General features: G+C 38.9%; 2 protein-coding genes across 5 annotated transcripts, besides 1 other annotated feature; both read left to right on the top strand.

Annotated features, from left to right (window-relative positions):
- On the top strand, positions 9,568–69,084 carry MAGEC3 (MAGE family member C3). 3 transcript variants are annotated; one of them, NM_138702.1, is made up of 8 exons: positions 9,568–9,690; positions 36,723–36,857; positions 50,427–50,683; positions 52,655–53,048; positions 66,521–66,659; positions 66,737–66,811; positions 68,134–68,738; positions 68,881–69,084. In NM_138702.1, exons 1-8 carry the CDS (start codon positions 9,568–9,570, stop codon positions 69,082–69,084), a joined length of 1,932 nt encoding a protein of 643 aa, NP_619647.1. The 3 variants fall into 3 exon arrangements, with proteins under 3 accessions (NP_619647.1, NP_803251.1, XP_011529569.1); NM_177456.2 differs by lacking the exons at positions 9,568–9,690; positions 36,723–36,857; positions 50,427–50,683; positions 52,655–53,048; positions 66,737–66,811 and adding exons at positions 65,918–66,066; positions 67,435–67,528; positions 67,683–67,759 and having other exon boundaries at positions 67,837–69,084; XM_011531267.4 differs by lacking the exons at positions 9,568–9,690; positions 36,723–36,857; positions 50,427–50,683; positions 52,655–53,048; positions 66,737–66,811 and adding an exon at positions 67,435–67,528 and having other exon boundaries at positions 66,539–66,659; positions 67,837–69,084.
- On the top strand, positions 75,146–80,626 carry MAGEC1 (MAGE family member C1). 2 transcript variants are annotated; one of them, NM_005462.5, is made up of 4 exons: positions 75,146–75,230; positions 75,969–76,066; positions 76,222–76,328; positions 76,661–80,626. In NM_005462.5, the coding sequence occupies exons 3-4, from the start codon at positions 76,325–76,327 to the stop codon at positions 80,083–80,085; spliced, it is 3,429 nt and encodes a 1,142-aa protein (NP_005453.2). In that variant the 5' UTR covers positions 75,146–75,230; positions 75,969–76,066; positions 76,222–76,324; the 3' UTR covers positions 80,086–80,626. The 2 variants fall into 2 exon arrangements, with proteins under 2 accessions (NP_005453.2, XP_011529720.1); XM_011531418.3 differs by having other exon boundaries at positions 75,146–75,187.
- Positions 75,262–76,461: an enhancer, noted in NCBI's record as "MED14-independent group 3 enhancer chrX:140991796-140992995 (GRCh37/hg19 assembly coordinates)". NCBI's record gives its function as "activates an origin of replication core promoter dependent on BRD2, BRD4, P300/CBP and CDK7 cofactors, and independent of MED14, by STARR-seq in HCT116 cells {active_cell/tissue: HCT116}" and the evidence as "EXISTENCE:reporter gene assay evidence [ECO:0000049][PMID:35650434]".

Raw genomic sequence — 144,179 nt, forward strand, 5'->3', positions numbered from 1 at the left:
GACTTCTTGCTCTCTTGGAATCTTGAAGCTTAAATTCTAATGATATATGGCAGATAATAAACAGTCCTAATAATAACAGGTAAGTGATGTATAGAATATGACAGAGGATGACAAACGCTGTGCAAAAAAAAAAGAAGAAGAAGAAGAAAACTAGAGCAAGGTGGGAGGTTGTGACTGCTGCTGGTGGGCAACATGTTCACGTAATAAAGGGAGTGTTCTGATAGTCCTCATTTAGGAGATGAGGTCTGAGCTAAGGCTTAAAAGGTGAGGAAGATGTGTATGGTGCTAAGAATAAAAGCATAGTGTGGGTGGATGTACCCATTCGCTGCATCTTTGCCAGTATGGAGTCATTATCATTGTGATGTATGAATTTCTTCTGTTGAATTTATGCTAAAGTTTAAAATAAGCCAGAATATTCTAAAAGGTATGTAAAATTATGTATCTCGTGAGTACATCTCTAACTTCATCTGCTTTCAGACACTTCTGCACTTACTCCCTTATCACACTGACTGTTTAATTATTTGAATGTGCTGGTGGTTTCTGGCTAATTTGGGACAGTCACACTTGTTACTTACTAGCTGGTATATTATTTCTCTCTCTCACTCACTCATTTTCTCTCACTCTGTATCTTTCTCATACACACACACACACACACACACACACACACACACACACCACTGCCTTATTACGTCCCAACTGAAGAATGTTCTCAGTTTGTGTGTTTTTTCTTCTGGGAAATTATCACGGAGACTCCTAACTTGGTTAGGTTCTATTATTGTTTACTATTACAGCACACTGTAGGGTTATTTGTGGTCTTGGTAGTGATAGTAAATAAAGATAAAAGATAAAATACTGTAAAAGCCTTATCGATGTGATAGTAACACTTCTTAATATAACAACACAATTTTAAATCTTACTTTTATACCATGAATTGCATTGCCCAAGGATATATTGAAGTTTTAACCCTCAGTACCTGTGAATGTGATCTTACTGGAAAATAGGTTATTTGCACACGTAATCAAGATGTCATTAGGGTGAGACCTAATCTAATATGATTTATGTCTGTATAAGAAGAGGAAAAGAGACACAGACACTGAGGCACGCCGGGAGAATGCCATGTGATGACAGAGGTAGAAATTGAAGTAATGAACCTATAAGGCAATAAAGTTTTCCAGCAACACCAGAAGCTGTGAAAATGACATGGAACATATTCTCCTTTAGAACCTCCAGAAGAAACCAACCCTGCCAACATCTAGATTTTGGATTTCTTGTCTCCAGAAATGTGAGATTAAACGTTTCTGTTGTTGGCTGGGCGCGGTGACTCACGCCTGTAATCCCAGCACTTTGGGAGGCCGAGGCGGCAGATCACGAGATCAGGAGATTGAGACCATCTTGGCCAACATGGTGAAACCCCGTCTCTACTAAAATACAAAAAATTAGCCGGGCAGGGTGCTGTGCGCCTGTAGTCCCAGCTACTCGGGAGGCTGAGGCAGCAGAATCGCTTGAACCCGGGAGGTGGAGATTGCAGTGAGCCGAGATCACGCCACTGCACTCCAGCCTGGTGACAGATTGAGACTCTGCCTTGAAAAAAAAAAAAAGTTTCTGTTGTTTTAAGATAGCCAGTTTATGGTACTTTGTTATGGCAGGCCTAGAAATCTAACACACATATTTTAAATTTTATATATATATATATTCACATATTATGTATTTTGATAAAATGTTTTGTAATTTTATAAAATATTTATAAATCATATTTATTGTAAAGTAAACTATATACATTTTGTTATGTTCTTTGACATAATACAAATTACTTATGCAAACTTATGATAAACAGAGATTTATTTGGATCACATAGAACCAAATAAATAGAATGTGGGAAATCAAAGACTGAGGGGCCCACATCTGGCTAAAGTCATTTTACTTGCATTATAACATGGTAGAAGGCAAGATGTGGGCATATGGGTGAGAGAGCAAGAGATCATAATCAACATAAATCCATTTGTGAAAGTGGAGCCCTCATGATCTAAATGCCTCCCATTAGGTCCCACCTCCCAACACTGTTGCATTGGGGATTATTTTTCAACACATGCTTTTGGGAGGACACTTTTAAACTACAGAAACAATAAACATGGGAATAAATGATTTCAATGGTGATGGTTGCTATGAAAAAGATGAGTGAATAGCAAAGAGTAGTACTTTAAATAAGGTAATCAAATAAAGCCTCTCTGAGGGGGTGACCTTAAGGCAGAGATTTGAATCGTGAAATTATTTATTTCCAGGTTTATTGTTTCTATAGTTTTAATGTGTTGTTTTAAGCCACTGAGTTTGTGGAAATTTTTATAACTGCAATAGGAAACCAATAGTTTCTTCATTTGTAAAATAAGCATTAGTGACCTTGTAGAATTGATGTGAGGTTTTAAAGGAAAATAATAAGTGATTTGAATGGATACAAAGGAGTTAGCAGATAAAGGAATAATATGTGAGATATTCTCTGAAAGCGCAGAGAACACTCATGTGAGCGTGATTCAGCCCTCCCACATGAGGGACGCCTCCATGTGAGGCCCCAGGAGGAGCTAAATCTGATTCTCTTCTCCTTCCCCATCCTCATTTCCAAGGCCTTTTAGTATCTGGCCCTGCATTTCTCTCCATCCTTATCTCTATTTGATCCCCCACTCATTCTCTTCACTCCAACCATACTTTCCATCCAGGTTTTTTGTCTTTGCTGTTTATTCTCCTTGGAACTCCCCTGTATGATTATAGAGCGGTCTTGTCATTTAAGCCTCAACTGAAATGATACCTCTTTTTGAAAGGACTTTAGAGATCACTCAGACCAAAGCAAACTTCACTGCAACTCTCTACCATATTTCCTTAATTTTGCTTTTTGTAGTGCCTAGAAGAAACTGAAATGTATCCAAATGTATTGAACATATTTATTTCTAGGTTTATTTTCTCTCTAACTTCTCCAGGATGTTAGTGAAATGAGGACACTGTTTTTCTCACTGTTACATTTCAGAAACAGAAAGGCACATAATTATATACTTAATAAATTTCTATTGCCTTCCTACATGACTAAAGACAGCACTGCTTTTAAAAATTTTGAGAGTGAGTTAATAATGTCCTTTTTGTTTAAGCCGGTTAGAGAGTTTTCTGTACTTGTATCTTAACTAATTGAACTTTTCCCTCCTGAGTGTGTCTATTAATTCATCTATCTATCTATCTATATATTAAAAATCAGATAACAGAGCAAAGTATGAAAGACAAATTAACAATTATCTGAGTCTGTCACCGGGTTACTATTTTGTTGAATATATTGTGTATAGATACAATACAATGAGATATTTTCTATTTTCTAATGCATTCATATAACTGTATCAATGTCATATACTGTACTGCTAATATAATCTATTTTTATGTATGATAATATGAATGTACACTATTATACAAATATAATTTTATAATTATTTCAATCATTATGTAACAATGACATTCTAATTATCCAATATGAATCTATCTAGTATCTAAATATTTAATACCTAAATCTAATATCTAACACATAAATATCAAATATGACATTCTAATTATCTAATAGTGACATTCAACATTCTCTTGGGAATATTCTAATTATACTCTGTGATGTGGTATAATTTACTGTTTTTCATTTGATATTGTCATATAACAGTGTAATAGACAGTGACGTCATAGCAGAGGGTGTGTTTATTGTTGACAAAGAGTGGTCAGAGATGTTTTTCGAATTATGTGACTTTTAAGCTAGAACACGAATTGATAAGAAAGGAGTCTGACATAGGAAAATCTGGGGGAAGAGCCCTCCAGGAAGAGGAAATAGCTGCTACAAGTGTCTTAAGACAAGAAATAGGTTGGTATCTTCAGAGACTGAAGGGACGCTGATGTGGCTGCATTTCCTGCCTAGAGGAGGCAAGTTGATGCAAAGGAAGAAGTTATCAGACGTGAAGTCAGAGTTGCGTAAGCCATGGAAAGAAACTTGAATTTTTTCTAACTTCAGTGGACAGAGAGTTTTAAGCAACAGAGGTGATTGAATTGCTTTGCAGTTTTGAAGTATCACTTTGGCTTTACTATGGAGACTTCATAACCACTTCACATTGCTTCTGTCCAATTCACATCAGGTTTATTTCTAAGAATTAAATTTAGTGTTACTGTTGTTGCTGTGTTGCTGCTGCTGGTTCTTTTATCAATGTGACTTTTTTCTCATTGCAGTTACTAAGTAGTTATTGTTTAACTATATGAAATTAGTTATTAAAATAATTTTTCATTTTACTCTGTGCTTTTATTGATGCTGCGACATCTTCAGTTGGTATTTTTAGACTTCTGCAGGTATAATTTTATATTATCTGCAAATAATAATTATTTTTCCTTCTACTTTCTGACATCTGTGATTATTATTCTGTCCCTTGATTGAATGTATTGTCTGACACTTCCACAGGAACGTGAAGTACTAGTTCTCACAAACTCCCTTGCTTTGTTCCCTATTTAAAAGCAATACTCTTTGTCACAGACTGCTAGTTATTCCACAAACCCTCCTTCAGTACTAGAATACTTGATGTTTAGCTGGGTGCGTGAATGACCAGACTACATTTCCCAGCTTCTTTTGCAACTCCACTTGGCCATGTGACTGAGTTCTAATGAGTTGTGAGTTGAGATGTGCCATTTCCAAATTTTGCCTTTTAAAGGAATAGGTGTCTGTTCCCATTTTTGTTTATATCATCTGGTAAATTTCAGTCAAAAATTTTTACTTTCAACTTTTCTGAGTCACATTGCTTTGGAAGTTTTGTGTTTGTTTGTATAAATATAATGCTATTGGTTATTATCATTAATTTGTCTATGAGTCTTCTCATTAAGTGGGGAGCTGATTTGACTTACATATTTGTTCTCGTGTGTCATCACATTAAGTTTTTTTCTCTGATTTTATTTAGCCTGTTTTGTTTCATTTCTTATCTGAAGAATACCAAAGATCTCAACTAATTTTTATTCTGCTAAGTTTTTGTTTTATATTTTTAAAATGCACATTCAATTTAAAATTTTCAGATACCACTTTTAGAGCCACAAGAGTTTCTTTAAATTCTTCTCTATGAAATATTAATAGCCACATCTGATGCTTGAAACCTTCTTTGTATTTTCTCAGGGATTTATAAAACTCCCACAACCACTTTGCGAGACAGGAACGTATTTTATCTTCAATTTGCAGGGCACAAAGCTGAAGTCGAGAAGAGTCAAACATTGAGACAGGGTCACATAAATATTTCTTGTTAAAGCTACATTCAAAATAAGTTTTGGCTAGTTCTTAAGGCCAAAATTACAATAAGTTAAAGTGAAGAAATGATTACTTCTTCCCAAAATCAGTCCCACAGTGAGTAAGCCTAATTCCAAAACAGTGATCCTAACGTTGGATCTGTTTTCACATATTTATGAAAATATGTTTTTATGAATACATCTATATATTTATAAAATCTCTTCATTTCCTGTGTAGTTTTAATGTTTCCCAAGCCTATACTTTAAATTACTAAATTTTTTATAGGGTTGATTATGTTCCTTATTGTTTCCTATTGATTTTAGAGTTATTTTTTAGTTTCTCCACTTGTTAAATATCTGTGGTCACTTTTGTTCTTCAGCCACTACTGCAGAACCTGGCAACAAATACTACTTAGCTAGTTGTCTTTGCTTGCTGTATTCCTGTTCTCTTCCCTTCTATGTTATAGAGCATTTTACATATTGGTGCTATGCTGTTATTATTTGTTTTTCTTCTCGTTTATTTTGAATTGGGGCCATGGATTGTCCCCACTGCCAAAAATAGATGAATACGTTTTCCTTGATATCTCTGTTCTAGGAAAATCTTTGACTTAACCCTCTCTCTCCACTTTGAACAGTGGTTCTCAAACATGGATGTGAAAAAGTACAGAGCATCAATCACCCCTCCAGACCTACTAAAGAAATCTTCCAGTTGCAGCTTCAGAATCTGTCTTTTTTAGCCCAACTTCCAGAACTGGTCTGCATATTTTTTTGGACCAATGCCTTGAAACATGCACCGAACAATTTGCACATTTATTGTTTTTATTCTTTGTTCAGTCATTTAGCTCCTTTATGGGAACAGGGGGCTTGGGGGACAGTGAGGAGATATCTGGGGCTGTGAGTAGTTGCAGTCAGGAAGTTTTTTTCTTAGTTGTTGGTTTGTTTCTTAGTTGCTCAGTTTGATTTTTTGGCTCCTATGCACTGGCATCAGCAGCACCGTGTTGGGGGCATGCTCTCATCTGTTGGTGAAGAATGGCCTTTTTGTGTTTCAGTTTACTCCCTCTCAAAGTGAGAAATTCATTTTCATAAAAAGTCCAGGGTTGTTGAGGTTTTTGTTTTGTTTGACCCTATGTATTTTTCTGTGCAGAAGGCTGTGGCTATGATTCTCAAGAGATTGCTTCTACTTCTCTCTGATATTCTGTCTGTTTAGAAGGAAGATAAACTACAGGTTGGCAGGTAGTTAGGGAGGCAATCACATCGGTTGTATGGCTTTGCATCTTGTCCAGCATTTAGTTTCTCAGGAATGCTTATTTGCAGTGGAGAAACAAGCTCCACACAGTGCAGCCTACACTTCCTCCAGATCTGCTCAAGTCTAATTTCCTTGCTTCTTCAAATTGGAATATCTGGACCAAGGTAGTGATAGGGGTTATATATTGATTTTTGAGTCTTCTTTCAATCTGGGCCAAATTATACTGGATCTGAATCATACCTCAAGAATTATATTGATTAAGACTCAGTTTTGTTTCAAGTTTCAGCATTGATGAATCCTTTCTGTTCATTTTGGTTAGTCACAGGGTGAGAGGTTTTATAAGCCAACACTATTTCCGCTTGCTTTCCCATAGCTTATTCAGTATATTGAAAAATTTTCAGGAAACAACAGCAAAATCCTACATAATATTCCTTGTTGAATATCAAATTTCTGTTTTTGACTTTCCATTGGAATAAGTCAGGAATGTCTACGTAAGACAATGCTTGAGGGTAAAAGATGAGTGAATGCGGAGATCTTTGTGAGATTGAGATGGCTGGCATCAGCTCTGAAGCCATGCGATCATTAATAGTAAGTTTCTGCTCTGCCATTTACAGATGCTGTAATCTGAATCGATCTTTCAATTTGTTCAAAATTCAGTTTTCTTTTAACTTTGTAAAATAAAAATAACTCTTGTTACTACATGTTGGGACATTTTTAACAGATTAAATGTGATAATATAAATCTGAAGTATTGAGCACTGTACCTGGCATAGAATGAGCTCATTATAATATCAGTCTCCTTATTCTTTCCCTTGTCTAACCATCAGTGGTGAGAAACAGCTGTTGATTTGCCAAAATATATGCATAATTTTATAAATGAAAACATCCAAAATCTCTTTGGGTGGCCTATTAAGGAATGAGCTACAGGGTTTTTCACCTTTATTACTATTGACATTTTGAGACAGATAGTTCTGTGGGCTTTTTTGAGGGGGTGTCATCTTGCTGAATTTAGAATGATTAGCAGCATTCCTAGTTTCTATTCAATAGATGCCGATAGCACCAAGAGCCATCCCAGTTGTGACAACCAAAAATATTTCCAGACTGCAAAATGTCTTCTTGGGATGGGGTGCAAAATCACCCCCAATCTGAGCACTACTGAGCTAGAGGAATGAAAAGGACATTGTGTTGGAAGAGGGTAGGGACTTAAGCTTTGAAATGTTGTTCATAGCTTGGAAGAGGCCCACCTTAGCCGTTTCTGCCATTGGGTGAACTAGGCTTTTTGTGCCTAGGTGTTAGTGAATGGATGTCAGAGCAGAAGGTAGGAGACAGGAGAAGAGTCTTCTCTATTTAGAGGGAATGGAAAAGATGCAGGGCAGTGTCAGAAGGTTTCAGATCTCTCATGAGCAAATGCAAAACTTCTGTGTTCTCAAGACCGGAAACACATTTCTCAGCCAAGGGAAGAGGCTAATTGAGAGGAGTGATCGTGGCTCTTCTTCATTTTCTTAGTAAGCTCCTGAAGGTGGCAAGACCGCAGAAAAGCAATGCATTTAATACCTCAGGGACTTGTTAGTGCCTGAAATTGAACATGGAGGCATTGGGATGATTTCATTGTGCCTCAGAAGTTATTAAACTGAGTCAGGCAAGTCTGCACTCTGGCTCCCCATGTGCAGGTGCAAGCAGTGGCCCCAGTGGGGATCCGAGGGCAGTTCCCTGGCTGGTGGGGTAATGTTCCAGGCAGGAACACAGCTGCCTCTGCTGCACAAAAAATCTGCCTGAAAAGTGGGAGGCAGCAGGTTGTAATAAGCCCCACTCAGCTCCCACACACTTGGCAAGTCAGTTTTCATACCCACAGTGTTCTGCTAGCAGCAGCAGCTAACTGGGTTTCAAGTGGCCCGTGCTCAGAATTTAAAACCATCCCAGGCCATAAGCTTTCCCTATGGACACAGAAACCATATCTTTCAGGCTGCATCCTTTCCAGTCCACCTGTGAAGCAGGGCCATGCAGCTCATGTGCCTTGTTGCCGTAGCACACTTCTCACTTGCCCCTCGGTTCTGGCCAATCAGCTTTGTCCTTACTAAGGATTATATCACAAATCCCAGTTGGGCTCTTCTCTCAAACTGTGACTGCAGCCTGAGTTAGACTTCTGCAACGTCCCGTGAGGTGGGATCAGGAATGGCTTCCCTCCATTCTTGCTGGAATCTGGGTCTGCACACAAAGCATGTCCCGATGCTGCTCCTTCTTATATATTCCTTACTTTTCACTGAATCACCTCTAGAGCTGAGTAGGTTTGAAGTCCTCCCTCATGACTTGTATTGCCTGGCTCGCCTGTGGGAGTATATGTCATGACAGCAATCTATCCCTCTCTCATGCTCTGGGGACTAATGGTTTTCCATCTGTTTTATGATGTAGTCTGTTGCCTGCCACTTCATTCAAAGGGTCTGTGGTTTCTTTCAGTTTTTCTGTTAAGTTCTTACATTGTTTCTTCGAATAAATTTTACAGCATGAATCTCTACATGCCATTTTGTCTTACCAAGTGGGATAAGTATGCTTATAATGCTTCCAATCTGCCATCTTGGAAAAAAAGAAAAAAAAAACTTTAAATATTTTGTCTGTAATGTGCTATGGAAGAGACCTTTTCACATTGTATCTGTTTAGGAATTGATGGGCCTCCTGTATCTCAATGTCTAAGTGTCTTGCTCGACTTAGGAAGTGTCATCTATTATTTCAATAAATAGGTCTTTGAAAACATGTTTTCTCTCTTTGCCTTCTGGGCTATCAGTGATTTTTATATTTGGTCACTTTATGTTGTTAGATAGATTCCAAAGGTTTATTTTATTATTTTCTTTTTTTCTTTATTTTTGTCTGACAGCGTTATTTCAAAAAAAACTGTCTTCAAGCAAAATGTGATCTTAACATAAGTCAGTTATGATTGAGTATATTGTTGAAGCTTTCATGTGTATTTTTTAGTTTATTCACTGCATTCTTTGGCTCCAGAATTTCTGTTCGTTCCTTTTTTATGGTCTCTATCTCTTTGGTAAAGACAGGGTGGCAGTGGCCATGCTGCTGCCCTGCCACTGGGTGTTGGATGCCACCTTCAGTGATGGCAGTCTAGGCCAGTGGGTGAAAAACACATGTGCCACATATGCCTTATCCCCAGTGGTGCTCCCACCTCAGCCCCAGGTGTGGTAGCCCATGAATGCTCATGTCTAAGCCCCAGGTTAACAGCCAGCTCTTCTTTTGCATCTCAGCCTCAGTGTTGCTTGGCTCCAAGACAGTGTGCAGTCTGTTGGGGGTGAGGCTCTAAGATGCTATCTTGCCCAGCCTTGATGTTCATGTCTTTCCCTTGGTTGCAGTAGCCTGTGGTCGCTCATGTCTGAATCTCCAGGGAAACATCAGACATTTAGTTTGCACCTAGGCCTCAATGCCACTGGGCTCCAGGACAGTATGTAGTTCATCGGGGGTGAGGCTCTGCAGTGGTGCCTCATTTGTGCCTCAGTCCTAAAAGCAGCAGCCCACGCCTTCGTCCCACCTCTGCACCAGATGCTGTAGTCTGTAGTCACTGATGCCTATGTCCCTGGGGCAGCAGTTCGTGCTTCTCTTGCACCTCAGCCCTGGGCTACTGGGCTCCAGGACAGTGCTCAGTCTGTTGAGGGCAGGGCTCTAAAATGGTACTTTGTTGTAGCTGCTTAAGTCTCAAGAAGTGTGAGGGACCCAGCGGGAGCTTTCTCCCTGAAGCAGTGCCATCATACAATCTCCTGGCAGCTTTCTATGTTAGTTTCGGGGCCCATGATGGTTGAAGGGATCTCCTGTGGCTGGGATTATAGGAGTCTATAGTGAGAATGTAAACTACTGAGGCTCTCTCACCTATCCTTTCTCTGTATTTGGAGTCTCTCAGCTCACAGCTGATCCTGGATGAGCAGGCTGCCTTGATTCCCTCTCCATCTCTGCTTTAAGTATTGCCTATCACTTTTCTAATGGATTCCAGTGATTTCCTTTGAATTATATATTCAAAGTGTGATTATCGACTCACCGTTTGGTTATTTTTAATGGAGAAAGTGAGTACAAAATGCCTCTAGTCTGCCATATTCATGGTTTCCAAGAAATAATTTTTAAAGGTTTTTAAATATTTTATGTAATTATAATGATTATGGGCATAAGAAGGATTATGGAGAAGAACGGAGCAAAATAAAAGCTTCATTCACTCTGCTGTCATATTTGATTATATCTTGAGGTCAAATTGATCTTTGCTATTGTCTTGGCTGCCGGCTCTGGCTACAGCTAATCCTGGGCAGGCTTTGCAGCTCCTACCACTTCCAGGCCCACAGCTGCAATCCCAAGCTTGCTCACCAAAACAAGTGTTTATTCATTATATCTTCAGTAGATTTTATTTTATAAATATGAATTGTTTATATGCATTTCTAATATGTCAAATGCTTTACTAGCTTTTTAATATCTTTATATCCATTTTCCCTGGATCATTACTTACTGTTCTTAACTCAGTGGTTCTTAACTGGAAGAGATTTTGCCACTTAGGGGATACTTGCCAATATCTAGAAATATTGTTGGTTGTCATAATTGGTGGCAGCAGGGAATGCTACTGGTATTTAATAAGCAGAGACAGAGATGCTTCTAAGCGTCTTATTGGACAAAGGACGACCTCACACAAGAAAGAATTATACTGCCTAAAATGTGATGGTGCTGACAGTGAGAAACCCTGAGTTTAACATAATTTGCTCAGAACTCTAAAAATGATTCACTTTCCAAAAATTTGCTGCATTTTTTCTTCTGGTCAGAATGTGCACAATGGAAATTCTTCCTGAAGGATTTGTGTGAGGAGACCTATTCTATAGCTGTTAAATGATTGGCAGGGAGGTTGATAGATGGAGGTGAAGTCAGCCAAAACTTAACTGATATTTAACAGCCAGGAAATACCCAACCTGGAAAGTATTCATTCATAGCATCACAAACCACTAAAGAAAAGTGATATTTTACCTCTGAGAAAGTTAACAGCAAAAGTATAGTCTTTCTAATTAGTTTTTAGCTTGCAATCTAAATAAATGACAAGTAGAGAATATCAGGTCATAAAATATCATTTAATTTTAAGAAATATTTTCATAAGAATATTGACATAAAAGTGATTTAAGAAAGTGAAAGTTACATTTAGCACAAGATTTTGCATTTTTCAAAAGTATATGATATTGGAAAAACATATAATTACATATTATTTTGAATTTGTTCTATGTAGCAAACTTTGTTCAGACCTCTTTAAGAACATTTCATAAATTTGGCATCATTACTAACATCTCCATGTTAAGAAGATTTTCACAGAAGCAATATTTTCTTGTGTCTCTAAATGGGAGAGAGTGCCTCTCCTCACTAAATTGCCATATTAAAGTGGACTGTTCAGCATTTATTTTCTTCAACCATTCTGTCTAAAATTCAGCCTGATGTATTAGCATTAGCATGAGTCCTCCTGCAAAATTGGTCAGTGGGTAGTTATGCTTTTGTGTGTTTTTCACATCAAAAAAAAAAACCCCACAAGAACAAAAACAAAACAAACACAAAAATGCTCAGTAAATAGTTAATGAATAAATTGTTCTATTCAAGGGGATTGAGAATGGACCTTGCTCCACTGCTTCTTTTTTTTTCTGTATTTTCAACATCTGCCTTTCTACTGGCTAATTAACTATAGTTTATAAATATGTTTAATATTAAATAAAAATTTAAGTAAGAGGAAGCATCAGGAACCACTTTAAAGGTGAATTGTAAAAAATAATGTGATAATAACTTCACTCTGCTTTTCCTTCTCACTTCTTTTCTTCTTTCTTCTTTTCTTTCCACTTAAGCCTCACAAGAGTGAAGCTTCTTGTCTGTCTCTTCTTACTTACCAGTCACTCTTTCTTCAACCTGGTGCTCTCTGACTCCTGTCTCTACCACTCAAATAAAGCTGTACTTTGCAAGACCATCAAAGCCATTTTAATTATCAAATCCAAAGACTCCTTTTGGATATTTCAGGTCTCCAAACAAATTGCATCTTCTTAAAGAGGAATTTCCTGACCACCTGAGTTAAATCTCATGACATTCGCAAACATATTGCCGTATTTTACATTCTTGATAGTCCCTAGTACTTGATCAAAAAGCTATCTATAGTTATTATACATATTACCTGGGTGATGAAATAATCTGTACACCAAACCCCCATGACACAGAGTTTACCTATATAACAAACCTGCACATATATCCTTGAACCTAAAAGTCAAAAAATAAGAAATCAACTGTAGATATTTGTTTATGTGTTTATTTTCTTTCTGCCCCCACTAGCATAAAATATTATTGAGGGAAGGGACTCAGCCTTGTCCACCAGATCCTAAATGAGACTTAGTAGACACATATTAAGCATTCAAGTAATATCTGTTTACTGACTGGGACTGATCAATTTGCCTCTTACCTGACCTCTCTGGAACATTTGTCAATGATGACCGTTTGCTTCTAGATGCCCCTTCACGGCTTTTGAAATAGTACCCTTCCTTTTCAGTCTATTTTGCTAACTTTCCAATATGATGTGATCTGTTTGAGAAAAGGGACTGCTATTAGCATATTTGCTGGCACATGAAGGACTCGCAGAACACTCATAAAACATCCTTCTATTTGGGCTTCAGTATGAAAGATCTTAACCGAACTGTGTGTTTAAAATGATGTGTATTGAAAGAAGTATTATTTTTGGGCCACGAAAATGCCTAAATATTTCTAGTGTGATAATTAGGTATTGAGAAAGTTGGAAGTGTATGAATATTTAAATTGCTTAATAGTATGAACTGTAGTGTTTTGGTACTTGGTTCATACAATTACTTGACTGAATGCTGTGCAGCCATTAAAATTATATTACAAATTATAATATTAAGATAAACTTAAATTATTTGTTATAAATTAACAAGGCACGACACAACATTATGCATAAAATATAAGTACAACTTTATAAGATGTATGCAACAATGAAAACTAGCAAGGAATGAAACTTGCTCATTTTTTGTTTCAATGATTTTGTTGCATTGTTTCAATGAAACAATGAAAATTATAACAGACTGTAGTAGCAGCTGAGTGATTTTATGGAATTTCAGATGTCTGTTCTTACTTTTCCAGATTCTCTGTAGCCTTTTAACTATCGTATATTTTAAAAACAATTCAAAGCTGAATACACTTTAAGCATCCTGTATAACTTGGAATGAACTTGTGATGAAATGTCAGAAGAGGTTAGTGGTAGGTGTTGTCACGTTTGTTCAAGAAGGAGAGGTTAGTGGTAGTGGTGGCATCTTTGTTCAAGAAAGAAATACATCCCCTTTTATTCATGGCCTTTGTGATTTTCTTTGTGTTTAATGTATTCCACAAGTAGATTCTCCTCTCAAGGTATCGCACCCTGGAAATATAAATAAAGACTTAAATTACTCCCATGAAAGTGACTTCTTCTAGCCCACACAGTGAATCACTGGCAGACCCGGGAATGAAACCTCTCAATTTACACTCTTAGACTTCATAAACATCCCTAAAACACTTCATCTCTCCTACATTGTTAGCTATATAACATTGTTAGCTCCTACATTGTTAGTTCTACATTTATTAGACTATAAGTCTTATGTTTTCCCTTTGATTGCTATTGCTCTAGGTGGCAACAAAAGTCATTCTAACTTCACTTATAAGAGCCAGGTTTGTTTGACACACACATTGTGGAGTTCATTAAATTATTGCTTCTTCTCTGTCATTTATAATTTTGAGAATAAATCTACGTTCTTGAAATTTATTGCACCTGCATTTGCAGAGGCATAGAGAAATGTGGCAATTTATTCATAAAACGCTTTATCATGTAAATGAATGATGGCCAGTCTCTAGTTCACAAGATGATTAGAGTAACAGAAAACACACAAATTCCAGCTTTATACATACAACAGCTTCAAGGCTATGTAGTTAGAAAAATATGATTGGAGGGTTGATCTGAGTTTAATGTATGAATTCACAGCCTCTGCAGGCTGTCCCTTACTCTACAGGAGTAAGGCCATCAACCTGTGTTATAGAAGCTACTAGGCCGGAGTACATCTTTTTGTCTCTGCGCACAAGAATGACTTGCTATCAGCTAATTTAGACAACCCATATACTCCCTTATTAGTGGCTAGCTACATATTTTTGTATTGTTTCTGACTTGAATAAGTTTATTGTGCATACATTGTCCAATTATAGCAACCTTGAGCTGGAGAGAAAGCTCATCTTCTCTAAAGAATACGTGTGAGGGAAAAATAAACTTCCTTCAAACTATATATCACCCCATGAACAGAATGCTCCTCAAGCAGGTATACAACTCCAGAAGAAATATCAGACATTCTCTTAAGAAATTGAATGACTCAAGAGCAAAAACTTTGATACCATTTAGATGATTGCCAGCATAATCCCTACCCAGATAATCAAAGGCAAATCCCTCTGATTAGTAAGCCTTGCCCACATACCAAGCGTGCCCCCATAGGGTTTTTGATGTTAGTTTGTTTTCATTTTAAATATTCAAAAGAGTATATATAAGTGCAATGTAAACAAGCAGACAGACACCTTCAGAAGTCTTAAGAAATATAATATTACCATTAAATTAAAAAGCTTTCCATGTGCTCTCCTCAAGCGCATCCCTTATCCAGGGATTGCCACCACGTTGAACTTTGTAGTACTTATTCCCTTTCTCTTCTCTTTGGAGTGTATGATGTTAATATCCCTCAACAATATATTTTGCAGTTGTCCCTGATTTTGAAGCTTATACGTATCATGTCATACTGTGTAAGTTATTCTGACACTTTTCCGTCCGATATCATGTTTTTGAAATTCAATCCTGTGGATATGTGCAATTATAGTTCACTTAGTTTTACTGATGTACAGCATTCCATTTTATGAATACACTAAAATCTATGTATTAATATTCTTCCAGTGGGCACTTACATTGCTTGGTGGCAAATTTTCAAACTTTCTATTGTCTGAATATGTCATTGTTTCACCCTCACATTTGAAAAATATTTAAATTTGGCGTATGAGTTTAGCTTGGTGGGCCTAATCCCTTCTCATTCCCTTGCTGAAAAGTCAGCTCTCAGTGTAGTTGCAATATGTGAATTATCTTTTCCCTCTGAATTCTTTTAATATCTTCTGTGTGCCTTTGGTATTCTGCTGTTTCACTGTTATGTGTTTAGGTGTGCATTTGTTTTCATTTATTTCACTTAAAATTTGTTGGTCTTTCTGTATTTGAAGTTTAATGTCTTCAAAAATTGTGGAAAAACATCAATTATCTCTTTGACTATTTCCTTGACTCCTATTTTCTAGAGTCTATTGAGATTTTAGTTACATATATGTGAGACCTTCTCACTCAATACACCACATCTTTTAATTTATTTTTTATAATTTAATCTCTGTTTTTATTAGGCAGTATTCCAGATAATTTCTTCAGATTATTTTCCTTTCCAATTTAAAATATCTGTATAGTATTTGCATTAACGAGAAATTTTTATTTAGAAGTAATAAAAACCAATGCCAACATTACCAAACATATGATTCAGCCTTCTAGGAAAGTTTTGGAAATACCCTCTAGTGTAATTGAACATTTTTTTTCTCATTAGCTCACAAGACATTTTATTTCTCAAAAGTAATTGGTAATTTTTTTTTAAGCGCTAACGTTTTCAGCCATTCTAGGATATAGTATATGTTTACTGATACAATATTTTCTTCATTGATATTTCCTTTGCTAGTTCTTCTGCATCAGCATTTTGAGTAATATAAAAAGGTAGTCTGAGGCACTTTTTCGTACTTGGTTTAATTTAGGTATGAATAATGTAAAGTGATGATTTGTAGGAAATCTCAAAAATAATTTCCCAAGTTTTGCAGTTAGTGCCAAGGACATTTTGCAAATGTACTTATAATTTCATTTAGATACAAATAAAGAACTAAATTAAAAGAGAGGTAAAATGCTTATTTTCTTTGGAGTGCAAAACTTGCATACAGATATTGATTGCGTACAACTCTGTTTATAGTGATAAATGAGAATAGTCTTTATGATGGTAGAAAAAAATTTCCACACATAACAGCAAAACTTTTCATAAGGCTTTGGTAAGAAATATATGATAAATTATCTTTAAAGTCTTATATGCCAATATTAAGCTTTAAGTTTTGCCGAATAAAAGTCGTAAATATCATCATTTCAGCTCCAGTCGTATTTTTAACAAAGGGATTTATATGGTGACAAAACAGAAGTTATGCTTGAGGTGTAAATGTATTAAGTGAATATATCTCTACTGACATTCAACTTCTATGAGCTAGCTAACCTTTAAATGCTAACAAATTTGCCAGTAGACACCTGACTCCCATTTATTTAATGTTTTATTATAGTTGTTATGTTGTATGTTGTATTATTTTAGAGAAACTAATAGAATTAGTTACTATTTAAGAGTTACTTATTTTGTTGTGGTTGTATTAATTAAGCTCTTATAGGGGAGAAAAAGCTCTGTAAAGTAGAATAGTTTCGTTGAAAAAGGATTTATGGGCAACTGTTTATGACCAAATCCTGGCACTTGCATTCATTAGCTGTATGACTAGGAATCTTTTCTGCACTTAAGTGCCCTCATTTGTAAAGTGGATATTATAATACATATGAATACATATGTGATAGAGGTATAGTGAAAGTAAGTTAAATAATAAATTTTAAGCATCTAAAACAGGGTCTAACATCATATATTGAAAATGTATTATGTTTTAGTTGTGATACCAGATGCTAAGATACGGAGAGGACAGACAGCTCCTAGCACATAATAGGTAAGTTCATTTCCACCAATTTAGTGGTTCTTGGTCTTTATTCCGTTTCAGATTCAGATCTGCACTGCTTACTCAACAGCCAGTTCCCATGTGTTTTTAAATTCTTGTTGCTTCCTCACCAGTGTTTTTTTTTTTTTTTAAATAAATGTGTTCCAGTTACTTTCCACTCCTTTTCCAACTGATAGGATAATGTACTTATGCATTCAGAAATCTACAGTTGCTTTCTATTACAATTGATTACACCTCTAAACTTGCTGGCCTAAGAGGGGGAGTGGGTGATGAGATTTAACAACAGGCGAGTTGCTACAATATACAAATCTCTATGATTGGCAGTTTACTGTGAGTACTGAGACTCCCACCTTTTCTAATAGTCTTGCCTCCTTAAGGGATCCTAACAGGACAATGAGATGAAAATATTTAATAGTACAGACAAAGACGCTACCTATGTTTTCAGAAGGCTTGTAATTCTCTCTTAACTCACAAACTCATTTTAATTATTTATTGTGCCTTCTCTTTCTCAAGTCCCCCCAAGATGGTAACAAAACTAATTATATCTCATCATTTACTTTTACAGTATGTTAATTCTACTCTGGTTCAACAATATCTCAACAACACAATATCTTCATTACCTAGAAGAGTAAGAATGTAACTATGTGCATCCAAGTTTTTGCACTGACTTTATATATAATTTGACAGTTGTTGTCATTTAATGAGCTCCATTGTTAAATTATGATAAACTACTGTTGTTGCTAACTTTAGTTCTTCTGGAATAGGTCATATTACTCTCATTTTATGGGAAGCTGTAGTTTACTTCCACTGGACAAATTCTTGAGTCTCATTTTTCTCATTCATAAGATAATGATAATGGTACCTGTTTCATTGGGCTTATAGAATTAAGTACAATAAAATAAAAGCAATTACCCCAGTGCATTATTTACTATACACTAAATAGATGGTAATTTCACATGAATGAGAATATCTGAATAAAATCCCATTCACCTATATTATGTATTAGATGAACTTTAGAATCATAGAATTTAGAAATAGGGCAGTATGTTGGGAATTCTGTACTCTAGTGATTTCCAACTGTGTTGTAGGACACATTGGGTTTCTGAGGCTGTTGCATGAGAGGAGAACAAGCACTTGTTACCCTCTTTCACGTTATTCAACCAAAAGAGTTGTAGATTTCATTCACATCATAATTTCATTACCTTATAGAGCACTTATTGGGCAGATTTACCTCATTCAATTCATGATACACCACATAATCTGAAATAACCAACCATCCCAACATAGCACCTTCTGAAGATGTTCATAGGTCATTATGGATGGATTTCTTAATCACTGCCACAGTCCAGTCATAGTTATAGATATCAAATGCTTCAGAGAAGACTGAATATTCCAAAAGAAAGTATGTGTAATATTGATAAGTATGTTCTCCAAAACAATGAAGTTCAATTAGAAATCAACAAAGAAATAAATTTGTGAAATACACAAACAATTGAAAAATTAAACTACACATTTCAAATAACCCATAGGCTAACAAATAAATCGTACAGATAATTAGAAGAATGTCTTTAGCTGAATAAAAATAAAACCAAATATCAGAATTTATGGGGTCTGGCTAAAGCAGTGTTTAGAGGGAAATGTATAGCTATGATGCTTATATTAGAAAAGAAGAAAGATCTTAAGTAAATTAATCTCAACTTCTACCTTCAGAAATAGAAAAAGAAGAGCAAATTAAATCCAAAGCATACAGAAAAAGTAAATATAAAGATTAAAGCAGAAATTAATAAAAGAAAAAACAAAGTAAATACAGAAAATCCATGCAGCTAAATGTTGATTCTTTGAAAATGAAAACAAAATTGACAGCCTTGTACCTAGACTGAACAAGAAATTAGGAGAGTGGATATTGCATAGTCAGGATTATCCAGAGAAACAGGACCATCAACAGGGTATGCATGTGTGTATGTGTATGTATACATATGTGTGTGTAGTATGTATGTATAAATATATATACACGCATCTATATGTATACATATGTATACACATACATGTGTATCTAAAGAGGCAGCTATATAGAGAGATATTTATTTTAATGAATGGTTCACTTATTATTCTCAGAACTGGAATAAGACAAGGATACCCACTCTCACAACTCCTATTCAACATATTACCGAAAGTCTTAGCCAGAACAATCAGAAAGGAGAAAAAAAAATGAAAGATGTAGAAACAGAAAAATAAGAAGTCAACCTATCTATCTTCACTGACAATATGATTCTATAAATAGGAAACCCTGAAGACTCCACCAAAAGGCTTCTAGAACTAATAAACGACTTTAGTAAAGTTTCAGGATACAAAATCAATGTACAAAAATTAGTAGCATTTCTATACACAAATAACATCCAGGCTGAGAGTCAAACGAAGAACACAGTTTCATTTAAAATAGCCAAACGAAAGTGAAATACCTAGAAATATATCTAAGCAAGTAGGTGAAAGATCTCTACAAGGAGAACTACAAAGCATAGAGAAAAGAAATCAGTGACAACACAAATAAATGAAAAAAAATTACTTGTTTATGGATTGAAAGAATTAATATTGTTAAGATGGTCATACTGCCCAAAGCGATTTATAGATTCAATGTTATCCCTATCAAACTGCCAACATCATTCTTTACAGAAGTAGAAGAAACTATTCTAAAATTCATATGGAATCCAAAAAGAGCCTGAATAGCCAAAGCAATACTAAGGAAAGGACAAATACCTGAGGTGATGTATACCCCATTTACTTTGATGTAATTATCATGCATTGCATGTCTGTATCGAAATATCTCATGTACCCCATAAATGGATACACCTAATATGTACTCACAAAAATTAAAATAAATACATTTATAGAAAGAACAAAGTCAGAGGCCTCACATTACCCAGTTACAAACTATACTATAAGGCTACAATAACCAAAAAAACATGGTAGTGGTATAAAAACAGACACACAGACCAATGTGTCTCTTACAGAAAAGAAAACTCAGAAATAAAGTCACACACCTCCAATCATCTGATATTTGACGAGGCCAACGAAAACAAGCAGTGGGGAAAGGACCCCTTGTTCAATAAATAGTGCTGGGATACCTGGCTAGCCATATGCGGAAGAATGAAACTGAACCACTACCATTCATTAAATATATAGAAATTAACTCAAGATGAATTAAAAATTTAAATGGAAGACCTCAGACTATAAATATCCTAAAAGAAAACCTAGGAAACACTTTTTTTGACATTGACTTTGGCAAATAATTTATGGCTAAGTCCCCAAAAGCAACAGCAATAAAATCAAAAATTGACAAGTGGGACCTAATTAAATTAAAGAGCCAAACAGAGTAAACAGCCTACAGAATGGGACAACATATTTGTAAACTATGCATCTAACAAAGGTCTAATATCCAGAATCTATAAGGAACTTAATAAGGAAAAATCAACCCTATTAAAATTAGTAAAGGACATAAGCAGACACTTCTCCAAAGGAGACATGAAAGTAGCCAACAAACACGAAAAATTGCTCAGCATCACAAATCATCAGAGAAATACAAATCAAAACCACAATGAGATACCACCTCACACCAGTCAGAATGGCTACTATTAAAAGGTCAAAAAATAACACACGCTGGCAATGCTGCAGAGAAAAAGGAATGCCTATACACCGTTGTTGGGAATGAAAATTTCTTCAGCCACGGTGGAAAGGAGTTGGAGATTTATCAAAGAACTTAAAACAGAGCAATCCCATTACTTGATATATACTCAAAGGAATAGAAATTATTCTACCAAAAAGACACATGCACTCATATGTTCATCACAGTGCTATTCACAATAGCAAAGACATGCAATCAACCTAGGTGCCCATCAAAGGTTGACTGGATTTTTTAAAATGTGGTACATGTACATCATGGAATACTATGCAGCTATAAAAATGATAATATCATATCCTTTATGGCAACATGAATGGAGCTGGAAGCCATTATGCTAAGCGAGTTAATGTAGAAACATAAAACTAAATACCACATGTTCTCACTTTTAAGTGGGCGATAAACACTGTGCGCACATAGACATAAACATGTGAACAATAGAAACAGCAGGCTACTAGAGCAGGGAGGGAGGAAGGGAGGCATGGGTAGGAAAACCACCTATTGGGTACTATGCTCGCTACTTGGGTGATAGGATCTATACTCCAACCTCAGCACTGTGCAATATACCACGTAATAAGTCTGCACCTGTACCCCTTATATGTAGAATAAAAGCTGAAATTTTTAAAAAAAGGTTCACTTGAATGTGGAGGTGTACGTTCAAAATCTGCCAGATAGGCAAATAAGCTGGAGATGCAGGAAAGTGTTATAGTCCAAGTTCAAAGACAATCAGCTGGCAAAATTCCTTCTTACTCAGAGGAAGTCAATATTTATTCTATTAAGGCCCTTCCATGGTTCAACAATACCCCCACACATTATGGAGGGTAATCTGTTTCACTCAAAGTTCACTAATTTAAGTATTAATCTCTTCCAAAAATCAACTTCACAAAAATATCCAGAATAATGTTTAACCAAACATCTGGGCAGTATGCCCCAGACAAATTGACATATAAAATCAACCATCACAGACAAATCACCGAAGCCAGTGCTGAAAAGAAGACATCACTATAGACTTTAAAGAAGATAAAAAGATTATAAGAGAATACTATGAAAATTTTATGCCCAAAATTAGAACATTTAGATGAAACTGATTAATTCCCTAGAAAGACTCAAAATTGTTGAATCAGACTCAAGAAGAAATAGAAAATCTGAATATAACTATCACAAAAGATTGAATTTCTAATGAAAAAGCCACACACACACAAAGACCAAGCTCAGATTACTTCAGTAATAAATTTTACCAAGCTTTTTTAAGAAAAATTAATATTAATTCACCACAAACTCATCCAACAAATAGAAGTAGGATTAGTGATTACAAATTGAGACTTGACATACTAACTAAAAAACAGTTTGTTTTGGTTCCAATCCATGTGATTCTTCAGTTTTCCTTTTATTTCTCCATCACTTCCAATTTAACCATTGTCCCTGTGACAGTTGGCCTGTTGGATATTGGGGGTAGTCTCAGTCTGTCCAGATCACTGAAGCATCTTTGTCAACATGGTAGGTAAATTGATGATGAAAATGATTGTCTTTAGAGCTTGAATTCTTACTATGTGCTACACTCCTTGTTTGGCACTTTTAATATATTATATTAAATATTATTATTTTAAGTACTATTAATTGCATCAGATTGTGAGGGCTGTGTTTCTGTTAATGCCAAGATTGAAATACAAGTTTGTCTTATGTGGGTTGTGCTTAATATTTTAAAAAATTAGGCTGATGTTCTTATTAAGATTTTATTTGTATATCATAAAATTAATTATTAAAAGTATACAGTTCAGTGGTTTTGGGTATATTCACAAGATTGTTCAACTGTCACCACTATTTCGAGAACATTTTAATAACCTGAAAGGAAATTTTACACCTGTTAGCAACCACTCTGCATTTTTTCCTTGTCCCAGACTCTGACAATCACTAATCTATTTTTTAATCCCTATGAATTTGCCTATTGTGAACTATCTTAGGACCCTTCTTGGCAATGAATTGACCACAAATGTGTGAATTTATTTCTGAACTCTTCTATTCCATTGATCTGTATGTCTATACTTGTGTCAGTATCATACAGTTTTAATTACTGTAACATTGCAGTAAATTTCAAAATCAGAAAGTATGACAATTCCAACTTTGTTCTTTTTTATTAAGATTGTCATGGGTATTCTGGGTCCCCTGCATTTCCATATGAAATTATGATCAGCTTATTCATTTCTGCAAAAATTGACAGTTTGAATTTTGGTAGGGCTTGCATTGTTTCTACAGATCAATGTGAGCAGTATTGCCATCTTAACAATATTAAGTCCTCCAATCCGTGAACATAGAATGCCTTTCCACTTGTTTAGGTCTTTTTTTTTTTTTTCAAATCACTATTATAGTTTTCATTGTGTAAGCATTGTAATTCTTTACTTAAATTTAATCCTAAGTATTTATTTTACTGTTGCTATTGTAAATGGAATTATCTTAATTTCATTTTCAAGTTTTTTACTAGTTCACAGAAATACAACTGAGTTTTTGTATATTGAGCTTGTATTCTGAAACCTTGCTGAGCTCATTTATTATATCTAATAATAGTATTTTTGTGTGTATGTGCGGATCCTTTAGGATTTTCTATATATCAAATCACGCAGTCTGCAATAGAGAGAGTTTTATTTCTTTCTTTCCAATTTGGATGCCTTTTCCTCCTTTTGCTTGCCTAATTGCACTAGGTTATACTTTCAGCTCTATGTTGAATAGAAATGGTCGTTGTCTTGTTTTTGATATTAGGAGAACAGATTACAGTCTTTCATCTTTGAGTATCATGTTAGCTGCAGGGGTTTTTTATGCACTCTTTGTCAAGTTGAGGGTGTTTCTCTCTATTCCTAGTTTGTTGAGTTGTTTTCTTTTTTCAGTCATGAAAGGGTGTGTTAGATTTGGTGAAATTTCTTTCCACGTCTATTAAGATGATTGTTCTTTATTCTATTTGTTTGGTGTATTACATCAATTTCTTTTTGAATGTTAAGCTAATCTTGATTTCCTGGGATATATCCGATTTGGTCTTGTCATATTACTATTTTTGTATTGCTAGATTTTGTTAGCATTTTTGAGGATTTTTGAATATATAGTCACATGAGATATTGGTTTGTAGTTTTCTTTTCTTGTAATTTTTAAAATCTGGTTTGGTATTATAGAATGAGACAGGTAGCACTTCATCTGTTTCTACTTTACAAACTATTTTCTAAAAGATTCATGGTAATTCTGTTTTTAAATCTTTAGTGAAATTCACCAGTGAAGTCACTGGACCTGGGCTTTTCCTTGTGGGATTTCTTTATGACTAAATAAATCTCTTTATTTATTACAGGTCTATTCAGATTTCTATGTGTTATTTGTAATTCGAAAGGCAACCCTTGTGGTATGTGGTATGCTGACTACATCCGCCTTTTAAAAAGAGGGAAACAAAGGTTAAATTTCTTGCCCAAGCCTTTGAAGGTAATAAGTGGCAAAGCTAGGTTCCTGGTCAATCGTGCTCCAAGATGCATGTCAGTTTTTGAATCACACGCACTTCCACAGAGACTGATTAAAATTATGTATTCCCTTTGATATAGCCTGGGTGCTTTGAAGTAAATGTCTACTGGAAAACCAAACTCCGGGGAGTATTTTGGTGCAGATTGTGGACATCTTGTTAAAAGATTTAATTTGAGCCATTTTTGTTTATCTCTCCTCCATCTGGAAGTAATATTTTGGTAATGTTTTTATTTGCATCTTATCTAATGATTTATTTTTACTTTATATGGAATGGACAAACTGAATTCCTCCTGCTAAAGAAAATTATATTTTTCTGCTAAATTTATTTCTCTTTCTGAGACACTTGTTTTTATAAGACAGATTTCTGGACTTTCACTATGAAGAATCGAGAGATTAGGTGGCACATAAGAAAAGTGTTACAGAAAAAAAGAGAAAAGTAATTTTAAAAAATCATGCAGGGTAAGGTTTTGTGGGTGTTTTAAGGTGATGGTTTGAGAGGTAAGAGCTGAGGAAAGGCAAAGCGATGAGGAAAAGTGGTTATGATTAATTGAACCCCCTCTTATGTTTCCTGATAAACAGAAGTTAATGATTCTTTTTTTGCCAATAGACTAAGTGTATTTAGTTACAAGGCTAGTCCATGTTTGAACCATGAGGGTCCCAACTTATATTACCATCACACTCTTATCCCACAATAAGGATGTATGTGACTTTGCTTTTGTACATGTGCCAACCTTATATAAAAGGTGATAGTGGACTTGAATCTAGTTTGCATGGGACTAGATTGATTTAATCACTCATTAAGTTGGCAGATTATTTTGAGCCAATTTTGTTCTAAGCCCTGCGATAGATTATGGGTGAATAAGATAGTCATGATCTCTGTCTTTATGTAATTTATAGCCCAGGAAGGGAGATTGATATTTAATGGTTATTATATACGATAGATATTTAGTGGTTGCACACACACAGATGATTACAATTTATGGTATGTCCTATGAAGAGAAAGAAAAAGGAATTATGGGAGATAAACATTCTAGATGTAAGTTAAGTGGATGGGAGTGGTCAAGAAAACTACCTGTGAGGTAGTGATTTCAAGCTAAGACCTGAAATCTGAGTAGGAGTAACTAAGGTGATTGAAATGGTTTGGCCCTGTTTCCCTGCCTAAATCTCATCTTGAATTGTATTCTCATAATTCCTACATGTTGTGGGAGGGACCCAGTAGGAGATAATTGAATTGTGGGGGTGGTACCCCCATACTGTTCTCATGGTAATGAATAAGTCTCAGGAGATCTGATGGTTTGATCAGGGGTTTCTGCTTTTTCGTCTTCCTCGTTCTCCCTTTGCCTGCTGCCATCCATGTAGGATGGGACTTGCTCCTCCTTGCCTTCTTCCATGATTGTGAGGCTTCCCCAGCCACGTGGAACTGTAAGTCCAATTAAACCTTATCTTTTGTAAATTGTCCAGTCTTGAGTATGTCTTTATCAGCAGCCAGAAAACGGATTAATATGGTGATGAATGTTCCAGTCAAAAGATTCTGCATGTGGACAAGTCCAAAATTGGGAAAGAGTTGGTCTCTTTTGAGTAATTAAAGTCACCATGTAAAAATATACAACTGAAGAGGTAGGCAAGGGTGAGATCACACAGATAGTGTTAATAACTTTAAAAATATGTTATCTTGTGCTCACATGGGAGTTAGTCATAGGTACATTTGGGAACTAATTTCTTCATCTTTCCCTAACTGGAATTTTCAGACATTCAAGAGCAAAATATAAGTATTTCAGAAGACCAAGTTTAAGAACATCTAGATTTTGAGAGTGCTCACTCTCAGGAGCATATGTACACATTTGCTAAGTGGTAAGACAGGTAACACGGAAAAATTCACATTGTGTAGTTGGCTGTCCACTAATCCAACAGTGTGCAACTGACACTAGCCGGACAAGGTTATAGGTCTTTGGCTAGAAGATAGTTGTTTTTTTTTTCTGGATCAGCATGTTATCTACTGCTGTGCTCTATGCATTTTCCTCATTCAATTAGAAATTATATCTAGAATTATATCTAGAAAATCCTATTCAATCAATATTTTAAAACTACTAATCATTTATTCACTAAAACTAATAATGTATTAATAACTAATAGTCATTACCTTGTTAATTTTTCCCAAAACATTATTCAATAAGTTAGAAATACTTGTGAACTGAGACTACACTCAAGAACATCTAGACATTTTCATGTATCTTTCACAGCTATAATCTATATATATGATATAACATGTGTAGAAAGAATAAATGAAAAGCATATTTTATTTTGGTGAAAGTTTGAAAAATCAATACCTAACTGAAAGCTAGAAAAATGCACAGTTCCCAATATATCCTGCGACTCAGAATCTTAAGAAGGTTCCATTTTTAACCACGTGCAGGTTCAAAATGTAAGTAGCAACATTAAACTTATGCTTTTCATTTCACGAACCATGTATAAAACAGGTAGCTAAATTGAAAATAGTTAATTTTAGGTTTTATTGTATCATCTAACATCCATGCATGGGGAAAATAAGGCTTTGGAGTATTATCTTTCTTTCTATTCTCTTGTTTATTGGATTACATATTTTTCAGTAAGCATATTTGAAATAGAACTACAGGAGAAATTGAAAGAAACAAAAACAGTGCATCCAAGTTGGCGACTAGAACATCAATGGATGGCTTTTAAACTTCTAAGAAACCATCTGGAGCAATAACAGTATTGATCAGTATTCATCATAGTACCCAAGAAAGGCTAAAGGTGTCCAGGTTGTGATATAGATGGACATCAGACCTAACCCTTGATCTAATATTTCTGAGACATGTACCCATCATCTTGTGAACATGTGGCTGGATGAATCCATCTTTGTTAGTTGGCTTTGGTTTTTCATAACTTAGAAAGCGAAAGACAAGCCTAAGTAATATGCACACCGTGATGCTAGACAATGGAGCACATCCTTGTGAGGGAGTTGCATTGCCTGAAGTAAGGTGGCCATGACCACATGTGAGGCGAATTTAGTGCTACATAATTTAGGAGTCCTTCTTAAAACATCTCAAAGTTTTTCTACCAGAGCTTTAAAAAGTTTCCTAACAGGGGAAAATTTGCCATATTTGCAAAAAAGGATGGCCCTTTTCTATACTTTAATTCTGGATCCACTGAATGCTACCAACTGAGAGAGTCGGCTTTTTAAAATATTTAATGATTACTTTTAACTGACACACAATTATACATATTTATTGGGTACAGTGTGATATTTCAATACATGTGTACAATGTGCCATAATCAAATAAAGGTATATATCCAAAAAAAACTATATCAATATGTTGAAAAAGATTCTCATGTTCATTGCAGCATTATTCACGATAGCCAACATGTGGAATCAACCTAAGTGTTCATCAATAGGTGAATAGATAAAGAAAATGAGGTACTGACACATAATGTTATACTATTCAGCCATAAAAAGAAGGAAGTCCTGTTATTCACAGCAACATGGATGAGCCTGGAGGACGTTATGTTAAGTGAAATAAATCAGACACAGAAAGATAAATACTGCATGTTCTCACACATATGTGGAAGGGAGCAGTTTTAAAGCAAAAATTGTACCACAATTTGGCTTTCATTACAGGGAGAGAGAAAACAAGTAATTGCAAATGCAAACACCCTGACAAAGAAGAGAACTTCAGTGGATCTGTCCAGCATCCCTGAACGTTTCGGATGAGAAGTTCTTTGGAGAATTTCATGAGAGCCATGGACTCACTTGCCAGAAAAATTCATGCTGTAGAGGCAGCCATTAGTATATTCAGTAAAATCTGCATGTAATTTCAGGGGATCATCGACCCTTTTATGTGCTTAAATAAGCCCTTGTCTCCCAAGTTAAGAACTCTTGGACTAAATAATTATCACATTAGAATGTAATTGTGAAAAAAAAAAACAGGCTTTCAGAACTTGGCATTGATAAGGAAACTGGGCTCCAGAAATAGATCTGCTTATCTGTAAGTAGTGGCCCAAATCCACTGATTTTTGCCTACAGGTGCAAATTGATTAGCTAATCAAAGCTGCTTTTTTACTGTAGATTACCTTTAGAATTCTTTCCCAGCTTCCAGGATAACTGGGTCCCTTCAGTTCTCCACAAACCTCTATATTTTCCACATTTTCGCATCAGGTTTCTGTAGCACCCTGTCATGTTTGGAATATAAACCAAACTCCTTTCATGTCCTAGTAGTGTCTGCTTCTTCTAGTTCTTGTCCGTTTCCTGTATCCCCTGCTGTAACTCCCTCCTTCCTGCATGAAGCTTTAGTTATGGAAACGTTGCACAGCTTCTTGAACATGTCAGGCTTGTTCCTGCCTAAGAACTTGGATCCTTGCTGATCTTAATGCCTGGAATGTTCTTTCCTATACTCCAGATGACTCCACCCCACTTTACTCAAGTCTCTCCTCCAATGTTAACTACTCACAGAGCCTTTCCTTGACACCTGAAACACGCACCACCCTCACTCCATGAATATTTTCCTCACCTTGGTTTTTCTTTATAATACTTAAAACTCTCTGGTAACTATCTGGCTCATTTGCTAATTGTATTGCACTCCAGTATAATATGCAGTTCAAAAGAGTGAGAAATATTAACTGCTGTATTTTGAGCACCTCGAACAGAGTCTATCACATCATAGGTTCTTAATGCCTATATCTTGAAAAAATAAGTGTATGATGAATGAATACATGCATAGTAACTACTGTGATGGCCAGCATTAATTTACATAAATTAATTTGAGGGAGGATACTAATTTCCCATTTAAGGTGATAGTTACACTTTATATAAGTTATAACTTTATATACTTATAACTTATGCATATAAGTTAGTCTGGATATTTCATTGAATTATTACTCAATAGAGAATAAAGAACAATATCATTAAAGTTTGTTGTTACCAGAAAATGTCAGGATGCATGCAGCTTTTTTTGGTAAGATTAAATAATCCACATTTACAACTCAGATGGATTATCTGATGCTTCTTCAGCAAAGGAAGGGTCAAGTTTGTCTTGGGCTGAAAAATATTCGTTTAAGTAATTCCAGGTATCGGTTGTTTGCTCAAATCCACATGGAATTTAATGATTTAAGGTCATGGGGAAGCGCATTTTGTTACACTTCTAATTTAAGTGAGGGAATTATCTTATATGGGTGCCTTTCTCATATAATCAACAATCTCTAAAACCTCGTTTCTTACAAGTAATCGATTTTGTTTTATTTTTATGACTTTATTTTATTTACATACATAATTTTACATAAATGCATTATCTGTGCTCATATTCACATATTCATTTTTTAAAATTCTTCTTTATGTTGTTTGATTTCCAATTCTCCCAACTTAGCATCTGCCTGGTAACCCAAATATGTGTGTATGTATTTGTGAGATACATACACACACACCATGGAAGCCCTTGTTAAAAACCGAATACATATTACTGCATATTTATTTCTGCTCCCCACACATATATAAAACTATATATATAGTGTGTGTATGTTTGTGTGTGTGTATGTATATATATAACAACACACAACATACATACATTCATTCATAAATAATGAGTGTGGCTGGGTTTTTTGGGGGGTTTATTTTTAAAAAATGAAATATTATCCTACACATTTTCCTGCATTTGTAGTTTCTCAGATTAGCCTAGCTTGTGGAAATTCTTCCAGTCACCTTGTGTAACTCTAATTCATTATTTTAATAGCTATATAATATTCCATAGTATGGTATATTACAAGTCATATGACTAACCCCAAATGAATGACCATTCGCTTTGTTTCTGTCTTTTTTTTTTTTCAAATTAACTTCCAAGACATCCTCGGGAACCCTAGAGCATTTTGTACCTATGAGACAGATTCCTCTGAATTAGTTTGCTAATAAGTGAGGGTTGTATCTTTCTATATTAATAAGTGTTATCAGATAGCTTTCCAAAAAGATTTTAGTGAATTGTGTATCTATTCTATTTGAAAGTTTCCTTTTGATTTGTATTTCCACCAAGCGCTGTCATTACTGATTATTTAATTGTTTGATGAGTGTAAAGTGATATCCATATTGCTTTAACTTGCATATCCCTGACTACTAATGAGTCTGAACATGCTTGCAGACTGTTTAGATTTACTTTTTTGTGAATACCCTATACATATCTGCTCACTACATTTTTATCTATTGAATTGGTTTTTATTAGCATCAGTAGGAGACCTTGGACATTACAGATATTAATCTTTTGTCCGTTATCTGTATTTTAAAAATATATATTCCAAAACACTTCTGATGCTACCAAAATGGCATAGCACCATTTATCTCATATCCTCCACCTTACAACTTAAAAACCCTGCACGTAACATTTCAAACAAACATCAAGTGACTCTAAAAGGTGGAATAAAGAAGGTAAACTACAGAGGGATTTAGGACTTAAGGAACAACATGACAGTGAGTTTTGGGGGTTTTCTTATTGTCTCCCCTATATCCCAGATAGGGCACTGCAGACATTTCCAACCCAGAGCTGTCAACAAAAAAGACAAAATTATCTTCCAAGGAAAACCTATTTCCCAAAGCCAAAAGAGAAGGAACGGCTTGGCCTAATGACAGAAAAGCTTTTTGCAATACGTGTCCTATTCTAGCCAAACATGAAAAGACAAAGCTCAATAACCTCTTCTGCCCTTCCCTCCTACCACTTAGTTTTATCAGGGAGGACTGGGAATATGATCTCACATCCCCTCTATTGCTGAAACTGCTGGTATTCAGATTCCCTTGTCAGGGTAATGCTGTCAAGGCTTAGCAGGGAGTTAGCCTTCCATCTCTACCTGGCAAAAGCAGGCAACAGTTTTCCTAAAGGATGGTGTAGATGAGCCTAGCAGAGAGCTGATCTTCCATCCCCCAGTTGGCAGAGGTAGGATGTGCTCTGATTCCCCTACCAGGGTAGTGTGAGCAGGATCCAAAGGCAAGCCAATCCAGTTCCATCACACTGATGACACTAATCTAGACAGTTCAAAACAAGTATAGTTGGCACTTTGCTCCCTCTTGATTCGAATAAATGGAAAGACAGCTTATGTTTATAAACATAAAATGATACAGTTTATGTGGAATAAAGTTTAATGGTTTCACAAAAAATTAAACATAAAATTGCCATGTGATCCAGTAATTCTACTTCTGAGTATATATCTAAAAGAAGTGAAAATGGCAACTCTAACAGATATGTGTACACCCACATATATAGCAACATTATTTCCCAAAGCAAAAATGTGGAAACAACCCAAATGTCTGCTGAAAGATGAGTGAATAAACAAGATGTGGTACAGACAACCCGTAGAATATTGTTCCTCCTTAAATATGAAGGAAATTCTGACACACTACAACATGAATGAACCTGGAAGACATTATGCTAAATTAAATAAACCAATCATAAAAGGACAAATACTTTATAATCCTACTTATGTGAGGTATCTAGCATAGACAAATTAAGGCAGACAGAAAGTAGAATGGCAAATGACAAGTTGTAGGAGTGGTGGTGGGGAATGTGGAGTTGTTTAATGGATAAAGAGTGTCAGTTTGGAATGCAAAGTGGTTCTGGAAGTGGATGGTGGTGATGGTTGCATAACAATGTGAATGTACTTAGTGCCATGGAACTGTATACTTAGAAATCATAGCATTCGCAGCAACCTGGATTGAGTTGGAGACCATTTGTAATAGTAAAATTGTTATTATATATATTTCACCATAATTAAAATGTCTTTATTTGTAAAAGTACAAAGATAATTTTGAAACTTTATATTTAAAGAAGGAATGTATGGATGTGATCTGGCCAGATGGATTTAATGCCTTGGATAGATATGATGAGCAAAGATGTCTATTGATTTTGGTATGTCTAAGGCCATCCGAGGACGCTAGATACACTGAATTGAAAGGGTATTAAAATTATGTCATTAAAATGGAGGTAAAAGATCTTTACAAGAAAAAAGATCTCTACAAAACATGTCAAAAATAATTGCAAAGGACACAAAGAAATGGAAAGACATCCCATGCTCATGCACCAGAAGAATTAATATAATTAAAATAACCATACCTGCCAAAGAAATCTACAGATTCAGTGCAATTTCCATCAAAATATCAATGCCGTTTTTCACAGAATTAGAAAAAAAATATGAAAATTTGTATGGAGCCAAAAAAGAGCCACAATAACCAAAGTAATCCTCAGCAAAAAGAGAAAAGCTGGAGGCGTAACACTACCTGACTTCAAAATATTGTATAAGCTATAGTAACCAAAACAGCATGGCATTGATATAAAAAGTAGACACAATGGAATGAAATGAAAAACCCAAAAACAAATCCATATATTTACAACCATCTGATCTTCAACAAAGCCATCAAGAACATACACTGGGGAAAGGGCAGCCTCTTCAGTAATGGTGCTGGAATATGTGGATAACCAGATGCAGAAGAATGAAACTGGACTCCTACTTTTTACCATATACAAAAATCAACTTGAGATAAGACAACTGAAGATTTTACTTAAAGGTAAAACCTGAAAGTATAAAACTACTGGAAGAGAATAAGGAAAGCTCTTCAGAACATTGGTCCAGGCAAAGATTGTATGGCTAAGATTTCAAAAGCAAATGCAACAAACACAAAAATAGGCAAATGGGACTATATTACACTAAAAAGTTTCTGCTCAGCAAAGGAACCAATAAACAAAGTGAAGAGACAATTCCCTTCCTTGAAAGGAAGAAAATATTTGCAAATGATTTATCCAACCAGGGACTACTACTGAGCATATATCAGGAAGTCAGACAACTCAACAATTTTTTAAAATCCCATTAAAAAGTAGACAAATGACACGAATACACATTTATCCAAAAAAGACATACTAATGGCCAACAAGTATGGGAAAAATGCTTAATATCTCTAAGCATCAGGTAAATACAGATCAAAACCCCAATGAGATATTATCTTACCATAGGTAGAATGCCTATTATGAAAAGACAAAAAAAAATCAGATGCTGGTGAGGATGTGGGAAAAAGGAAACTCTTATACACTGTTGTGAGAATGTAAATCAGTACAAATGCAATGGAAAACAGTATTGCTATTTCTCAGAAAACTGAAAAAAAGAACTATCATATGATCCAGCAAATCCACTACTGGCTATTTATCCAAAGGGAAAGGAATCAATATATCAAAGGAATACCTGCATATTCATGTTTACTGAAGCACCATTCACAACAGCAAAGATACAGATTCTACCCAGATGTCCACCAAGGGAGAATGGATAAGGAAAATGTGGTATATATCCACAATGGAATATTATTCTGCCATGAAAAGAAAGAAGTTTTATTTGCAGCAACATGGATGGAACTCCAGGTCTTTATGTTAAATGATGTAAACCAGGCACAGAAAGACAAATATCACATGTTCTTACTCATATGTGTGAGATAAAGTGTTGATCACATGGAGATAAAAAGTGGAATGACGGACACCAGAGACTGGGGAGTGTGAGTGAATGGTTTCAGCAGGGGTTGGGGTGGTGAAGAGAGGTTGGTTAGTGGGTACAAACATACAGTTAGGTAGAATTAATAGTTTCTAATGTTGACTGCAGAGCAGGGTGATTGTAGTAACAGCAATGTATTGTAATTTTCAAAATAGCTAGAAGAGAGAGCATGAAATGCACCAGCACATAGAAATGATAAAAACTTGGGTCACAGATATCCCAAATACCCAGACTTGTTTATTACACATTCTATACATGTAACCAGATTTCACATGTACCCCATAAATAAGTACATATATTTTTATAGCAAAAAAACTTAAAAATGATTCTTAAAAATCTTGAAATTGCAGAATCTGAGAAATGGATATACGGAGTTTCACTACTACCTTATCTATTTTGTTTATTTTAAAAAATTATTTATAAAGGTTTTTAAAGTGTGAAAAAATCCTACAGAGTATATCATACCAAATCTATGATATTCTAGAACAAGCAAAACTATAGAGACAATGCAAGGATAAGTTGTTGTTGGAGGTTCGTTGGAAGGAGGAAGAGGGATGACTAGATGGGACACAGGGGCATTTTAGGACGGTGAAACGATTCTATGTGATACTGTAAGAGTGGATACATGACATTATATATTTGTCAATATCTACAGAATGTAAAACAAAGAATGAACCCTAGCTAAATTGTAAATTTTAGTTAATAATAATATATTAACATACATTCATCAATTGCAGTACGTGTACCACATTACAAGATGTAAACAATATGGAAAACTGTGGGGAGGTTAGTGGATATGTGAGAACTCTGTATTTTCTTATCAATTTGTTTTGGTAAAACATAATAATATTCTAGAACATAAAGCCTATTCATTTTAAAATATGCAAGGTATTTGAAAATACACTTCAATAAAAAAGATATACAGATCACAAAATTATATGAAAAGATGCTCAGCATAATTTATCCTTGGGGAAGTGCAAATTAAACCACAATAAGATTCTACTACATACTAATTAGAGTGGCTAAAAATCCTAAAATATCAGATATAAGAGATAATGTGAAACAAAAGGAACTACTCTCATTTATTGCTGGTTGGAAAAAATATATAGCACTCGTTCGATGAAAGCATTGTATTATCTGATTTATAGACATTCCAAAAAAGGTAAAAAGATACGAAAAACAGATCACCATTACTAGGGACTTGGAGGAGGCTGTTAGTTGACTACAAAGGTGAGGCATAGGGGATTCAACCCAAATTGCTGTGCATGTCAATAGTTGATTCCTCCTTGTTGGTCTATAGAATTCCATTGTGTGGATGCACCTCAATTTGTTAATCCATTCACTTACAGAAAGACATTTCATATTTTTCAGCTTTTGGAAGTATGAATAGAGCTACTATAAACATTCATGTATAGGTTTCTGGCCTGGGCATGGTGGCTCACGCTTATAATCCCAGTGCTCTGGGTAGCTGAAGCAGGAGGATCTCTTGAGCCCAGGAGTTCAAGACCAGCCTAGGCAACATAGTGAGACCTCATCTCTACAAAAAAAAAAAAAAAAAAATTAAAATGAAAAAAGATAATAAAAATGAATGTACAGGTTTTTGTGAGAACATAAGGTTTGCAAATTTATTTCACACAGTAATGGTATTTCTGAGTCATATGGTAAGTGTATGTTTATAATGAGATCATGTTCTTTGCAGGAACATCGATGGGGCTGTAGGCGATTATCCTTAGGAAACTAACGCAGGAACAGAAAACAAAATACTGCATGTTCTCACTTATAAGTAGGAGCTAAATTATGAGAACACATAGATGCACAGAGAAGAACAACACACAGAGAAGCCTGTTGGAGGTTGGAGGATGGCAGGAGGGAGAGGATCAGGAAAAATAACTAATGGGTACTAGGTTTAATACCTGGATGATGAAATAATCTGTACAACAAACCCCCACAACACAAGTTTACCCATGTAACAAACCTGCACATGTGCTCCTGAACTTAAAATAAATTTAAAAAAAAGAAGTCTGGGGGAAATAAAAGAAATTTCCAGATAGTGACTGCACAATTTTACATTCACACAGGAAACACAATAGTGTTCAAGATGCTCTTCATCCTTGCTAGCAGTTAGTAATGTCAGTGGATTTTTCAGCAGTCCTCAAAAATATGATGCATCTACCTTGATTTTAATTTGTTTTTCTGTAAAATCTAATGATGTAGGATAATTTTTCAGGTGCTTATTTAACATTTGTATGTCAATTTTAGAAAAGTGTCTATTGGTGTATTTTGCCCATTTTGAAAATGTTTTCTAATTTTTGGATTTTGAAAGCCCTTTCTGTATTCTGGATACAGGTGCTTTTTGGATATGTAATTTATAAATTTTTTTTCAACCTGTTGTTTGACTTTTTCTGCTCTCAACAGTGTCTTTCTCAAAACTAATTTTTAAAATTATTGAGGATGTCTGATATATTGTTTCTTTTTGAATTTTGGTTTTATTTTTGAGGCATCTTTTCCTAATTCCAAGTCATAAGATTTACCTTATATTTTCTTATAAAATTTTATACTTTTTAATTTGACATTTTTTTTCTCTAATTGCTTTCACTCATCAAGGGAAAGACACTAAAGAAGAATAGAGTAGATCTTCCATCACAGGTAGAGGTTGCCCCAGCCTAGTCCTGCCCCTGATATTTGACCTGAGTAGCCCCGGAAAAAGGCCACAGATAAGGACTATTCTGCCTTTCATCTTGGGCATCTGAGGGAGGTGAGGCTTTTTCTGAGGGGTGGAACTTCAGATCAGCGAATGGATAGTCTTGTCCTCTGCCCCACATACTTCAAGGTAAGGACTCTAAGGAAAGACTGAGGGGACCTCCTGCCACAGATATAGGGAGTTTTAGCCCTGCCCTCCCTGTGCTGTTAGCCCTGGGTGGCCCAAGGCAGGTTTCCCCAGTTTTGATGTCCGTAGACTTCATTTTTGGGGCCTGAGGGAGGTGAGGCTTCCTCACCTTAGACTCAAGTCAGCAGAGAGAGAAGTTCCAGCTCCAGCATGCATTAAGGTGAGAATGCAGAGAAAGGACAAAGATAGCCTTCCTCTATAGATGGACTGAGCTTCAAAGAACCTTCCTCTTCGTGTGAATCCTGAGAGGTCCCATGCATGGGTATCAGGTAGCAACAACTCTCCCTATCCCCTGACATCCTTTTAGAGGATTTCATGGAGGTGATATCCTTGGTGTGAGGAAGCCAGCCTCAAGTCAGCAGAAGGGCCGGGGTGAAGACCCTGATCAAGAGTAAATATGATTACCTTGAGAAATTGAGAAGTACACAGGGACCTCACAGAATCCAGTCCGTTTCCACTCTTAGCCCTGGGAAGAAAAGATTTTTAAAATTGAGGAAGTCTAATATATCATTTTCTTAAATGAATCATGATTTAGTTTCAGGTATTACATCTCTTCGCCTAAGTCCAGTTCAAAAGATTTCCTCCTATGTTTTCTCATAAGTTTTATAGCTTCTAATTTAATTATAATCCATGGAGCTGTAATCCATGTTAAAAAAATTTTTATATTAAGTATGCAATTCAGGTAAATTTTATTTTATATTTTTGCATGTGGATGTCCAGTTGAACTCATAGCACTGATTAAAATACCACTTTACACACATTTAATTGTCAAAAAGTAGAAAAACAAACAATATCAAGTGCTGATGACAATGTGAAAAAACAAAAACACTCTTGTAGTGCTAATAGAAATGCAAGCTAGTGCAACCTTTTTGGAAAGCAATCAAGCCTACAGCGCTTGTACTCTACAACTTTGTAATTTCCTTCCTGGATATAGGCCCACAGAAACTCATATAAATGCACAACGAAACATGTAAATGAATATTAATTGAGCATAATTTCAAAGAGTAAAAAGTAACCACTAGGGGATTTCATAAGTAAAATGAAGTAACACATAAAAAAGGAATTTATCCAGGTATCTGATAAATAAACCAAATCTATATGCTGCAATGAAAATGAAGCTCAAATAAGGCTTACCTTCAAAATAAGAAATGAAGCAAGATTTCTGACCAAATACTACTTCTGTACATTTAACACACACACACAATAATATTACATACTTTCACGTATGCGTAAATTAATATATGAATAGTGAAATAGACATTCACAAAACAAGCAAGAATGGGTGCCTTTGAGTGAAGGACAATAGCCAAGGGAGGTTAGATGAAGAAGAGAGAAAGTGATGAAATAAAATATAAACAAAAGAAAGGTTTTCAGAAAAAAAAAAACCACCACTAATTTTCTCAATTCAGTTGTCTTGAGACATTTGTAAACACTGAATGGACCTCACTGGGGCCTTCCTTTGGATTATCTCTTCTGTTCCATTAAAAAAAAATCTATCCTTTAACCAATGCCATACTTTCTTTGTTATTACTGTAGCCTTACAGTTGTAAGAATCAAAGAAAGAAGAAAGAAACAGGAAAGGTGGCTTGACAGCTAAAGACAGATTTATTAACTTCACCTTCATACAGTGGGCCCCAGTAAAACAATGGGCCTTAATAAGCACATTCCTTTCCCTTCAGGTGCACTAAGAGAAGTTAAAAGCAGACTCAGGGAGTATGCCTGCAGCTGCAGGAAGATGTATGGGAACAGACCCAAAATTCTCCCTCCCAGATAAGCACAACAAAGAAACACAGAGGCAGTCCAAGTCTCTGATAAACTCTCCCGCCCTAAATCCTTAAAAACTCTTAGTCTGTAAAAACAAAACAAAACAAACAAACGAAAAGAGTGCCTCTAACCTAACTTGCCCAAAAACCCCTCTCGGGTGTATTTTTCTAAAATAAAACTGGAAAGGCCTATGCATTATTTTTTGTTAGTAACTGTTACTGCTGCTATGAGGATAATAATTGAGCAAAATGTTATAGTAACTGAGATTTTCTGTCTGATATTTTACCTTGAGGGTGTTACAGTATATAGTCCTCCTGCAAATAGTAGAGTGAGTAAAGCAATTCCTGCAAGGGTTGCATAGTAAATAATTTTTATTAAAAATGTTTTAATATTTGGCTTAAAAGGAGAGGTAGAGGCTGGGCATGGTGGCTCACGCCTGTAATTCCAGCACTTTGGGAGGCCAAGGCGGGCGGATCATGAGGTCAGGAGATCCAGACCATCCTGGCTAACACGGTGAAACCAAATCTCTACTAAAAATACAAAAAAATTAGCCAGGAGTGGTGGTGGGCGCCTGTAGTCCCAGCTACTTGGGAGGCTGAGGCAGCAGAATGGTGTGAACCCGGGAGGCGGAGCTTGCAGTGAGCCGAGATGGCGCCAGTGCACTCCAGCCTGGGCGACAGAGCGAGACTCCGCCTTCAAAAAAAAAAGGAGAGGTAGAAATGAAAAAAAGTATTTGGTGAGGTAGGGGTGAGATTGAGTAAAATGGGTAATTTTTACTCCATTACTTATTTTTTATGATTTTCAGCTTAAGATTTTTTATTTATTTACATTAATATTTAGGACTTTTTCTGGGCTGTTAGGGGTTGCTTTCTTAGCTTTTTAGGCTTTGATTTGAGTGTGATGTATCCAGGAGTTAATTTCTGTAACAGATATAGTTTAAACTGTAGCAAATAATAAAAATTGAAAAACATTAGGCCAGACTAGAATTTAACAACAGGTGAGCTACAGTTTTTGAAACATAATTTTCCTTTTTCAGTTTCCCATTTTTATTAAAAGACAAATTATGGTAGGATTGATTTGCTTTATTATACTTGGCTTAATTATTTATATACAGTGCAGCAAGAATTTGCTACTAGACCTTTTAAATTGGCTTTGATGGAACTTTGTTTCATGGAAGGAATTTGAGATAAGACTTTTAAAAGCCAAGCCTAGCCATGGATTTGTACCATTAAATACCTATGAGTTGGGCAAATTTTTTTTCTTGAGGTTCTAAGATCACTTGGGATTCCTGGCCTGTTAGAAAGTGACATTCTTTACTTACCATAGATTAGAAACTCTGTACAGGGACTGTGTACACAAAATACGAGGTCGATTTTTCAAGGGTTTTATTGGCTATATAAGTTCTTTGATTTTTTTTAAAATTTTTATTTTATTTATTTATTTATTTATTTATTTATTTTTATTTTTATTTTTGACATGGAGTCTCGCTCTTTCACCCAGGCGGGAGTGCAGTGGTGCTATCTCGGCTCACTGCAAGCTCCGCCTCTCGGGTTCACGCCATTCTCCTGCCTCAGCCTCCCGAGTAGCTGCGACTACAGGTGCCCGCCACCCCACCTGGCTAATTTTTTTTTGCATTTTTAGTAGAGATCGGGTTTCACCGTGTTAGCCAGGATGGTCTCGATCTCCTGATCTCGTAATCCACCTGCCTCGGTCTCCCAAAGTGCTGGGATTACAGGCGTGAGCCACCGCGCCCGGCCAGTTCTTTGATTTTTTAAAGGAGAGCATACCATTCCAGTTAAAGCCTTGGTAAAATAACCAGTTTTTTTTTTAATTGTGTTCTGTTACAAAAGAAAACAGGTTCTTATTGTGCTTATGCAAACAACTATATTGTTGTAATGTAAGAATACTTACAACTAGTTTTTAAATTTTAGAGGAACTAGGCAGAAAGAAACAAACAACCTTTAAATTCACTTTACAGGAGTATACTTTGCTTAGTTGTTAAAGGCTGTAGCTAGCTTAAGACAAGTTTTCTTGACTTTGAAAAGTAAAATAAGGATTAGCAGTGTTTTAAGCAAAAGGTAAAACTTGTTTCTGTTTTTTATTAGTTTAGTCCATTTTATTAACTTTTGTTTTGCTTGATATTTATAAACATTTTAGCTGTTCATGAGTTCTGTACATTTTTTGTTGTTGTTGTTGTGAGAAACCTCCATTTGAGAGCACTTGCTAAGGCGACACAGCTTGATTATAAATCATGTTTTGAAGAGAATTAAAAGAAAATAACGATTGTCTGTAAATAACAAAATGTCTAGTTTGGATACAATTAGAAACACAACTGACAAAGAAATTTGGTTATTTCTGTGGTTTACAATAACCTAACATAACAACTTTAATTATGATTAATAGCACATATTTGGACACGAGAACTTTAGACATACCATACAGTTTTGGAACATATATTATTATTCCCTAAAATATAACCTATTAGACATCATTTTTGCAATTGTATCTACCTAAGCATGTTAAATAATTCTGTTTACCTCTTTTCCAGATGCTTCAGGGGCCCTGTGCAGTACCCAAAAGCCAGGGGTTAGGAAAGACAACCTTGACACTAAAGTTTGATTTTGGGAAGCGTATTAAATATGTTTAAAATTTAAAACACTTGACATTATGAAATAGAATTTTAGATCACCCTAAGTTGGTTTTTGTTAGTTTGTTTTGTTTTGCCAAAATGATGAGTTAAAAATTTGGAAAAGCAAAACCCATTTATTAGCCTTTTTATTACATGAAAATCCTGTTTAAGAGAGAAAGTTAAATTTTACCCTTGCATTAGTTTGCTAGTAACGTTAACCTGAATTTTAATGAAACCTTATAGACAATCCTGTTTAATTTTAACCAGTTTGACCATGAAGTGCGATTTTTATATACCTGTTAAGACCCTTGACAAGTTTTGCTAAAGAGTAGATTAGCATTTTAAGAAAACTTTGTGGTGCTTTAATTTTAGTGTTTAATTTACAGAAAAAAAACCCATATAATACCCTTTTGAGTTTAGTTAATATGTTTACACAGGTTTTTTTTGCAAGATTAATTTTTACAATGTTTTTATAATTTGCTGAAACCATTCACTTTATTTTATTTAATTTTAAGACTTTTTTATTCTTAAGAAAAATGTGTATTTTTATGCCTTCTTATAATTTTTAACTAAAAACACTTTTTACTGTTTTTATACACCTTGCACCCAAATCCATGTTTAGTAGCTTTAATTACATGTTATAATGGTAACTTTTAGCAATTTTTAACTTTCATGTATAACCTGTTAAGTTTTTTAAATTATGTGCTAGATGCAGATGAAGTTGGACTTTTTCCAGCATAGTTAGGGGCATGGTTACTTCCATACCTGTCTGGCCTTACCAATTGTGACACAGGCAAGTTGACAGTTTTTAAAGGCCAAAGAAGCAGGTTACAACCTTGAAACATTTAGCAAACCTAATATCTGACCTGCATAATGTAGACCACATTTTTACACCTTGAAGACATTAGTATTTTACCAATAATTCCTAAGACTGTTTTTATTTTTAAATATTAAAGTTAGGTGAACTAAAAGGTACCACAACTTTTATTTTTGCCTTAAAGATGTTTGATTTAAGCACTTATTTTTCTTAGGCCAATTAATTAAAGCTTTTTTTAAATAGACATTGCACACATAACACATATATAACCACACGGGCAACAGAAGAAGATCTAGTAGTTATAAGATTTTTTATTTGGTAATTTCCCAATTGGATTATTGGCCTTCAGGTGAGGCCCTTTAAGAACAGAGCTAGGAATACAGTTTCCAGGGCCTAATAAACAAGCATAGATTGAAGACAAAGACAGATTTCGAGAGGTACTTATTTACGTCTAATTCCAGGGATTCCATAAGGAAAACAGAGATTTTTTTTCCAAAATGGGATTTGTGATGCCTTTTCTGTTTTCCCAAGGAGTCCCAGGCCACCAGAAGTCATTTTAGGGTTTCTTATGCATGCACCAAGAGTGTGGCAAGACAGAGTGGAGAGAAGTAATTCAGATGGCTGAGGGAAAACGTTTTCCAGGAAAACAAGATTTATGAAGAGATAAAGGTCTTTTGAATATAATTATAGCTTGGATATCCATTTTAATTAAGCTGAGCACTCTTTTTTAACAGGCGGAGGTTAGAATTATATAAATGTTATGCCAAGTTAAATTAAAGGATTAGGTTATGTGCAGGAATTCCCTGTGAAAAGGAGAGGGATTTTCAGAGAAAGAATCCAGATGCTGTTTGATTTGTGACAGATTAGACATGGAGAAAGGGACATGATTGTGAGCAATGCCTTTAAATCTAGCCACTTCCCAGAGAGGGAGAATGGCAGGGGTTGTCTGACTGGCTGGAGTAGTTTTTGAATGGGTAACAGGTGGAGAAGTAGGAGGGGCAAGGTTAGGGGCTAAAGGCTTGGGGACAGGAGGGGCTGCTGGGGCAGAGGGTTCACACGGGCAATGAGCGGGTGCAGGGGGTTGAGAATACAGAAGGGGTTCATCTGCAGGGTTGAAAGGAATTTTGGAGAAAGGGGTTTTAGGGGAAGGAGAGACCTGGGGAGGATTTTTATTAAGAAGAAGGATTTTATGAGGGGTGAAAGCTTGACATAGGGAGGGTCAGGATTTAAGGTAAAAATAAAAAAGGCTGAAAATAGAGAACCTCTTGCCATTTGCCATTCCTCGTTATGAAGTTGGTAAGGTCCCTGATAGTATGAACATTAAAGGTTTCATTTTTGGGCCATTGGCTGTCGTTATCTAATCTGTATTGGGGCCAAGCCATTTTACAGTAGAAAATTAAACGCTTTGGCTTTAGGGTCTCCGTAAACCAAGTTTGGTGAGGTTGCAAAGAAGACAGCCCAGAGGGAAGGACGTAGGAATGTGGGATTGTTTGTGACCCATGTGAGCTGGTGAGAGGAGGCCGAGGGTGTCTGTTTTGTTCTAGGCATCCCCAGACAGAAGACAGAGACCCAGAATCCTCTTTCTGAAAGAGGACAGTTAATCTGAGAAGAAACTGCACATCCCCAAGATTTCCTCTAGCTTAGTCCCACTGGTTCTCTGAGGACCAGGATGGCAGGCCAGACTTTCTCAGGTACCAGGAGAAAGCCAGGAGAAGGCAAATTTTACCAGCCGGCTGAATTAGTGTCCGATGTTGGATGTTCCAGTTGGAATTGGTAAAGGGCCTCCTAGACTGGAGCCACATGAGGAGGAGAGAGAGAGAGAGAAAGACGGAGGAAGAAGGAAGAGGGAGCAAGGGTTAGGGAGTGAAATATCCACTGCAGGTCATTGGTGGTGGAATCTTGAGACCTGAGGGTTTTGAGAGTCCACTGGGGAGTAGCCCCGGCCTGAGCCTCACAGTCCCCTTCAGGTTAGTTGTCCTCCTCACGCAAATCACTTGAAAAGTGAAGTGAGAGAAAAGATGGGGTGGGTGGCTAGAGACCCTCAGGATCCAGGAGTTAACTCAGGATGAACTGCCATTGCCCACTGCTTCTTGGGTTGCAAGAGAGCCTTTGCCCCCAACACCCATCCTGGGTTTTGGCACCAAATGTAAGAATTAAAGGAAAAGGAAAGAAACACAAAAGGTGGCTTGACAGTCAAGGCACATTTATTTTAGGGAAAACAAACCTGAGAGGAGCTTCTGGCCGAGTTAGGTGAGAGGCACTCTTTCTTACAGACTAAGAGCTTTTAAGGATTTAGGGTGGGAGAGGTTATCAGAGGCTTGGACTGCTTTTGTGTTTCTTTGTTGTGCTTATCTGGGAGGGACAGTTTTGTATCTGTTCCCATACCTCTTCCTGCAGCTGCAGGCATACTCCCTGAGTCTGCTTTTAGCTTCCCAATCTTAGTGCACCTGAAGGGAAAGGAATGTGCTTATTAAGGCGCACTGTTTTACTGGGGCCCATTGTATGAGGGTGAAGTTTGGCAGTTACCTAAGATACTCCCACCTCCTCCACCACCACCCCAACACCCATACCCAAGCTGTTTTATCTGTGTTTTACTGTCTGCTCTTTCTGGCTGCTTGTTGTCAAAAGAGAAGTGATTTCCTTGAAATGCATGAGGCTAGAAAGGGAGCTGGAACTTAAAGTGGCGATGTTTGTCCAAGATGACAGTGCTCCTGCTCTGTCAATAGTAAATAATATAATTGGGTTGTGTGATTCCTCCAACTTCACTGTCTTTTTAAAAATTGTTTTAGAAACCTAACACAGTAGGCACAAGGTCTGTATAAAGAAAACTATAAGACTCTAATGAATGGAATGAAGGGATATTCAATTTTCAAGGATAGAAAGACTCATTATTGTCAAGATGTCAATTCTAACTTGATCTATAGATTGCCTAAAATCCCAGTCAAAATCCTAGCATGTTGTTTTGTGGATACCAACAAACTTATTTTAAGGACTAAAATATGTTTTATGTGGAAAGGCAAAAGACTAAGATTAGCCAACACAATATTAAAGAAGAAGACAGTGGGAAGACTAACACTTCCCAACTTCAGGTCTTACTATAAAGTTACGATAATTAAGACAGTGTGATATTAAAGAAATAATAGACAAAAAAGTCAAAGAAATGCAATAGACATCCCAGAAATAGACCTACAGAAATATAGTCAACCAACTTTTGACAAGGAATCAGAGGCATTTAAATTAAGAATAATCTTTTCAGCTAATTATACCAGAACAAGTGGACATCCACATGGAGAAAATGAAGTTAGGCACAGACCTTAAACTCTTCACAAAAGCTCACATAAATTCAATCACAGACCTAAATGTGAAAATAAAATTTTAAAAAACCTATGAAACACATAGAAGATACCACAGGGGAAAACCTAAGTAACTATGGTTCGAGAAAACTTCTTAGATACAACCCAAAAAGGAACATCTGTGAAAGAAAAAATTGATAAGTTTGGCTTCATAAAAATGAAAAAATTCTGTTAAGAGAACAAAAAGGAAAAACGAGAAACGAGGATAAAAGTTTTGCAAAAAAAATCTGACTGAAGATGTGTATCAAAAATATATTCAGAACCCTCAACTCAATAACAAGAAAGCAATCCAATAAAAATGGACAAAAGATCTGAGTAGATACACACTACACCAAAGAATATATACACATTGCAAATAATCATGTAAAAAGATGATTAGCATCTTATGTCACTAGGGAATTACAAAGTAAAACAGGATACCACTACACATCTTTTAGAGTGGCTAAAATCAAAATGCCTGAAAATTTCAAACACTCAACAGGAGGCTGAAGAACAGGTACCCTCAGTCATTGCTGATTTTAATTTGAAAAAAAAATACACTCACTCTAGAAACAGAATTGTATTATTCTATGCATTTTAAATCTGGAAATGGTAAAAAAAAAAAAAGTAGATAAAGAAAACACACTAAACACACTGTTTTTGCTGTGATTTGGGTAGGGGGTGGTGGTTGACTATCAAGGTGAAGCAAGAGAAATTTTAGGCTAAAAGAAGGGATCTCTATGACATTTTAGTGGTAGATGTAAGACTCTATATTTGCTATGATAAATAAAAATGTTCATTATAGTGAACGCTGATCTATACAAAGTTTTAAAAATCAGCCATGCATTGGGTTTTCAAAAGGATGCTGAGAAAAGAATGGATTTTACAGGACTGAATGTGAAAGGAGAGGCACCAGCAAAAGAGGGTTTGTCTTAGTCTAGGTGAGAGATGAACCACAGAGGTAGTAATGGAGATCAATTGAAGTGGAGGGACTTCACATGGGTTTTAGAGGTTGGGGTAACAAATGCTGCTGTTGGATTTGATAAAAATTGAGAGAAAGGGAGGCATCAAGTATATCAAAACATGTGCCACCTATAGCAAAAAAGTCACATTGAGCTATTATTTTTTAATAAGTTGTCAGCCCTCATGTTTATTTTATAACTTCTCTGAACCACACACAAATGCTCCTTCTTCCTTGAACTCAGGGAATGCCCTCCCCTCCCCCAAACCTGTGCGCAAAACATCTATATTCATGGCAACTATGGTAAATCTTCGGTGACAGAGGCAGCATGTTCTTTGAAGGCTGAATCTACGTGAGAATAAGGAACTGAAGGTGAGTCATTTGGGGCATGTTTGGAAAATGGTTGTGTTCACTCCTTTAAAAGGTCCCTGACACTCCCCATTGATTGAATCCCAAGAACGTTAGTCCCTCTCTCTTCTGGACAGGAGACTTATTTCCAATACCAGGAGGTAAAAGAATAGGTTTCCATTTTCTTTTTATCATCCATAAGAAATGCTCCCTTCTTGGGACCTCAGAAGAACAACTCCATGAAGATAATTCCCGAGGGCATGGGACCAGAGCTGGAATTTACCCACCAGCTGCCTCCCAGTCTAGGAGAAGAGCTTCCTTGTCTGTGGGTTTCCACCTTGAGCGCTGAGGTTTGGTCCACCAATCCTGGCTATGAGCAGAGTCCCACTGCCCCGGGACACTGAGCCAAAGCTGAAGAAGGAAGTCAGCTCATGAACGGCTGAGTTGATCCTGGCCATAGTCAATGAAGAGGGCCCCAACCCTCAGGGAAGTCTCTGGCAAAGCCACAAGTCAGCCTTTTTTGGAATCTCAGGGTTCCTGAATCCTGCTGAGGGTCCTGTCAGGAGTAAGAACAGCTGAAAGGAAGTATGTGAATCTCCTATCTATGTGGAGAGGAAAATAAACCTCTATTCCCATCACATTTGGGCAAACTGGCACTGCCTCTTAAGTCAGTAAAGTATTTGTGGACCTGGTCAGGTTTCTGTCATCAACACAACATCCCCCATTCATGACTTTCTGGAGTAGAACTGCTCACATTATATTTCTTGGACCCCCAGAGTTCCAGAGGTCAGCAGGAGGACTGGCCAAGTAAGAGGGAATTAATGCAAAGTTGTCCCAGGTAGCCTTCCCCCAGCCACTATTGAGATTTCAAGTCCTGCTCTCAGGAAGCAAAGGTTCATGAAAGCAGTCAGGCCTTTTATGGCTGAGACAAGGGGGCAGAAGTAGCTGCTATTTCCTGTGCTCCTCTTTGACTCTTATCTTACTTCTCCCTGGTACTGAAGTGACCAAAGACCCCAGCCTCTTTCAGTGCTTTCAAATCCAGCCTTACAGATGCTCTAATTTACTCATACTGCGAACTTGCTTAAAGATAATTTATACAAAGACTTATTATTCTAAGAATGTCTGTGTATTTCTGAGGTTTTTTATAATAAACATATTTTAAGGTAGGTTTTGAATTTCCCTGTAATTGTTTTTTCTGTTTAATATGAAAAAGGGTTCCACTTACATTAGGGTTTTTGTATGGATATTCTGTTGTTCCACTGACACTTATTTCAAGAAGACTGTCTCCTGTTCTAAAGCTGCAAGTTTTAAAAATCAGTTAAGCACATGTTTATACATGTTTTGTTGGTTTTGTTTTTCAGAACTCTCCATTCAGTTCCTTTGGTCTATCTGTCAATCTCTGCACCCAAATCTCAAACTCTTCATTATAGTAGCTTTGTAATTCTTACTGTCTGGTAGACTAATGACTCTTTTTCAAGTGTATATTGACTATGCTTGTCCATTTGCATGTCTTTATATTTTAGAATCAGGTGATTCACACATGCCTTCATGTCCAAAGCCCTTTGGCAGTTTTGATTTAGGATTGCAGTCGATCTGTAGATTCCTTTTTGGGAAGAATCAACATATTTAAAATATTGAATCTTCATGCCCATGAATTTATTTTATTTTATGTTCAGGTAGGTCTTTGTTAATATGCCTCAACAGCATTTTAATATTTTTGTCTGTAAAAATTTTTTGGTTAAGCTTTTTTAACCAAAAAATATTTTAACCAGCCATCAGCTGCCTCCCAGTCTTATTTGGTTAAAATGTTTTTGGTTAAATTATTTTCCTAAGATACTTGATATTTTGGTACTATAGGTTAAAATTATATAGTCTTTACTTTCATTTTCATACTCTTTCCCTGACAAAAAACGAAGTTGATATTCTTTTGAATATTGACCTTATACTAGCAAACTGATATACTATTATATATTGAATAAATTATCTTTAGTTGTTTTGGATTCTTTTCATGCACAGTCTAATCATGCATGAATCACAAACGCTTTGTTTCCAACTGGCCAATCCTCATTCCTTCATTTACTGCTCTTTGGATTACTACACTGGCTACTACCTCTAGTATAAAAAGTAATAGAAGTACTTGTAGCAGAAACTCTAGGTTAGGTCTCAAGTTCAAACTAGAGGCTTCCAACATTTCCTTAAAAGATGTATCTGTTGTAGGTTTTTCATGCATATCCTTTTATCTAGTTTGGTAACATTTTTCATATTTGATAAACTTTATGTTTAAATAATTTTAGATTTACAAGAAAATTATAACAATAGTAAGAAAGTTCTCATATGTTCCACACTCAATGCCTCCTGTTATTAACACCTTACCTTGGTAAGGTTTCCTAAAACTAATGAGCCAGTATTTGTACATTGTTTTTAACAAACATTCTTTATTTATTATTGAACATACTTCAGTCACATTTTCTTACTTTTCACGAAATTCTATTTTCTATGCCAGGATCCCCTAAGGATACTCCATTACATTTAGTTATCATGTTCCTTCGATGCCCTTTGGCTGTACCGGTTGATTGAGACATTTCTCGATTTTGAAAACATTGACAGTTTTGACAGTTTCGTATGGTTAGGTATTTTGTAAAATTGACTTTGACTGGGATTTATGTGATTTTTTTCTGTCATGATTTGATGTAGGTAATGTTTCCTGGAAGGATGAACAGAGAGGTGAAGTGCCGTTCTTATCATACCGACAGCACATAGTACCAACAAAATTTGTCACTGATGATGTTAACTTGATTACCATGGCATCATCGTGCTTTTTAGCTTTATTCAGGGTAAAATTACATTATTTTTTGCCGTATGTTATACTGTCATCATGAGAAGAACAGGGAGACCCAGGACCAGCCAGTAGTCACATGAAGCCTCTGAGAGATAACTGCAAGACTCCCTGCCCACAAAGAGAAGGATCCACAGAATCCAGCTCCACTGCTGCTGTCAGCCCTGGGAGGCCCTGGGGCATGGTGGCCCACTGTGGTGTCCCCCTGACATTTTAGAGGGTAGAAAGAGGAGAAGGCTCTGCCTAGGTGAGTCTCACTTCAGATCATGAGAGGTGAAGGGACTCAGGCCCTTCCAGGCATCCCCAGGATGACACAGAGGAAGGACTGGTGAGACACCCCTCCCAAGAAACAGAAGGACACACAAATCCAGGCCCTGTTTTCACCCCTGGGAGGCCTTGGGCAGGGCCCTCAGTCAGAGATGCTAGCGCTTTTCACTTCGTCTTGGGGGGCGTCTCATGGAAATGGGGACCTTGATCTGAAGAACATAGTCTCTGGACAGCAGGGGAAGGGCTCCCAGGCCATGTCAGGAATAATAACTGCAGGAAAACAGAGAGTCCTGCCCACCCCATTTTAGAAAAAGGACACCAGAGTCCTGCCTTGGGCCTGGGAGGCCCCACCCCACTGTGGGTGGATGTGATTCTCCCTCTCTTGCACCTTGCAGGTCTCAGGGATGGGAGGGGCTTATTCGGAGGTGAAAGACTCAGTTGCACAGAGGCAGGAAGGCCAGGCGGTTTCCAGGAGTCCAGGCACAGCCTCTCGGGAAGGCAGGAAGGGAACACCCATGACTGGTAGTGCCCCTCCCCTGTCCCTGTGCCTGCTGCCAGCTCTGGAGGACCCTATCAGGGTCCCCAGGTTTACAACTTTCTGACTTGCATTTTGGGAGTCAGCCGGAGGGGAAGTTTTCTCTGAGGAGGGCAGTTTCAGTTAAGCAGAGGGAGGAACCCCAGGACTGGCCACTCAACGAGAAGAGAACTCTGTGGAAGGACAGTGACCTTCCAACATGGAGGAGAGGCACAGGCTACACCCTTTCCCTTCCTGCCGTCAGCCCTGGAAAAAGGTTGTGGGGGGAGAAAGCGGGGAGGTGGGCAGGGAAATATGGACGAGGGCTTTGAAGTGAGGAGGAAAAGGTGGAGGGATACCGAGAGGTGGGCAGGAAGGGGTGGAAAGGGTCGGGGAGGTAGGCAGGAAGGGGTGGAGGGGGCCCAGGAGATGGGCAGGAAGGGGTGGAGAAGGGCCGGGAGGTGGTCAGGAAAGTGTGGGAAAGAGGTAGAGAGGTGAGGGGTGGTTCCTCCATAGAGAGGAGACCTAGCCCCACTGGGAGTCTGAAGTATTTGAGGCATTTTGTGAGAAGGCTTAATTGAGATCAGCAGACAGAAGACTCTTAGAACTGGCCGATCCTCAAGGTAAGGGCCCTAAGGGAGAACTGAGGGACCTCCCACCACAGAAAGAAGAAGCTCTTGCCTGCCCTCTACCTGCTGTGAGATTGTAGGTCGCAGACAGGAAGAGGGTAACCGAGGGCTGAGGGACACGTCTTCATGACAGAAGAAGGGAGGAGGTGCCAGCTCTCTAGGGAATAAATAGGAAGACTTTGAGAAGGACAAGGGGAAACGCCACCTCAGAGGACAGACTCCCAGAGATTCCCAGCATGCTCCTCCATATCAGCCCTCGTAGAGCTCCCCAGTCAGCTCAGGCTGAGCGGCAGCCCTCTCATTGCTGGGTGAGAGGTGCAGGGAAAGGGAAGGCCTTGGTCTGAGGGTCCCGTGGCAAATCAGCACAGGGAGCTGCCTCCAGTTGGCAGAGGGAAGATTCCCAGGCCCTGCTGGGGATAAGAGTGAGGACTGAGGAGTCACATGTGCATCAGAACAGATGTGAGGCCAGCCCAACTGCCCCCGTGGTAGAGTGCTGGGAGGTGGCTGCCACCTCACTACCTCCCACTGCTCTCAGGGATGTGGAGTTTGCCCTGAGTTTTGGCTAGAAGAGTGGTAGGGACATGGCCCTGTCTGAGAAAAGGTGAGGATGCTAATTAAATTCTGATGGGACCATGCAGTCCAGAACTGTGGGGCTCTGGGAGTCTGGTCAGCCCCAGCTGTCAGCCTTGGGAGGCCCAAGACTCTGCTTGCAGTCTTTAGCCTGAGGGGCTCCCTCACTTCCTCTTGCAGGTGCTCCAGGAACCAGGAGTTGAAGACCTGGGTCTGAGGCACACTTCCTAAAGTCAGCACAGCAGAGGAGGCCCAGGCAATATCAGGAGTCAAGGTGAGTGCACGCCCTGACTGTGTACCAAGGGCCCTACCCCCACAAACAGAGCAGACCTGGCAGCACCTGGCCATAGCCACCTACTGCCATTCCTGGTGCCTCAGGCTCTGCCTGCCAGCTGTGCCCCGAGGTGCTTTCTCACATCCTCCTACAGGTTCCCAGGGGACAAACCCCCTAGGATGGCAGGTGACCCGTGAGGCCCTAGAGCACCACCTTAAGAGAAGAAGAGCTGTAAGCCGGCCTTTGTCAGAACCACCATGGGTGAGTTTCTCAGCTGAGGCCACTTGCAGTGTCCCTCTCTCCCTCAGGCCTGTTGGATGCCATCATCCACATCCCTGCTCACACATTTACCTCCTGCTCCTAAGGAAGACGTTATGCCTGTGTTTTGAAATGTTCCTAGCGGCAACTTTGAGAAAGACTTCCAGAACCAAACTGTGATAGAGAACTTGGCAGATGCACAGGATTCCACAGAGGAGGAAGAGGAGAAAACCTCCTCCATTTCCTCTTCCTCTTTCTACTTATTATTCCCCTCCTCTTCCTTCTCTTCTTCCTCCTTCTCCTCCTCTTTCTCCTCTTCCTCCTCCTCCTCCTCCTCATCCTCTACTCTGATTCTTGGTGCTCATGAGGAGGAGGAGGAGTAGCTGTCTGCTGGGATGCTGCCTCTTCCCCAGAATCCTCCTGAGAGTCCTCCCCAGGGTCCTCTCCAGGGTTCCCTGTCCTGCTCCTCCTCCACTTTATGAAGCCCATTCAATGAAGAGCCTAGCAGCCAATAAGATGAAGATACAAGTACCTGGCACAGCTTGCCAGAGAGCGAGCCCTTGTTCACTTATACACTGGATGAAAAGGTGGACAAGTTGGTGCAGTTTCTTCTCCTCAAATATCAAGCAAAAGAGCCTCTCACAAGAGCAGAGATGCAGATGAATGTCATCAACACATACACGGGCTACTTTCCTATGATCTTCAGGAAAGCCCGTGAGTTCATAGAGATTCTTTTTGGCATTTCCCTGACAGAAGTGGACCCCGACCATTTCTATGTCTTTGTAAACACATTAGACCTCACCTGTGAGGGGAGTCTGAGTGATGAGCAGGGCATGCCCCAGAACCGCCTCCTGATTCTTATTCTGAGTGTGATCTTCATAAAGGGCAACTGTGCATCTGAGGAGGTCATCTGGGAAGTGCTGAATGCAATAGGGGTGTGTGCTCAGAGGGAGCATTTCGTCTATCGGGAGCCCAGGGAGCTTGTCACTAAAGTTTGAGTGCAGGGACATTACCTGGAGTAGCGACATGTGCCCAGTAGTGCTCCTCCACGTTATGAATTCCTGTGGGGTCCTAGAGCCCATTCAGAAACTAGCAAGAGGAAAGTAGTGAGATTTTGGTCATGTGAAACAATACCGTCTCTAGTTCCTTTCCAATCTCTTCCAAGGATGCTTTGAAAGATGTGGAAGACAGAGCCCAGGCCATAATTGACACCAAAAATGATGCTACTGCCATGGCCAGTGCAAGGTTCCGTGTCATCTCCAGAAACTTCTCCTGTCCTGAGTGAAGTATAGGGCCGTTTCTTACGTCTGTGTTTGAAGAGGGCAGTCAGGGTCCTAGGTAGTGGAGGGCCCGGGTGGGGCTTGAGGGAACAATACAGTGTTCTTTGCATTTCTGTTCCATATGGGAGAGATAGATTTACCTCGTTTCCTTTTGTGTACTTTTTGAATGATTTTCCTTTTAATAGTAGGTTGAATTAGCTTCAGAATATTATTTTATAAATATTAGTCACACATATATTGCTGTTTATCTAGTTTAAGAGTAACAGTTTGATATTTTGTAAAAAAAAATGGAAAAAGCTTGTCTCTTATTTTGTGATCTATAACAGGATAACATGGTATTGTACTAGGAATTTTCTTTAAATTATGTAAGAACTCAGCAGTTAAATAGTGGAACGAAATAAAGGATGGTGAATAGTTACATTTCCTTATCCCGTTTATACTGTTGTTCTTGAAAATTAAAGAAATAGACCTGGCTTTGCTTAGCTCATTCAAGAAAGTAGCAGAAATTAAATGTTAATAAATAAAAGCATCTCTGACGGCTTTATTTGCCTAACATTCTGTGAGCATTTGCTTGCGGAGGGGACTCTTAATAGTGGGGATACAGTGAAAAGCAAGAGTTATGCCTTACCTATAAAACAATAGAGTCTAGGAGCAGAAGCCATGTCAAGAAGGTGGTAAGATGCTCTCTACAATCATAAGTTTCAAAAAAGTGGGGAGGTGAGACTCCAGATGGAGTCTTCAAGTATAAAGTCCCTGAGCTAAGGTAGTGTGGGGCTTCGGGAAACTGCAGGTGCTTCTGTGGGAGCTGATTGTTATGAAGCTGGGTGGTGGCAGGGGCCAGACTCTCAGAAGGTGAGAGAAAAGCCTGCAATGGAAAACTGCTCTGAGCAGTTCCTTCTGGGTGGATGATGAGGGAGAGAGGAGTCTCCATGTGGGGAAGTAATGGAAGCTGTCTTGCAGCTCTCTAACTGGTGAGCTTGAACACAGTGCAAGGACTAGGTGATTGATACCCATCATTTGCAAGTGTTTCCTGAGAAATAAGGCGATAATTCCTTGAAATGCTGCCCAGAAGCTTCTAGGCTGGCACTCATTTTCCTAGCCTGGGAGAGCCAGAGTCCATTCCATTGAAAGGTCATTTAATTAGGTTATTTTAAATGTAATGTGGGCAACTGTAAGCAAGGGCTAGATTTTTAGTGGAGGATAAATAGAAATAGTTGTTTGGATGGATGAGCAAAGGGGAAGGTGAAAAGGAGTTGGTCCTTGATTCAAATTCAGCACTTTGATGTAAATTTTCAGTTTGGATAGTGACAATTCCATATCTATCCTGGGCATCTTCAAACACTCTCAAAATACTCCCACATAGGGTGGTGAGTAGAATCTGATTTGCCACATAATATACTGGTTCTAGGGATGTAATCTTAGGGTAAGAGATAGAGTTTTTGAGATCATCCTAATATTTGATATTTGTATTGGGATTTTAATATATGATATTTGTAGTAACATTGTTTGAAGCAGGCCACTGAAGAGATACACAGATGAATGAGCTATACCAGGTGGTCAAAAAGCAAAGCTTCCTTCATAAACTTGGTATATGAGATAAAATTTTGGAAATCACTTTGTAAATAAATTACAAGGAGCTGAATTTCTAAAAACAGAACAATAACAAAATCCTTAATACTGCTTAGAAGGTGACAAGTGTTCCTTGACAGACAGGCTAGCTCTGATGAGAAAAGAAAATTATGGTTAACCATCCTTCCATTGTCTCTTTTCTGTGTACCTGCCCCACAGGAAAATCTTGGTTTGCAGTGTGCCACAGGCACATGTACAGCTGTTCAGGAATGTTCAGTCATGTAGAGGGTATTAGAATCTCTCATGGTAGGATATTTACCGTATACCAAAAGCAGTGAGAGAATTCTCAGTCTAAAGAGATTGTATTGTGTGATGGTTAATACTGAGTGTCAACTTGATTGGATTGAAGGATGCAAGTATTGTTCCTGGGTTTGTCTGTGAGGGTGTTGCCAAAGGAGGTTAACATTTGAGTCAGTGGGCTGGGAAAGGCAGGTCCACCCTTAATCTGCATGGGCACAATCTAATCAGCTGCCAGTAGGACCAGAATAAAAAGCAGGCAGAAGAATGTAAAAAGGCTAGACTGGCTTAGCCTCCCAGCCTACACTTTTTTTTCCTGTGCTGGATGCTTCCTGCCCTCTAACATCAGACTCCAAGTTCTTCAGCATTGGGACTCGGACTGGCTTCCTTGCTCCTCAGCTTGCAGATGGCCTATTGTGGGACCTCACGATCATGGGAGTTAATAAACTCCATAATACACTCCCCTTTATATATACCTCTATCCTATTAGTTCTGTCCCTCTAGAGAACCCTGAGTAATACAGATTTTTGTACCAGGAGTGGTTCTAGAGAAACAGAATATTAAGGATGGAGGTCTTTCATTGGTTTTGGGGTTTCTGGAGTTGGATGCTTAATGTGATTAGACCCAAAAATGCTAAGGACTCTAATTCTAATGGCGTGGAGAACACCGATAGCCTTTGGCGTGAACTGTTTAGAGAATTATGCAAAATAAATGCATTTGACACTCCTGATTAACTGCTTGTGAGAAAAAAGTTTAGTGACCCTATATTTAATACCTTTGACCATATGTGGAGAATCAAGGAACATAATGAAGTTGGTTGGTTGCTCCTAAATGCACTGGACAAAGGGATGAAAGAAAATGATGAACTCAGGGATTCTGACTCCTGGCTCCAGAAGCAGATACTGAGCCTCAAATCTGCTAGGATTGCCCTGAGTGAGAGTCTTATCTCCTGTAGAGAAAGACCTGAAATTTCCACCTTTGTCTGAGGAGATAAACCCTGTGCTGCCTGAGTCAACAGTGATGGCCTCCTCTGAGGCAGTTGCCAGGCAAGATAGTGTTGCTTCTTCTCAGGACCCACCCCCAAAATCCCTGTTGTTTTCTAGACCTATAACTAGACTAAAGTCCTGGCGGGCGCCTAGAGGTGAAGTTCAGAGTATGACCCCGTGAGGAGGTGCATTACACTCGAAAAGAACTGCTTGAGTTTTTTAATTTATATAAGCAGAAATCTGGAGAACAGGCATGGGAATGGATATTAAGGGTGTGGGATAATGGTGGAAGGAACACAGAGTTTAATCAGACTGAATTTATTGATTTGGGTCCACTAAGTAGGGATTCTGCATTTAATGTTGCAGCTTGGGGAGTTAAAAAAGGTTCTAAGGCCGGGCGCAGTGGCTCATGCATGTAATCCCAGCACTTTGGGAGGCTGAGGCGGGTGGATCATGAGGTCAGGAGTTCAAGACTAGCCTGGCCAAGATAGTGAAACCCCGTCTCTACTAAAAATACAAAAATTAGCTGGGCATCGTGGTGCGCGCCTGTAATCCCAGCTACTCAAGAGGCTGAGGCAGAGAATTGCTTGAACCCGGGAGGCAGAGGTTGCAGTGAGCCAAGATCGTGCCACTGCACTCCAGCCTGGGTGACAGAGTGAGACTTCGTCTCAAAAAAAAAAAAAAAAAAAAAAAAAGTTCTAATAGTGTACTTGCTTGGCTAGCTGAAATATGGATTAAAAGATGGCCCACTGTGAGTAATCTGGAAATGCCTGATTTCTTGCCTTGGTTTAATGTAGAGGAAGGGATCCAAATGCTTAGGGAAATTGGGAGGCTGGAGTGGATTAGTCATTTTAGACCTACTCATCCCAGCTGAGAGGGTCCAGAAGATACACCCTTGACCAATCCTTTGTGAAACAGATTTGTGAGGGCAGCACCTGCATCTTTGAAGAGATCTGCAGGGATTGGTCTTCTCTGTATGCCAGATCTAACAGTGGGAATTGTAGTCACTCAACTAAAAAATTTAAATGCAATGGGAATAATTGTATCCCGAGGTGCAGGGGTCAAGTGGCAGCACTCGACCATCAAAGGCAAGGCGGGTATAGCTACCATAATGGACAGCAGAGGCAAAGCAGCAATCAGAATAGTTTGACTCCTGTAGAGCTCTGGCATTGGCTGATTAATCACAGTATTTCTAGAAGTGAAATTGATAGGAAGCCTACTGCATTCCTACTTAATTTATACAAGCAGAAAACTTCCATGTTAAGTGGACAAAAAACTGATTCAAATTATAAAAACAGAGAATAACGGCCCCTCAATTTCCAGACTTGAGCCAGTTTGCAGACCCAGAACCCCCTGAATGAAGGGGAGGCTGGGTCCCCTTGAGGAAGGACTCCACTACACTATCAACAATTTATGCTGTTAATCTTTCTCCCATCCTTCCCCAAGGACACCTCTGGCCTTCTACTAGGGTAACTGTGCACTGGGGAAAGGGAAATAATTGGACATTTCGGGACTACTGGACACTGGCTCTGAGCTGACATTGATTCCAGGGGACCCAAAATGACATTTTGGTCCTCCAGTTAAAGTAGGGGCTTTTGGAGGTGAGATAGTTAATAAATATTTAGCTCAGCTTGGACTTACAGATGATCCAGTGGGTCCCCGGACTCATCCTGTGGCCATTTTCCCAGTGCCAGAATGTATAATTGGCATAGACATACTTAGCAGCTTGCAGAACCCCCACATTGGCTCCCTGACTGGGAGGGTGAGGGCTATTATGAAGGGAAAGGCTATTATGAAGGGCTATTATGAAGGGAAGGGAAAGGCCAAGTGGAAGATATTAGAGCTGCCTCTACCTAGAAAAATAATAAATCAAAAACAATATCGCATCCCTGGAGGGATTGTGGAGATGAGTGCCACCATCGAGGAACTGAAATACGCAGGGGTGGTGATTCCCACCACATCCCCCTTCAACTCTCCCATTTGGCCTGTGCAGAAGACAGTTGGATCTTGGAGAATGACAGTGGATTATCGTAAGCTTACCCAAGTGGTGACTCCAATTGCAGCTGCTGTACCAGATGTGGTTTCATTGTTTGAGCAAATTAACACATCTCCTGATACCTGGGATGCAGCCATTGATTTGGCAAATGCCTTTTTCTCCATTCCTGTCCATAAGTCCCACCAGAAGCAAATTGCCTTCAGCTGGCAAGGCCAGCAATATACCTTTACCGTCATACCTCAGGGGTACATCCACTCTCCTGCTTTGTGTCATAATCTTATTAGGAGAGACCTTGATCGATTTTCCCTTACACAAGATCACTGGTCGACTACATTGATGACATTATGCCGATTGGATCCAGTGAGCGAGAAGTGGCAAACACACTGGACTTATTGGTGAGACATTTGCATTCCAGAGGATGGGAAATAATCTGACTAAAATTCAGGGACCTTCTACCTCAGTCAAATTTCTAGGGGTGTAGTGGTGTGGGGGCAGTTGAGATATTCCTTATAAGGTGAAGGATAAGTTGCTGCATGAGGCCCCTCCAAGAAAGAGGCACAATGCCTAGAGGGCCTATTTGGATTATGAAAGCAACACATTCCTCATTTGGGTGTGTTACTCTGGTTCACTTATCGAGTGACCCAAAAGGCTGCCAGTTTTGAGTGAGGTTCAGAAGAGGAGAAGGCTCTGCAACAGGTCCAGGCTGCTGTGCAAGCTGCCCTGCCACTTGGGCCATATGATCCAGCAGATCCAATGCTGCTTGAGGTATCAGTGGCGGATAGGGATGCTGTTTAAACCTTTTGGCAGGCCCCCATTGGTGAATCACAGCAGGGGGCTCTAGGATTTTGGAGCAAGGCCCTTCAATCTTCTGCAGATAACAACTCTCCTTTTGAGAGACAGCTCTTGGCCTGTTACTGGGCTTTCATGGAAACTGAATATTTGACTGTAGGTCATCAAATCACCATGCAACCTGAACTGCCTATCATGAACTGGGTGCTTTCTGTCCCATCTAGCCATAAAATGGGTCATGCACAGCAGCATTCCATCATCAAATGGAAATAGTGTATATGTGATTGGGCTTGAGCAGGTCCTGAAGACACAAGTAAGTTACATGAGGAAGTGGCACAAATGCCCAGGGTCTCCACCCCTGCCACCCTGCCTTCTCTCCCCCAGCCTGCACTGATGGCCCCGTGGACAGTTCCCTATGATCAGTTGATGGAGGAAGAGAAAGCTAGGGCACGATATGCAGGCACCATCCAAAAGTGGACAGCTGCAGCACTACAGCCCCTTTCTAGGACATCCCTGAAGGACAGTGGTGAAGGGACTTCTAAGTGGGCAGAACTTCGAGCAGTGCACCTGGTTTTGCACTTTGCATGGAAGGAGAAGTGGCCAGATGTGCGATGATATACTTATGCATGGGCTGTAGCCAATGGTTTGGCTGGAAGGTCAGGGACTTGGAAGAAGCATGATTGGAAAATTGGTGACAAAGAAATTTGGTGAAAAGGTATGCAGATGGACCTTTCTGAGTGGTCAAAAACTGTGAAGATATTTGTATGCCATGTGAGTGCTCACCAATGGGTGACCTCAGCAGAGGAGCATGTTAATAATCAAGTGGATAGTATGAGCCGTTCTGTGGACACCACTCAGCCTCTTTCCCCAGCCATCCCTGTCATCTTCCAATAGGCCCATGAACAAAGTGGCCATAGTGGCATGGATGGAGGTTATGCATGGGCTCTGCAACATGGACTTGCACTCACCAACACTGACCTAGCCATGACCACTACTGAGTGCCCAACTTGCCAGCAGCAGAGACCAACACTGAGCCCTCGATATGGTACCTTTCCTCAGGATGATCAGCCAGCTACCTTGTAGCAAGTTGATTATATTGGACCTCTTCCATCATGGAAAGGGCAGCAGTTTGTCTTCACTGGAACAGACACTTATTCCAGATATGGGTTCGCCTGTCCTGCACACAGTGCTTCTGCCAAGATTACCATCTGTGGACTCACAGAATGCCTTATTCACCGTCATGGTATTCCACACAGTATTGCCTCTGGCCAAGGCACTCACTTTATGGCTAAAGAAGTGTGACAGTGGGCTCATGCTCATGGAATTCGCTGATCTTACCATGTTCCCCATCGTCCTGAAGCAGTTGCATTGATAGAACAGTGGAATGGCCTTTTGAAGTCACAGTTACAATGCCAACTAGGTGACAATACTTTGCAGGGCTGGGACAAAGTTCTCCAGAAGGCCCTGTATGCTCTGAATCAGTGTTCAATATATGGTATTGTTTCTCCCATAGTCAGGATTCGTGAGTCCAGGAATCAAGGGGTGGAAACACCACTCACCATCACCCCTAGGGACCCACTAGCAACACTTTTGCTTCCTATTCCCATGACATTACATTCTGGTGGCCTAGAGGTCTTATTTCCAGAGGGAGAAACGCTGCCGCCAGGAGACACAACAATGATTCCATTAAACTGGAAAATAAGGTTGTCACCTGGACACTCTGGGCTCGTCCTACTTTTAAGCAAACAGGCTAAGAAAGGAGTTACAGTGTTTGCTGGGGTGATTGACCCGGGCTATCAAGATGAAATCAATCCACTACTCTGCAAGGGAGGTGAGAAAGAGTATGCAAGGAATACAGGAGATCCATTAGGGCATCTCTTAGTATTACCATGCCCTGTGATTAAGGTCAATGGGAAACTACAACAGCCCAATCCAGGTAGGACTACCAATGGCCCAGAACCTTCAGGAATGAAGGTTTGGTTCACTCCACCAGGAAAAAAATCCACAGCCTGCCAAGGGGTTTGCTGAAAGCAAATGGAATACAGAATGGGTAGTAGAAGAAGGTAGTCATCAATACCAGCTACGACCACATGACCAGTTGCAGAAACGAGGACTGTAATTGTCATGAGTATTTTCTCCTTCTTTTCTTTAGTTAAAAACATGTTTGTGCGTGTACACACTTGTACTAAGAAAATATCTTTATTTTATTTCTTATTTTCCTTTATCATGTGACATAAGATGTGTTGACTTCATATCAGCATTTAAGTGTGTTAACTTTATGTAATAGCATTTGGATTGGGGATCGGTGCATTTCTGGTTGTATGAAGGAGAGTTGTATTAACTCCCTTAATAAACTCCCCTTAATATGTACATCTGTCCTATTAGTTCTGTCCCTCTAGAGAACCCTGACTAATACATATTGGTTATTTTTATTTTTATTTTTTGAGACAGAGTCTCGCTCTGTCACCCAGGCTGGAGTGTAGTGGTGTGAACTCGGCTCACTGCGAACTCTGCCTCCCGAGTTCAAGTGATTTTCCTGCATCAGCCTCCCAAGTAGCTGGGACTACAGGTGCGTGCCACCAAGCCCAGCTAATTTTTGTATTTTTTAGAAGAAACAGGGGTTTCACCATGTTGTCCAGGCTGGTCTCAAACTCCTGACCTCAAGTGATCTGCCCGCCGCAGTCTCCCAAACTGCTGGAATTACAGGCATGAGCCCCACCACACCTGGCCTATATTGATTGTTAAAAGGACAGTGCAGAAAAGTGCTGTTGAGAAATAAGGTTGCCCGTCCCTGCCAAGACATCTAAAATTGTTTTAAACCTAGATGCAATTCTGTATTTGAAACCTCCAGTCACCTAGTAGGTGCAAGAAAAAGTTGAAATATTTCAAGGTAATGTTGGCATTCCCAGAAACAATTCCAAAAATGAGGAGACTTACTATCATAAATTATAACAGTTGCTTTTAATTGAGCAACAGCTTATGGGAGAGAACACAAGCGCCCATCTCCATCTTGTATACCCTGTCTTTATGGTTGGTTCATTTGTAGTTAGATAGAAGCCAGTATATCATTCCAATGTTTTCATTTCTGTTCAGCAGTTAACATCTGTTGTGATGTGGAACTGCAAGGTGAAAGCAGCTTGGATTCCTGGGTGACGTGAGAGCCATGATCCGCTATGGATTAGTTTATTATTCCATAACTAAATACTACAGACTGTGTGATTAAACAATAGAAATGTATTTATTCACATTTCTGGAGGCTAAAAAATCCAAGATCAAGATGTTGACTGGTTTGAATTCTTCTGTGGGCTCTCTTTGGCTTGCAGATGGCCACCTTCTCGCTGAATTTTTACATGATTGTCCCTCTTTCCGTGTGTCTGTATCCTAATCTCCTCTTCTTGTGAAGACGCCAGTCATATTGAATAAGATCCTAACCATAAAACCTCATTTCCCCTTAATTACCTCTTCAAAGGCTCTATGTCCAAATGCAGTGACTTTGTATGTGTGCATTTTGAGGAAGGGGTATAATTCGGCCCATAACACCCTGCCAACTAAAATCAGAATTTCTATGCACAAAAATAAACTTGTTGTGTTAAATCATTTAAATTTCAGGAAATGTTTTCATTCCATTAGCTCACTGTTACTTTATCTGACTATTACACTGCTCCTCTTCCTTTTATTAGGCTTACTTTAATGCTTTTCTTACAAATAAATACTGCATATATTATTGTTGCAAAAAAAATGATAAAAATACATGGAAATCACAATTCTCTCCTCTGCAAAGTTCCTCCAAAATTCAGCCCCCTACTCAGAACTTTCCACAATGTGGTGTGTAAATTTTAAAAGCTAATTTCAAGTTTTTAAAAGATAGATGTGGTAATGTGTGTGTGTATATATATATGCATATATAAATATATATATTTATATATGCATATATAAATATATATATTTATATATGCATATATTTATATATGTGTGTATAAATATAACAAAACATGAGTAATGACATACATGTAAATATGCCACTTGCCTTTGCCACTCTGATAGGTTCAATTGCATTCCCCTAAAGTTCTATCTTGAAATTAAAAACGTGACATTATTTGGAGATAGGATTATTTCAGAGGCAATCAAGTTAAAATGAGGTTATTAATGCTGGCCCTAATCAAATATGATGGGAGTCATTTTAAAAAGGGGAAATTTGGACATAGAGATATGAGTAGAAGGATGATAATGTCAGCATACTTGGACTGAAGACAGCCATCTACAAGGCAAGGAGAGAGGCCTGGAATATAACTTTTCATCACAGCCCTCAGAAGGAGTCAACCTTGTATACACCTTGCTTTTTGACTACCAGACTCCAAAACTGTGAGACAATATATTTCCGTTGTTTATGTCATCCAGGCTGTGGTACATTGCTATGGCACCCCTAACATGCCAATATAATCATTTATTGAAATGGATCCAAGATCGTTCCATGACAGCACAAATGTTAATAAATCTATCTTACTTTTGCAACTACTTCCTAGAATTCCAGTTTATTTCTGTGCAATAATGAATTGAACAAATCTTCTGACAGACAAATATATGTTTATCTTTTGTGGCTATAATTCATGTAAATAAAATCAACATCTCTGAGCATAAATTCTGGGACAAGTACATATAATTACTTATAAGGAATGCATTTTAATGAGGAAACTGAGTCAGTATGAATATTTTCTATTTTTTAAATGTTACTGACTTTTTTCCTAAAATATTTCACCAATTAATTCTCTCACATTAACAGAGGAAATTATTATTATTTAATAATAATGATTATTATTATTCCCCATAATTGTCTATGGGGAAATGATTCATTTATTCACAAACACATTTTATCAGAGTTTTAAATGTTTGTCAAACTTATGGGGGCAAACCCTAGGTGACTTTGGGTTTGGTGATGACTTTTTTAGATGTAACACCAAAATTTGGTTAAACTTATGGGTGCAAACCCTAGGTAACCTTGGTTTTGATGACGGCTTTTTCAGATGCAACACTAAAAGTACCAGCTACCTAAGAAAAAAGAGATAAATTGGACTTAATTAAAACTAAAAACTTTTGCTCTGAAAAGTCACTGTTAAGATCTTGAAAAGACAAGCCAGCGACTGGCATAAAAGTTTTGTGAAACACATATCTGATAAAAGATGTATATTTAAATATGCACAAAACGCTGAAAACCCAATCATAAGAAAACAGAAAACCCAATTTAAAGTGGACAAAAACTATAAATAAGTACACAAACAATGAATATATAGGAATTTAAAATGAGCATATTAAAGAGTTCAATGTCATATGGCATTTTAGAGAAGTGCAAATTAAAGCACCTAGGAGATAGCGCTCTACACCCAGGAGAATGGCTGACGTCCAAAACACTGAAACATCAAATGTTGACCTGTATGTTGAGCAACAGGAGCTTTCAGTCATTGTTAGTAGGACAGACCTGGAGGAATCATAAAAGCATAAGGCTAAGTGAAAGAAGAAAATCTTAAAAGGCTACATAATGTATGATTCCAATCATACAATATTTAGAAACAGTTCATTATGAATACACTAAAAATATCAGTGGTTTCCGGAGGCTGAGGAGTTAGGGTTGGGGCAAGGGGGATTGATAGGTGGAGCACACAAGAGATTTAAAATGGTGTAACAAGTCTGTGTGATACTGTAATGATGAATACTCACCATTACACACTTATCAAAACCTACAGCATCCCCAACGTTGAGTGATTCCTGATGTAAACTGTGGACTTGACCTAATAATGAGGTATCAATACAGGTCCATCAGTTGTTGCAAACATGCCATAATAATACAAAATATAAATAATAGGAGACACTGTGTGTGTGTGTGTGTGTGTGTGTGTGTGTGTCTGTGTGCGTGCATAGGGCAGGGCAGGAGGGCAGGAATTGGGGGGGGGGGCGTAGATATGTGAGAACTCTGTAACTTTGATGAAGTTTTCTCTCTGTATTTTTGGATTAGCAATGCTCTAAAAATGATGTCTATTAGTTTTTAAAAAGACACAAATGATTTGAAGAGAATATACCAATCAGGAAAAGGCATATAAAAAGATGACCAACGTCATTTGTCATTAGGAAGATGCAAACAAAAAACAAAGGAGATTCAAATACAGGCTTATTAGAATGGCTGAAATCTGAAAATCTAAAATACTAAATGGAAGAGGGGATATGCAACAAGAGGAATTCTCATTCCTTGCTAGTTGAGATGAAAAATGATGCAGCCAGACTTTTAAATCCATGTTTTGTGGACCTACTCATATGACAAATTGTGAAAGTTAAAACTATATGAACTGCAAACAGAGCATAGTTGCTAGAGTCTTTGGAGAAGTGCCTTGACTGACCTCAAAAGAGATGCACAGGGGACTTTTCGGGTGATGGAACTGGTCAGTGTGACACTTGGTTCGTAGATATGGAACTCCACGCATTTGCTAAAATACATATAATTTCACATAATAGTTAAATCTGATGAGTGTATTTTAAAAATTAATAAAAATTATAATAAAAATTAATGACATTAAATTAATAAAATGTTAAAAATAATTTTTTTAAAAGATCACGCACAGGCTGCTGAAAAGACAATGGATTTTTCTGGGACAAGGATAGGGAAAGAAGAAAACTAAGGGAGCCTTTGACATAGGTCAGGAGAGAGATTCTATTAACTTCACACACGGTAGTACTTAAAGTAGAAGGTTTTGGAATGGATTTTAGAGGATGACAGAACAACTGTTGCTGTCGGGACAGGAGAAGGGGGGAGTGCCGGCCCTGGAAGGAGTAAAACCTTGAGGAAGACTGAGGGGCCTTCCCACCTCATTTCAGACACGGGGCAGCTTCAGTTAAGCAGAGAAAGGAGCCCCGGGGCTGGCCAACAAGCAAGAAGGGAACTCTGTGGAAGGATAGCTATCTCCCAACACGGAGGGAAGGCCCAGGCGTCGCCCAGCCACTCCTTGCTGTCACCCCTGGACAAAACAGATGGAGAGGTGAAAACGGAGAGGTGGGCAGGGAGAGGTGGGCGAAGGGCAGGGAAGTGGACAGGAACAGGTGGGAGTGGGGAGGTAGGCAAGAAGGGGTGGGAGGGGGCAGGTTGGTAGGCCCGAAGGGGTGGGAGGAAGTTGGGAGGTGGGTAGGAAAAGGTGGGAGGGAGTGGGAAAGTGGGCAGGAAGGAGTGGGAGTGGTGGGAATATGGGCAATAAAAGGTGAAAGGGGGCAGTAGGTGAACAGGAAAGGGTGGGAAGGGGCGGGGAGGTGGGCATTAAGGAGAGGAAGGGGTCAGGGAGGAGGGTGGGAGGGGGTAGGGAGGTGGGCACAAAGGGGTCGGGGGGCGCTGAGGAGGGCAGGAAGAAGTGGAGTGCGGGGAAGTGGTCAGGAAAAGGTGGAAGGAGGCGGAGAGGTGGGGGGTGGTTTTTCCATGGAGAGGAGGCCCCACCCCACGCTGCCTCTGCTGTCAGCCCTGGTCAGCCTTGGCAGGGTTCGCGGATGTGCTTTCCCGACTTGCACTGTGGGAGTCTGAAGGACCTGAAGCATTTTGCGAGGAGTCTGGACTCAGGTCAGCAGAGGGAAGCGTCTTAGACCTGGCCAATCCTCAAGGTAAGGGCCCTAAGGGAGAACTGAGGGACTTCGCACCAAGGACAGAAGAAGCCCCGGTCTGCCCTGCGCTGCCATAGGACTTGCAGGCCACAGACAGGAAGATGGCCGCCGAGGGCTGACCGAGGCGTCCCCACAACAGAAGAAGGGAGGAGGTGCCAGCCCTCTAGGGAATAAATAGGAAGACATTGAGGAGGACTGGGGGAACCCCCACCTCAGAGGACAGCTTCCCAGAGATTCCCACCCTGCTCCTCATATCAGCCCTCGTAGAGCTCCTCAGTCAGCTCAGGCTGAGCGGCAGTCCTCTCATTGCTGGGGGAGGGGTGGAGGGGAGGGGGAGGGGTGGAGGGGAAGGGGAGGCCTTGGTCTGGGGGGTTCCATGACAAGTCAGCAGGGAGAGTTGCCTCCAGTTGGCAGAGGGAAGATTCCCAGGCCCTGCTGGTGATAAGAGTGAGGACGGAGAGGTCCCACGTGCATCAGAACAGACGTGAGGCCACCCCGACTGCCCCCGTGGTAGAGTGCTGGGAGGTGGCTGCCACCTCGCTACCTCCCGCTGCTCTCAGGGATGTGGAGTTTGCCCTGAGTTTTGGCCAGAAGAGTGGTAGGGACATGGCCCTGTCTGAGAAAAGGTGAGGATGCTAATTAAATTCTGATGGGACCATGCAGTCCAGAACTGTGGGGCTCTGGGAGTCTGGTCAGCCCCAGCTGTCAGCCTTGGGAGGCCCAAGACTCTGCTTGCAGTCTTTAGCCTGAGGGGCTCCCTCACTTCCTCTTGCAGGTGCTCCAGGAACCAGGAGTTGAAGACCTGGGTCTGAGGCACACTTCCTAAAGTCAGCACAGCAGAGGAGGCCCAGGCAATATCAGGAGTCAAGGTGAGTGCACGCCCTGACTGTGTACCAAGGGCCCTACCCCCACAAACAGAGCAGACCTGGCAGCACCTGGCCATAGCCACCTACTGCCATTCCTGGTGCCTCAGGCTCTGCCTGCCAGCTGTGCCCCGAGGTGCTTTCTCACATCCTCCTACAGGTTCTGAGGGAGCAAACCTCTTAGGAAGACAGGCGACCTGTGAGGCCCTAGAGCACCACCTTAAGAGAAGAAGAGCTGTAAGCCAGCCTTTGTCAGAACCATCATAGGTGAGTTTCTCAGCTGAAGCTACTCACACTGTCACTGTCTTCCTCAGGCCTGTGGGATCCCATCATCCCCATCCCTGCTCACACGTTTACCTGCTGCTCCTGAACAACAGGCCTCATGCCTCTCTTTCCAAACCTTCCACGCCTCAGCTTTGAGGAAGACTTCCAGAACCCGAGTGTGACAGAGGACTTGGTAGATGCACAGGATTCCATAGATGAGGAGGAGGAGGATGCCTCCTCCACTTCCTCTTCCTCTTTCCACTTTTTATTCCCCTCCTCCTCTTCCTTGTCCTCATCCTCACCCTTGTCCTCACCCTTACCCTCTACTCTCATTCTGGGTGTTCCAGAAGATGAGGATATGCCTGCTGCTGGGATGCCACCTCTTCCCCAGAGTCCTCCTGAGATTCCTCCCCAGGGTCCTCCCAAGATCTCTCCCCAGGGTCCTCCGCAGAGTCCTCCCCAGAGTCCTCTAGACTCCTGCTCATCCCCTCTTTTGTGGACCCGATTGGATGAGGAGTCCAGCAGTGAAGAGGAGGATACAGCTACTTGGCATGCCTTGCCAGAAAGTGAATCCTTGCCCAGGTATGCCCTGGATGAAAAGGTGGCTGAGTTGGTGCAGTTTCTTCTCCTCAAATATCAAACAAAAGAGCCTGTCACAAAGGCAGAGATGCTGACGACTGTCATCAAGAAGTATAAGGACTATTTTCCCATGATCTTCGGGAAAGCCCATGAGTTCATAGAGCTAATTTTTGGCATTGCCCTGACTGATATGGACCCCGACAACCACTCCTATTTCTTTGAAGACACATTAGACCTCACCTATGAGGGAAGCCTGATTGATGACCAGGGCATGCCCAAGAACTGTCTCCTGATTCTTATTCTCAGTATGATCTTCATAAAGGGCAGCTGTGTCCCCGAGGAGGTCATCTGGGAAGTGTTGAGTGCAATAGGGGTGTGTGCTGGGAGGGAGCACTTTATATATGGGGATCCCAGAAAGCTGCTCACTATACATTGGGTGCAGAGAAAGTACCTGGAGTACCGGGAGGTGCCCAACAGTGCTCCTCCACGTTATGAATTTTTGTGGGGTCCAAGAGCCCATTCAGAGGCCAGCAAGAGAAGTCTTAGAGTTTTTATCCAAGCTATCCAGTATCATCCCTAGTGCCTTTCCATCCTGGTACATGGATGCTTTGAAAGATATGGAAGACAGAGCCCAGGCCATAATTGACACCACAGATGATGCTACTGCCATGGCCAGTGCAAGCCCCAGTGTCATGTCCACCAACTTCTGTCCTGAGTGATGTCTGAAGCAGATTCCCCCTCTGTGTTTGAAGAGGGCAGACAAGGTTCTAGGCAGTGGAGGTCCAGAGTGGAGCCGGAGGGACCACAGTGGTTTTTGTTTCTGTTTCATATGAGTGACTTAAGAGTTTAACATTTTTTTGTGGGGGGTATATTTTACAAATGCTTCTCCTTCCAATTGCTTTAATTCACTTCAGAATCTTAGTTTATGAATATTATTCACACTTGTATTGCCGTTTGTCTGATTTAAGAGAAAGAGTTTGATATTTCATAAAAAAAGGGAAAATCTGTCTTATTTTATGAACTGAAACAGTATAATATGGTGTTCAGATAAGAATTTTCTTTAAAATTTGAAATAACTCTGCAATTAAATGGTGGAACAGAATAAAGTATGTGATATTTGCATATCCTTATCATGTTACTCTGTTGTTCTTCCAAATTAAGGATATATACCTGGCTTTGCGTGGCTTATTCGAGAAAGTAGCAGAAATTAAATCTTAATAAATAAAAGCTTCAGTGACTATTTGCTAAACATTATTTGAGCAGTTGCTTGTGGAGCGTGCTCTTAGTAGTGGGGATACTATGAAAACCAAGACTTATCTCTACCCATAAAATGTTAGAGTCTAAGTTCAGAAGCTGTATCAGGAACATGGTAAGATACTCTCTACAATCATAAAAACAAGTTTAAAAAGGAGTGGGCAGGTGAAACTCCAGATGGAGCTTTCAAGTAAAAAGGCCCAGAGCTAAGGCAGTTTTGCCCTTCGGGAAACTTCAGGTGCTTCTGTGGGAGCTCATGGTTATGAAGCTGGTTGGTGGCAGGGCCCAGACCCTCAGAAGGTGATAGAAAAACCTGGAATGGAAAACTGCTCTGAGCAGTTCCTTCTGGTGTAGGATGAGGAAGAGAGGAGTCTCCACATGGGGAATTAATAGAAGGTGTCTTGCAGCTGTCTAACTGGTGAGCTTGAATACAGTGCAAGAACTAGGTGATTGATACCCAACATCTGCAAGGCTTTCCTGAGACATAGGGCGATAATCCCTTGAAGTGTTGCTCAGAAGCCTCTAGGCTGGCACTTATTTGACTGGCCTGGGAGAACCAGAGCCTACTCCATTGAAAGACATTTAATTAGGTTATTTCAATTGTAATGTGGGCAACTGTAAGCAAGGGCTAGATTTTTACTGGAGGACAAATGAAAATAGTGGTTTGGAAGGATGAGCAAAAGGCAAGGTGTAAAGGAGTTGGTGTTTGACTCAAATTCTAGCATCTTTGAGTTGCATTCTAGCTGAAGATGCCTTGCCTTTTCCAAATTATACAATATACCGTTTCAGAAAAAAATGTACTGGGTTTTATTTATGAAGCCAAAGTTTTGGTTAAGCTGGTATTCCATGACGCATTCACCTACATATTCTCTGAGATGTTATGGATAACAAAACTAAGAGCTGAATATTTCACAAAAGACGGTAACCTTTGGTGTGGTAATCATTGATAACAACTGCCATTTATTAAAATTCCAACATATGCCAGGCACTCTGGCAGGTGTTTTACTCACATTACATACACTCCAGCAATTCTATAAGACAGGGCTTATCAAACTCATTTTGCAGGTGAAGAACCCAAGGCTCATAATGCTTGATAAATTCCCAAGACCACATAGCTAGAATGTGACAAGGTTTTGACTTGAGCCCTGGTCTGAATTCATTTAGGCCCACACTGTCCCCACTCCTCCCAGCCTGAGGAAGGCCTTTGCCTGTTAAGTCACTTCTTTTCACACTTGTTAATGTCTCTGAGGTGAAATAAAGATGAACTGTGTGGCTAAGGTATTAAGTTAGGCCACAAGATGGAAGGTCAAATGGGAATAAAATACACTTCGGGGAACATTATTGGCTTTCTTTACCTAAAGTCCTCTTGTTCTGAGCCCTAGGTTTCTTGAGAGCTGAATGTCCAGGTGCTGACAGATTTGTCCATGCCCAACAATTTTTCCCATTGCAGCTCCCCCCAGCTCCTTTTGATCTCCCCTGTGTGGTCTCTTGTGCAACTCTGGAACCTGGCCTGCTGACTAACTTCTCATTACGGTCTCACCCTCTGAAGTGTGAGGACTGAGGAGTCACATGTGCACCAGAATAGATGTGAGACTAGCCCCTATTTCTCCTGGTGTAGAGTGCCTGGAGGTGGCTGCTGAACTCTCAGCGCAAGAACCTAGAAGCAACTGGCCTTCCCCTGAGATAGACCATTCCTACTGCCTGCAGAAGTTCCCTGACTCATCCATCTCTCCCCCAGGTTCCTCTATGATAATGGCCTTTCGATGTGACTATTCGCTTTGGATAGTGACATTTCCATACCTAGGCTGGGCATCTTCAACACACTCTCAACGTATTACCAAACAGGCTGCAGAGTAAAATCTGATTTGCCAGATAATATATGGGTTTTAGGGATGTAATCCTAAGGTCAGAAATAGCCTATTTGAAATCTTTCTAATATTTGATACTTGTAGTATGATTTTAATGAGATGCATTATTTGAAACAGGGCACTGAAAACAGAGATGAACAGGCTTTTGTAGATGATCAAATGCCAATCTTTCCTTCATAAACTTTGTAGATGAGGAAAGGCTATAGACGTCACTTTGTAAATGATCCACAAGAAGGTGAATTTCTAAAAAACACAAAACAATATCTTGAAGACTGCTTAGGAGGTGACAAGGATACTTTGGGGGACATGCTGGTTTTGATGAGAAATAAACAGTAGTTAAATATCCTTCCACTCTCTCTTGTCTGTGTACCTGCCCCACAAGAAAATCCTGGCTTGCAGTGAGCCACAGGCCCATGTATAGCTGTTCAGGTATGTTCCGTCATATGGAGGGTAGCAGAGGCTCACAGGGTAGATTATTTACCGTACACGAAAAATATGACAGAATTCTCAGCCTAAAGAAATTATACAGGTTATTAAAAAGGACAGTGCCAAGTGCTGTTGAGGGAATAACGTAGACCCTCCCTGCCAAGACTTACAGAATTGTTTTAAAACTGGATGTAATCCTGAATTTGAAACCACCAGTCACCTCGTAGGTGCAAGAAAAAGTTGGAAGATTTCAAGGCTACGAGGACATTCCCAGAAACAATTCCAAGCAATGAAGGCACTTACTGTCATCAATTATAATAGTTGCTTTTCATTGAGCACCGTAATAACATATGGGAGAGATTGCAAGTGCCCATCTCCATCTTGTCTAGCTCGCCTTCCTGGCGGGTTCATTTGTAGTTAGACAGAAGCCAGTGTATCATTCCCATGCTTTCATTTCCGTTCAGCACTTAACATCTGTTGTGACGTGGAGCTATAAGGTGACAGCAGCTTGGATTCCTGGCTGAGGTGAAAGCCAGGACCCGCCGTGGATTAGTTTCTTATACCATAACAGAATACCACAGACGGGGTGACTTAAACAATACAAATGAATTTTCTCCCATTTCTGGAGGCTAAATATCTAAGATCAAGATGTGGGCCAGTTTGATTTCTTCCCTGGCCTCTCCGTGGCTTGCTGATGGCCACTTTCTCACTAAATTCTTACATGGTTTTTCCTTGGTCTGTGTGTCTGTATCTTAATCTGCTCTTTTATGAGGACACCTGTCATACTGAATATGAGCCTAACCTTAAGACCTCATTTTACCTTAATTACCTCTTTAAAGTTTCTATCTTCAAATACAGTCACATTCTGGGATACTGGGTTTTAAGACGGATATATGAATTTTGGGGGAGATTCAAAATTCAGCCCATAATACCCTGCCAACTAAATTCAGAATTTATGTACAAAAAAGTAAACGTGTTGAGTCATGTAAAAATGAAGGATTTTTTTGTTGTTGTTCCAAGAGCTTACTGTTATTTTATCTGCCTCCTGGACTGCTCCTCATCCTTTTCTTAGGCTTATTTCAATACTTTCCTTACAAATAAATACTGCATATATTGTTGTTGCAAAAACTTAAAAAAAGAGGTAGAAATCACAATTCTCCCTTTTGGAAAGTTCCTCCAAAATTCAGCCCCCTATTCAGAAGTTTCCACAATTAACCGTGTGGTGTTTAAATTTAAAAGCTGATTTAGAATTTTGAGAAGATTGATGTGGTTTTTAAAGTAAAATTTATACATATATGAGCTTATGTATGTGTTTATAACTACACATGGGTAATAATATACATATAGGTCTGCCACTTCCCTTTCCACTATTATAGATTCAATTGCACCCCCACTGAAGTCTTATGTTGAAATTAACATGTGGCATTATTTGGAGACGGGATTATCTCAGAGGCAAGGAAGTTAAAATGTGGTTATTAAAGAAGAGCTGGTACTATTCCTATGCAAACATCCTTTGTTTATTAATAAACATACTTTATTCACATTTATTTCCTTGTCACGAAAGTCTATTTTCTGTCCCAAGATACCCTGAGGATACGCCATTACACTTGTTCATCATGTCTCTTTAAATGCCCTTTGGCTGTGCCAGTTCACTGAGACTTCTCTTGATTTTGAAAACATTGACAGTTTGGAGGTGTATGGTCAGGTATTTTGTAAAATAGCCTTTGATTGGGAATTAAGTGATTATTTTTTATGATTTGATGTAGGTTACGTTTTCTCGGAAGATGAACAGAGAAGTGAAGTGCCATTCTTATCATATCATACCGACGGCACATAATACCAACACAATTTGTCACTGATGATGTTACTTTGATCACCATGGTGACCTAGTGTTTGTCAGTTTTCTTCAGGGTAAAGTCACATTACTTTTTTCCCTGTGTCATACTGTCATCTTGGGAAGGATAGGAAGACCCAGGACCAGCCAGTAGTCAGATGAGGCCTCTGAGGGAAAACTGCAGAAACCTCCTGCCCACAAAGAAGAGGATCCACAGAAACCAGCTCCCCACCTGTTGTCATCCCTGGGAGGCCCAGGGGCATGTTGACCCACAGTGCTGTCCCCTGACGTCTTAGCGTGTAGAAAGAGGAGAAGGCTGTGCTTAGGTGAGTCTCACTTCAGATCATGAGAGCGGAAGATCAGGAGGGGGGCCTTCTAGGCATCCCCAGGCTGATACAGAGGATGGACTGGTGAGCTACCCCACCACGGACACAGGAGGATCCCCAAAAACCTGCCCGTTTTCACTGCTAGGAGGCCTTGGGCAGGGCCATTAGGGAGAGACGCTAGCGTGCTCCAGTCCCTCTTGGGGGGTTCATGGAAATGGGAACCTTGATCTGAAAAACAGTCCCTGGAGAGAAGAGGGAGGGAGTGGAGGCCGTATCAGGAATAATAGGTTGAGGAAGACTGAGGGTCCCTCCCATGCCATTTCAGACGGAGGGCAGTGGAGCCCTACCTGGAGTCTGGGAGGCCATACCCCACTGTGGATGGATGTGATTCTACCTCTCTTGCACCTTGCAGGTCTCAAGGATGGGAGGGGCTTATTCGGAGGTGAAAGACTCAGATGCATAGAGGCAGGGAGCCCAGACAATGTCAGGAGTCCAGGAACAGCCTCTCAGGAAGGCAGGAAGGGAACACCCATGACTGGTAGTGCTGCCTGTCCTGTCCCTGTGCCTGCTGCCAGCCATGGAGGAGCCCATCAGGGTCCCCAGATTTACAAATTTCTGACTTCCATTTTGGGAGTCAGCCAGAGGGGAGATTTTCTCTGAGGAGGGCAGCTTCAGTTAAACAGAGGGAGTAGCCCCAGGGCTGGCCACTCAACAAGAAGAGAACTCTGTCGAAGGACAGTGACCTCCGAACACGGGGGAGGCACAGGCTGCACCCTGCCACTCCCTGCTGTCAGCCCTGGAAAAAGGTGGGGTGTGAGTGTCAAGGACTGGGGAGGTGGGAGGGAAGAGGTCAGCAGGGCTTAGGGAGTGAGCAGAAAGGTTTGGAGCACATCCTGGAGGTGGGAAGGAAGGGATGGAAAGGAGGCTGACAAGCGGGCGGCGGGGGGGGGGCGCCTTCCTCCTCTGAGAGGAGGCCCCGCCCCACGCTATCCGGGCTGTCAGCCCTGATCAACCCTGACAGAGTTCCCGGATGTGCTTTGCCGGATGTGCTTTCCCGGCGGCCATCTTGGGAGTCTGAAGGACCTGAGGCATTTTGTGACGAGGATCGTCTCAGGTCAGCGGAGGGAGGAGACTTATAGACCTATCCAGTCTTCAAGGTGAGGGCCCCGAGGGAGAAGTGAGGGACAACCCCACCACAGAGAGAAGCAGCCCTGGCCTGCCCTATCCCTGCGGTGGCACTTGTAGGTGGCGGAAACGAAGATGGTAGCCGAGGGCTGAGGGACGTGTCCTCACGGCAGAAGAAGGGAGGAAATGCCGGCCCTCTAGAGAATAAATAGGAAGGCATTGAGGAGGACCGGGGGAACCCCCACCTCAGAGGACAGATTCCCAGAGATTCCCACCCTGCTCCTCAAATCAGCCCCCATAGAGCTCCCCAGGTGGCTGAGGCTGAGCGGCCACCCTCTCACTGCTGGGTGAGGGGTGTAGGGGAGGGGGAGGAGGAGGCCTTGTTCTGGGGGTCCCATGGCAAGTCAGCATGGGGAGCTGCCTCCAGTTGGCAGAGGGAAGATTCCCAGGCCCTGCTGGGAACAAGAGTGAGGACTGAGGGGTCACATGTGCGTCAGAACAGACGTGAGGCCACAGGGACCGCCCCCGTGGTAGAGTGCTGGGAGGTGGCTGCCACCTCACTACCTCCCACTGCTCTCAGTGATGTGGAGTTTTCCTGAGGTTTTTCCTCAGGCCAGCAGAGTGGTGGGGGCCTGGCCCTGTCTGAGAAAATGTGACAATGCTAATTGAATTCTGAGGGGGTCACGAACCTCAGAATTGTGGGACTCTGGGAGTCTGGCCAGCCCCAGCTGCCGTCTTAGCTGGAGGGGCTCCCTCCCTTCCTCTTGCAGGTGCTCCAGAAAGCAGGAGTTGAAGACCTGGGTGTGAGGGACACATACATCCTAAAAGCACCACAGCAGAGGAGGCCCAGGCAGTGCCAGGAGTCAAGGTGAGTGCACGACCTGACTGTGTACCAAGGGCCCTACCCCCAGAAACAGGGCAGACCTGGCAGCACCCGGCCTGTAGCCACCCACTGTCATTCCTGGTGCCTCAGGCTCTGCCTGCCAGCTGTGCCCCGAGGTGCTTTCTCGCGTCCTTCTACAGGTTCCCAGAAGACAAACCCCCTAGGAAGACAGGCGACCTGTGAGGCCCTAGAGCACCACCTTAAGAGAAGAAGAGCTGTAAGCCGGCCTTTGTCAGAGCCATCATGGGTGAGTTTCTCAGCTGAGGCCACTGGCACTGTCCCTCTCTCCCTCAGTCCTGTGGGATCCCATCATACCTATTCGTGTTCACACGTTTACCTGCTGCTCCTGAACAATATTCATCATGCCTCTCTTTCTAAACCTTCCACGCCCCAGCTTTGAGCAAGGCTTCCAGAAGGCAATTTTCATACTGGAGTTGGTAGATGCAGAGGATCCCCCAGATGAGGAAGAGGAGGAAGCTTCCTCCATTTTCTCTTCCTCTTTCCACTTTTTATTCCCCTCGTCCTCCTCCTGTTTTTCTTTCTCATCCTCATCCTCCTCTCTGCTTCTGCGTTCTCCAGGGGACAAGGATATGCCTACTGCTGGGATGCCGAGTCTTCTCCAGAGTTCCTCTGAGAGTCCTCAGAGTTGTCCTGAGGGGGAGGACTCCCAGTCTCCTCTCCAGATTCCCCAGAGTTCTCCTGAGAGCGACGACACCCTGTATCCTCTCCAGAGTCCTCAGAGTCGTTCTGAGGGGGAGGACTCCTCGGATCCTCTCCAGAGACCTCCTGAGGGGAAGGACTCCCAGTCTCCTCTCCAGATTCCCCAGAGTTCTCCTGAGGGCGACGACACCCAGTCTCCTCTCCAGAATTCTCAGAGTTCTCCTGAGGGGAAGGACTCCCTGTCTCCTCTAGAGATTTCTCAGAGCCCTCCTGAGGGTGAGGATGTCCAGTCTCCTCTGCAGAATCCTGCGAGTTCCTTCTTCTCCTCTGCTTTATTGAGTATTTTCCAGAGTTCCCCTGAGAGTACTCAAAGTCCTTTTGAGGGTTTTCCCCAGTCTGTTCTCCAGATTCCTGTGAGCGCCGCCTCCTCCTCCACTTTAGTGAGTATTTTCCAGAGTTCCCCTGAGAGTACTCAAAGTCCTTTTGAGGGTTTTCCCCAGTCTCCACTCCAGATTCCTGTGAGCCGCTCCTTCTCCTCCACTTTATTGAGTATTTTCCAGAGTTCCCCTGAGAGAACTCAGAGTACTTTTGAGGGTTTTGCCCAGTCTCCTCTCCAGATTCCTGTGAGCCCCTCCTCCTCCTCCACTTTACTGAGTCTTTTCCAGAGTTTCTCTGAGAGAACTCAGAGTACTTTTGAGGGTTTTGCCCAGTCTTCTCTCCAGATTCCTGTGAGCCCCTCCTTCTCCTCCACTTTAGTGAGTCTTTTCCAGAGTTCCCCTGAGAGAACTCAGAGTACTTTTGAGGGTTTTCCCCAGTCTCCTCTCCAGATTCCTGTGAGCTCCTCCTCCTCCTCCACTTTATTGAGTCTTTTCCAGAGTTCCCCTGAGAGAACTCACAGTACTTTTGAGGGTTTTCCCCAGTCTCTTCTCCAGATTCCTATGACCTCCTCCTTCTCCTCTACTTTATTGAGTATTTTCCAGAGTTCTCCTGAGAGTGCTCAAAGTACTTTTGAGGGTTTTCCCCAGTCTCCTCTCCAGATTCCTGGGAGCCCCTCCTTCTCCTCCACTTTACTGAGTCTTTTCCAGAGTTCCCCTGAGAGAACTCACAGTACTTTTGAGGGTTTTCCCCAGTCTCCTCTCCAGATTCCTATGACCTCCTCCTTCTCCTCTACTTTATTGAGTATTTTACAGAGTTCTCCTGAGAGTGCTCAAAGTGCTTTTGAGGGTTTTCCCCAGTCTCCTCTCCAGATTCCTGTGAGCTCCTCTTTCTCCTACACTTTATTGAGTCTTTTCCAGAGTTCCCCTGAGAGAACTCACAGTACTTTTGAGGGTTTTCCCCAGTCTCCTCTCCAGATTCCTGTGAGCTCCTCCTCCTCCTCCTCCACTTTATTGAGTCTTTTCCAGAGTTCCCCTGAGTGTACTCAAAGTACTTTTGAGGGTTTTCCCCAGTCTCCTCTCCAGATTCCTCAGAGTCCTCCTGAAGGGGAGAATACCCATTCTCCTCTCCAGATTGTTCCAAGTCTTCCTGAGTGGGAGGACTCCCTGTCTCCTCACTACTTTCCTCAGAGCCCTCCTCAGGGGGAGGACTCCCTATCTCCTCACTACTTTCCTCAGAGCCCTCCTCAGGGGGAGGACTCCCTGTCTCCTCACTACTTTCCTCAGAGCCCTCAGGGGGAGGACTCCCTGTCTCCTCACTACTTTCCTCAGAGCCCTCCTCAGGGGGAGGACTCCATGTCTCCTCTCTACTTTCCTCAGAGTCCTCTTCAGGGGGAGGAATTCCAGTCTTCTCTCCAGAGCCCTGTGAGCATCTGCTCCTCCTCCACTCCATCCAGTCTTCCCCAGAGTTTCCCTGAGAGTTCTCAGAGTCCTCCTGAGGGGCCTGTCCAGTCTCCTCTCCATAGTCCTCAGAGCCCTCCTGAGGGGATGCACTCCCAATCTCCTCTCCAGAGTCCTGAGAGTGCTCCTGAGGGGGAGGATTCCCTGTCTCCTCTCCAAATTCCTCAGAGTCCTCTTGAGGGAGAGGACTCCCTGTCTTCTCTCCATTTTCCTCAGAGTCCTCCTGAGTGGGAGGACTCCCTCTCTCCTCTCCACTTTCCTCAGTTTCCTCCTCAGGGGGAGGACTTCCAGTCTTCTCTCCAGAGTCCTGTGAGTATCTGCTCCTCCTCCACTTCTTTGAGTCTTCCCCAGAGTTTCCCTGAGAGTCCTCAGAGTCCTCCTGAGGGGCCTGCTCAGTCTCCTCTCCAGAGACCTGTCAGCTCCTTCTTCTCCTACACTTTAGCGAGTCTTCTCCAAAGTTCCCATGAGAGTCCTCAGAGTCCTCCTGAGGGGCCTGCCCAGTCTCCTCTCCAGAGTCCTGTGAGCTCCTTCCCCTCCTCCACTTCATCGAGTCTTTCCCAGAGTTCTCCTGTGAGCTCCTTCCCCTCCTCCACTTCATCGAGTCTTTCCAAGAGTTCCCCTGAGAGTCCTCTCCAGAGTCCTGTGATCTCCTTCTCCTCCTCCACTTCATTGAGCCCATTCAGTGAAGAGTCCAGCAGCCCAGTAGATGAATATACAAGTTCCTCAGACACCTTGCTAGAGAGTGATTCCTTGACAGACAGCGAGTCCTTGATAGAGAGCGAGCCCTTGTTCACTTATACACTGGATGAAAAGGTGGACGAGTTGGCGCGGTTTCTTCTCCTCAAATATCAAGTGAAGCAGCCTATCACAAAGGCAGAGATGCTGACGAATGTCATCAGCAGGTACACGGGCTACTTTCCTGTGATCTTCAGGAAAGCCCGTGAGTTCATAGAGATACTTTTTGGCATTTCCCTGAGAGAAGTGGACCCTGATGACTCCTATGTCTTTGTAAACACATTAGACCTCACCTCTGAGGGGTGTCTGAGTGATGAGCAGGGCATGTCCCAGAACCGCCTCCTGATTCTTATTCTGAGTATCATCTTCATAAAGGGCACCTATGCCTCTGAGGAGGTCATCTGGGATGTGCTGAGTGGAATAGGGGTGCGTGCTGGGAGGGAGCACTTTGCCTTTGGGGAGCCCAGGGAGCTCCTCACTAAAGTTTGGGTGCAGGAACATTACCTAGAGTACCGGGAGGTGCCCAACTCTTCTCCTCCTCGTTACGAATTCCTGTGGGGTCCAAGAGCTCATTCAGAAGTCATTAAGAGGAAAGTAGTAGAGTTTTTGGCCATGCTAAAGAATACCGTCCCTATTACCTTTCCATCCTCTTACAAGGATGCTTTGAAAGATGTGGAAGAGAGAGCCCAGGCCATAATTGACACCACAGATGATTCGACTGCCACAGAAAGTGCAAGCTCCAGTGTCATGTCCCCCAGCTTCTCTTCTGAGTGAAGTCTAGGGCAGATTCTTCCCTCTGAGTTTGAAGGGGGCAGTCGAGTTTCTACGTGGTGGAGGGCCTGGTTGAGGCTGGAGAGAACACAGTGCTATTTGCATTTCTGTTCCATATGGGTAGTTATGGGGTTTACCTGTTTTACTTTTGGGTATTTTTCAAATGCTTTTCCTATTAATAACAGGTTTAAATAGCTTCAGAATCCTAGTTTATGCACATGAGTCGCACATGTATTGCTGTTTTTCTGGTTTAAGAGTAACAGTTTGATATTTTGTAAAAACAAAAACACACCCAAACACACCACATTGGGAAAACCTTCTGCCTCATTTTGTGATGTGTCACAGGTTAATGTGGTGTTACTGTAGGAATTTTCTTGAAACTGTGAAGGAACTCTGCAGTTAAATAGTGGAATAAAGTAAAGGATTGTTAATGTTTGCATTTCCTCAGGTCCTTTAGTCTGTTGTTCTTGAAAACTAAAGATACATACCTGGTTTGCTTGGCTTACGTAAGAAAGTAGAAGAAAGTAAACTGTAATAAATAAAAGTGTCAGTGACTCATTTATTTGATGAACATTGTATCAGCATTTGCTCATAGAAATTACTGTTAGTAGTGAAGTTACCATTAAAAGCAAGACTCATCCCTAACCCTAAAACGGTAGAGTGTAGGTCCAGAAGCCATATCAGGAATGTGGTAAGATTTTCTCTACAATCTAAAGAATAAGTTTAAAAAGGAGTGGGGAGGTGAGACTCCAGATGGAGCCTTTGATTAAAAAGGCCCTGAGCTAAGGCAGTTTTGGGCTTTGGGCAACTGTAGGTGCTTCTGTGGGAGCTGATCGTTATGAAGCTGGGTGGTGGCAGGGCCCAGACTCTCAGAAGGTGAGAGAAAAGCCTGGAAAGGAAAACCACTTGAGCAGTTCCCTCTGGGTGGAGGATGAATCAGAGAGGAGTCTCCACACGGAGAATTAATGGAAGGTGTTCTGTGGCTCTGTAACTGGTGAGCTTGAACACAGTGCAAGGACTAGGTGATTGATACCCATCATCTGCAAGTTTTCCTGAGAATTTTGGTTATAATTCCTTGATGTGGTGCTCAGAAGCCTCTAGGCTGGCACTCATTTGCCAGGCCTGGGAGAGCCCAAGCCCATTCCATTGACAGGACTTTTAGTTGGGTTCTTTTGAATGTAATGTGGACAAGTCTAAGCAAGGTCTAGATTTCTCGTGGAGCTTAAATAAAACTAGTGGTTTGGATGGATGATCAGTGGGGAAGGTGAAAAGGAATTGGTCCTTAACTTAAAATCTACAATCTTTGAGTTGCATTCAGTTGTGGAAGCCTCTTCTTTCTTGAATGATACAATATATCCTTTTAGAAAGAAAATGCCCTGAGGTATATTTATGAAGCCAAACTTTTGGTTCAGTTCATATTCCTTGACATATTCAGCTAGATGTTCTATGAGACGTTTTGGATAATGAAAACAAGAGCTGAATTTTTCTCAAAAGACAGTAGTAGACTTTGGGGTTATAATCATATTGATGACAACTGCCATTTATTAAAATTCCAAGGTATGCCAAGCTGTGTGCCAGGTGTTTTGCTCACACTACATACATTCCAGCCATTCTACAGAACAGGGATTATCAAACCCATTTTACAGACGAAGAAGCTGAGGTTTATAGTTCATGACAAATTCCCGAAGATCACGTGATGATCACATGATTAGAAAGTGACTGGGCTGGGACTTGAGTTCTGAATTCATCTAGACCCACACTGTCCCCACTCCTCTCAGCCTGAGCATAGCCTTCTTCCTGTTAAGTCACTTCTCTTCACACTTCCTAATGTCTTTCAGGTAACATAAAGGAGAAACCTGTGACAAAGTATTTAGATAGGCCTAGAGAAGAAAGGTGACAATGAGAATCAATACCTTTCAAGGATCGTTTTGGGCTTTCTTTACATAAATTCTTCCTGTTATGAGCCCTAGGTTTCTTGAGAGCTGACTCTGTCTGGGTGGCAGTACTTTTGTCCAGCCCCAGGGCTTTCCCACCTTACAACACCCTCCATTTGATCTCCCCTGGGCGCTCTCCTGTGTAACTCTGGACCCTGGCCTGTTGAGTAACTTCTCACTGTGGTCTCGCACTCTGAAGCCTGTGCCCAGCCCTCAGTGCAAGAGCCCAGAGACATCTGCCCTTCCCCTGACATAGACCACTGTTTGTCACTGGAGAAGTTCCCTGACCGATCCATCCCTCCCGCTGGCTCCTCTGTGATAACGGCCCTCGATGTGAATATCCACTTTGGATAGTGACATTTCCATACCTACGCTGGGCATCTTCAACACACTCTCCACATATTTCCAAATAGGCCGCAGAGTAAAATCTGATTGTCACATAACATATGGGGTTTAGGGATGTAATCCTAAGGACAGATATAGCCTATTTGAAATCTTCCTAATACTTGATACTTGTAGTATGATTTTAATGAGATGCATTATCTGAAACAGGGCACTGAACACAAACAGAGATGAATAAGTTTGTGTAGATGATCAAATGCCAATCTTTCCTTCATAAACTTTGTAGGTGAGGAAAGGCTATAGACATCGCTTTCTAAATGATCTACAGGAAGGTGAATTTCTAAAAAAACAAAACGGTATCAAAATCTTGAAGACTGCCTAGGAGGTGACAAGGGTACTTTGGGGGACATGCCATCTCTGATGAGAAATAAACAATAATTAAACATCCTTCCACTGTCTCTCATCTGTGTACCTGCCCCACAGGAAAATCGTGGCTTACAGTGAGCCACAGGCACGTGTATAGCTGTTCAGGAATGTTCCGTCATATGGAGGGTAGCAGAGGCTCACAGGGTAGGTTATTTTTCACACACCAAAAATATGAGAGAATTCTCAGTCTAAAGAAATTATATAGGTTATTAAAAGGACAGTGCCAAGTGATATTGAGGGATTAAGGTTGACCCTCCCTGCAAAGACTTACAGAATTGTCTTAAAACTGGATGTAATCCTGAATTTGAAACCACCAGTCACCTCGTAGGTGCAAGAAAAAGTTGGAAGATTTCAAGGCTATGCGGACATTCCCAGAAACAATTCCAAGACATGAAGAGAATTACTGTCCTCAAGCATAATAGTTGCTTTTCTTTGAGCACCATAATGACATATGGGAGAGACTACAAGTGCCCATCTCCATCTTGTCTAGCTCGCCTTCCTGGCGGGTTCATTTGTAGTTAGACAGAAGCCAGTGCATCATTCCCATGCTTTCGTTTCTGTTCAGCGCTAAACATCTGTTGTGACATGGAGGGGCAAGGTGAAAGCAGCTTGGATTGTTGGCTGAGGGGAAAGTGAGGGCCTGCTGTGGATTAGTTTATTATGCCATAACAATACCACAGACTGGGTGACTTAAACAATAGAATTGTATTTTCTCCCATTTCTGGAGGCTAAATATCTAAGATCAAGATGTGGGCCAGTTTGATTTCTTCCCTGGCCTCCCCGTGGCTTGCTGATGACCACTTTCTCACTGAATTCTGACATGGATGTTCTTTGGTCTGTGTGTCGGTATCTTAATCTGCTCTTTTATGAGAACACCAGTCATCTTGAATATGATCCTAATCATAAGATCTCATTTTACCTTAGCTGCCTCTTCAAAGGTTCTGTCTCCAAATACAGTGATATTCTGCAGTACTGGGGGTTGAGGCTTGGATATATGAACTCGGAAAGGGGCGCAATTCAGCCCATAACACCCTGCCAACTTAAATCAGAATTTATGTGCACAAAAATCAACTCGTGTGAAGCCATTTAACTTTCAGGGAGTTTTTTCTTTTCCATCAGGTTACTGTTAATGTGACTACTGGAGTGCTCCTCTTCCTTTTCTTAGGGTCATTTCAGTATTTGACTTAAAAGTAAATAGTGCATGTATTTTTGTTGCAAAAAAATTCTAAAAAGACATAGAAATTGCATTGCTTTCTTTACAAAGTTCCTCCAAAACTCAGCCTCCTACTCAGAAATTTCCACAAGTAACAATGTGGCCGTGTAAATTTTAAAATATGATTTTCGATTTCAGGCTTTCATAAAGATAGATGTGCTATTTTATATATACACATATATGTACATATATACACACATGTGTAATGATATAATGATATACATATAGATCTGCCACTTACCTCTGCCACTATAATAGATTCAATTGCCTCTTCCACAAACGTCTACACTGAAATAAAAATGTGGCATTGATTTCGAGATAGGATTATTTCAAAGGCAATCAAGTTAAAATGAGGTTATTAATGCTGGCCTTATTGGAAGCCAGTATAAACAGGGGATATTTGGACATAGAGATATGAGTATGGAGATGACAGTGTGAGTAGACATGGAGGGAAGACAGCTAGGTACAAGGCAATGAGAGAGGCCTGGAAAGCATCCCCCAGTCACAGCCTCATAAGGAATCAATCTTGTGTACACCTTGCTCTTGGGCTACCAGATTCCAAAACTGTGAGACAATGAAATTCTGTTGTTTTGTCATCCAGGTTGTGGTACTTTGCTATTGCAACCCTAACATGCCATGATACTCACTTATTAAAATGTATCCAGCATCTTTCCATGTCAGCACATAGAGATCTGCCTTACTTTGGGGACTTTTCCCGAGAATGCCAATTTATTTCTGTGCATTAACAAACTGAACCAACCTCCTCCTGATGAACACATATTTGCTTTTTCTTTGTGGCTAAAATTAGTATAAATATAATCAATATATTTGACCATAAATTCTGGGACAAGTGCATAAAATTCCTTATAAGGAATACATTTCAATGTAGAAGTTGTGTAGAAGTGAACAGGGTATGAATAATTTTATACTTTTTCAAATGTTGCTGACTCTTTCCACCAAAGGTCTCACCAATTAGTTTCCCTACACATTTGTTGATGTGGAAATGATTCATTTGTTGACAAACATATTTTATCAGAATTTTAAACCTTATTGAAACTTATGGGTGAAAATCCTAGGGGAGTTTGGTTTTGGTAATGACATTTTCAGATGCATCACCAAAATTTTGGTCAAACTTATAGGTGCAAACCCTAGTTGACCTTAAGTTTGGTGGTGACTTTTTCAGATGCAACACCAAAAGTGCCAACATCTAAGAAAAGAGATATAAATTGGACTTCATTAAAATTAACAACTTCTACTCTAAAAGACTGCTAAGAGAAAAGACAAGCCAGAGACTGGGATAAATGTTTTGTGAAACACATATCTGATAAAAGTTATATATTTAAATATGCACAAAACGCTAAAACCCAATCATAAGAAAACAGAAAGCCTAATTGAAAATGGCCAAAAATTCTAAACAGGTACCCCACCAAAGATATATATGAATAGAAAGTAATCGGACACAACTGTCCAATTTCTGATATGGTTTGGCTCTGTGTCCCCACCGAAATCTGAACTCAAATTTTAATCCCCACATGTCGAGGGAGGGAGATGATTGGATCATGGGGGCAGTTTCACCGATGTTTTTCCCCTTGTAGTGAGTGAGTTCTCACGAGATCTGATTGTTTTGTACGTGTTTCAAAGTTCCTCCTTTATGCTTCTTCTTCCTGCCGCCTTGAGAAAAAGGTACCTGCTTCCCCTTCGCATTCCATCATGATCATAAGTTTCCTGAAGCCTCCCCCAGCCGTGTGGAACTGGGAGTCAACTAAACCTCTTTCTTTTATAAATTATTCAGTCTCAGGCATTTCTTTATAGCCATGTGGAAACAGAATAATACAATGACATATATCATTAAAGAATCGCAAACTGAAACAACTAAGATATAACACTACAGACCCAGAAGAGTGGCTGAAACCCAAAACACTGAACCAACAAATGTTCACACGTGTGTTGAGCAACAGGAACTTTCAATCATTGTTAGTGGGACAGACCTGAAGGAATCGTGAAAGCCTATTGCTAAGTGAAAGAAGAAAATATAAAAAGGCGACATAATATATGATTCCGGTCATACGATATTCTGGAACAGGCAAGATGAATACACTAAAAATATTAGTGGTTTCCAAGGGCTGAGGGGTTGGAGTTGAGGAATGGAGGATTAATCAATAGGTGGAGTACACAGGAGATTTAGGTTGGTGAAACAATTCTGTATGATACTGTAATGATGAATACTTGCCATTGCACACTCATCAAAAACCATAGCATCCACAATGTGGAATGAGTCCTGATGTAAACTGTGGAATTTACTTACTAAATAGGTATCAATACAGATCCATCAGTTGTAGCAAACATGCTATAATAATACAAATTGTAAATAATAGGAGACACTGTGTGTGTGTGTGTTCGTGTGTGTGTGTGGGTGTGTGTGTGCGTGAGGCAGAGCAGGGAGGGGGGTATAGATCTGTGGGAACTCTGTAATTTTGACGAAGTTTTCTCTCTGTATTTTTGGATTAGCAATGCTCTAAAAATGAAGCCTATTTTAAAGAAAAATCATGTAAATAATTTGAACACTTTATCAAAGAGGATATACATATTGGAAAGAGGCACGTAATGTCATTTGTCATTAGGGAGATGCAAACAAAAACCAAAGAAGTTTGCAATACACTCTTATTACAATGGCTAAAATCCAGCAGTCTAAAATATCCGATGTAGGAGAGGATATGGAACAACAGGAATTCTCATTCCTTGCTAGTTGTGATGAAAACTGATACAGCTGCACTTTTAAATCAGTATTTTATGCACCTCCTCTTATGACATGGTGAAAGCTAAAAGTACAGGAACTGAAAGAAGAACATAGTTGTCAGGGGCTTTGCAGAAGTGCAGTGACTGACCTCAAATGGGATGCACAGGAGAATTTTAGGTTCATCAAACTGGTCATTACGATACTCGGGTGGTACCTATGGGCCTCCATGCATTTGTCAAAATACGTATAACTTCACAAAATAGTTGCATTTGATGTGTGTTTTTGAAAAAACATTTTAACTTTTACTTTCAGAGATAGAAGTGCAGGTGTGTTACATAGGTAAATTGTGTCATGGGGGTTTCTTGTACAGATTATTTCACCACCCATCTATTAAGCCTAGTACCCATTTGTTATTTTTCCTGATCCTCTCCCTCCTCCCACTCTCCACCCTCTGAAAGGCCCCAATGTGTGTTGCTCCCTTCTATGTGTCCATGTGTTTTCCTCTCTAGCTCCCACTTATAAGTGAGAACAGGTAGTATTTGGTTTTCTGTTACTGTGTTAGTTCACTTAGAATAATGGCCTCTAGCTCCATCCGTGCCATGGATTGGGATTTTTTTTAAGTAGCAACAACAAAGAAGACTTTAACCTAGTCTAGGTGAGAGAGAATGTTAACATCACATACAGCAGTAGTAACGGAGATTGAAAAAGTGGAAGGATTTGGAATGGATTTTAGAGGTTGAAGGAACAAAAGTTGTTGTTGGATTGGATTTGGGATAAGATGAAGGGAGAAATCAAGCACAAAAGTAAGAATTGTGCCCCTTTGATGGTAACAAATATCAAATGAAGACATACTTTGTTTTTTCAATTTTTTGACAGCCTTCATGTGTATTTTATAATCACCCTGACACATGCACAAACGTTTCTTATTCCTTGAAATCTGGGAATGCCGTCCCCTCCTTCAACCTGGTGCCCCACAATTCTACAATCATGGCAACTATGATACACCTTCACTGTCAGTGGCAGCATGTTCACTGAAGGCTGAATCTAAGTGAGAAATAGGAACTGAAGGTGAGTCATTTGGGGCATGTTTGGAGATGGGTTGTGTTCACTCCTTTAAAAGGTCCCTGACACTGACCCACTGCTTCAATCCCAAGAACATTAGTACCTCTCTATTCTGGACAGGAGACTTATTTCCAATACCAGGAGGTAAAATGATAGGCTGCCATTTTCTTTTTACCATCCATAAGAAATACTCCCTTCTTGGGACCTCAGAAGAAAAGCTCCATGAGGATAATTCCCAAGGACATGTGGGCCAGAGCTGGAGTTTACCCACCAGCTGCCTCCCAGTCTGGGAGAAGAGCTTCCTTGCCTGTGGGTTTCCACCTTGAGTGCTGAGGTTTGATGATCCACCAATCTTGGCTGTGAGCAGAGGCCAACTGCCCCTGGGAAACGGAGACAAAGCTAAGGAAGGAAGTCAGCTCATGAACAGCTGAGTTGATCCTGACCATAGTGGGTGCAGAGAACCCCAATCCTCAGGGTAATCTCTGGCAAAGCCACAATCAACTGTTTTTGGAATTTCAGGGCTCATGAATCCTTCTGAGGGTCCTACCAGGAGTAAGAACAGCTGAAAAGAAGTATGTGGATCTCTTATCCATGTGGAGAGGGAGATGGGCCTCTACTCCTATCATGTGAGCAACCTGGCACTGCCACTAAGTTAGTAAAGTGTTTGTGGACCTGGTCAGGGTGTCTGTCATCAACACTCCATCATGACGTTCTGGAATAGAACTGTTAGGTTATATTCCTTGAATCACCAGGGTTCCAGAGGTCAGCAGGTGGATGGGTCAAGTAAGAGGGGGAATAAATCCACCATTGTCCCAGGTAGCCTTCCCCCAGCTACTACTGAGATCTAAGTTCTACTCTCAAAAAGCAAAGGCTTATGAAAGCAGCTAGGCCTTCTGTGGGTGAGATAAAGGGGAGAGAGGAGGTGCCATTTCCTCTGTTCCTCTTTGACTCATATCATCTCGCTCCTCTTGTTATTAAAGTGACCATTGACCCCAGAGTCTTTCAGTTCTTTCACCTCCAGCCTTACTGATGCTCTAATTTACTCATATTGCTGTCTCACTAAAACATAATCTATACAAAGACTTATTTATTATTCTGTGCATTTCTGTGTTTATGAAGTTTTTATAATAAACATTTTTGGAGTAGATTTTGAATTTCCCTATAATTGCATTTTTAGTATAATATGAAAAAGGGTTCCAGTTACATTAAAATGTTTTATATGGATATTCAGTTGTTCCACTGATATTTATTTCAACAAGACAGTCTCCTGCTCTAAAGCTGCAACATTTTTTAATCAATTAAGCTTGCATTTATACATGTTTTGTTGCTTTTGTTTTTCAGGACTTTCCATTCAGTTCCATTGGTCTATCTGTTAATCCCTGCACCCAAACCTCAAACTCTTCATTATAATAGCTTCTTTGTAATTCTTACTATGTTGGACGAACTGCTCTTTTTCAAAACTGTATTGACTATGCTTGGCTATTTGCATGTCTTTATATTTTAGAATACGGTGATTCATACATGCCTTCATGTCCAAAGGCATTTAGTTGTTCTGATTTGACTCCAGGCTAATCACTTTTAACTTCATTTCTGGTATTCCACACACACTGGGGTGGGGAGTGTGTCCCCCAAGATGTCAGGCAACCTCGCTGCTATGACTTTGCTGGGTTCAGCCCACATGGATGCTCTTACAGGTTGGAGTTGCCCATTGGTGTCTGCAGCTGTTCCGTGTGCATATTGCAGGCTGTCAGTGGCTCTACAGTTTGATGAGAATGTAAATTAGTCCAGCCACTGTGGAAAGTAGTCTGGAGATTTCTCAAAGAACTCAAAACAGAGCTACCAGTCGACCCAGTAATTCCACTGGTAGATATATACCTAAAGGAAAAGAAATCATTTTCCTTTGAATAAATTGCCAGAATCCTTGTGGTGATGGAACTATTCTGTACCCTGACTCTATCAATGTTAATATCCTGCTTGTGACATTGTATTATGGTTTTGCAACATGTTACTAGTGAATACAATTAGATATGCTCAATCTCTATAGTTTGTTTATAAATTTAATGATATTTAGTTGCAGAGTCTTCTGTGTCTATCTTTTGATTATCATCCTGGGCTTGTAGTCTTATTATTAAGCGTTCATCCTCCCTTTGATTCTACATATGGGGTCCTCGGCTTTCTTCTAAGAAACTATTAGTACAGCTGTAATTCATTTGGGAGAATGACTTAATACATGAATCTGATTTGTTTTTCCACATGGATATCAAGTAGAACAAGTCCCTTTTATTGAAGTAGTAATCTTCTACTCTTTACTATCCTTTTTATGTTACCCTTTCGTTAGCTGATCTTGAGCATTCATTTTTTCAAATAATCATTTAAACCATCTCCTCTTACTGAAATTTTTTATTTGGCTTATCAGTTGATTGCTGAATGTCAAATGATTAACCTCAAAGATATGGATACTACTTTGTAACATGTTAGGCCTATTTTTCAAGTTTAATTCTCCCATCAAAAAAGAAAACTTAAAGAAAAAGAATGTTTTTGATGACATGACATTCCGTATTCAACTAATGTGTTTTAATCGATTTTCTGATGTCAAAATGTATGTTCTCAATCTTTTCTTGTTTTTTCCTCTACCGAAAACTGGAAAAGCTCCTCATTATCAGCTCAAATCCAGACTGTGTTCTAGCATTGAAAATTGTATCATCAAGCTGTGCCAAACTTGTCACTTAGAACTTTCAGAGTCTCAGCAGTAATTCTTGCTTTGACAACCCCATTCTTTACCACTCCCGGTGCACACCTACTCCCTCTTAAGCAATCCAATTGTGAACAGAGCTTTTGGCACATCCCTACTCACAACTTGGCCCACCTTGAGGCCAGATTCCTTGTCAATTTCCATCAGGCCAAGATCCTCAATGGTCGGAAGTTTGTATTTTCTATCATTTATCTCCAACCCTGTACAGTGTTCTTCATGAAACAGACATTTGATGAATGTAGTATTCTATTATCAAAAATTTTCTTTTGAGTTGAAAAGAAAATATGACTGTATATACTCCCTCATTTTGCTGATTGAGAAACAAAGACGAGAGTGGTGGTGTGAATGTTTAAGTTTGCTTAGATGCGCAGAGCCTAAATTAAAATCCAATTCTGCTGGGCTGCCAGTGTAATGTACTTTAGAGGACTTCAGGCCGCTGTTATCCATCAGTGTTCTGCTAAATCACCCTCCGTCTCTTTCTCTTCTACCCTCTTTGCTCTATAATCATACGCCTTTTTTAGATTTTAAATTTTTATTTTTATATCTGTTTTTTTGTAGGTGCATATAGGTGTATACATTAATGGATTACATCAGATATTTTGATATAGGCATGTAATGCATAATAATCACATCAAGATAAACAAGATAACCATCACCTTAAGCATCTATCCTTTGTATTACAAACAATTCAATTCTTGAATTTCTTTTTTTCTAGGCTTTATCTTTAGTTTTCTTACATTTGTATATATTTTAAATTCTCTATGGACTTTCTCCTGCGCCATATCCTCTTATCAATTATTGTAACCTTTAACATTTTTGTATAATTCTTTCCAAAGCATATTTAAAAGCAGGTACATATTCTCTCCATGGCTGTGCTTTGAGATAATAATATTGGAGATGAAATCCTCTTAGCTGAGAAAAGGAAAGACTGGCGATATGACATTCCATCAAAAAAATTGCAAACAAATTTTTCTTTTAAAATATTCAATTTTTAAAATGTTTTTGATTACTGTACTTCTTAAGTGTGAAAAATTGTCTCCTGGACCCATTTTTCTCAGAAGGAAATGAATTGCAATCAATATTTGAGATATTTCCGGCTCCTGAGAACTATGGCTCCTATATGGGAAACAGGAGCCTGGGTTGGAGAAATGAAATCATTGAGCTATTTAGTTTCCTTACAATGCTTCTAAACCATCTAAGCTTTAAAAACTTCTTTCAAGGTATCTGCTTTTCCGCTATTCAAGTATAATTAGGGTTGATTGACTGCCAGAGATTAAAGGAGCTGTAACTTTTCTGTAATTTTCAAAAGTGTTACAAGAATTAGAAGGTGAAGCCATCCCTTGGTTGGCAACAACACACTTATAGATGATCTAAAAGAGACGAATGAGTGGACTGCTTTAAATTAAATGAAAATACTTAAATACCTGTGTGGCTATCATCAAAATAAATATGGCAATTTTACTCAGTAGTGCTAATCACAGAGGTTTCATTAGTTTTAAAACAAACAAACAAACAAACAAACAAACAAAGATTTCATTGGTGACCTGGATATACATGTTTTTCAGCATGCCATATTTATATCCACAGATAATTTTTCCTCAAAAAGAAAAGCTTGCTTTGCTATATGTGCATTTTTTACATATGAATGTTGATTTCTGCTTCAGAGAATGTAGCTTTTTGACAGTAGCCTCTTCATAAATGTCCATGGTAGCAATAGCATTTATTGAAGAGACTTTAGGATTTATAGGACAGCCCTACAAGATCTGTTTTCATGTGCCTTCTGTGATGACTTCTCAATGCTCTTTTGCTAGATTAATGGTCATATTGCCTCGTGAACATATTGATTTTGTATTATTTTGTGAATTATTTTGCATTCCCTTATGCCATCTCGTTTTGACTCTTTTTTAACCTCGTTTTTCTTCAATGGAGTTCTTCAAATTATACGACATATGACTCAACCAAAATGCCAAAAAAATTAAAAATCAAATTATGTGGATATTAAGCATTTGTGGTGAAACAAGACTTACTGCAATTCCTCATCTATGAGCTCCATATGTGTCAATTCATCACTATAGAAGTCTTGTCAGTTTTTACCTTGGTACATAATTATTTCCACATCTAGTCTTCTAGGGGGCTTGGCAGGGCATCTTGCCAGCTGGTCCACATTAATGAATACACAAACTGCTTATGAACTGTGGCTATGCTGCATTTTCGGCTAAGTGATATCACACTTATATGCAGAGTGATTATACTGTTCGAAGCTCCATTTTCACATGAAGGCATTTTCTTCACACTTTGTCGAAAACCGTTTTTAGTTTGTCAGGAAAGGCCAGCAGATTGCCAGCCTAACAAGTGAGGAAAGGATGGTTATTTGTTTATGTCTGGGGCCACACTAATATTAAATAGATGGCTTGTCAGAATCATCATCTTTGGGTTATTTTACAGCTTATGACTAATATTTATGGGCATGCAACAATCAGAATATCATGACCAGATGCCAGTAAGGAAGCCATTCTATTTCTTTCCCTGGGAAAATTGTTTCTGTGTCTACACATCCAATAAGGTCATGTTGATATGGTTTGGCTCTGTCCCTACCCAAATCTCACCTTGAATTGTAATAATCTCCACACGTCAAGGTTGGGACCAGGCGGAAATAATTGAATCATGGTGGTGGTTTTCCCCATACTGTTCTCCTGGTAGTGAATAAGTCTCGCTAGATCTGTTGGTTTTGTAAATGGGAGTCCCTTTGCTCTTCATTCATCTTCCACCATGATTGTGAGGCCTCCCAAGCCATGTGGAACTGTGAGTCCATTAAACCTCTTTCCTTTATAAATTACCCAGTCTCAGGTATATGTTTATTAGCAGCATGAAAATGAACTAATACACATGTCAAAACAAAAATCAGTGTTTGTTATTCTCCACAACCCTATGTATCACCTAAGTATGGCTTCTTTTGATATTAATAGAAAGCTCTTTTATAGAAAAGGTATGAACATATGACTACTTAACACTGTGATGCTTTAATGTGTGTGCATGCAAACACATACATACATTTGTGTTTATTTTCAAAGGAAGAATGGACTCCAGTTATGTACATTTGTTTTTAAAATGTACATCTGATTGTATGATTTCTTGAGTGGGTATCATATAAACATCCATTAAGAAACCAAAAAGCCACAGTGATCTTACCTTTTGTGAATACAACATAACCATGAGGTTTCTTGCTATCTAGACAAATGCTGTTACCATCTCATTTCTGTGTCAGTTTTATGTAGGCAAGGCATACAGACACACACTGACAATTGTCTCTGGCAGATGCTGGCATTTCATTCATATCACCTTTCGTTTGAATTTTTAAAAAATAAGGCTGACAGTACTGCTTATGCATAACACATTGGAGGCTTCTGAAGAGTTACAATACAGGTATACATTCTTACTTCTCTGTCTGAGAGTGTTCTCTGATCATCCTGGACAGGGGCAGACTGGAAGTGCTATGTCAGTATCATCCCAGGAGTTACCCTCAACAAATGAGGAACAGAAATCATTGAATAAATATCCCAGCTTCCTCATTTCTTGGTAGAATAATTCTGAGACATGATCCACACAGCCCCTCAGAGGATGGCCAACAGGATGGAGTCCCATTTGCCCACACTGGTAACCTCGTCATCAACATAGATTTTATTGACTCTCCTCCCTCCCCTTTCTCCTTTCCTCATTGTCTCCAGTGCTTTCTGTGATGACTGCCCAAATAAGCAACTTACAGTGAAATCTTTGCCTCAGAGTTGACTTTTGTAGGAACCCAAATTAAGACATTGACTTTAGCCAATAAAATAATGAAGACAAACACCTAGTGAAAAATTCTTATTCTAGTTGCCTAAGGTGTAGTATTTTCATTTTATTGCTTTCACCAATGTTAGCTAAATAATGCCCCTTTCATTTGAATAATTAAAAAATAAAGCTGACTGTACTGCTTGCGCACAATCATTTGCTAATCTCTTTTTGGAGATTTATTCTATTAATTTTATTTAAGCTACCTTCTCTATGCAGATAACTCCCAAGTTTACAGCTCCATTAAACCTTCTCCTGTTTTCCATTCTCCACTTGTCCTTGGTCTGTGTTTACTGGGATCATGTTTTTGACTGAAAAATCAAACATTTCTAAGGTTTAATTATTCATCCCTTTTCCCTTTCTCCAAACTAGCTATCCTTTCTAACTCACCAGCAGTTCCTTACCTCCAATCTTCTATCATCTGCTGTCAACTCTATCTGTTCTATCCAGTCAACAATCAAGTGCATATCACTTCATAACACCTTGCATGACTGTCTTTATATTTTCCTGTTGCTCACTTAGTTCCAGCTTAGGTTCAGACTATGATAATAACTTCATAACTGTTTTTTTCTGCCAATTTCCTGGCCCAAATCCTTATTTACCAATATGATTTCATCTTCCTAAAACTCTGCCCACTGCATATGGAATGAAGTCCAGACTTCTTAGAAAGACATTCAAATGCCTCCAGAAACTAAATTGTCTGCTTGAGTTCCCAGTATTTTCCCACGTGAACACTGCATTCTAGCCAGCAAGATTTATTCACTCTATCCTTGATACATGTGATATTTTCCATCTTTAATAATTTCCTCTAACTTTGTGGTCTGATGGCAGTTTATTCATATCTGAATCTTTGTCTAATTCTAACAAAGACTCCTAGAAGTTTATTTCTAGAAAATTCCAATCACTTCATTTACAGGTGGGTAAAACCAGGCCTGGAGAAGTGGTGCGATTTGCTTAAAGACATGGATATTAAGTAACAGATGCAAGAGAGAGTAGAACAAAGTTTTCAAGGGAGTATTGTATTAATTATTCCAAGCCATCTCCTCCTGACTTGCCAGGGCAATGATTTTCCGTATGATTTGTGTTACAATTAATAGTATGCCTCAAGCTCACTATTGCTTTAATTATTTGAAATGTAGACCAAAGCTATTATTTCAATTTAATATAATTTTCTCCCAAGGTTGATTCAAAACTCTTGAAGAACAGGGACCATATATTTTACTTCTTTATAGAGTTCAAATAATGGTAATGAGGTAATGATTATGGAATTCTAACAATTTTTTTAGTATATATTATGTGTCAGACACTGTGATAAAGTCATTTTATATACAATTCCATTTAAGTTTCATAATAACTTTATGTGGCAATACCATTATCATTGCCTTTGTATATAAAACAATGAATCACAAAGAAGTTAAATAACTTCAAGTTCACAAAGCTAGTAATTATCTTGGACAGCCTTTAACATTATGCTTGTATAAATAAAATTCCTGAAATATTTCTTTAACTTGCAAAAGCAATTCGATAATTTGGAATTTTTGGCTATCGAATAATCATAGTTTCTTCACTGCTTCTCATTTTGTTCACAATGTAAAATTTAACGTGTGCACTACATTTACTGCTTTACTTTGACAATTCTGTAATCCTTGGTTTAGCATGTAATCACAATTCTCCAACAAAACAAACATGAAGGAGATAGTTCTCACCAAGGATGACCTACCAAGGTCACGTTTACCGAAGTCACTGCTTCTGGAAATCAAGATTTTTTCTGCTTATGGGAATGTTTCTCTTTTTTTAATCTTGTGGATATATAGTAGATGTATATATTTCTGGGTTACATGAAATATTTTGATGCAGGCATGCAATGTGAAAAAGTCATATCGGGGAAAATGGGGTATCCATCACCTCAAGAATTTATCCTTTGTGCTTCAAACAATCCAGTTTTACCACTTTAGTTATTTTAAAATGCGCAATTAAATCATTTTTTACTATAGTCACCCTGTTGTACTAGCAAATACTAGGTCCAATTCATCAATCTAACTATACTTCTGTACCCATTAACCATGCCCACTCCCGCTGTCCCCATTACCCTTTCCAGCCTCTGGTAATCATTCTTCTACTCTCTATCTGCATGAGATCAATTGTTTTAATTTTTAGCTTCCACAGATTAGTGAGAACATGTGATTTTTTTTTTCTGTGCTTGGCTTATTTCACTTAACATAATGACCCCCAGTTCCATCCATGTTGTTGCAAATGACAGAATCTCATTCATTTTTTATGGGTGAATAGCACTCCATTGTGTATATATGCCACATTGTCTTTATCTATTCATTTGGTTGATGGACACTTAGATTGCTTCCAAATCTTGGCTGTTGTGAACAGTGCTGCAAAAAACATGGGAGTGCAGCTATTTCTTTGATGTACTGATTTTCTTTCTTTTGGGAATATACCTAGAAGTGGTATTGCTGGATCCTATGATAGCTCTATTTTCAGTTTTGGGGGAAACTCCAAATTTGTCTTCACAGTGGTTGTACTAATTTACATTCCCACCAACAGCGTACGAGGGCTCTCTTTTTGTCCACATTCTTGCCAGCTTTTGCTGTTGCCTGTCTTTTGGTTACAGGCCATTTTAACTGCAGGGACATGATATCTAATTGTAAGTTTGATTTGTATTTCTATGATGATCAATGTTTTTGAGCACCTAGTCATATACCTGTTTGCCATTTGTATGTCTTCTTTTGAGAAATGTCTATTCAAATCTTCTGCCCATTTTTTACTGGATTATTAGATTTTTTCCTGTAGAGTTGTTTGAGCTCCTTATATATTCTGGTTATTAATCCCTTGTCAGATATGTAGTTTGCAAATATTTTCTCCCATTCTGTGGATTGTCTCTTTGGTGACTGGTTCCTTTGCTGTGCAGAACCTGTTTAACTTGATGAGATCCCATTTGTCCATTTTTGCTTTGGTTACCTGTGCAGGTGGGGTATTATACAAGAAGTCCTTGCCCAGCCAAATGTCCTGGAGAGTTTCTCACCATGTTTTCTTTGAGTAGTTTCATAGTTTCAGGTCTTAGATTTAAGTATTTAATCCATTTGTATTTCACTTTTATATGTGGCAAGAGATAGGGTTCTAATTTCGTTCTTCTGCATATGAATATCCAGTTTTCCCAGCATAATTTATTGAGGACACTGCCCTTTCCTCAATGTATGTTCTTGGAATCGTTGTTAAAAATGAGTTCACTGTAGGTGCATGGATTTGTTTCTGGGGTCTTCATTCTGTTCCATTGATCTTTGTGTCTCTTTTTATGCCAGAACCATATTATTTTGGTTATTATACTATAGCTCTGTAGCATAATTGGAAGTCAGGTAATGTGATTCCTCTAGATTTGTTCTTTCTGGGATAGCTTTGGCTATTCTGAATCTTGTGGGATTTCATATCAATTTTATGATACTTTTTTTTCTATTTCTTTGAAGAATGTCATTGGTATTTTGAAAGACAGTGCATTGAATCTGTAGATTGCTTTGGGTAGTATGGACATTTCAACAATATTTATTCTTTCAATCCATGAATATGGAATACCTTTCCATTTTTGTGTCCTCTTTGATTCCTTTCATCAGTGTTTTGTAGTTTTCATTTTTCAGGTCTTTTACTTCTATGGTTAATTCCTAAGTATTTAATTTTATGTGTGGCTATTGTAAATGGGATTACTTTTTTTTCACATTGTTCACTGTTGGCATATAGAAATGCTACTGAATTTCGTATGCTGATTTTGTATCCTGCAACTTTACAGAATTTATTAGTTCTAGTAGTTTTTTAATGGAGTCTTCAGGGTTTTTTTTCAAATATAAGATGACATCATCCTCAAAGAAGGATAATTTCATTTCTTTCTTTTCAGCTTGGATGTCATTTATTTCTTTGTCATGTCTGATTGCTCTAGATAGGACTTCCAGTACTATGTTGAATAACAGTGGTGAAAATGGGCAACCTTGCATTCCAGATCTTAGAGGAAAGGCTTTCAGTTTTCCCTCCACTCAATATGATACAAGCAATACAAGCTGTGGGTCTGTAGCATATGACTTTTATTATGCTGAGGTATGTTCCTACTATAGCAAGCTTTTCGAGGGTTTTCACCAACAAGTGATGTTGAATTTTATGAAATGTTTTTTCAGCATCAATTGAAATGATCATATGTTTTTTTTCCTTCATTCTGTGATTTGATGTATCACATTGATTGATTTACATATGTAGAACCATCCTTGAATCCCTGGGATAAATCCCACTTGGTCGTGATGAATGATCTTTTTATTGTGTTGTTGAATTTGGTTTTCTAGTATTTTGTTGAGGATTTTTGGATCAATATTCATCAGTTATATTTGCCTATACTTTTCTTTTTTCGATGTGTCTTTTTCTGTTTTTCCTATCATGTTAATACTAGCCTTGTAGATTGAGTTTGGAGGTGTTCTCTCCTTCTTTAGTTTTCTGAATAGTATGAATATGATTGGTATTAGTTCTGCTTTAAATGTTTGGTACAAGTCAGCAGTGAATCCCTTGAGTTCCAGTATTTTCTTTGTGGTGGGACTTTTTATTAAAGCTTCAATCTCATTACTTGTTATTGGTTTGTTCTGGTTTTAGATTTCTTCATGGTTCAACCTTCCTAGGTTGTATGTGTCTAGAAAGGTGTCCATTTCTTCTAGATTTTTCAATTTATTGGCATATAGTTTCTCACACCAGCCACTAATAATCTTTTAAATTTCTGATGTATTAGTTTTAATGTTTTCTTTTTCATCTCTGGTTTTATTTATTTGGAGCTCTCTTGTTTTTTTCTTAGTCTGGCTAAAGTTTGTCAATTTTGTTCATCTTTTCAAAAAATGTCTTTTTGTTTTATTGATCTTTTGTATTTTGTTGTTTCAATTTCACTTATCTCCGCTCTAGTTTTTATTATTCATTTTCTTCTACTAATTTTGATTGATTTTGATTGTCTTAGTTATTTTAGATTCATCATTCGATTATATATTTGAAGTTTTTCTTTTTCTGATATAGGCACATATACCTGTAAACTTCCCTCTTAGTACTGCTTTTGCTGTATCTCATAGGTTTTGGTATGTTGTGTTTCCATTACCACTTGTTTCAAGGATTTTCTTCAATTTCCTTTTTAATTTTTGAATTGACCTTCTGGCCATTCAGGAACATACTGTTTAATTTCCATGTATTTGTATATTTTCCAAAATTCTTCTTGTTGTAGATTTGTAGTTTTAATCCATTTGTGGTCACAGAAGATGCTTGATATTGTTTTAGTTTTTTGAATGTTTTAAGACATTTTTGGGACCTAACATACGGTTTATCTTTGAGAATGATCCATGTACTGAGGAAAAGAATGTGTATTCTGTAGCTGTTGGAAAAAAACGTTCTGTAAATATCTATTAGGGCCATTTGTTCTATAGTGCAGAATAAGTTCCATGTTTCTTTATTTTCTGTCTGGAAGATCTGTCCAGTGCTGAAAGTGGGGTGTTGAAGTATCCAGCTATTATTGTATTAGGGCCTATCTCTCTCTTTAGCTGTAATATTATTTCCTTTATATGTCTGGGTGCTTCAGTGTTGGGCGAATGCATACATACTTATATATAGTTGTTATATCATTTTGAGGAATTGACCCCTTTATCATTATAGGGTGACTTTGTCTTTTCTTATAGTTTTTGTCTTGAAATCTGCTGTATCTGATATAAGTATAGCTACTCCTGCTCTTTTTTGGTTTCCATTGGCACGGAACATCTTTTTTCATTCCTTTATTTTTAGCCTATGTGTGTCTTTATAGGTGAAGTGTGTTTCTTATAGGCAATAAACCATTACATCATGTTTTATCATCCATTCAGCCACTGTATGTCTGTTCATTGGAGAGTTCATTTACATTCAATGTTATTGTATTATTGATCAGTAAGGACTTACTCATGCCTTTTTGTTATGTGTTTTCTGGTTGTTTTTGGTATTCTCTTTCTTTTTTCCTTTCTTCCTGACTTCATTTTAGTGAAGGTGATTTTCTCTGGTGATACAATTTAGTTTCTTGCTTTGGATTTTTTGTATATCCGTTATGTTTTTTTTTTATTTGAGGTTACCATGAGGCTTGCAAATACTATCTTATAACCCATTATTTTAAGCTTTTAACAAGTCAACACTGCTTTCATAAACAAATGAAAAGAAAACTAATACAAATTGTACATCTTAACTTTAACTTCTTGCTTTTAAACTTCCTGTGATTTCTGTTTATATCTTATTTTACAGTGTATGTCTAGAAAAGTTATTATAATTACTATTTTTGATTGGTTAATCTTTTTATTTAAGACAAGAGTAGTTTACATATCATAGTTACAGTTTTATAGTATTCTGTGTTTGTTCTGTGTACTTACTGAAAGCAGTGCATTTTGTACCTTCAGATAATTTCTTATTGCTCATTAATTTCCTTTTCTTTCTGATTGAAGTACCCCCTTTAACATTTCTTGTAGGGCCTGTCTGGTGTTGATGAGACCCTTCAGCTTTTGTTTGTCTGGGAAAGTCTTCATTTCTCCTTCATATTCGAAGATTATTTTTTGCTGGATATACTATTCTAGGGTAAAAGTTTTTTTCCTTCAGCAATTTAAATATGTGATGCCACTCTCTTCTGGCCTGTAAGGTTTCCACTGAAAAGTCTGCTGCTGGACATATTGGAGCTTCATTGTGGGTTACATGTCTCCTTTTTCCTGCTATTTTTTAGGATCCTTTTTTTTTATCCTTTGGGAATTTGATTATTTAATGTCTTGAGGTAGTCATTAGGTTAAATCCACTGGGTTTTCTGTATCCTTCTTGTCCTTGGATATTAATATCTTTCTCTAGGTTTGAGGAGTTGTTATTATCCCTTTGAGTAAACTTTATACTCCTATCTCTTTCTCTACTTCTTCTTTAAGGCCAATATCTCGTAGATTTTCCTGTTTGAGGCTGTTTTCTTTATCTTGCAGGTGTGCCTCATTCTTTTTTGTTCCTTTTTGCCTCTTCTGTGTATTTTTAAATAGCTTGCCTTCAAGCTCACTAATTCTTTCTTCTGCTTGATCAAATCTGTTATAAAGAGACTCTGATGCATTCTTCAGTATGTCAGTTGCATTTTTCAAGTGCAGAATTTCAGCTTGATTCTTTTAAATTGTTTCAATCTCTGTTAAATTTATCTGATAGAATTCTAAATTCCTTCTCTGTGTTATCTTGAATTTCTTTGAGCTTCTTCAACGCAGCTATTTTGAATTCTTGGTCTGAAAGGTATATCTCTATTTTTCCTTGGTTGTTCTCTGGGGCCTTATTTAGTTAATTTGGTTAGGTCATGTTTTTCTGGATGATGTTGATATCTGCAGATGTTTGTTGCTGCCTAGACATTAAAAAGTAAGGTATTTATTGTAATCTCCATAGTCTGGGCTTATTCATATCCATCTTTCTTGGGAAAGTTTTCCAGGCATTCGAAATAACCTAGGTGTTGTGATCTAAGCAATGTCTTCATTGGGGGACACCCCAATTACAGTAAAGCTGTGGTTCTTGCAGACCCATACAGGTACCATCTTAGTGGTCTTGTTTGAGATCCAGAAGAATTTTTTGGATTATAAGGCAGAAGATCTTGTTCATTTCCCTTAGTTTCTTCAAGACAAATGGAGTCTCTTTCTCTGTGCTGAGCCACTTGACGTTGTGGGAAGGGAAAGTCTTTGACACAAGCATCCCTGTGACCACTGAGAACACACTGGGTGAGACCTGAAGCTAGCAGAGCACTGGGTCTCACTCAACGTTCACTGTAATCATTGCCTGGCTACCATTTGTGTTCACTGAAGGCCCTAAGGCTGTAAAATCAGCAGGCTGGGAAGCCAGACAGGTTATTCTTCCTTTCAGTGAGACAAGCTCTCCTAGGCCCCAGGTGGTTCCAGAGATGCTATTCTGGAGCTAAAAACTGAAGTTAGTAACCTTAGATTTCTATCTGGTGTTGTATTGCCCAGTGGCTGAGCTAGCACTCAAACCATGAGACACAGTCCTGCATATTCTTCCTTTCCCTTTCCACATGCAAAGGAGTCTCACCTCATGTCCAGCACCACCACAGGCCCGTGGGGTGTACTGCTAGGCCTCTATCAATGTTCACTTTAGGCCCAAGGGCTTTTTAATCATCTTTTGGTGAACGCTGCTTGTGGTGAATGCTGCCTGGCCTGGTCTCACCCTTCAGGGCACTGGGGTCTCCACCTGCCCAGGGCAGATCCAGAAATGTCATCCAAGATTCAAGTCCTGGAATTGGGGACCCTAAGGGCCCACTTGATGCTCTGTGCTCCTGTGGCCAAGCTCATACCTAAGGTGCAAGACAAAGTTTCCTTCACTTTCCCCTCCTCTTTCTTTCAAGCAAAAGGAGTCTCGCCTTGTAACCACGAGAGCTGGGAATGTGCTGGGTCTCACCTGATTCCAGTAAGTCTCAGAGTGCCAAGTCCCATGGCGTACTGCTTGGTTATTGCTGCTGGTTATTCAAGGCCCAGGGGCTCTTTATTCAGCCAGTAATGGGTCCTGCCAGGACTGTGTCCTTCACTTCAAGGCTGTGGATTCCCTTCTGGCCCAGGATGTGTCTTGAAATGTCATTCAGGAGCTAGGGCCTGGAATAGGGGCCTCATGACTCTGCCCAGTACACTATCTTACAGTGGCGGAGTTGGTATCCAAGATGCATGACAAAGTCTTCTCTCCTCTTCCTTCTCCTCTCCTCAAGCAGAAGAAAGGTGTCTCTTTTGACCCATGAGACGTGCAGCCTGGTGCTGTGGTAGAGGTTGCACAAGCCTTCCCTTAGCTACCCCAGCTGATGTCTCAGTAAGTCGTGTGCCCACCCCCCAAGTCCACTGGCTCTGAGCCCAGCTGTACACTTGGGCTCACGGAGGAGTTGCAGTCCTTGTGGCCTAGACTGCCCTTCAAGTTTATTTAGGGACCCGGGGCACTCAAGCCTGAGGTTGCGAGGCTTGCTGGAACTCAAGTTCCCACTGCTGGGATCGGTGATTTCCCTCTGGCTTGGGCTGATCCATATGCTTTCTCCCTGGGTAGGGATCAGTTATGTACATCACAATTCTGCTTTCTGCTGTGACAGGACAGCACTGAGTTCATTGAAGAAAATCTCACAGTTGCTGTGTTCTCCCTTTCCAAGTGCACAGATTTTCCTCACCTTGCAGCCACTGTCAAGGTATGGGGGAGGGGTGGTGTCCACAGTTCAAGATGTCTTTCCTCTTTTTTCCAGTGCTTCTTTCGGTATTACGAAGTTAAAACCAAGTTATATGAATGCTTACCTGATTTTTGTTTTTTATAAACGTGATTTTTTTTGTGTAGATAGTTGTTAAATTTGGTGTTCCATCTATTCTGCCTTTTTGCTCTGCTCCCAACAGTATTTTTTTTGCATTAATGGTGAAAGCCATGCATCATGTAAGATGATAGTTATGAAATGAGTATGTCTCCATTAAGATGCTGTAGTGGAGTATCATTAATTCAATAGCTTTAAGAAGTCTATGTTGCTTGGAAGATTGAAAGAATTTTTCTGAAAGAAATATCATGTTGCTTCCTAAACTTTCACAAGCCACACTTTCATGCATTGTAAATTCTAGATAAAAAGTTTAGGATATCAGTGAATATCCACTCTAGCAAAGTTCAAAATATATGCCTAAATTGTTCAGTTAAAAACACAGTGCCCAAACTAGTTGAATGACCTAAATTAGTAGTTCTTAACTCTGATTGCACATTAGAATAAACTTTTTAGCTTTAAAATAAATCCCATGTACAGATGTCTCACCAAGTCTGACAAATCATAATATCTTGGTAGGGGACCACAGGACTGATATTTTTTAGAAACTCAGTCATTTGTTGTGCAGTGAGAGTTTAGAACTACTCATTTCAAACAATATTCTGTGCTTAGTTAGAATATTTTCATTATAGCATCTTTAAAAAAATATTTTGTATATGTGTGTATATTGTAGTAATGCATTGATTTTCTGTACACATTAGGCAATGTTTTACCCAACGATTGTATGTTTCTTGACTTTTTTTAACTGTAAACTCTTCAATTCCTGTTCTGCTTTTCCGGGCTTAATTAATAGGTAGCTATTGACATCCTACAGCAGACCTAACACAACTGTTTTATCCTGGTAGGTAGCAAACATCTGAAGCCCTAATTTTGCATGCTAAAAAAGCTAACAATTATTGAGTATCTTAGTATGTTGCAGGCCTTGTTCAAAACACTTTTCCTGTATTAAAATATCGACCACAGGTAACCATCTAATAAGATTTTTACAGATGAAAAAATTGTGACTCAGAGAAATTAAGTATCTTTTAAAGTCATATAGTTAGCCAACTGAAGAACAGGTATCAGAAGTTAGGAAAACAGACAAAAGAATCCATAATATTAATTGCGACCATGTACTTCTCTTTAATGCATTTTTTTTTTATAAATTAACATGATTGTTGGAAGACCAGAGAATGAAAGAAATTAGTTACATTCCTAAGACTTGACTATCTGTACTGGCAGTGATAGAATTCCTAAGATTCTCGGAGAAACATTTAGATACATTTAAAACTTCTTGGAGTGTTAGAAAACTCAAAAAGAGCAGTTAGGCATGTAAATTTCACATGCTTGTTACCTAGGATTTGCCTTAAGCATAGGAACCAGTGGCAAACTACTTGGGCAATGCATTCTGTTTCTGAAAGTCGCACTAAAAGATATGAGTTTGCTGTTTCCTTCCCTTATGGGACCTTAAATTAAGCTACTCTATAAAATCTGTTGGAGAGCTTTGAGAAATGCTGATATCCAGGGATCATCTTCCATAGATGTTGATTCAATTCGTCTGGGATTAGGGCACAGGCATAGGCATTATTTTTGAAGCTCCCACAGGTGATTCTAACATTTGGCCAGAGTTGCCACACACTGGTATAATTCATCAACCTGAAAAAATAAGAAATGCACATTAGTATTCCTAAATTCTCTTAACAGTCTTGTGCTGCTTCAAAGCATGAATGATCTTTAGGTCAATTGTATTTATGTTGATCTTGATAACTTATACTTCCTCAGCTTGTTGCATTTTATGGAGCTCATATTCACTATTACATAACATTTATATAACTATGACGGTGATAGAGACAGGAAGACAGCCAAAGATCCCCAGGAAAACCCCACCTTCAATCCTAAAACAGCCTGAAGGCTGAAAAACTGGACTGCTGGTTCCAGATGAAGCCTGCCCTTTCCCAACTGATTATTTCTGAATAAAGCCCACCTGCACACTGGGAGGACAGGGTGGAGCCTCAGGAAGTTCATACCATTTGTAGGGGGTAGGAGCCTGGCCTCTCCTGTTCCTGTGTGGTGACCTGAGAATCAATTTGTGAGGCAGGAAACCTGCTAGCAGGACTCTCGCTTTGCTGAGTTAATTTTTCCTTTTTCCTTTCCACCCAATAAGTTCCATTTTCCTCACCCTTCTATGTATCCACAAGCCTAATCATTCCTGGTTGTGTGACAAGAGGCCAGTTTTAGCTGAACTAAGGAGAAAGTTCTGCAACATTTTTGGCATCCAGATATGGGGCTCGAGGAAAGGTGAGTAACATGCAAAGAAAAAATCTTTTTTCCTTTCGCTTCTAAGCCTTTTTGTGCTCAGATATGTTGGGAGAGTGGAGGAAATTATGCCTTCCCCCACATCACTCCTGGGGGTCAGGAATGTCGGCCTTTTCCTTTTCCTTCTCTTTTCAGGGTGCACGGGTGAACCGATGGCTCCCCATCTCCCGTAAGTTTCTCTCCCTGTTAGAGGAATCCATTGGCATAAGAATAAGAGATTAGGCTGAGCGTGCTGGCTCACACCTGAAATCCCAGCACTTTGGGAGGCTGAGGTGGGTGGATCAGCAGGTCAGGAGTTCGAGACCAGCCTGGCCAATATGGTGAAACCCTGTCTCTACTAAAAAAAATACAAAAATTAGCCAGGCATGGTGGCATGCACCTGTAGTCCCAGCTACTGGAGAGGCTGAGGCAGGAGAATAGCTGGAACCTGGGAGGCGAAGGTTGCAGTGAGCCGAGATGGCGCCACTGCACTCCAGCCTGGGTGACAGAGTGAGACTCCCTCTCAAAAAAAAAAAAAAAAAAAAAAAAAAAAGAACAAGAGGTTCTTACCCCAGGCATCTTTCCAACCCTGAACTTTAACTTGTTTTTCTTTACCCTGTCAGAAGTTAACTTTTATGTGACACTTTTTTTTTCTTTTTAGAAAAAGTTTTACTAGGCCAGGACCCAACTATCACTGTTTATATTCTCTGTAAAGTTTTAATTATAAAAAAAGATTTGTCAGGTTGGTCTTAAGCTGTAGCCAATTTGGTGTGCTCTGCATGACTTTCTGTAAGGTCAGTAGCAAACTTTGCTGCAGGCCTCCATCTTGTTTTACATCCTCGGGAGAGTGACCTGTAACCATGTAGCAATGTTTTGTTTAGCCTCCACCGTTTTATAGTAACAGCCAGGTTCAAACCTGACTTAGGGAATGAGTACTTTTGGACTGATATCTGTGTGACTTTTGCTACTTGCTGATTCTCTTCCCCTCCATGAACAACTTCTAGTTTTTTTCTTAAATCTTCCTTTCTCTGGGTTACCTTTAAAGGTTCTAAATTTTGTAAGAACTGCTTAGCCCCTTTGAAAATACCTCATACACTTGTGGTTAAAGCATAACCTTAATTGAGGCGTGTTGGTTTCACCTGTGTAGTGACCTTCAGTAGCGTTTGAAAGCCAGAAATATTGGCTGCTTGTTGTGGCTGAAGTTGGGTAATAAGGGAGTTAAAAGGATTTTCTTAGAGAGTGCTCAGCTTAATTTAAAGTGAATATCCAACTTATAGATATATTGAAAAAGCCTTTATGTTTTTCTTTTCTTGGATCCTGTTTTGCTGGAAAAAAAGTGTTTTGTTTTTTTTTAGTCAACTGAATTATTTTTCTCTATTTTGCCTTGCCACTTTTAAGGCATGCATGAGACGGGAGAGAACTCTGTTTCCCTCATTAAACCCCAGGAATTAAAAGTGGATGAATCCCTCTCAAAAACCTGTTTTTGCCTCCTACCTATGGCTGTTTATTAGGCTTTAGAAGCTGCATGTTCTCCTAGCTCTGTCTCTTAAAGGGCTCCACCCAGAGGCCAATAATCCAAGTAGGAGAATGGCAAATTAAAGATCTTATGTCTGCTGGATTTTCTTCTGCCTGTGTAGTTATATTTTGTGTTGTGTGTGTGATGTCTATAAAAAAAGAGTTTTAATTGGCACAAAGGAAGACAAGCACTTGGATCAAATATTTTGTAAAGGGAAGATAAAAGCTGTGGTACCTTTTAATTAATGTGACTTTAATCTTTGAGAAATAAAAACAGCCTTAAAGATTTTGGTAGAATGCAGATATCATCAAAATGTAAATAGGTGAACTAAATTATGCAGGACTGATACTAGTCTTGCTAAAGATTTTAAGGTTACAAAGTGACTTTTTGGTTTTTTGAGAACCTTTCAACTTGCCAGCTTCACAATTGGTAAGGCCTGGGGACATATGGAATTAACCACACCCTTAATCATGCTGGAAGGAGTCAAACCTTGGCTGCACCTGGCACGTAATTAAAACAACTTACCAGGTTTTACATTAAAGTTAAAATTGCTAGGAGTTACCATTATAACATGTAATTTAAACTACTGGAAATAGATTTACCTGCAAGGTGTGTAAGAACAGTACGATGTGTTTTTAGTAAAAAATTATAAGAAGGTGCAGAAATAGGGTTCTTGCCTAAGGTTAAAGGATTGTTTTGAATTAGGTAAAGCTGGAGATTTAAACAAATGATGGAAGGATTGTTAAAATTATTCTTGCAAAAGAAATTCTGTGTGTGAATATATTGACTAAATTCAAAAGGGTATTATATGGTTTCTCCATAAATTTAGCATTGAAATAAAAGCACAACAAAGTACTCTTAAGGTATTAATCTGCTCTTTAGCAAAATTTGTAAAAGATTATAAAAGATTTTTGCTTTTTTAAATTTCGAAGTCATTTTGGCAAAATAAATAACATGATAATCTGGAATTCTATTTCAAAACATCAAGTGTTTTAAACATCTAACATATTTAACAGGATTCCCAAATTCAAACTTCAATTTCAAAATTGTCTTGCCTGACACCTCACTTTTGGATGCTACAGAGGGCCTCTGGAGTATCCAAAAAAGCAGTAAACAGGATTATTTGATATGTTTAGTTACATCAGATTGCCAACATAGCGTTTAATCTTCTTTAGGTTATATTTTGGTGAATAATACTAATATATGTTCCAAAACTGTTCTAAAATTCTAATGTTTAAAGTATATGCTATCATAATTAAAGTTGTGATTTGAAGTTATTGTAAACCACAGAGATAACCAAACTTCTTTGTCAATTTTGTTTCTAGCTGTAACTACCCTGGACATTTTGTTATCCACAGACAACTGATATCTTATTTTAATCCTTTTCAAAAGGTGGTTTATAATAAACTATAGGACTCTGATAGGTGCTCTCAAATACAGGTTTCTCATAACTTTGGAGATTGTGACATTGGAATAAAGGAAAATGTACAGGACTTGTGAAGAGCTAAAATCTTCATGAATATCAGGCAAAACAAGAGTTAACTAAATGGACTGAACTCAGAAAACTGAAGCAATCTTTTTGACTTTTGCATGGAATATTGCTGATCCTTGTTTTGTTTTTCAGAGTCAGAGAAACTTATTTTGAACTATTTATAGCTTTTCATAATTGAGTAAGGTATACTCCTGTGATGAAAATTTGGAGCATGTTTGTCTCTCTCTCTCTCTCTCCTTGCCTGGCTTCTCCAGAATTTGGAAACTAGTTGTGAGCATTCTGAACTTATGGCAATATAGTTGTTTGCATCAGTGCATAAGAATCCATTTCCTTTTGCAACAGGACTCAGTTGTAGAAATTGGTTGTTTTACTGAGGCTTTGACTGGAAGGGTGTGCTTCCCTTTAAGGAGTCAAGCTCAACTTGCAGAGCTGATAAAAGCCCCTTGGGAAAACTGGCCTCATACCCTTGTCTATGCAGTTACTGTACTGGGTTCCTGACCTGTGGTAAGTAAAGAATGTCACTTTCTGACAGGCCCAGGAGCTCCAAGTTTATCTTTGGACCTTAATAGGAGAGGATTACCCAACTCACAGGTATTTGAGGATAAAAACCCATTGCTGGGCTGGGCTTTAAAAGGTTTTATCTGAGATTCCTTGTGGAACAGAATTCCATCAAAGCCAATCCAAAAAGCCTATGTAGAAATAATTATTCTTGCTGTACTTTATGCAAATAATCAGGCCAATATAAGACTGAAGTCTATTTTGTAAATAACTCAGTCCTATCACTCTGTGTTTTTTAACAAAAATGAGGACTGGAGAGAGAGAAATTATATTCAAAACTTATCATACATCTGTCATTAAATTCTACACTCAGTTATTTTTAGGTTTTTGCCTACATTTTAAACTAACTCTGCTTGTTCCAGTGAACAAACCAGCAGTCTCCAGATGCAGCTCAAAAAGAACAAAAGGGATGGGTGATGTAAAAATCTGGATCAATATTCTACTTCTGAGCAATTTTTCTGCAAATCCTGCCAGGTGATGGGAATAAATAGAATGCCCATCAAACAGAGGTTTCCTTTTTGGGAAAGTAAGACCAAGTGAGCTAACCAAAGCCAAGCCCCATGCATCTAAATCTTAGCAAGCATAACTATAGCCACCAGTTGTCTGGGCATGTCGTAAGATATCCTTTTTTCCCCCTTGTTGTTGGAGGACTCAATTCCACAGCTTCACCTTAGCATTTGGCTTATGATAAGCAGTCTATGTAACCACCCTGAGACACATTTTTGTCCCAAACTCAATTCCAAGCTTCAGTTCAAAGCTCTAGGAAAGAAAATGGGATCTGAGGGATCCAGAGACAGATGATAATGGAAGTTAAAAGGCACAGAACAGGGAAGCATGACTGATTCCTGACCATTAAGCCAAGCTTCCCATTTCATGGATAAAGATCATGCTAGTATCTATGGCATAATTCCCAAGGTCTATGGAATTCAAAGGATACTGACAGCAGGTGAGATAGGGCACATGTGGATAAGAGTGGGTACTGCTACCCTCTAGGCCCCCCTGTTAATATGGGTGAAAGCCACTTTGACACCCATGGATGCACCCTGTTGTGGTCTCTGGGACTTGGGAATATAAGGACGAAGGAAAGAAACAGGAACACTTTGCTTTTCTTCCCTCACATACCCTGTGAGGCTGCGCATTGTTAAAATTTTGGAATTTATTTAGGTAATGTTTACTCAAATACATATGACTATCATAATGAAAACAAGTTTTCAGAAACAGCAGTGAAGACAACCTGTTCAGTAATAATTTAGATTTATTCTGCAAAAAAAAAATAGTGGTTTTCTTCTTTATTTCTTTGTTTCTGCACGTTGCACATATTAAAAGTACTAGGCAATTGTTGTTATTTCCCTGTACACTATTAAACCTGCTCATTAGGGATGGGTGCATTGGGTAACCCAGGGTGACGGCTAGGTTTAATAGTGTGATTTATTAAACATTTCATATTTACCTAGTTTATGAGCTAGAGGCAATCCAAATTAAAATCGATGAAGATAAAATTAAATGATAATCAATGAAGGTATTTACAACAAAAATGAGGTATTTACAAATGTTATTCATAGATGTTAATCAAATGCCATTATTTAATTGTTAGTGGATCTGAAATGTATTTCATAGTCATTGTGTTTTCAAGCCATGCTTTCTTCTGTGTCCTGACTCTTCGAATCTGAAATGAGGAGATTCAGGAAGGGGAATTTGAATCTGTTTGTATTTTCTCCTCTTGACTTAAAATATAGGGGAAGAAAGTGGTTGGCCCTGATCATGTCTGCTTCGCTCTGTCATTTGTATTCCTCTAGAGTCCCTAAAAGAGAGTCACTCCTAGGGTCTGGATTAGACCTTATTTTTGCCTTCTAAATACCAGGAAGCCATTGCTCATTTCTGGTGATGAAATATGCTCTTATTTATTTTCCCTAGTTGTGGAGTAGATTTATTCTTACTATCTTCCTAGCTCATGGTGACCTATGGCATGCTATGTAAGATGATTGGCTGTAAACTTGCTAGAGGGGTCTCAAAAGCATGGGTTCTGGTATCAGGAAGCCTTGTGTCAAATCCTGGGTAACTTTGGTCAGATCACTTAACCTCTCTGTGCCTCCATTTCCTTATCTGTAAAACAACTCTAACAGTCACAGACCTCTCACAGGATTGTAGTAAGAATTAAATAACCTAGGACATGAAAAGCACTTATAATTGTGCCTACATCATGGTAATTACAAGTATATCATTTTTATGATAATAATACAGGAATACATTCAATGACCTTGTCTTCCTCATCTCTGTCTTCCAAACCATTATCACATCTTGAAAAACTGTGTTTCAAACTTTAGGTGGCAATGCATTAGTGATTTGAGAGATCAGTTTTTTGGCGTGTGGCTTATATTATTTTTTCAGTTGAAATAGAACAGAAAAATACCAGAGCTCATCACACATAGGACAAATATCATTCCATGACATGTTTGGTTCAACTCTGTGTGTGTGTGTGTGTGTGTGTGTGTGTGTGTGTGTGTGTTTGTGTGCGTGCGCACGTGCGCTAACTCACAATTTGAAACGGATTTTATGCCATGTGCACATTTTATCTGTCTCACTAAACCAGAGGAAAAGGAAAAACTTCAATGGAGTCTACAGCCATTTACCCAGTCCCAACAAGCCCAAGGTGTATGTCACTCTAGTTGATACATGCGACTCGATAGAGGAAAAAAAAAAAAAAAAAAGCCTACCTCCAAAGTCTGTGATATGTATTCCTGGTAGCTCTTCAGGGAAGAGGGGCAGAGGAGGCTGACGTAAGTTCCATGCACTTTTGAGAATCACTGCACTAGACTATAAACACCTTAAGATCCAGCACTCATCATTGTATTTTTTATAGTGCCCTCCATGTTTGAGATGTGTAATATATATTTATCTAATAAATTGCCATGATTTACACAGAGTTCTGTTTAAAGAATATTGATAATGCTTAAAGAGCAAATGCATTTATTAAGCAACTACTCTTGGGGGCAAGATGTATTTTGCAATATCATCCAAAGGAAAGAGTTGTCAAATTTGGACATGAGTGAATATTTGACGGGAAGACTTTCTTTCTAAGGATGCTATTATAATGAACGTTAGCAGCTCTCCTTTGCTAGATATGACAGTCTAATGATATGACATTGCTAAAGTCAGCAATCTGTCTGCCTGCTGTCTTGGTTGGATGCAAACACAGTTGTATTTTGCTTTATACAAGAGATAAATATACAAGAATCTTTATAATTTACAGGAGGATTTACAAAAAACTTATTGTAAAATAAAACAACTTGGTGTATTGTGAATACCTTTTGACAAATTTCTCAGAATTTCCCTCTACTCACCAGAAAATTTCCTCCATGTCTCATCACAATTTGAATATAAATGAATTCAAATTCACAAGCATCACACAACATTAACTGCTTCATATTCTTTCCTAAATAATGCACAGCCTTCCATCCAAGTCCCTCCAAGACATATCTTCGACTTTCCCGAAAGATGCCTTAGTTTTTCATAGATATAATACTATAAGGATCTTCCCATCAAGTTGCTCTGATTGATGTAGAATATTCCAAAAGCCAGTTGACAGCAGTGCCTCACTCTTGCCTCTGCTACCAGCCCCTTCATGAGAATGTGGTGATTTGTGGCAGGGTGGAACCCTGGGTGCTTCCAAAGTGGCAAACCCTATGTGTAATCAAGCACTGCTGGATTACTGCCGTTTCTCTTGCACTGGAGCCATGTCATCCTCCACGAGAAATGCAGAGGTTGTCTCTCTTTCCAAACAGGTCACACTATCAGATGTGAGGTTTCATGCAGGGCTGCTTTTATGCTTTTGTGCGTAAATCTTTTGCCAAAAGACTTCCTTGAACTTTTGTCTGAAGCTTCTTCCTCCTTATGTGACAAGCAGGAGTCCATGAGGCTGGCGAGGCCGCTGATTTGTATTAGCCACCACAGGAATGATACCTAGGTGTCAGAAGCTTTGTAAGGGCCTACAAAAATGCTTGACATCTGAATCTTTAAAAAAACTTCAAAAATACAAAAAGTGATATACTTTGGATATTTGTACCATCCAAATCTCATGTTGAAATGTAATCCCAAGTGATGGAGGTGGGTCCCGGTGGGTGGTGTTTAGATCATGAGGGTGGATCCCTCATGATCAATCATGTAAGGTTCCGGAGACCCTTACTAGAAGTAGATTCTGGAGCAATGCTTGTACAGCCCATAGAACTGTAGGACAATTAAATCTCTTTTCTTTGTGAATAACCCAGTCTCAGATATTTCTTTATAGTAATGCAAGAATGGCCTAATGCAAAAATCATACTAAAAATAAAAATTAATTTACAAAATGTAACCTCATAAAAGTATGGATTCCGGCTCAGACTATCTGGCCAGTGCTACAAAGGAGCTAGTTTTTCTCATCTGGAAAACAAAGATAAAGTAAATGCTAGCTCATAAGGTTGTTATGAAAATGAAGTATGTTAACAAAAAGTTCTTAGAAGCGTGCATGACACATGGTATTTGTCTAATAAATGTTACCTGCTAGTATACTTAATTTTCATCAGTAGAAAACAACTTTTAAAGTTGTTATTGTGACTTCACAAGAATTCCTGATTATAGAACACAAGTGTAGAATTATAGCCACTTTAAAATGAATGACTTACTTTCATTAAAATAATTTAAAAATCTATATTGCAAAATTAATGCAAAATGTGAGTGTCTTTAACATATTTGACATGATATAGGTAGTGTAGGACCAACAAAAGTGTGCACATCACCCACTCTCTTAACAAATGGTGATGTTATGGCCTGTGGAGAGGCGCATCCAGAATACATCCAGGAAGGTGTATTTTTCGTCATTCACCTTTCCTTGATTTAGACATAATAATGGGCTCTTGGTCTAGATCATACTTTCTAAGAAGAGAAAAAAAGTTGCATTCTTTCACTAAAATATCTCCAATTCAAATTCTGTTTAAGTGGCTGAAGTTCCAAAGTTCAGGATTTCAGAGGACTCTAAAAATGATTGATTATGTCCTAGATCGCTATTCTCCCAAAGAGTTTTGAAAGGTGAAAAGGTAAATCTCCAATGGAATACTTATCAAACTCCAAGAGAAAATGAATACAATGGAGAACAAAGTTGAAAAAAAATGAAGATGAAAATGAAGAACTAATGGGGAGAATCATTTGTGCTTTTACAGCCTTTACATGCCATTACTTTAATGATAACATATGACATGTCAGTCATAGTTTTCAGAGCACCTTCTCACTTGCAGTCACTGGGTGATCACCACTCTTTCTGAAGGTGAGAATAATACAATACTAAAACCAAACATTCTTAAGTGATTATAATGAAGCAGATACTATTCTAAGCACATTAAGCTCATGGCATCCCTATTAGGCGGTTCATATTATTAGAAAACCTTTGCAGATGAAGGGACTTAGGCGTATGGCTCAAGTCAGCAGTGATGGAACTGCCACCTATACTCAGGTCACCTGACTGCATATCCAGGGTTCCTTCTTCCAGAATGCACCAACTTGAAATGTTTAGAAAGTAACCAGCCAGTTAGGGTGATTTTGTTGTAATGATACTATATTTATTCTGCTGTTACATAATACAGGATTAGGGAAGTCAGTGAGTCCAACCCCTACCTCCAGGCAGGACAAACTAGAAATAATTCCTGACATATGCAAAACCCATCTTCCTTTTAAAGACATCAAGAGGAAGTGGTCTCATGACCTCCTATATTAACACCCAGGATATAAAGAAGAGTTTGTATAGCTCTAGCACTATTGCACATTCTTAGGGAATGAGAAAAATCTCATTAAAATTTCATTTCACACCACTGAGAAATGCAAAGAGGACTCTAACTTAATTCAAAATTTTAAATAAATATCAAGACTTCTGAGATAGCTAAAGCTCAGCAAAGCTTGCATAATTTTGTTTGGCGATTAACAGAGATGGGGAGCAGTGTGGTCTTTCAACAGAAGCACCCCAGTCAAATTTATAAGTAATAAAGTTAATTCACTACTTGACACTACAGAATGTGTGTTTACCTTAGGGTAGTAATCTGCAAACTACACACCATGAGCCAAATATAGCCAATGACCTGTTTTTGTGTGGCAGACAAGCAAAGATGATTTTTATAGTTTAGGTGGCTGAAAAACCCAGATAATATGTCATGTGAAAATCATAGAGAACTCAAATGTCATTGTCCATAAATACAGTTTTTTGGGAATACAGCCATTCCATTCTATTATGTATTGTGTATTGTGACTTTCATGGTATAAGGGCAGAGGTGAGTTGTAGTAACAGATACCTTATGGCCTAAAAAGCCCAAAATATTTACTATCTGGCCTTTTACAGAAAAAGTTTGTTAATCCCTGGTAGTGAGGCAAATGAAAACAAGTATCTTTTTTCTTTTACCCACTTCCCCTCATTCAGGTGAAGGATGGTATGAAACATTTGGAATCAGGATGCTAGTAAGCATCTGTAAGGCCTCACTGGGCCTTGAGGATGAACCCTGATCTGGTTTCATTTACATGAGGGCAGTCATGGTCCCAGACTAGTTCCTGTCTATATTAGTCCTTTACAGTCTACAGCTAGGAGTCCTTTGGAATTGCTTGACAGGGATTAGAGGAAAAACACATGACCTCAAATGTCCTTAGTGCTTTTGGAAGATTGGAACACAGCAGTCCCCATTTATCCATGAGGGATATGTTCCAAGACCCCAAGCAGATGCCTGAAAGCATGGATGGTACCAAATCATATATATGCTGTTTTATTCTATACATGCACACCTATGATAAAATTTAATTTATAAATTAGACACAGTAAGAGATTAAAAACAATAATTAAAAATAAAGTAGAACAATTAGAACATTATGTCAACATCACTACTCTTGCACTTTAAGGCCATTATTAAGAAAATAAAGGTTATTTTCTTAATAACCTTTGGGCTGGGCGTGGTGGCACATGCCTGTAATCCCAGCACTTTGGGAGGCCGAGGCAGGCGGATCACGAGGTCAAGAGATCGAGACCATACTGGCCAACATGGTGAAACCCTGTCTCTACCAAACATTCAAAAATTAGCTGGGCGTGGTGGCGAGCACCTGTAATCCCAGCTACTTGGGAGGCTGAGGCAAGAGAATCGCTTGAACTCGGGAAGCAGAGGTTGCAGTGAGCCAATATCACGCCACTGCACTCCATCCTGGCGACAGAGTGAGACTCCGTCTCAAAAAACAAACAAACAAACAAAAAAACGGTTATGTGTACACAAGCACTGCAGTACCGGTATAGTCAATCTGATAACCAAGGTGTCTAGTAGGTGACTAAGCAGCAGGTAATGTGTATGTTTGAATATGCTGGACAAAGGGTTGATTCAGATCTGGGCAGGAAGGAATGGCATGGCACAAGATTTTATCATGCTACTCAGAGCAGCATGTAATTTAAAACCTATTAATTGTTTATTTCTGAAATTCTGCATTTAGTATTTTCATACGACAGTTTTACTCTGGCAACTGAACTGCACAAAGTGAAACCATGGATAAGAGGAGGCTACTCTATATAAGTAATACATAAATATGCATATTTAAGTTTATTTTTCTCACTTTAATAGTTGTATGTATGGAATCTGCTTTCAGTATTTTTAAAACATTTAATTGACAAAAATTTTATGTGTTTATTGTATATAACATGTTTAAGTATAGTCACTGTATTATACAATAGATCGTTTAAACTTATTCTTCCTAAGTGAAATTTGATATCCTTTATCAAGTATCTCTCCATGCCCAACCCACAGCCCTGATAACCACCATTGTACTCTCTGCTTCTATGAGTTCATCATTTGAGATTACAAATATAAGTGAGATTATAAGGTGTTGGTGCTTCTGTGCCTAGCTCATTTCACTAAATTTAATGCTTTCCAGGTTCATCCACGTTGTTGTACATGACAGGATTTTCTTCTTTTTTAAGGCAAAAGATTATTTCATTGTGTATCTATACCACATTTTCTTTCATTCATCCATTGATGGATACTTAGATTGATTCCATATCTTGGCTTTTGTGAAGAATGCTGCAGGAATATGGAATACAGTTATCTCTTTGATATAATGATTTCATTAATTAATTGATATAATTGATTTCATTCATATAATTGATTTCATTTCCTTTGGATATATACCCAGTAGTGGGATTACTGGATCATCTGTTTATAGTTTTTTGAGGAACCTCCATACTGTTTTCCATAATGGCTATAATAATTTACACTCCTGACAACAGCATTGATTCCCTTTTATCCACATGCTTATCAACACTTGTTATCTTTTGTCTTTTTGATACTAGCCATTATAACATGTGTGAGACAATAGTGCGTTGTTATTTTGGTTTACATTTCCCTAATGATTAGTGACATTGAACACTTTTTTATATCCCTGTTGGCCATTTGTATGTCTTCTGTTGAGAAATGTCTATTCAGGCCCTTAGCCCATTTTTTAATGTGGTGATTTGTTTTCTTTTTATAAAGTTGTACAAGTTCCTTATATTGTGGGATATTAACCCCTGATAAGATATACAGGTTCCAAATATTTTCTCTCATTCTGGAGGTAGTATCTTCACTCTCTTGATTGTTTCATTTGCTGCAAAGAAGCTTTTTAGTTTGATGAAATCCCATTTGTCTATTTATGGTTTTGTTGCCCGTGCTTTTGGGGCCATATCCAAAAACTCATTGTCCAGACCAATGTTATGGAGATTTTCCCTTATGTATTCTTCTTGTAGTTTTATAGTTTCAGTTCTTACATGTAAGTGTTTGATTTATTTTGAGTTAATTTTTGTATATGGTGTGACATAAGGGTCTAATTTCATTCTTCTGTATACATGGATATCTAGTTTTCTCTACACGATTTTTTGAAGAAACTGTTCCTTCCCCATTGTGTATTCTTGGCACCTTTGTCAAAAATAAATTGACAGTAGGCTGGGCATGGTGGGTCATGCCTGTAATCCCAGCACTTTGGGAGGCCGAGGCGGGTGGATCACCTGAGGTCAGGTGTTCGAGACCAGCTTGACCACCGTGGTGAAACCCCATTTCCACCAAAAGTACAAAACTAGCCAGGCGTGGTGGTGCATGCCTGTAATCCTGGCTACCTAGGAGGCTGAGGCAGGCGAATCACTTGAACTCAGGAGGAGGAGGTTGCAGTGAGCTGAGATCACGCCATTGCACTCCAGCCTGGGCAAAAACTTCATCTCAATAAATAAATAAATAAATAAATAAATAATAATAAAATAAATAAATAAATAAATAAATTGCCAGTAAATGTACAGATTTATTTCTAGGTTCTCTATTCTATTCCATTGATGTATGTCTCTTTTTTATGTCAGTAGTACCTTGCTGGTACTACTATACTTTACTATATTTTATAGTATATTTTGAAGTCAGGTACTTTGAGGCCTCCAGCTTTGTTGTTTTGCCCAAGATTGCTTTGGTTATTCTGAGTCTTTTGTGGTTCCATAAGGTTTTTAGAATTTTTTTTTTCTTTTTTAACTTATGTGAAAAAATGTCAGTGGAATTTTGATAGGGATAGCATGGAATCTGTAGATCACTTTGGGTAGTATGGACATTTTAACAATATTAAATATTCTAATCCATGAGCATGAGATATCTTTCCATTTATTTCTATATTCTTTAATTTTTTCAACAATGTTTTTTAGTTTTCAGTATATAAGATTGTCACCTTTTTTTGTTAAATTTATTCTTAAATATTCTATTTTTTTGCAGCTATTGGAAATGGGATTTTTTTCTTCATTTCTATTGTTATCAATGATAATTAATTGTTAGTATTAGAAATGCTACTGGTTTTTATATGTTGATTTTGCATTCTGCAACTTTATTGGATTTATTTGTTCTAACAGCTTTTTGGTGGAGTCTTTAGGATTTTCTACATATAAGATCATGCCATCTGCAAACATGAACAGTTTAACTGCTTCCTTTCCAGTTTGGATGGCTTTTATTTATTTTTCTTGCCTGATTTCTGTAGGTCAGACTTCTAGTACTGTGTTGAATATAAGTGGTAAGTGTGGACCTCCTTGTCTTTTTCCTGATCTTAGAGAAGAAGCTTTTAGGTTTCCTCCATTAAGGATGATATAAACTGTGGACTTGTCATATATGGCCTTTTTTTTGTTTGAGGTACGTTCTTTCTATACCTAATTTGTTGAGACTTTCTCTCATAGAAATATATTGAACCTTGTCAGATCTTTCCACATTTATTGAGGTGATATTTATTTTGTTCTTCATTCTGTTAATGTGGCGTATCACTTTTATAGATTTGTGTATATTGAACCATGCTTGCATCCCTTGGTTAAATCCCACTTGATCATGGAGAATGATATTTTTTATGTTGTTGAATTCAGTTTTCTGACATTTTGTTGAGAATTTTTGATTCCATGTTCATCAGAGATATTAACCTGTCATTTTCTTTTGTTGTAGTACTCTTGTCTGGTTTTATTATCAGAGTAACGTGGGACTCATAAATTGAGTTTGCAAGCTTTCTCTCCCTTCAATTTTTGAAAGGCTTTGAAGAGAATTGGTATTAGTTCTACTTTACATGTTTGGTAGAATCACCACTTCTTGGTCTTTTTTTTTTTTTTAGAGTTTTTTTTTCCTGTTTGTTCAGTCTCCTTACTTGCTATTATTCTGTTAAGTTTTATATTTCTCCATGACCCTCTCTTGATAAGTTGTAAGTTGTATCTAGAAATGTATGTATTTCTTCAGTGTTATCTCATTTGTTGGCATATGGTAGTTGTTAATGGAAGTCGGCTATGATCCTTTTTTAATTTTGTGGTATCAGTTGTAATGTCTTTTCTTTCATTTTTTATTTTATTTATTTGAGGTTTTTTTGTTGATTAGTCTAAGGTTTGTCAATTTTGTTTACCTTTTCAAAAAACAACACGTTGATCTTTTTTATTGTCTTTCTAGTCTTTCATTTATTTCTGCTCTGATTTTTAATATTCTTTAGTTCTACACACTTCAGGCTATGCTTGCTCTTCTTTTTCTAGTTCCTTGAGGTGTAAAATTGGTCTATTTACTTCAAATATTTCTCTTTTTTATGTAAATGTGTATTGCTATGAACTTCTCTGTTGGAACTGCTTTTGCTAAATCTTATACATTTTGGTATTTTGTGTATCTATTTTTATTTGAAATTTCTCTTCAAATTTCTTCTTTAAACTATTAGTTGTTCAGGAGCATGTTGTTTAATATTCATGCATTTGCAAATTTTCTGAAATTCATTCTGTTACTGATTTCTACTTTTATACTATTGTTGGTTGGAAAAGGTATTTGTTATGATTTGCTAAGATCTTTAAGTCCTAGGTTTGTTAAGACTTGTTTTGTCTCCTAACATATGATTTATCTGGAAGAGTGATCCGTGTGCACTTGAGACTAAGTGTATGCCATTGTTGGGTGGAATGTTCTTTATATTTCTGTAGTTTCCTTTTAATCTAAAGTCTGAGGTTTCCTTATTGATTTTCTGTATGGACAATTTATGAATAGCTGAAAGTGGGGTATAAAATCTCCTACTATTGTGACATTACAACCTCTCCAGATATATTAAAATTTACTTTATATATTCAGGTGCTTTGCTCTTGGCTGCATATATATTTATAATTGTTATAATTTTTTTGATAATTTGACTTCTTTTTCAATATATAATGACCTTGTCTCTTTTTACAGGTTTTAACTTAAAATGTATTTTATCTGATATGACTACCACTGGTTTCCATTTGCATGAAATATATTTTTCCATTCCTTCATTTTCAGTCTAGTGTGTCCTTAAAGGTAAAGCAAGTCTCTTGTAAGCAGTATATTGTTTTGTCTACTTTTTTATCCATTCGGACCCTCTATGTCTTTTGATTCATGAATTGAATCCATTTACATTTAAGGTAATTATTGACAAGTAAGGACTTAAACCCATTTTGTTTTGTAGAGCCTTTGTTTCTTTTTCCTTCTCTTGCTGTCTTCTTTTGTAATTAAATAATTTTCTTTAGTGGTATGTTTTGATATCTTGCTTTTTATCTTTTGTGGATCTACAAAAGGTTTTTGCTTTGTGGTTACCATGAGGCTTACATAAAACATCTTATAGTTAAAACAGGCTATTCTATTTTAAGCTGATAACATATTATGTTTAATCTCATTTTTAAAAATTTATTTACTTTACCTTACCCCTTACAAATTTTATGTTTTCAATATAACAATGTGCATCTTTTTATTTTGTGTGTGTGTCTTAAAAATTATTACAGCTATTATTATTTTAATAGTTTTGTCTTTTAACCTTCAAGCAAAAGATGTAAATGGTTTGCACAACACCATTACAGCCTTAATTTTCTGAATTTGACTGTGTACTTTTATGAATGAGTTTAATATTTTCATGTGTTTTTGTGATACTAATCTGCATAGTTTTCTTTCAGCTTGAAAAACTACCTTTTGCATTTTTTATAAGACAGGTCTGTTGGTGATAAACTCCCTCAGCTTTTGTTTAAGAAAGTCTTTATCTCTTCATTTCTGAAGAACAGTTTTTTTCAGGTAAAGTATTCTTAGTTGGCAGATTATTTTCCTTCAGCACTTTGAAGTATGTTGTTTATATATCATCTTTGGGCTGAGCCTCCTGACCCAATGCAGAGCCAGTCCAGTCAACATAGACTCAGGCTTAAAGACTGCAGCAGGGTAGGCCAGGATGGCCCCTGTAGTTCTGGGCTCTGGATTGGAAAGAAAAATATAATCTCACTCTCCCCTTACATGTGAGGTTTCTGCTGAGAAATCTGCTGCTACCCTTATTGCAACTCTCTTATGTGTCACTTGCTCCTTTTCTCTTGCAGCTTTCGGGATCCTTTCTTTGTCTTTGAGTAGTTTGGTTATAATACGTCTTGGTATAATCTTGTTTGGATTGAATCTGAATAGAGACACTTGATATTCCTGTACCTGGATATACCTTTTCTCATCTTTGGAGAATTTTCTGCTATTTTTTAAAGTTTTGTTCTACCCCTTTGTTTTTCTGTTTTTCTTCATCAACTCCTAAAATCAAACATTTGGTGTTTTGGTGCTATCCCATAAATCCTGTAAACTTTCTTCTTTCATTTCTTTATTTTTTTTTCTCCTCTTGACTATATACTTACAAATAACCTGTCTTTGATTTTACATATTCTTTCATTTGCTTAATTAATTCTGCTTTTGATGCATTCTACTGTATTTTTCATTTCATTAATTGTTTCAACTCTAGGATTTCTGTTTGATTTTTGTTCTAAGTTCAATCTCTCTGATAAATTTATTTTATTGGCCATTTATTATTTTACTGATTTCATTGAATTATTTCTCTCTTCTCAAAGTTTAATGAACTTCCTTAAACCAATTATTGTGAATTATTTGTTAGGCAGTTCATATATCTCCATTTATTTAGTGGCGCATCTACTGGGTGATTACTGTATTTTTTGGTGGTGTTATAAGTTCTTGGTTTTCTTGTTTCTTATTGCCTTATGTTGATATCTGCACATTTGAAGAGGTAAGGAGTTATTTTAACCTTTGCAGACTGACTGCCTGGGAAAGTCCTTCACCAATCAGCTCATTCAGAGAGTTTTGGCAGGATACCTGTTGTGATCTGTAGGCAGACTTGCTGTTGGACTTCTTGGACAAGCTGGCCTGGTGTCTGGGTCAGCCTATGAATGGGCCTAGCACCTAGGTCCACATGGTTGAGCCTAGAGTTTGAATCCTCTGGGGTGGATCTGATGATTAGATTCATGGCAGCAGGCCAAGAGCCTGTATCCATGGTAAAGCCTGAGGTGTGGGTCTACAGGTGTTGACTTTGTGCTGGGGTAAGCATTGAGACTGAGTCTGCCATGGTAAGCCAGGCACTAGGATGAACTTTGTTCCTGGGCTGGGTCTGAAGCCTGGGTGCTTGGAAAGTGGCCTGGCCCTGGGGAAGGACTATGTCCTGTGTCCGTGGAGACATATTTAGAGGCTGGGTCTACAGGGGTGGTTATGGAGTGTCAGTCCATGGAGTTCTGCCTGGCACTGGGGTCCATTGGGGTGGGTCTGGATCTTCATTCTGCTGAAACAGGCCTTGACCCTAGATCCACTGGAGTCTGAAACTACTGGCACTGACCTGGAGACTGGAGTTGGCCTAGTGCTGGGACAGGCATGCAACCTTAGTCTTTGGGGGCTAGTCTGGAGCCTGGGATCTTGGGTGCTGGCCTGATGCCTGGAGCCACAGGGTCTGGCCTGGAGCCTGGTATGGTAGAAACAAGCCTAGAGTATGAGTCTGCAGGTACTCTCCTAAAGGGTTACTGTGTGGATGCTGGCCTGTAGGTTATGCCTGTGAATGTTGGCCCAGGTACTGGGGCCATAGGAATCAGCCTGGAACCTTCGTCCCTAATAGTGGTCTTGGAGCCTGGGTTCTTGGGATGAGCACAGCACTGGGGTCCACTGGGATGGACCTAGACCAATTGTCTGGTAGAGCATGGGACCACAGGAGCTGGCCGAGAGGGTAGAGCTGCAGGGCCCAGGCTGGTACCTGGTAGGCCTGGAGCCTGCGTCCATGGGTGTTGGCCTGATGCCTGACCTGGGCTGTGGAATGCCTGAAGCCTGAGATTGTATACACAAACCTGATTCTTGACTCGTCTGGAACCTTGAAGTCTTGGACCCTGTGGCCACAGAGGCTGCCCCAGCAGTTTGGCGTACCTAAAACCTGGGGATGTGGGGCAAGTCTGTTTCTGAGAGTGGTACAGGTCCCAGGGATACTGTAACCAGCCTGGGCCTGGTGCAGGCCTGGAGCCTAAGTCTCTGTGGTCTGGCCTGGCTCTAGGATGGCTCAAGAGGCTCAGTCCACAGTTACCAGTCTGGAGTCTTGAACTCTGGGGGCCTGTTCAGTGCTGAGTTTTATTAGAATGGGTCCGATGTTGGGGACGAGGACAAAGTCCATTGTTCACTTCCCTCTACTTACCCTAAGCAGAGGGTATTGCCATTCATGCTGTGCGACCTGGGGTTATGGAGGGGTGATGCAAGTAATATGAAACTTTCCTACCCTCTTCAACGTGTCTTCTTATTTCTGTGCTACTTCTAGGTACTGCAATCTCTCACTTCATTTGCTTAGCTCTTGTCCAGGTATATTTGTGTGTGCATAGTTGTTCAAATGGATGTTTCTGCAGCAGGAGGAGATGAGTCCTGGAAAGTTTTATTCTACCATCTTGCTGATGTTCAGACCATTCCTCTAGTTATTTGTGTCATTGAGATCTGCATTTCTCTTTGGGCAATAGCAGTAACAGGTCTAAACCAAATTGACATTAATTTTGAGTAATAGAGTTTCCTATTTTTAAAATTTATTAATTTCCTAAACCTGCGTGGCTGCAAGCATGTGTGTCATCTCTATTAATTGCCAAGCTCAGTGTGGTCTTCAGAATATAGGAATGGATAAAGACACAGTCCCTGTCTTCAAGAAGCTCATAGTCCGAGGTGTGGGGAGGGGTGGGGCAGAGAGACATGTATCTTTTATTACCTTTTATGTATGAATTGCCTTGTTAAACTTCCTCATGCAGCTTAATGAGACCAGAGAAGAGGGAACAATTACATCTCCCTGGGGAATAGCATTGGAGCTGGGTCTTTGTGTATTAATAGAAATTTATAGGGAAGACAGAGAGTGAGGGGAGGTGAAGGAATCCAGAAATTTGTAATGGCATTAAAAAATGTATAGGCATGTGAAAGGGCCTGGATGAACCTAGAAATGGCCTGACCTAGTGTTCACTGTGTGCATATCTGAAGGTGGAAAAAGTGGGAGAAAATTGGGAAAGTGGAAAGGATATGATACTCAAAAGAGAAAAATTATTAAGGCCAGGCTATAGAAGGCCTTGAGTGCCACCAGGATGAAGAGTTTAGACTTTAGGCTTTACTACTTTATCATTGCATTAATGAAAATAATAATAATTTAAAAAAAAAACCTCAGGAGATTTTAAGCCAGGCATGAAGTAATTCAATGTTAGAAGCTGGCTTAATAGTTCAGAATAATAACATTGGCAGTTTGAAGTGCATTCTACTTTGGTGGTTATATCCATTTGTGGTTTTTTTTTTACTAGTTTTTATACTGCTACAGCAAACAACTTCAAAATCTAAGTGGTTTACAACAGCCAGAAAAACCACATTTCTCATTATCAGTACATGTCTTCCACGATTGGCTTTGACTTTTCTTTCTGTGCCTTTGTTTTGTTTTGGGAGCCAGGCTAAAGGAACAGCCCCTACCTGGGCCATCCTAGGCTGATATGAGATGGCAAAGGGAGTGATGACAGAACCAAGCAATAGCTTTTAAAGTTTCTCTTTGAAAAATGGCATGTATCATCTCCACTTATTATTATTTTACTGGCAAAATCATGTCACATGACTTACACAAACTGGAGGGCATAGTGCAGTCATCTCACAGAGAGGGAAACAAATATTAGAAACAAACATTAGAAGGAATAGTAATGTAATCCATTGGAATAGTAAGTGTACAACCTTACCACCTAGGTTTATATCCCAGGTCTGCTACTTCCTAGCTATGTAAACTCTGGCAATTTACTTAACCTTTCTGTAAGTGTTATTTACTATTAGAATAATCTTAATGAAAACATGGAAGTGAATATTCATATATATGCTTGTAACATTTGCCTTTTAAAATTATTGTCTAACCTTATTTTTACAAAGATTTCCCAGGTCCTGGATCCCTTATACCTTTGTCAAATTTTGGACCTGCAGAAGGCTATGCTCACCTATGTCTCAAAATACCAAATACAACTCAGATTTACCCTCATAGTTTCTACTCTACCTAACAGAGCACTTTGCTTTGAGGAGGCCCTCAACAACATCTGTTCTAATGAATGGAATTAGATCTGCTGAGGCTCTGTGGGAAGCTGCCAATAGCAGTGATTTGGAAATTGCATTCAAATGGTCCTTAGATTGGCAAAGTGAGTGAATAAAAGGGTTTAGGACATTGTGGTTGAAATAACTCTTTTAGGACACTAATGTCACCAATTGACATTTATACGGAGCTTATATGTGGCAGGCATTTTACATGCACTATCTCATTTAATATTCACATTTCTTCCCAGGAAGATGTTTCATCATCTTTATATTGTAGGCAAAGAAATGGAGGTACAAAGATTCTAGGAAACTTTCCTAAGGTTATACAATAAGGAAGCAGCAGAAGTAAGGTTGAAATCATGACAGCCTACTTTCTGAGCCTATAACCTGAACTGTTGTATGATCCTATTCCTGCAGCAGTAGCCATCACCAACTCAATATTAAAACCAGAATGGCCTTTCAAAGAGATAGCTCTAGTCCAGGAGTTTCCAAGCTGTGTTTCACACAACTTTAGGTTCCATAGAGGAATAGCCTTTGATTACAAGTTTCTGGGTACTTAGGGTTATTGCTGTAATTGGAAGCTATGATTTCAAATTGTTGTATGATCAAAAGACTTTTACTATTCTGTTTGGCCCACATTATAATATATACATATTACAAATTCCAATTTACAAAATAAATTAATATATACCTGCATTTTTTTAACGTCAGAGAGCTACATAGAGTTTATTTGGGGAAAGCAAATGTTATCCTGAAGAAGAAGTTAGAGCCACTGATCAATTCCAACTTTTTTTTCCTAGACAGTTAAATAAATTGAAGGCTCAGGAACAGGGGAAGAAACATTACAACCAGACTTTCATATTAGGATTCTTGACTCTGTCCCAGTTGTTTCTGCTGTATCTTGCTGCTTCAGATAGCAAAATGCTACATTGAATCGTATGCAACATGCTACAGCAAGAAATAACCAATTCAACTCACTCTTCCTTTTTGTGTATTCCCAAACCCTGAGAGATCCATTTTCATAAAATTTGATTGATCTGTTTAGATTGTCTTTATCGTACTCTAGGATTTGCTTTTTTTTCCTTCTCATTGATAATATTTTAATAGCTACCCCTAGGCTGCAGTGGATTCTTCAGTTTTATATTGCACAATATATATGGCTTTTCAATAATTTATCCTTTAATGCTTATAAAAAGTGCATATGTGTTAAAAATTAACAAAGAATAAATAATACTCTAACAGCAAGACTGTTTAGATATAACTATTCACCAAGGAATAAGACTGTCAAAAACTGTGTTAAATGTCTTGTTTAGAGCAACATTTTAAATAGTTTTGTTTGATAATTTTTTAAAGAAGTGGGTTATGTGTTCTAAAAAAATTCTAAATTAATTCTCCATTGTGACAGCATGCTGCCTAATAAAAAGGATCTTTTAGATTATAACAAGACTGAGGCAGGGAGAGAAGATAGGTAGAAGATCTCTACTTACTACTCAATTTTTCTGTAAGCCAAAACTTCTCTAAAAATAAAGTTTATTAATAATAACTTTAAAAGACCCTGAGGATCAGCACAATATATCTATGGCTTTCAAAAATAATTATTTACTTCATTGAGAAGGAATACTTTAAGATACTCATTAGATTGGCAAAAAGCTTATAGTAGGATAATACCACAAGGCAGTAAACATATTAGTCAGAATGAGCTATGCAATGCTACAGTAATAAGCATCCTCAGAATCTCAGTGATTTAAAACAAGGCTCAGAAAACTTTTTCTGCAAAGGGACAAATAGTAAATATTTCAAACTTATCTCAACTACTCAACTCTTCCTAGACAATATGTAAATAAATAGGCATGTCTGCGGGCTGTGTTTCTATAAAAGTTTATAGAAATATGCAGTGGACCAGATTTGACCAATAAGCCATAGTTTACCAAACCATGATATAAAACATTGATGATTTATTTATGGCTCATACCTAATGTTTATTGCAAGCCAACTAGAGGCTTTATTCTGTCATCATCATTGAGTCCCAATGTGATGAAGTCAGTATATGGATCATTAAAGTTCACTGAGGCAGAGGCAAAGAGAAAACATGGTGAATTCCTCACTAGCTCTTAAGGCTTGGCTCACATTTCATTGCCTAAAACAATTTGTATGTCTATGACTAACTTCAAAAGGGATGGCAGAGGGCAATGCCTCCATGTGTGTAGAAGACAGAGATCTAGAAATAGCTGGTGAACGATAATTACTACAACCGAGAGGATGTGGGGAAATGTGAATTCTGATACCCTGGTGGGGAGAATGTAACTTGAAAAACCACTATGGGGAGTAATTTACCACACTGAGCAAAATTAAATATATCCTACACACCAAAATTTCCACTCTTCATTGAGTGACCTACAGAATCTCTTATATAAGTGTTCTAAAAAATACATACAAAGATGTTCATTACAGCATAGTTTATAATAGAAAAAAATGAACACAACTTCAGTGTCTTTCAATATTAGAAAAAATAAATTATGATATTTTTCATAAAAGGAAATCATACATAGCAGTCCAAATGAACAATATATATATCAATTAAAATGAATTACAGTGTCAAATATATTTAGATAAATTTATTTGGGGTGGAAAAGGAAAGTTGCAAAATAATACATACACAATGATTTTACTTATGTAAATGATTAAAAACTATGTTGTTTGTAGAAAAATAATATAAAGAAATGGGCACATATTAACATAAAGACAATGCTTGTCCCTGAGGAGATGTGGGGATTAATGTATTGTAGTGTTTTATTTCAATTAAAGCATCTGGAGAAGCTATGGCAAAATGTTAGTATCCATTAAATCTGGATGGCAGATAACATAGGTTTCTGTTATGCCCTTCTTATACTTATTTGTATGGTCAACATCTTTTTAAATTAAAAAGATTAAAAAATTGGGTGGGCGTGGTGGCTCATGCCTGTAATCCCAGCACTTTGGGAGGCTGAGGTGGGCAGATCACGAGGACAGGACTTCGAGACCAGCCTGGCCAACATAGTGAAACCTTATCTCTACTAAAAATACAAAAATTAACCGGGTGCAGTAGCACGTGCCTGTAATCCCAGCTATTCGGGAAGCTGAGGCAGGAGAATTGCTTGCACCTAGGAGGCAGAGGTTGCAGTGAGCCGAGACCACACCATTGCACTCCAACTTGGGTGACAGAGTGAGACTCCATCTCAAAAAAAAAAAAAAAAAAAAAAAAAAAAAAGATAAATTACTACAGCTAGAGTGTGGCTGTAAGCAGAGAGAGAAGTGTCATGGTGATAGTAAATGACACAGGAAAATAGGCTGAGCTGAGAACAAGACAATGAATTGGCTTCTGATAGCATAACAGGTGCAAAAAAATGAGCCATGAAAAAGAATAAACCAACATTACTTGCTATACGGTCTGAAAGCAAACTTTTCAGGACTCAGCTTTCTGATTTATGGAGAGTTAATTGTGAATAAAACCCTCAAAATTAAAGTTCAACTTTTCATGCCCATATACTATCTATCTTTCTGTCTGTCTGTCTATCTATTATCTATCTATCTATCTCAAGCAAAAATACGAGGTTGCAGGATATAGTGGAAAGGAGTTTTTGAACTGACCCTGGTTCAGTTATTTACTAGCTCTTTGACGTAAAGCAAATTACTTTAGCTGAATCTGTTTCCTTATCTATAAAATGTGAGGGAAAATCCCTGTCCTGTCTGTTCCTTGGGGCTGTTATAAAGATCAAATGACATAGGTATGGTGGTATTATTTGAATTTCTAAAGTGCTAAACAAATAAATGACAGCCCTAAATGTTGAGAAATATCAGAAGTTATTTAACTTGCTAGTTTTCTCTGTTATATGGGACTGTGTCTTTCTTGTTGCTCTATAGTCTGACTACCTTGTGGAATGAAGCATTGTGCCAGGTGTTTTTAGGACCTGGTTGATTTAGACCCTTCTTTAGATGTTTCTTGTCTCCAATTTTCAGGAGCTTGCAGGACTATCAGAGTTTATATTCTAAAAATAACATCTTTGGCTTTGGTAGATTTTTCTAATGGAGTTCTGGAACTGTCATTCAGTATAAAATGTGTATAGCAAAACATGTTTACTCACAATAAGTAAATATTTTGGAGGACAGGGCTATTTAGATAATCTGGTTAGACCAGATCATTCACCTAAACTACTGTTTTTCTTATTTTGTGTGGTATAAGATGACACATAAAGCAGTTGATAGAGAAAAGATATAAGGATATTTTTAGGGACACTTTTTTTAGATCTTTCCCAAGCTGGTTAGTTTTTCCTTTCAACACAGACCTCACTGTTATTTTGGCATACCCTTGGCTAAGTATCTGAAAAATGATAGCTTTTAAATATATTGCTTTTCATTTCCTGTTCTATGTTTCAGAGGCACAAAATAACTTACATGCTTGAGATACAAACTATTTTTGGTAGACTTTATTTACTTGGTTTGGGCGTTGCTAAGTAAGGGCTGAATTTTTATATGTCCTGGGATAGACTGTTCTGGTCCATCTCCATTATATATGACATTAGCATGACTATACTAATGTCATGCTCTAAAACAGTAAACTCTTAGCCAGCTCTCCCATTACCCCCATGCACATCTCAGCTCTTTCACCACCTAAAAGCCAGAAATTCACACCATCTCTTTTTCAAGGCTACATTAAAGCATCTATGAGTTCCTAATCATCTGTCAACTTTACCTCTTTTCTCATCTCAAACCTTCAATTTCCACTTTTTTTCTAATTATTAACAACAAATATATTTGTGCACATTATTCCTTAGGTTACTGCGGCATCTATACTCATTCATCAATGTGCAGCTCAAATGTCATTTCTGATGTAAAGCCTTTCCCACCAGTAGAACCAGGAGATTTTCTTCTCTTATTCATTCTGACATATAAGTTTGAGTATGTTCTAATTAAATATTTTACATAAAGTTTTCTTGCACCTCACATGTTAGACTGTGGGAACTTTTAGGGTAGGGATTGTCTTATTCTGCTTTGAATCATTGGTACCTTTCACAGTACTCAATATAAGTTATTTGTATTGTAATTCCCTTTATCCATCAAGATCCTTATGAGAAGCAAAAACTTAAAGTTATGACCCAAAAAAGTATTTACTATCAGTCCTGTGAGGAAGAAAATGGAGTTTATATCTCCAAAAACATTTAGGTTGGTTTTAATTTTCAGAGAGAAGAAAGATTTCCTTTCAGAATTTTTGCCAGATCAGTGAAGAGCTAATTCTGTTCTAGGAGAAGGTATTTGCAGGTGTTATCTTTTTTAAAACTAAAGTCCAAAACTTAATCAAGTTTTCTTAGATTTTACCGAATGCCCTTTTTCAGTTTCAGAGTCTCATCAAGGATAGTACACTGCCATTAGTCATCTTGTCTCCTTAGGCTTCTCTTGCCTGTGACAGTCTCAGATATTCCTTGTTTTAGATGACCTTGACAATTTTGAAAAGTGCTGGTCAGGTGTTTTCTAGAATCTCCCTTAATTTGGATTTTTCTTATGTTTTCTACATGAGTTAGACTGGGGTTATGGGTTACTGGGAGGAAGACCACAGAGATAAAGTGCCATTTTCATGACGTCATATCAAGGGTACGCTATCAGCGTGACTCATAACTGTTGGTGTTGATCTTCACCAATTGAGTGAGGAAGTATTTGGCAGTTTTCTCCACTGTAAACTCACTCTTGTATTCCCTCTTTCCATACTATCCTCTTTGGAAGGAAGTCACCTTGGACAGCCTACACTTAAAGAGCGGTGAATCATTCTCCCTTTACTTGAGGGTAGAATATTTGCATAAATGGTTTGAAATTCTTCTACAAAGGAGATTTGTCTTTTTTCTTCCATTTATTTATTCAAATAGTTATTTATATCATTATGAACTCATGGATATTTAATTTACACTTTGCATTCTAATTCAATACTACTTTATTTATTTTCTTCCTCAAATTGTTTCAGTTTTGGCCATTGGCATCTCTTTAAATTGACTCCAATGTGTCTTTGATATGCCCCCTTCACTGCATTTTTTGTTTGTTTTGATTTCTTTTGCTTAGAATGTCCTTACTGTCAAACCCTACAAGATATTCCAGGCTTATCTTGTATATTTCCTAGCCCAGTCCTAAAATGAGCTATTTTCCAAGGAGCCCTGATGCCCTTTATTGGAGAATAGTATGGCACTATCTTTTCAGAAACAGTGGCATGATGATAATAGTGGAAAGCTTATGTGAAACAATTTGTGCTTAGATGAATTCTGATAAGTATATGCCACACAGTGTGACACTGGATAAGAATTGAGATTCTCATACAGCTCACCTGTAACACAAATAGCATAAAGAGATTCCTGCAGGTTCTAAAAGACTTTCTAGTTTCCCATTTTTTCATTCTTACACTAGTCATTTTGAATCCTTCACATTTGCAATGAAGCCACAGACAATTAAACTTTGAGATAAAATATGACAGAAAATGGTACTAACCTTATAAACAGACTACTTAGCAAAACAATCTCCCAAATAATAGTAATTATATGCTTTGCCATTTGCGTGGTGAGTATACTTACGTTGACTAAATAACTCTGTGTCAGTTATGATGCCAATTTTAGTTTTTAGATGTTGTAGCATTGTGCAAATTTTAGCTGAAAGGCAAAAATGATTATCTGAGCAATCTATTGCTCCATCTAGTATTTATAGTGCAATTAAAATGTTCACTGCTGCACTTATCAAAAGTAGCATAAATCTTATAAGACATTAATATATATGCTTTAAATAAATGTTACCGCTAATTATTCTAACATGACCTTTTCTATAAAGGTATCCATTGGGACATAAAACATATGAAGGACAAATGATTCCAAGACATTTTAGGGACACTGCTTTTTTTTCTTTTTTTCTTTTTGTCAAAATTCTCTCTGACTCATAAGGATTTCCTTCCAGCAATGTTATAAAGCAATATGATAATCAACAAATGAAGGTTAAGTACTCTTCCCACTTTCTTATGCTTAAAATAAAATTAGCCAGATGACCTTTTCACAGTTACATGAAATTACTATATTTTTATCTTTAGCCTAAAAGTATACAGCCAAAAGGAAAACAAATACTGTACTCTGTTTAATCAGATGTTGAACCAGTCCCCCAGTGCTATTTATTTTCCATCGTTTCTTTCAGCCTTTGTCATTTCTCATTAGTACAGTTGCAGAGAAATCTCGAGTGCTTTTTTGACCTCACATATGCTTTATTTTCCAATAAGGAAAGCCAATGGACCTTCTGTCTGGAACCTTTAACATATTGTCTGAAGCATTTCCTAAAATAAATATGTCAACCAAGTAGCAAAATAAATTCCAGTAATGTACAGTATCTCATATCCTGCAAAGTCACCGTGCAGACAGTGCTGCCAATCCTTTGCAGGAAGTGGGGTTAGAGTGGAGGAGTGCTTGACTTTCAGGAAACATTCTATGCAAAAGCAATTGGATCAGGGTCACCTACAAGAAAGTATGGTGATCATTTTCTAATACTTATAACCAGGAGTTAGAACATGTGACAATGGATCAGGCCACTAAAAATGATCATATTACTTGATATGGTTTGGCTCTATGTCCCCACCAAAATATCATCTCTAATTTTGTAACAATCCCCACATGTTGTGGGAGGGACCTGGTGGGAGGTAACTGAATCATGGGGTCAGGTTTTTCCCATGCTGTTCTTGTGATAGTGAATAAGTCCCATAAGATCTGATGGTTTTATAAAGGGGGTTCCTCTGCACATGCTCTCTTGCCTTCTGCCATGTAAGATGTGCCATCATCCTCCTTGATTTCTGCCATGATTGTAAGGCCTCCCAGCCATGTGGTACTGTGAATCCATTAAACCTGTTTCCTTTATAAATTTTCCAGTATTGAGTATGTCTTTTGTATTAGTCTATTCTCACACTGCGAATAAAGACATATCCGAGACTGGGTAATTTATAAAGGAAGGAGGTTTAATAGACTCACAGTTCCACAGGGCTGGGGAGGCCTCAGAGTTATGGAAGAAGACAAAGGAAGAGCAAAGGGACATCATACATGGTGGCAGGCAAGACATTGTGTGCAGGGGAACTCCCCTTTATAAAACAATCAGATCTTGTGAGACGTATTCACTATCATGAGAACAGCAGTGGAAAAACCTGCCTCTGTGATTAAGGTACCTCCTACTGGGTCCCTCCCACAACATGTGGGGATTATTGTAATAATCAGATGAGTCAAAGTCTCATCTGAGACAAAGCAAGTCCCTTCCACCTATGAGCGTGGAAAATCAAAAGCAAGTTAGTTACTTCCTAGATACCATAGGGGTACAGGCATTGGGTAAATACAGCCATTCCAAGTGGGAAAAATTGGCCAAAACAAAGGGGCTACAGGCCCCATGAAAGTTTGAAATCCAGTGGGGCAGTCAAATCTTAAATCTCCAAAATGATCTCCTTTGACTCCATGTCTCACATCCAGGTTGAATGGATGCAAGATGTGGGTTCCCATGGTCTTAGGCAGATCCACCCCTGTGGCTTTGCAGGGTACAGCCCCCCTCCTGGCTGCTTTCAAGGCTAGCATTGAGTGTCCGTAGCTTTTTGATGTGCACAGTGCAAGCTGTCAGTGTATCTGTCATTCTAGGGGCTGGAGGATGGTGACTCTCTTCTCACAGCTCCACTAGGCAGTGCCCTAGTGAGGGCTCTGTGTGGGGGCTTGCATCCCACATTTCCCTTCCACACTGCCCTAACAGAGGTTCTCTATGAGGGCACTGCCCCTGCAGCAAAATTCTGCCTGGAAGTCCAGGCATTTCCATACATCCTCTGAAATCTTGGCAGAGATTCTCAAACTTCAATTATTGACTTCTGTGCACCCACAGGCCCAACACCACATGTAAGGTCCCAAGGCTTGGGGCTTGCACCCTCTGAAGCAACAGCCTGAGCTGTACATTGACCCCTTTTAGCCACAGCTGGAGCGGAAATAGCTGGGATAGAGGGCATCATGTTTGGAGGCTGCAAAGAGCAGGGGCCCCCTGGGCTCAGCCCAGGAAACCATTTTTTCCTCCTAGGCCTCCAGGCCATGATGGGAGGAGCTGCAATGAAGACCTCTGACATGCCCTGGACATATTCTTCTCATTGTCTTGGTGATTAGCATTTGGCTTCCTGTTACTTATGCAAATTCCTGCAGCCTGCTCTAGTTTCTACCTAGGTAATGGGTTTTGCTTTTCTAATGCATCATCAGGCTACAAATTTTTCACACTTTTATGCTCTGCCACCTCTTGAATGCTTTGCCACTCAGAAATTTATTCTGCCAGATACCCCAAATCACCTCTCTCAGTTCAAATTTTCACAGATCTTTAGGGCAGGGGTAAAATGCCACCAGTCTCTTTGCATAGAAAGAGTGACCTTTACTCTAGTTCCCAATAATTTCCTTATCTGCATCTGAGAGCACCTTAGCCTGGATTTTATTGCTCCATATCACTATCAGCATTTTGGTCAAAGCCATTCAACAAGTCTCTAGGAAGTTTCAAACTTTCCCACATCTTCCTGTCTTCCGAACCCTCCAAGTCTCTAGGAGTTCCAAACTTTCGCACATTTTCCTATACTCTTCTGAGTCCACCAAACTGTTCTAACCTCTGCCTGTTACCCAGTTCCAAAGTTGCTTCCACATTTTCAGGTATCTGTACAGCAGCACCCCACTCTACTGGTACCAATTTACTGTATTAGTCTCTTCTCGTGCTGCTAATAAAGACATACCTAAGACTGGGTAATTTATAAATGGAAGAGGTTTAATAGACTCACAGTTCCACATGGCCAAGGGACCTCACAATCATGGGGGAAGGTGAGTGAAGAGCAAAGTCACTTCTTACATGGCGGCAGGCAAGAGAGCATGTGTAGGGAAGCTCCCCTTTATAAAACCATCAGATCTCATGAGACTTATTCACTACCACAAGAACAGCACAAAAAAGACCCACCTCCATAATTCAATTACCTCCCACCGGGTTCCTCCCATGACATGTGGCAATTATTGGAGCTGTAATTCAGGAGGAGATTTGGGTGGGGACACAGCCAAACCATATCATCTTTATTAGCTGTGTGAGAACAGATTAATGTAGTAAATTGGTACCAGGTAGTGAGGTGCTGTTTTAAAGATACCTGAAAATATGGAAGCAACTTTGGAACTGGGTAATAGGCCAAGGTTGGAACAGTTTGGAGGGCTCAGAAGAAGACAGGAAAATGTGGGAAGGTTTGGAACTTCCTAGAGACTTGTTGAATGTCTTTGACCAAAATGCTGATAGTGACATGGACAATAAAGTCCAGGCTGTGGTGGTCTCAGATGGAGATGAGGAACTTGTTGGAAACTGGAGCGAACGTGACTTTTTATGCTTTAGTGAAGAGACTGGTGGCATTTTGCCCCTGCCCTAGAAACCTATGGAACTTTGAACTTGAGTGAGATGATTTAGGGTATCTGGAAGAAGAAATTCCTAAGCAGCAAAGCATTCAAGAGGAAGTAGAGCATAAAGTTTGGAAAATTTACAGCCTGATGATGCAATAGAAAAGAAAAACCCATTTTCTTGAGAGAAATTCAAGCCTGCTGCAGAAATTTGTGCAAGTAATAAGGAACTGAATGTTAATCACCAAGACAATGGGGAAAATATTTTCAAAGAATGTCAGAGACATTCATTGCAGCCTCTTCCATCACAGGCCCAGAGGACTATGAGGGAAAAATGGTTTCATGGGCTGGGCTCAGGGCCTCACTGATATATGCAGCCTCTGAACATGGTGCCCTGCATCCCAGCTTCTTCAGCTTTAGCTATGGCTAACAGGGATTAACGTATACCTCAGGCTATTGCTTCAGTAGATGCAAGCCCCAAGCCTTGGCATCTTACATGTGGTGTTGGGCCTGTGGGTACACAGAAGTCAAGAATTGAGGTTTGGGAACCTCCGCCTGGATTTCAGAGGATGTATGGAAATGCCTGGATCTCCAGGCAGAAGTTTCCTGCAGGTGCAGTGCCTTCACGGAGAACCTCTACCAGGGCAGCGTGGAAAGAGGAGTATGGGGTGCAAGCCTCCACACAGAGTTTCCAATTGGGCACTGCCTACAGGAGTTGTGAGAAAAGGGCCACTATCCTCCAGACCCCAGAATGACAGATCCACTGATAACTTGCATCATGCACCTGGAAAAGCTGCAGACACTCAACGCTAGCCTTGAAAGCAGCCAGGAAGGCAGCTGTATCCTGCAAGTCAAAGGGGCAGATCTGCCCAAGCCTGTGGAAAGCCATCTCTTGCATTAGTGTGACCTGGATGTGAGAGATGTAGTTAAAGGAAATCATTCTGGAACTTTAAGTTTTAATGACTGCCCTATTAGATTTTGCACTTGCGTGGGGCCTATAGCCCCTTCCTTTTGGCTAATTTCTCCCATTTGGAACAGCTGTATTTACCCAATGGCTGTACACCCATTGTATCTAAGAGGTAAGTAACTTGCCTTTGATTTTACAGGCTCATAGGCAGAAGGGTCTTGCCTTGTCTCAGATGAGACTTTGGACTGTGGACTTTTGGGGTTAATGCTGAAATGAGTTAAGACTTTGAGGGACTGTTGAGAAGGCATGATTAGTTTTGAAATGTGAGGACATGAGAGTTGGGAGTGGCCAGGGGTGGAATGGTGTGGTTTGGCTCTGTGTCCCCACCTAAATCTCACCTCTAATTGTAATAATCTCCATATCTTGTGGGAGGGACCCAGTGAGAGGTAATTGAATCATGGAGGTGGATTTTTCCCATGCTGTTCTCGTTAAAGTGAATAAGTCTCACAAGATCTGATGGTTTTATAAAGGGGAGTTCCCCTGCACATGCTCTCCTGTCTGCTGCCATGTAAGATGTACCTTTCTCCTCCTTGCCTTCCACAATAATTGTGAGGCCTCCCAAGCCATGTGGAACTGTGAGTCAATTAAACCTCTTTCCTTTATAAATTACCCAGTTCTAGGTATGTGTTTAATAGCAGCATGAGAATAGACTAATACATTACTGGAGCAGAGGCAGGGTGTCAGAGTGTTGAGGATGTAATTTCAGCACAGGGTATGAACGTGTCTGTATAAATGCTATCAATTGTCATGTGTGTGTGTTCATTTTTAGAATGCTAGTAAATTATAGATATTGAAAATCTGGCTTTAGAAATGAGCTCTTGGTAGATCTAAATTTTACCACTTCTTGTATATGATAATTTAAGCCACATTACTATGTTGAGAAAGACTTCACCAGATCACTGTTCTTTTACATAAATGTGTGTGTGTGTGGTGTCTTGAACAAAATGAACAAAATACACAAGATACTCTGTCCATTTATTTTGTACCTAACAACCTTAGTAATTAAATGCAAGTCAACTGCTTTAAGTCAATTATTTAACCCTTTTGCCAATTCTATTAAAGGAATGCTGATTGAGCATATACTGTGTGCTTCAACTTCTCCTGAATTGTGTAGAGATCAGATACAATATGATCTACACATTTGAGAGTCTGCAATTTAGTTAATATTGAATATATATGTCCATAAAAATACCATATGGGATATGACTTCTAAGTTCTTCCATATATGTTTGAAAATATGAAGATTTCACAGTGGAATGACATAGCCATTATGTTATCATACAATAGATAATTTTATAGGAAGGGTGATACCTGATGACAAAAAAAGTTGTTTGTCAATATTAATAGTTTTTACAAGCTTGTGCAGATGGATATTAGCATGGCATTTAGGGGGAAACTAGGTCAAAGTGGGATCATTGGAAAGATAATTATTTAAGCAGTTGGGCCATGGAGAGTTCCTATTTGAAGTTTTAGTCAGTGAAGAGGCACTGCATATATATATATATATATGTGTGTGTGTATATATATATATATATATATATATATATATATATATATATGTTTTTTTTTTTTTTTAGATTGAGTCTCACTCTGTTGCCCAGGCTGGAGTGCAGTGGCACAATCTCAGCTCACTGCAACCAACCTCCACACCCTGGTTTCAAGCGATTCTCCTGCCTCAGCCTCCCCCTGCGTAGCTGAGATTACAGGTGTCCACCACCACGTCTGGCTAATTTTTGTATTTTTAGTAGATATGCGGTTTCACCATGTTGGCCAGGCTAGTTTTGAACCCCTGACCTCAAGTGATCTGCCCGCCTCGGCCTCTGCACCCGGCAGGAGCCGCTGAAATGTTTGAAAGTCAGTAAGTACAGTTTAGTGTTTGCTTCTCAGCCATACAGTCTGGGTAAAAATCCTGACTCGTTCACTAGCTTTGTAACTGCAAATTGTTTAATTTTTCTGAACCTCAGATGTGTCTTTAGAATGAAAATATAATAGTTATTACTTCACCGGACTGTGTGAAAATCAATGGAAGTAACACATATTTATCTCTTACCATGCTGTCTGGGATGGATTAAATGCTCCATAATTGGTAGCTGTTGTTATTATTAATAGCATGAGCCTAGCAGTTAGAAGAAGAATTTCAGAGCAGCGTAACTAAAGGATGCAAAGTTACTTTCAGGCTTAGTGTAGTGATCCAAACTGTATTAATGTACAATAAAATATAAATGTGAAATAGGTTAAGCCTATTGATTATCAAAACCTATTGCAAATGCTTTTTTGTAGGGAGAATAGAGCAAAGCTGTGCTTTCAGTACAACTCATAGGTTATTTTTGGATTTGAATAATTTTTGTATAATGTTCTGGATTACCGTAATGTAAATTGTGTACTGTTTTAGGGGATAAAAGTGCATATTGAATATCAGGTCATAAAAATGTTATTCAGATCTGTCTCATAAAACTATGAAATCTTCAGAGCCAGGGATTTGTACAGCACCGAGGACAAGGCCACTGAGAGGAATGCAAAGATACATGTGGGCAGGGAACTGCCGTAGTGACAATGTTCCCAGACCCCGACATGGTGTCTGACTTAAAGTAAGTACTCCATTAATGTTTCTTTGTGGTAGTGCCTTACTTTTATTTTCTAAAGGAATCCATGCGTATTGTTGAGATAACAAAGTGGTACCAACAGACATAACAACATATAGCAGTCCCTTGTCACAGCCCTCTTCAATCTAAGCCACATACCTCAGAGACTTTTGACTCTTTCTTCTGGTATGTACTTCTAGTTTTTGTAAAGAATAAGCATGTGCTGATATTTCTGGAATTATCAATCATTATTTTTATTTTATTTTATTATTTTTTTATATTTTTAATTTTGGTGGGTACATGGTAGGTGTATATATTTACAGGATACATGAGATGTTCTGATACTACTGGCAAGAATGTGGACAAAAGGGAACCTTTGTACACTGTTGATAGAAATATAAATTATTTTTATTTTTATATAAATTGACAATTTGAAATTTTGTATATATGGGGTACAAAGCAATGTGATGACTTATGAATACAATAGGAAATAAGCCAAGCTAATTAGCATATCCGACACATCACATCTTTTTTTTGTGATGAGAACATTTGAAATGTACTCTCTTAGCTTGAAATGCACAATACACTGTTATGAACTGTATTCACCACATTATGCAATAGATCCTAAAAACCTTAATTCCTTAAGTCTGAGGCTTTGCACCTTTTGACCAATATCTCCCTATTCTCCCCACTCCCCAGCCTCTGTAACCAGCATTATATTCTCTGCTTCTACTGGTTTCATTGTTTTAGATTCTACATATAAATGAGATAATGTAGTAATTGTCTCTCTGTGCCTGGCTTCTTTCATTTAGCATAATGTTCTTGAATTCCATCCATGTTGTCACAAATGACAGAATTTTCTTCACTTGTAAGGCTGAATAGTACTCTATTGTGTATATGTACCACATGTTCTTTATCCATTCTTTTGTTGAAAGACACTTAGGTTGATTTCAATTCTTCACCATTTGAGTAGTGCTGCAATGAATATTCCAGAATGTGCAGACATCTCTTAGACAAATTAATCTTTCTGGCAAATACCCAAACACAGGATTACTAGATCATATGAAAATTATATTATTAAACTTTAAAAACCTCTTCGCTGTTTCTCTAGTGACTGTACTAATTTACATTCTTACCATCCGTTTACAAGGGTTCAGTTATTGGCATAATCTGTACAATTCTTTATGTTACAACCTCCACTCCTCACCTTTATCTTCCCAAAATACTTATGTCAAAATTTTTGGTTAAAGTAGCAGTGAATTATTACATTTTTACCATGTAAATATTACTCACTGCTGAACTATGAAGTGTACAATTATTTTATTCCTTTTCATGTATCATTTTGTGTTGTCTGGTATGGAATATGCCTGATTTTTTTTTACTAGCTTAATTTTCCATGTACCTTTACCTAATTTTCCAAAATCCCAAACATTACCGTAGCATTCTGCTCAAAATTGTATTCAAATTCATGAATAGTTTGTCACTCTATCAGTTCTTCTTTTCTACTTTTTAGGAATTCTTCCTCACAACTCAAGCTCACCATCTCTTGGGCTTCAGTCTGTATTAGTTGCTCCCTAAACCTGCAACCAAACTGTTATTCTGACACTTCCCTTCACCACCACCTGGGACTTCTCTCATCTCACTCTTAGGTTGGATGGCCTCTTGCCTAGATCTCATGTGTTCCTATTGCCTAGTTTATTATCTTGTTAGGGTTAAGCCATATGCTCAGTGGAAGTGGGGAAGGTGAATTTCTAGAGATTTTGCAGCTCTAAAAATCTCTTAATTTATAGGTTGACTGAGCATGAAATTCTACTTCAGAGTCTTTCTCCCCACTTCCAGGTTTCAGTAGTACAGTTGCAAGTTCTGATGATGTTCAGATTTCTGGTTCTTATTACATTTTTTGACCATCTATCCCATCCCTAGAAGGCTTTAAAAATATTTTTCATTATGGCTGTATGGTAGGCTGAATAATGCTCTCTAAAAGTTGCCCACATCCTGATTCCTGAATCATGTAACTGTTATCATATTAAATATATGATAAAAGGGACTTGCAGAGGTGATTTAATTAAGGATATTGAGATGGGGAGATTATTCTAGATTATCTAGGAGGGTCCAATATAATCACAAGGATCCTTATAAGAGGTAATTAGAGGGATTTTTAATTTAGCTTAATTTCTTTTTTATTTTTCATTTTTATAGAGATAGGGTCTTACTATTTTGTCCAGGCTTATCTTGATGATTTTGAACTCCTGGCCTCAAGTGACTCTCCCACCTTGGCCTCCCAAAGTGCTGGGATTCCAGTTTTGAGCTGCCACACCCAGTCAAAGAGATGTGCCTAGAGAAATAGGAGATGTGATTACAGAAGCAAGAAGTTGGAGTTAAGGAAGAAAAGGGTCATGAGGGAAGGAATGTAAACAGCATCCAGAAGCTAGAAAAGCTACGGAAACAAATTTTCTCTGAGAGACTCCAGAAGGTAAAAGTCCTGCCAATATCTTGAACTTAGCCCAGTGTAACCGATTTCAATTGCTTCCCAGCAGAGATATGAGAGAATAATTTTTTTTTGTTTTAAGCCATCAGGTTTGTGACACTTTGTTACAATTAAAGTAGGAAACTAATAGAAGTGGTGATCTAAAATTCCTCAATGTGCCTATCTATAAGCCTTTTGGATTTATTACATTGGCCACTTTCAATCTGAAAAGGCAAGCCCTTCAGTTCTAGGAAATACTCTCAATTATATATGTTTGACAGTTTCCACTCCTCCGTTTTCTTTCACCTCTCTAGACTTATTAGGAAGATATTGTGGCTCACAAATTGATCCTTTAATTTTTTAATCTTTTCTCTCCTGTTACCCAGGCTTATATTTTTACCCTACTTTTTGGCAAAAAATTTGAACTTTATTGTCTTATATTTCGAAGAAATTTTCAATTTATATATATAATATATATTAAATAAAAAATAAATAGTATAATAATAAATTAAATAATATATATTAAATACACACATTGACATACATGCAAATACACACAAGCACACACATTCCTAAGAGTTATTTCTTGTTCTCTGATCACTTTTTATATCATCCTGTTCTAGTTTCATGAATGATTTATACAATATCTTCTACTCTTTCTTCGAGAATAGCATTAATAGGTTGCTTTTTTACCTTTGAAATGTTCTGTTTTGAAGTCCTTTTCTTTGTCTCTTTCATGTGAGATAATTTCATTTCATTTTATACTTAAAATAATTATTAAAACATGAATTGGGAGTTCTGTGGGCATGGGCAAGCTTTGTCGAATGGTGTTTTTCATTCTAGGATGATCGTGTGTGAACTTTGCTCTTTATTTAAAGGGTACCCCCAAGTCAGTATGTATAGTAATCCTGTCCAAGGGAAGGGTGTGTGAGTTGAAGAGTAGAACAGGATATGTGAGGAGCTTAACTCTGCTGTACACAAAATTTCATACAATTCTCCTACTTTCAGCCCTGTTCCTTATACCACCTTCTGCTATAGGTGTTGCCATGAAATCTGAGCTTCTCGGGGTTCTGCAGTCAAATTGACTGACTTCTTGCTGCTGCTCTTTCTTGTCTGCAGATATTTCAATTTCAGCTCCCTGGTCTTTACTAAATCACTAACCACTTTGCTACCAATCTTTAAAATGCAGTGCCATCTTTATCTGTTGTCTCCTTTACCATGTTCTTTGTCTTTGTGGATTTGTACCATTTCCATTTGTGTGTACCATAACTTTAGTGAGATTTCAAGGAGCAGAAACAAACACAAGAGCTCAGTCTGCTATGACTAAATGAATGTTGTACAATGAATATTTGATGAGTAAATG

This window comes from Homo sapiens, chromosome X (assembly GCF_000001405.40).
Source record: "Homo sapiens chromosome X, GRCh38.p14 Primary Assembly".
In the NCBI taxonomy this organism is placed as follows: Eukaryota; Metazoa; Chordata; class Mammalia; order Primates; family Hominidae; genus Homo; species Homo sapiens.

Excerpts from the sequence above, each read along its gene's own strand:
- MAGEC3 (NM_138702.1), top strand. The coding sequence starts at position 9,568 with ATGCTGCTGCCCTGCCACTGGGTGTTGGATGCCACCTTCAGTGATGGC. Across the intron at positions 36,858-50,426 it reads TCTGCCCCACATACTTCAAG|CTCTGGAGGACCCTATCAGG; the intron begins GTAAGGACTCTA and ends GCCTGCTGCCAG. Across the intron at positions 50,684-52,654 it reads TGGGGGGAGAAAGCGGGGAG|CTTGCCAGAGAGCGAGCCCT; the intron begins GTGGGCAGGGAA and ends TACCTGGCACAG.